Source organism: Elephas maximus, chromosome 3 (assembly GCF_024166365.1).
Source record: "Elephas maximus indicus isolate mEleMax1 chromosome 3, mEleMax1 primary haplotype, whole genome shotgun sequence".
NCBI lineage: Eukaryota > Metazoa > Chordata > Mammalia > Proboscidea > Elephantidae > Elephas > Elephas maximus.
This window is the reverse complement of record NC_064821.1, coordinates 12,332,475-12,459,906: the sequence shown is the minus strand read 5'-3', so window position 1 is coordinate 12,459,906 and position 127,432 is coordinate 12,332,475. Positions and strand designations below refer to the sequence as shown.

The 127,432-nt window shown below is 47.0% G+C and overlaps 6 protein-coding genes across 16 annotated transcripts; 4 read left to right on the top strand and 2 right to left on the bottom strand.

The window, feature by feature from the left end:
- The first annotated feature begins 7,745 nt into the window (after positions 1 to 7,745).
- On the top strand, positions 7,746 to 82,479 carry LOC126072044 (C-type lectin domain family 4 member G-like). Of its 4 annotated transcripts, none has more exons than XR_007516452.1 (10): positions 7,746 to 7,807; positions 8,130 to 8,231; positions 8,583 to 8,636; positions 8,727 to 8,789; positions 8,972 to 9,076; positions 9,413 to 9,502; positions 9,692 to 9,840; positions 9,994 to 10,109; positions 10,387 to 10,776; positions 82,356 to 82,479. XR_007516452.1 is itself a non-coding variant. In XM_049876689.1 (9 exons), the coding sequence occupies exons 1-9, from the start codon at positions 7,753 to 7,755 to the stop codon at positions 10,523 to 10,525; spliced, it is 873 nt and encodes a 290-aa protein (XP_049732646.1). In that variant the 5' UTR covers positions 7,746 to 7,752; the 3' UTR covers positions 10,526 to 10,905. The 4 variants fall into 4 exon arrangements, 1 of the variants encoding a protein (XP_049732646.1); XR_007516451.1 differs by lacking the exon at positions 82,356 to 82,479 and adding an exon at positions 67,781 to 67,904; XR_007516450.1 differs by lacking the exon at positions 82,356 to 82,479 and adding an exon at positions 53,191 to 53,319.
- Positions 50,129 to 53,176, top strand: LOC126070871 (C-type lectin domain family 4 member G-like). Its single transcript, XM_049875209.1, has 9 exons — positions 50,129 to 50,183; positions 50,519 to 50,620; positions 50,981 to 51,034; positions 51,175 to 51,237; positions 51,385 to 51,489; positions 51,837 to 51,920; positions 52,116 to 52,264; positions 52,408 to 52,523; positions 52,801 to 53,176. Exons 1-9 carry the CDS (start codon positions 50,129 to 50,131, stop codon positions 52,937 to 52,939), a joined length of 867 nt encoding a protein of 288 aa, XP_049731166.1. The 3' UTR covers positions 52,940 to 53,176.
- LOC126072043 (C-type lectin domain family 4 member G-like) lies at positions 64,683 to 82,356 on the top strand. 5 transcript variants are annotated; one of them, XM_049876686.1, is made up of 9 exons: positions 64,683 to 64,760; positions 79,668 to 79,769; positions 80,130 to 80,183; positions 80,311 to 80,373; positions 80,521 to 80,625; positions 80,992 to 81,081; positions 81,271 to 81,419; positions 81,563 to 81,678; positions 81,956 to 82,356. In XM_049876686.1, exons 1-9 carry the CDS (start codon positions 64,706 to 64,708, stop codon positions 82,092 to 82,094), a joined length of 873 nt encoding a protein of 290 aa, XP_049732643.1. In that variant the 5' UTR covers positions 64,683 to 64,705; the 3' UTR covers positions 82,095 to 82,356. The 5 variants fall into 5 exon arrangements, with proteins under 5 accessions (XP_049732643.1, XP_049732641.1, XP_049732644.1 ...); XM_049876684.1 differs by lacking the exons at positions 79,668 to 79,769; positions 80,130 to 80,183; positions 80,311 to 80,373; ... (3 more) ...; positions 81,563 to 81,678; positions 81,956 to 82,356 and adding exons at positions 65,093 to 65,194; positions 65,555 to 65,608; positions 65,736 to 65,798; ... (3 more) ...; positions 66,988 to 67,103; positions 67,381 to 67,816; XM_049876685.1 differs by lacking the exon at positions 64,683 to 64,760 and adding an exon at positions 79,258 to 79,335.
- Positions 82,480 to 104,680: 22,201 nt separating the features above from the next.
- FCER2 (Fc epsilon receptor II) lies at positions 104,681 to 112,907 on the top strand. 3 transcript variants are annotated; one of them, XM_049876680.1, is made up of 12 exons: positions 104,681 to 104,810; positions 106,125 to 106,244; positions 106,468 to 106,604; positions 107,345 to 107,458; positions 107,779 to 107,832; positions 108,349 to 108,411; positions 108,625 to 108,687; positions 108,827 to 108,889; positions 108,979 to 109,068; positions 111,142 to 111,293; positions 111,432 to 111,538; positions 112,451 to 112,907. In XM_049876680.1, the coding sequence occupies exons 3-12, from the start codon at positions 106,547 to 106,549 to the stop codon at positions 112,590 to 112,592; spliced, it is 906 nt and encodes a 301-aa protein (XP_049732637.1). In that variant the 5' UTR covers positions 104,681 to 104,810; positions 106,125 to 106,244; positions 106,468 to 106,546; the 3' UTR covers positions 112,593 to 112,907. The 3 variants fall into 3 exon arrangements, with proteins under 3 accessions (XP_049732637.1, XP_049732639.1, XP_049732640.1); XM_049876682.1 differs by lacking the exon at positions 106,468 to 106,604; XM_049876683.1 differs by lacking the exons at positions 104,681 to 104,810; positions 106,125 to 106,244 and adding an exon at positions 106,255 to 106,362.
- Positions 112,908 to 117,700: 4,793 nt separating this feature from the next.
- TRAPPC5 (trafficking protein particle complex subunit 5) lies at positions 117,701 to 119,817 on the bottom strand. 2 transcript variants are annotated; one of them, XM_049875802.1, is made up of 2 exons: positions 119,765 to 119,817; positions 117,701 to 118,313 (listed from the first exon to the last, which is right to left on the bottom strand). In XM_049875802.1, the coding sequence occupies exon 2, from the start codon at positions 118,299 to 118,301 to the stop codon at positions 117,735 to 117,737; it is 567 nt and encodes a 188-aa protein (XP_049731759.1). In that variant the 5' UTR covers positions 118,302 to 118,313; positions 119,765 to 119,817; the 3' UTR covers positions 117,701 to 117,734. The 2 variants fall into 2 exon arrangements, with proteins under 2 accessions (XP_049731759.1, XP_049731758.1); XM_049875801.1 differs by lacking the exon at positions 119,765 to 119,817 and adding an exon at positions 119,496 to 119,752.
- A 430-nt stretch (positions 119,818 to 120,247) lies between these two features.
- Positions 120,248 to 123,886, bottom strand: MCEMP1 (mast cell expressed membrane protein 1). The gene is made up of 7 exons (XM_049875799.1): positions 123,733 to 123,886; positions 123,313 to 123,402; positions 121,867 to 122,004; positions 121,634 to 121,684; positions 121,393 to 121,533; positions 121,052 to 121,129; positions 120,248 to 120,946 (listed from the first exon to the last, which is right to left on the bottom strand). Exons 1-7 carry the CDS (start codon positions 123,845 to 123,847, stop codon positions 120,918 to 120,920), a joined length of 642 nt encoding a protein of 213 aa, XP_049731756.1. The 5' UTR covers positions 123,848 to 123,886; the 3' UTR covers positions 120,248 to 120,917.
- Positions 123,887 to 127,432: the final 3,546 nt, after the last annotated feature.

The following is a 127,432-nucleotide window of genomic DNA, read 5'->3' as shown; positions in this document are numbered from 1 at the left end:
TGGTTCAAAACTCCCCAGCCACTCCATAAGACAAATATGTGGCAGTCTGCTTCTGTGAAGATTTACAACCTTGGAAACCCTATGGAGCAGTTCTACTCTGTGACAAGGGTGGCTGTGAATTGGAATCTACTCCAGGCAACAGTTTTATTTACCACAGGCAACAGTTATATTTACACATGTTTTGCAGTGTAATTCTGTCACCCCGCCTGTCAATAGACGGAGTCTATTGTCCCTCCCTTTCAGGCTTTTATAGGAATTACAATCTTGTGAAGAAAAGATAAATATATACCATATAATATAATGCCGGTGGCGCAGTTGTTAAGAGCTCTGCTGCTAACCAAAAAGGTCAGCAGTTTGAACCCACCAGCCACTCCATGGGAGAAAGATGTGGCAGTCTGCTTCCATAAAGATTTATAGCCTTGAAAACCCTATGGGGCAGTTCTACTCTGTGCTATAGGGTTGTTATGAGTCAGAATTGACTTGACAACAATGAGTTTGGGTTTTCATTTTAATATAATGCTGGGAGTCCCTGAGTGGTACAAATAGCTAGGTGCTCCACTACTAGCCAAAAGGTTGGCAGTTCAAACCCACTCACAGTCATCTCAGAAGACAGGCCTGCTGATCTACTTCCGAATGGTCATAGCCTTGAAAACCCTATAGAACAATTCTTGAGGGCAACAACAAAAATATACTGCCATAACCAAAAAAAAAAAAAAAAAAGCCAAACCCAGTGCCGTCGAGTCGATTCCGACTCATAGCGACCCTATAGGACAGAGTAGAACTGCCCCAGAGAGTTTCCAAGGAGCACCTGGCGGACTCGAACTGCTGACCCTTTGGTTAGCAGCCATAGCACTTAACCACTACGCTACCAGCGTTTCCTGTACTGCCATGGAGTATGATATTAATGATATTGTTCAATAATTTCCACATTCCGTTGGATCACCTTTCTTTCGAATGGGCATAAATATGGATCTCTACTAGTTTTTTTTTTTTTTTCTAGGTGGTTGGCCATGTAGCTGTTTTCCAAATTTCTTGGCACAGACAAGTGAGCACCTCCAGCGCTGCATCCATTTGTTGAAACATCTCACTTGGTATTCCATCAATTCCTGAAGCCCTGTTTTTCACCAATGCCTTCAGTGCAGCTTGGACTTCTTCCTTTAGTACTATTTGTTCTTGATCATATGCTACCTCCCGAAATGGTTGGATCTTTTCTGTAAAAACCAAAAATCCCCTGAATTTTTGCTGTCAAGTTGATTCTGACTCATAGCGACCCTATAGGACAAAGTAGAACTGCCCCATAGAGTTTCCAAGGAGCGGCTGGTGGATTCAAACTGCTGAACTTTTGGTTAGCAGCCGAGATCTTAACCAATCTTTAGGGGCCCTAAAAAACCCTGTTGCCATCAAGTCAATTACAACTTACGGTGACCCCATGTGTTACAGAGTAGAACTACTACTCCATAAGGTTTTCTTGTCTGTAATCTTTATGGAAGCAGGTATGCAGACCATTCTTCCACGGCGCCACTGGGTGGGTTCAAACCACCTGCCTTTAGGTTGGCAGCTGATTGCAAACATGCTTGTACCATCCACGATGAATGCAATTAATGTCCCTGAATGATACACTGAAAAATGCTTTCAGTGGCAAAAGCTTTGTTATATATATTTTATTTTAATTCCTGCCCAGTTGGATAAAAGACCTAAATATTTAAAAAGCAAAACTTTTAGGGAAAAAAAAAATCAGAGTAGAAAGAATTTCTCGGTCAAAATACCAAGAATACAAACAAAGAAATGATTAATAAAATACATTTTTAAAAAGTCTACTCATCAAGAGACATCATAAAGAAAATGAAAAGACTAGCCACCGTCTGGGAGATGATATTTGTTCTGCATTTGTATCTATAATATATAAAGAACTCCTATAAATTAAGTGAACGACGTACCACCTCAGAAAAATGCACAAGGGACACAAACAATTTAAAGAAGAATAAACCAGAAAAGAGCAAATAAACACAGAACAGATGTTCAAAATCTCCGGGAATGAGGAAACACAAACTAAAGCAACAACGAGATTCAATGGGGAAGTAGCAAAAATAGTTCTCCGATTACGTTTTAAAGATTTAAATGGGTGGGTGTGTGAGGTTTTTTTTTTTTTTTCCTTTACTAAAAAAAAAAAGAGAGAGGAAGGGAGAGAGAGAACTAGAGATTGACAGTGAATAAACTAAGAATTTAACTGGAAAAATTAACTTTTATTTTTTGAAAAGGCAATACTGAACCAAAAGAAAGTAGGAGTGGAGCATTTACAAAATAAAAGGTGAAATAATGAAAACAAATAATAGCAGCAACAATTGAGTTTGAAGTGCTTTCACATGTATCAACTCATATAAGCACATAACAGCCCAATGACATAGAAACTATTACTCTTAATATTCCTATTTTATAGAATGGGGACTAGGCATGTAAAAGTTAGGTGACTTGCCTGAGATTATACACACAGGGCGGCTGTGGTGGTGCATTGGTTAAAAGCTACAGATGCTAACCAAAATGTCAGCAGTTCAAATCCTCCAGCCACTCCTTGGAAACCCTATAGGGCAGTTCTACTCTGTCCTATAGGGTCATTATGAGTTGGGATCGATTGGACTGCAAGGGGTTTGGTTGGGTTGGGTTTTTATACATACAGGTAGTAAGTAGCATAGCTGGGATTTGAACCCAGGCAGTTTGGCTCAAAAATCTGAGCTCTTAATCAGTATACAGTACTTTGTGTCCCAGGAGTGAGTGACCTCTCCTGGGGCTGCTGTGAGGGTCCAGTGTGAGTGATGGGTGATACTCAACGGATATATCAGAGCGGATGGCAGTTGGAAGTTGGCACTTTCAGTTGAGGGGGTCATAGAAGGTCTTCCTGAGAAGGCAATGGTTGAGTGCAGCCCTGAGAAGTAGACATATATAAATTTTTTAAATAATAATTTTAATATGTATAATTTTTATTTATATAAAATTATATATAGATATATCAAAAAAGAAAACTAAACACATTGCCATTGAGTTGATTCCGACTCATAGTGACCCTATAGGACAGAGTAGAACTGCCCCACAGGGTTTCCAAGGAGCAGCTGGTGGATTTGAACTGTCAGCCTTTTGATTAGCAGACAAACTCTTAACCACTGTGCCACCAGGGCTCCAGTATGTATATACAGAAAAAGAGAGAGGGACAGGGAGAGAGAGATTTACTTCAAAGAAATGGCTCATGCAATTGTGGGAGCTGGCAAATCTCAACTCTGTAGGTCAGGCAGCAGGCTAGAGACCTCTGTTGGCTCACAGGATTGTTAGTGTGGGCAGCTGATGGATCCAAAATCTGCAGGTCAGGTGGCAGTCTGAAGACTTCTGCAGGCTTATGTCCCAGGAACCAGAGGTCAGGTGAAGACAAGAGTGCAGGGTCTAGACAGCAGCTCTGCCAGAACACCTGTTTATATTCTGGAGGCAGGCCACACCCCCAAAGAAACTCCCCTTTCAATTGATTGGCTGATCACATCAGATCACATCATGGAAGGTGATTACATTCTATTGCATTAGGGAGCAACCAGTCCTGTATCTGCCAAACCACTGAGAATCGTAGCCTAGCCATGTCGACACATAATATGAACCATCACAGATGGCAACAACGGGAAGAGAGTGATAATATCAACATAACAAGAACAGCCAGCTCTCATCCAGCCCTGCCAGAGAGAGTATGTTACTCTGCTAAACCCCAGAAACAACCAAGGAAGTCCTTGACTCAGCTTGGGGCCCCCCAGAAGGAGATCCGAAGGCAAACATTTGAGTGTGAGTAGTTTATCTAGGAGATCCAGGTTCGATTCCCAGCCAGTGCATCTTGTGTGCAGCTACTGCCCATCTGTCAGTGGAGGTTTGCATATGGCTATGATGCTGAACAGGTATCAGCAGAGCTTCCAGACAAAGACAGACTAGGAAGAAAGACAAGGAGATCTACTTCTGAAAATCAGCCAAGAAAAAGCCTGTGGATCACAACAGATCATGAGGATTGTGCAGGACCAGGCAGCATTTTGTTCCGTTACGCATAATGTTGCCATGAGTCGGGAGCTGACTCCAAGGCGACTCCACGCCAGCTAACACCAGAAACACTTTATCTGGGAGGTAATTCTAGTAAAGCTGGGAAGGGAGGAGAGAAGTGGGACAATGGCGAGAAATTGCTAATCCAGGGGGCACTCATGAACAGGTAGTGGGGTTGGCAACAGGATATGAGTCCCACTGGGGACTTCTGGGAGGCGCTGTAGAGCACCTGCCTCAGAAGTCTTCTCACCAAGGAATTGACTCTCCTGCCCAACTACCTTACTCTCCACTTGGGCCAGAAAGAAGTTGCAATAAGCAACCTTCACTATGAGAGAGGAAAGCCAAGAGAACACGGACAGGACAGGACAGGACAGCAGCTCCTACAGCCCTCTGTTACTCTCATTTTATAGATGAGTAACCCAAGGTTTATAGGACCACAGCTGAGAGTCAACCCTGGGCTTTTCTCTCTCCAGAGCCTTGTTCTTTACCCTGTGGTATTGTTTTTTGGACTTCTGGTTGCCTCTAGATTAATAACATTTCAAACTAAAATGCAAATACACATATCCAGTTCATACTTTGTGCCTTATAGAAACACTCAGACTGTGCCGAAAACCTAAATGTAAACCCTATCACTATAAAACTTCAGAAGAAAATACAGCAGAAAAGTTTGAGTTAGGAAATGACATCTTAGATAGGACACCAAAAGCAAAACCCTTAAAGGAAAGATGAAGAAGTTGGACTTTGTCAAAATTAAAAAGTTTCGTTCTTTGAAAGAAACTTTTAAGAAAATGAAATGAAATGCCACAGAGTGGGAGGGGGGAGGAAAGGGAGAGAGAGGAGAGAGCAAGGGAGAGAGAAAGAAGGAGAGAGAAAAAAAAGAGGAGAGGGAGGGAGAGGAGAGCAAGCCTCAGAGTCCTGCCTGGCATCCATCAAAGGCCACTGGTAGTCCCTTGCTCTGCCGGCTGCTCTCCACGGTCCCCAACTTCCTGCACCTTGCAACAATGGCTATGTGCTTTCAGTTCAGGCTGGGCATAAGAAAAATTTGCTTTCACTAAAACTGTACCTGGTCATGAAGCCATCTACCCTCAACCCAGTGAAACTTGCTACTGTATTTATTGGAAGTTCAGTGAGGACTTTCTTCTACATGTTGTGCCCGAGAGGTTCCTTAGAATAATTTCTTGGCATCTCCAGGAGTCCGATTCAAGTAACTGACCCTCTTTTCCTGCTGCAATCAGGCGGGGAGCCCCATTTATCAAGAATCAGGAGCTCAAGGTGTAAATTTGTATATATCTTACTCTTAGCTTCACGTGATCTTTCTCACTCTCATTTCGCCATCTTTCTCCTTTTTGCTCCTCTTGCCTTTTCATTTTACTTGATCTTTTATGACTGGCCAATGCATCTCATGGGCAGCCGCCACCCATCAGTCACAGGAGGCTTGTGTGTTGCCAGGATGCTGAACAGGCTTTAACGGAGCTTCCAGATTAAGATAGACTAGGAAGAAAGACCTGGCGAGCCACTTCCAACTCAGCCAGGGAAAACCATATGAATGAGAAGGATCGATCATTGGCATGGCACAGGACCAGACAGGGTTTTATTCTACCGGGCATGGGGTCACCATGAGTCAGGGTCTGACTTGACGGCAGCTAGCAACATGTCTCTCATCCCTTCTTGGAACAAGGTGGGAAAACATGCATGCAAATATAATTTTTAAATAAAATCAGGATCATGTTTCTTATTTTTGAGGGCTGTTGAAAGGATTCAAGAAGATGGGGTGTCTTTAGGAGGGGCCAGACACAGTAAATGCTTGACAAAAACAGAAGAACAACTACATGGTAATTCCGTGTTCAACTTTTTCAGGAGTCATCAAGCTGTTTGTTTTCGACACAACGCAGCTGTATCATTTTACGATCCTACCAACAGTGGCTAAGAGTTCCAATTTTTCCACATCCTTGCCAACACTCGTTGTTTTCCATTTTTCTGATCACAGCCATTCTAGCGGGCGGTGAAGTGATGCCTGACTGTGGTTTTGTCTTGCATTTCCCTTACGACACATGACTTTGAGCAGCTTCCCATGCTCTTATTCGTCAACCTTCTTTGGTGAAACGGCTATTCGAAGCACTTGACTTTTTAATAAGCTTGTTATGGGTTGAATTGTGTCTCCACAAAAGATATGTTCAAGCCCAAACGCCTGGTACCCATGAAGATGTTCTCGGTTAGGGTAACATCAGGTCATACTGGAGTGTAAAACAGGAGAAGAGACAGAGAGAGAGACAGACACAGAGGGAAGGCGGTCACATGAAGACCGTGGTAGAGATTAGAGTGAGGCATCTGCAAGCCAGGGACTCCCAGGAGTCCCCAAAGGCAGAGGAAGCAAGGAAAGATTTTTCTCCTGGCCCCTTCAGAGGGTGCATGGCCCTTTTGACACCTCGATGTCGGGTTTCTAGCCTCCAGAACTGCAAGACAATGCCTTTCTGTGGTATTAAGCTGCCTCGTTTGTGGTGCTTTGTTACCGCAGCCCTGGGACATGAATACAGGTCTGTATTAGTGCTTCCACCCCTGGCACTATGGACATTTGGGACAATTCTGCACTGCGGGGGCATCCTGTGGACTGGAGGATGTTGAACAGCATCCCTGGCCTCATTTCACTAAATGTCTGTTATATCCTTCCCCTCAATTGTGGCAACCAAACAAGAAAAACATCTCTAGACACTGTCAAATGTTCCTTGAAGGGTAATATTTTCCCTCATTGAGAACTCACTATGCTATACAATTTACTTTTTTGTGTCTAGAAAGTTTTCTTTTTATCATTTGTTTTACATATATGTGTATGTATGTATAACACAACATTTGTCAATTTAACCTTTTTCACGCGTACAATCTAGCTATACCAATTCCATTCTTCATGTTGGGCAACCATCACCAACTTCCATTGCCATTATTTTCCATCACCATAAGCAGAATCTCTATGCTTTCCATAATATGGTGAAAGAATGAACGAACATGTAGTGTTGCTTACGTGCCTGGATGGTAGGATGTTTAACACACATAACACCATTTCATTTTCACAACATCCCTATGAGGGAGGTCCTGTCACTGTCTCCCTTTCCACAGAGGAGAAAACTGAGGCTTCTAGAAACTACACACATGCCTGAGTACCCCCCTCCACGCCCTGCCCACTGGCAGAGCCCAACTGTTTAGCTGATCACTCCCCAATAAACATCTGTTTCCTCCCTTGGGGCCAAGAGGGACAATATTAAGTCAGGGTCAGACTCTGCCTCTGGTGGGCACCTGCAGGGGCCAGGTTTGAGAAGGAAAGCTGAACTGGTCAGGGAGCCCGGTCCTAGGAGACTTTCTCTGGAACCAGTAGGGGCCAGAACTTGGCTGGGTGCTGCATGTCCTTGTTGGAGGGAAGCTCAGCCCAGTCCTTTAAGATACTAAGAGCAAGGTCCAAAGTGAAGCCCCCAGCCCCAGCCTGGAGCATGTGGTCCCAGCTACTTGGCCAGGGAGGCTATAACTGTCCCATTTCAAATTCAACCCAACCCAGCAAGGGCCCAGCCCTGCAATCGGTCATGGGTCCCTGTTACCAGGAATTGAGACAGAAGGGATGGGAAGGAAGGAAGGGAGACTGGGTGGAGCCGCATGGGGGTGGAGGCTAATTTATATCTATGCCCAGGGCTGGGTGCGTGCACTGCCATGGACAACTTCGGGTACAGCAAGTGGGGCAGCGGGGCCAAAGAGGCCTCCAGAGGTATGAGAGATGGGATTGCCTTCCTGGCCCCTTCCTGGGTCCCTCTCGGGTCCAATGGTCTGGGGTTTGATGGTAGAGGGGGAGGAAGAGCCAAGAGGGAGTCCAGGTAGAGGGTGCAGGAGAGCCAACACAGGCCCTAGAGCCAGGTGGACCTGGGTTCAAATCCCAACTATGCCACTTAGGGGCTGAGTGGCAGTGGGTAAATTACTGAACCTCAGTTTTCTGGAAGGACCCAAGTGTCCAGCGCTCACTCCAGGGGGATCCAGGAATCCAGGATGGTTCTAGTGCAGAGGGACCCAGGAGTCTACCTTTGTTCCCCCAGGACACTGGGGACTCTGGGGGCGGAAGTCCCTCTTGGTGGCCCTGGCACTATTTGTCGTGGTAGTCCTGTGGGCCCTTGTTCTGAGCATCTTATTTTCCAAAGGTAAGTGACTACAGGATGGGGGGAGGCTGTGTCTCGCCCTTCTGGGGCCACAGCCCTCCCTGGCCCACCTGCTGGGTCCCAGACCCCTGCCTGGGAATGACTGTGAGTACACGTGACAGTGTGTAGATCCTTCTGCTGTGTGCACACACGTGTGGGCATGTACGTGTGCATGCGTGTGTGTTTATGTTCCACTGTAGACATCCCTGTATTCCTTTTTCTTCTCTTGCGGTGTGAGTGCACTCTATACGTGCCTGCCCCCTCTGAACCTCCCAAGACCGGGGTCCCTGCACCCCTGGGCGTGGGGAGGGTTCCTGAATTTCCGGACAGCCTTGCAGCAGCCTCTCCCCGCAGCCTCCACGGAGCGCGGAGCGCTACTCGGCAGCCAGGACCAGTTGTGGACAAATGGTGTGTACCGAACTGCGGCACGAGCCTGGGTGGGGACCCCGTGAATCCCCGCTGGTGACCCTGGCGCGTATGTGTGTGTGTGTGTTCTAGCCTCGAAGCAGAAGGCAGCCCTGGGCGTCCTGGAGGCGGAGGCCGCAGTCTGCAGGACCTGTTGTGAGGGAGCGAGGGGGCGGGGGCCGGGTCCAGGCTTGTGGTTTGGAGGTGGGGCTTGTGGCCAGGACTGGAGGAGGCGGGTAGAATTGGGATTCTGGACTGCGTGGGCTTGTGGCATGTGTGGGTGGGGCGGGCCCTTCTCAGATGCCTCGACCTCCCCTTCCTCCCCACCACCTTCCCAGGCTCCAACACGCAGGCCCAGCTGCAGACCACGCGGGGCGAACTTGGGGAGGCGCAGAAGAAGCTGATGGAGCAGGGGAGCGCCTTGAAAGAGTTGCGCGAGCGCGGTGAGGACCCGCGGTGACCAAAACTTCAGTCCCTGACCATGGCCTTGACCTGACCCTCGACTCACATCCAGACCCCCGGGACTCCACCCCACCCCGTCTTGTGAGCCTGACCCTGAGCGTGCCCTCCATCCTGACCCTGACCACTAGGTTCTGACCTTGACCACGACTCCTCGCCCCAGCCACAACTGGACCCTACCGGGCTTGACTCTGATGTCATTCTTAACACTTGGGGCCAACCCAGACATCGACACTGAAATGGGTCCTGCCCATTACCCAGGCATGACTGTGCTCCTGACCCTGACCCCAGCTATAAACTCGACTTTCCTGACCCCACAGTGACCAAGGACTTGGCACAGGCGGGCAGGGACCGTGAGGACATCCGCAGTGAGCTGCTCCGAGCACTGGAGGCCGCCAAGCTCGGGAACAGTGAGCGCCGCGGGGGGCACTTAGACGCTGCACCTGGGCCTCGGGGTCCCCTAATCTGCCCACCCCTTTGACCTCGGCCCCGGGTTCTCTGGCACAGCCCCTGGGCCCGGGGGCCAGCTCACCCCATTCTCTTGGTCTGCCCCGCGGGGGAGCGGTCTGGCCTTTCTTGACTCCCGCCCATTCCCGCAGACTCCTGCGAGCCGTGCCCCACGTCGTGGATACCCTTCGAGGGCTCCTGCTACCTTTTCTCATCGCAGCGAGACACGTGGCAAGAGGCGCAGAAGAGCTGCGCAGACCTCGGCGCGCACCTGGTGATCGTGGGCGGCCTAGAGGAGCAGGTGCGCTGTGGCTGAGGGGAGTCGCTGTTCGCCCGAGGGGGTGGGAGCGGGGTCCCGGCGAGGCCGAGCGGGGCGGGGAGGGGCGGGGAGGGGCGGGGAGGGGCAGGGAGGGGCGGGGCGACTCAGCAGGCTCCAGTCTCCCCTCCCGCCCAGACCTTCCTGAGTCGGAACACGCGTGGGCTAGGCTACTGGCTGGGCCTGAGGGCCGTGCGAGGCGAGGGCAAGATCAAGGGCTACCAGTGGGTGGACGGCGTCCAGATCACCTTCAGGTGAGGGAAGGACTCCCCGTGGCGTGGCGAGGCGGGACCGGTCTAACTCCAGGGGAATGCTTTGGCCAGATCTCGGGGGCTCGTTTGCTCAGGCTAGATCCTTAGGGGTGCTCAGGCTAGACCCCAGGAATTGGCTGAAGAAAGTTATATCCCAGAGGCGTGCTCAAGTTAGACTCGCAGGGTGCCTATGAGACCCAAGAAATAAACGGGTATACCCTGGGCAGGAAAGCTGAACCCCAGGCCCAACATCAGTAACATCCCCGCCCAACCACTACAGCCACTGGAACCAGGGGGAGCCTAATGATTCGCGGGGGAAAGAAGACTGCGTCATGATGCTGCACACGGGGCTGTGGAACGATGCACCATGTGACGAGTTGAAGGACAACTGGATCTGTGAGAAAAGGCGCAGTTGCTGACTCCGCCCTGTGCCCTGGAGCCACGCCCACCGCCATCAATTTCACCACCCACCCACCACTGCTCAGACTTGCTCCCCGACCCCAACCCAGCCTGGTCCTCTACCTGCGCTCTGGGTCCTCGATCCAACCTCACTGCACCACTTCACAGGCGGATCTGACTGTGTTTCCACTGGCTCCCAAATCCAGTTCCTAGGGCCTCCGCCCCCCGTTCAGGACCTGGGTGATCTGACCACACCTCCCTCCCTAGCCAGGTTCAGGCGACTCAAGGATGGAGCTGTTTGTTTTCCCTGCATCTTCCCCTGACTGGGTGGCCTCAGTGACAAGAGTCTTGTGAGCTGTCTTGGAAGCCTGAGGAAGCATCAATAAATGTTTGAGAAATGCATCTTGGCTTTTAGCTTGGGAGAGCTCTTCTAAGCTTTACATCCCAGCGACCCTGTTAAAATTCCTGTGAATGATCCCGGCCTCTCTAAGTGACCTCATGTCCCTATGATGCCCCAAAACCCAGTGGAGTCCCTGGATGATGCAAATGGTAAATATGCTTGTCTGCTAATTGAAAGTTTGGCAATCAAGCCCAATGAGTGGTGCCAGGAAAGAAAAGCCTGTTGATCTAGTCCCATAAAGATTGCATAAATAAAGATTGCAGTCAAGAAAATCCAGTGGAGCAGTTCTACTCTGAGACACATGGGGTCACCATGAGTCTAACAGACCAGAGGTCAAAAGGTTTGGGTTATTTTTGGTCTTCCCTTTTATAAGACACCATTCAGAAGGGTTTAGGATTAGGACTCATCCTAATGACTTCATCTAATTTAACTGCTCACAAAAGAAAAGCCTTATTTTCAAATAAGGTCACATTAATAGGGATGGGGTTAGGATGGCAACATGTTTTTGTGAGACCCAATTTAATCTATAACATTTGGTGTTTATCATATTAAAAAAAAATACTTTGACTTACTATATATATATCCCTAAACGATATATGAGTTGGAATTGACTCGATGGCAATGGGTTTGATTTTTTTTTTAAACTATATATTAGGTTGTGTTGCACATCTGGAAGGTCTATAGACATAGTATCGTGTAGTTCATATCCTGACACTTGCTTTTGTCCTTTGCACATTAAGGTTATGAGATTAATCCATTTAACACTCACACTTTATTTAACAGCAACAACAACAAAACGATAATTACAAGAAAATAAATGCTTAGTAAACAAAGAACAAGAAAGAACTTTCTTAATTTGATTAGGGGCAATATCCAGCAACCTTGAGTCAATTCTGACTCATAGTAACCCCATGTATTACAGAGTAGAACGTCTCCATGGAGTTTTCTTGGCTGTGATTTTTACAAAAGCAGATCTTCTTCCTTGGCTCTGCTATGTGGGTTCGAACCTCCAACCTTTCAGTTAGTAGTCCAGTGCAAACCATTTGCGCTACCCAGGAACCTAGAGTTAGTTAAATATGAGAACCATTTTTACTAAAATCAAGAACAAAATAAAGATGCCCACCCTTCTGTTTTGCCAATGAGATGAGAAAATAAAAAAAGAAATAAGACCTATAGATATTTGAAAGGAAAAGTCAAGGTTGACAGTAGTTTGAAGCCATGATCATCTACCTGGCAAGTCCCAGACAGGACTAGTAGAGCTAAAGAAAGAATGTAGCAAGATTAATCTAGAAAAGGACCAACTTTCATATGTTCTAGCAGTAAGCAATTTGAAAATGGAGAAAACAAATCATATTGTGAAATATTTTGAATATTACAGAATAATCTTAACATGAATATGGATAAAACTATTAAACTTGTCTAAGATCTGAATAAATAAAGAGACAGCAAGATTTTTTAACTAGAAAAGAGCACTTACTATTTGAAATTGTTGTTAGCTATTGTCTGATCAGCCACCGACTCTTGGTGACCCCATGCACAACAGAACAAATACTGCCCAGTCCTGAGCCATCCCCAGTCTGCTGTAGAATGGACCATTGTGAGCCACAGGATTTTCCTTGGCTGATTTTCTAGATTGCCAGGCTTTTCTTCCTAGATTTTAAATACGTTAGTTTTTCCCAAATTAATTTGTAAATGCAATGCCATCTTGGTTATCTAGTGCTGCTACAACAGAAATACCACAAGTGGGTAGCTTTAACAAACAGAAATCTATTTTCTCACTGTTTAACCTGACTCATAGTGCCCCTATAGACAGTACAACTGCCCCCATAGGGTTTCCAAGGCTGTAATCTTTACAGAAGCTGACTGCTACATCTTTCTCCCGTAGAGCAGATGGTGGGTTTGAACCACCGACCTATCAGTTAGCAGCCAAGTGCTTAAACCACTGCATCACTAGGGCTCCCTCTTACAGTTTAGGAGGCTAGAAGTTTGAATTCGGGGTGCCAGTTCTAAGGGAAGGCTTTCTCTCTCTATTGACTCCGGAGTAAAGTTCTTGTCTCTTCTGAGCTTCTGCCTCTGGGCAATCTTCATGTGGGTTGGCTTCACTCTTCCCCCCTCTCAGTTTGCTAGATTGGGTTTAATCCCTTTTATTTCTCGAAAGAGATAGTCTCAGATACACCCTACACTAATCCTGTCTCACTAACATAACAAAGACAACCCATTCTCTAATGGGATTATACACAGGCATAGAGGTTAGATTTACAATATGTATTTTGGGGGGATGCAGTTCAATCCATAACATGATCCCAACAAAAATCTCAAATAGATTTTTTAAAAAATTTTATTGTGGTAAAAAATACATATAACTTTAAGAACGACCTTATTTCCAGACAAAGTCACATTCACAGGTACAGGGAGGAGGATTTCAGCATATCTTTTTTTGGGTGCACAATTCAATCCATGACAGTACTGTACACTGGTTGAGAGCTCAGATTTATGACCCAAACTGCCTGGGTTCAAATCCCAGCTCCACTACTCCTTACTACCTGTATAATCTTAGGCAAATCACCTAAACTTTGTATGCCTCGGTTTCCATTGCAGAAAGTAGAATATTAAGCATTTTATGTCATTGGCTTGTTATGAGCTTCTGAGTCAGTATGTGTGAATACAGTTAAGATTTGGTGGTTGCTACTATTTTTTTTTTCAATTATTTTTTTAATTACTGGTAAGCATTTGGGTTGTTCCCGCTTTTTCGTTATTGTAAATCACGGTGCTATGAGCATTCATATACAAGTTTTTGCATTGGCGTACGTCCTTAGATCTCTTGGGTATATTCCTAGGAGCAGAATTGCTAGGTCACATAGCCATTCTACGTTTAACCATTTTAGAAACTACCAGATTGTTTTCCAAAGAAATGTTGCCTTTTCTGAGAGATCTTTCCTGATGATCCTATCTAAAATAACTGCCGAAATCGCTTACTATGCCCATACCTCACTTTATTTTTCTTCAGTCCCTGTTGTTAGAGTGTATATTTGTCACTCCATGGCATTATATTGATGTTGTTATTAGCTGCTGTTAAGCCGATTCTGACTCATGGCGATCCCACGAGTGCAGGGTAGAATTTTTTAACCCTTGCTGAATCTCCCAGGCCTAGAAAATGACCAGGCATGTAGTAGCTCACCACCCCATGAGCACGTTGCCCAGAAGCCACAGGAAAAAAGGTGCCCCAAGAAATCCACAGATGTTGGGTTCCAGGAGGAAGCAGTTAGAGCGGACAAGCCACGTCACTGTGACTTTGCATGAGCATTTTCTGTGGAAGCTGATGGGCCAGTAGCCAGGTGGCTGCATTGAGGTCTGAGTGAAAGCCGTGGGTTTGGAGGTGAGAGTCACTCTTCCCAGAATACTGCTGTTGAAAGAAAGGAGGGACAGCCTCTCCTCAGATTGGGGGTGGGCCTTCTTCAAACTTGGGTGTTCCTGGATACACTCATTGCCTTCCTGGCACATCTGGGGCAAGTGGCCCGTTACCACACCCCAGCCCCCATCACTGTTGTGTTTGCTTGAGGTCCATGGGTGTTCCTGTCATATTTATGGCTGTTTCAGTTCTGTATTGCTATACAACCAAGCCCCTAAACTTGGCGACTTAAAATATCATTGATGTTTTATTTTTCACAATTCCGCGGCCTGACTGGGTGGTTCTTTTCACAGTCTTGCCTCCACTCAGGAGGCCAGCATTCCAGTGGCGGTTGGAATGGCAAGAAGTCAAGATGGTATCATTCTGATGTCTGGAGGTCTGGTGTTGCTGGCTATCAGTGAAACATCTCTCTCCTCCACTGGGCTCTCATCTTCAGGAGGGGAATACGCCAGGCTGTCTTACAGAGTGGTGGGCAGCATCCCAAAAACATGAAAACGGAAGATGCAAGGCACCCAGGAGCCCAGGCTCGGAAGTCACGTAGCGTCACTTCCGCTGGCATCTGACTGGTCAAAGCATGTTACCTGGATAACCCGTATTCAAGAGAAGGGGCAATAAAGGCCACCTCCTGATGTTCAGGGTGACGCATTCACTTTGCAAAGAAGTCTGTACACAATTGGGAGGAATTTGAGGCCATGATTTTTCTGTCTCCCATAACAGTTAAGAGAAGAGTCATTGTAACAGAAGGAAGGTGGCCTGGAATCTGAGCACCAACTCTTCTTGGCTGGGCGGCCTTGGGCAAGTACCTTTCCTCTGTGAGCTTCTGGTTTCTGTCCATAAATTATAAGCAATCCGTTTTATTATCGCCTTCATAGTCATTCCTTAGTTATCACTGAGAAAAACGGGCTACGAATCATTAATCCTTAAACTGGGACTGATTTTTTTTTGTATTCATCTTCACACAACATAATACCATTTGCTAAGGGCCTCACTTTACTGCAGATGGCACCAACGGGGAGAAAATTATAGCAACAACAACAGAAATAACAACCACTACTCATCTAACCCTGCCAGATGGAGCATGTTACTGTGCTGAACCCTTGAGACTACCAAGGAAGTCCTTGACTCAGCTTGGGGACCCCCAGAAGGAGAGCCTAGGACAAGGATTTGAGCATGAGTACTGTCTTTACAACCCAGATTTGAATCCTGGCCCACCACCCTTCTGTCAGTGGAGGCTTATGTGTGACGTTGATGCTGAACGGGTGTAAGCAGAGCTTCTAACTAAGACTAGGAAGAAAGGCCTGACAATCTGTGTCTGAAAATCAGTCAAGAAGAGCCCTATGGATCACAACACTCCGATTCACAACCGATCATGAGGATGGCACGGGACTAGGCAGTATTTTGTTCTGTTATATATAGCATTGCCATGAGTCAGGGGCTGACTTCAAGGTGACTCCATGCCAGCTAACAACAAAAACAGTTCATCTGGGAGCCAGTTTCTGGAAAAGCTGGATGAGAAGGAAGGAAGTGGGACAATGAAGAGAAATTGCTAATCCAGGGAGCACTAATGAGCAAGCAGACACTGCTGTGGGTAACAGGTTCTGAATCCCACTGGGGACTTCTGGGAGATGCTGTAGAGTACCTGCCTCAGAATTCTTCTCACCAAGGACAGTGACTCCTCTGCACTACCAGCTTGCCTTCCACTTGGGCCAGAAAGAAGTTGTAATAAACAACCTTCATTATGATAGGGGAATGTAAGAGAACGTGGGCAGGACAGGACAGCATCTCCTACAGCCCTCTGTTACTCCCATTTTATGGATGAGTAACCCAAGGTTCCCCCATATGTCTGTCAGTTTGTTGTACTGTGGGGGTTGCGTGTTGCTGTGATGCTGGAAGCTATGCCACTGGTATTCAGATACCAGCACGGCCACCCATGGAGGACAGGTTTCTGCTGAGCTTCCAGACTAAGACAGACTAAGAAGAAGGACCCAGCAGTCTACTACTAAAAAGCGTTAGCCAGTGAAAACCTTATGAATAGCAGCGGAACACTGTCTGATATAGTGCTGGAAGATGAGCCCCCCAGGTTGGAAGGCACTCAAAAGATGACTGGAGAAGAGCTGCCTCCTCAAAGTAGAGTCGACCTTAATGATGTGGATGGAGTAAAGCTTTCAGGACCTTCATTTGCTGATGTGGCACGACTCAAAATGAGAAGAAACAGCTGCAAAACATCCATTAATAATCAGAACCTGGAATGTAGGAAGTATGAATCTAGGAAAATGGGAAATCATCAAAAATTAAAAGGAATGCATAAACATTGATATCCTAGGCATTAGTGAGCTGAAATGGACTGGTATTGGTCATTTTGAGTGGGACAATCATATAGTCTACTATGCTGGGAATGACAACTTGAAGAGGAATGGTGTTGCATTCATCGTCAAAAAGAACATTTCAAGATCTATCCTGAAGTACAACGCTGTCAGTGATAGGATAATATCCATACGCCTACAAGGAAGACCAGTTAATATGACTATTATTCAAATTTATGCACCAATCACTAGGGCCAAAGATGAAGAAATAGAAGATTTTTATGAGCTGCTGCAGTCTGAAATTGATTGACCATGAAATCAAGATGCATTGATAATTACTGGCGATTGAAATACAAAAGTTGGAAACAAAGAAGAAGGATCAGTAGCTGGAAAATATGGCCTTGGTGATAGAAACAATGCTGGGGATCGAATGATAGAATTTTGCATGACCAACGACTTCTTCACTGCAAATACCTTCTTTCACTGACATAAATGGCGACTATACACATGGACCTGGCCAGATGGAATACAAGAAATCAAATTGACTACGTCTGTGGAAAGAGATGATGGAAAAGCTCAATATCATCAGTCAGAACAAGGCCAGGGGCCGACTGTGGAACAGACCATCAATTGCTCATATGCAAGTTCAAGCTGAAACTGAAGAAAATCAGAGGAGGTCCACAAGAGCCAAAATATGACCTTGAGTATATCCCATCTGAATTTAGAGACCATCTGAAGAATAGATTTGATGCACTGAACACTGGTGACTGAAGACCAGACGAGTTGTGGAATGACATCAAGAACATCATCCATGAAGAAAGCAAAAGGTCATTGAAAAGAAAGGAAAGACCAAGATGGATGTCAGAGGAGACTCTGAACCTTGCTCTCGAACGTCGAGCAGCTAAAACAAAAGGAAGAATTGACGAAGTAAAAGAACTGAACAGAGATTTCAAAGGGCATCTCGATAAGACAAAGTATTATAATGACATGTGCAAAGAGCTGGAGATGGAAAACCAAAAGGGAAGAGGACGCTCAGCGTTTCTCAAGCTGAAAGAACTGAAGAAAAAATTCAAGCCTTGAGTTGCAGTAGTGAAGGATTCCATGGGGAAAATATTAAACAAAGCAGGAAGCATCAAAAGAAGATGGAAGGAATACACAGAGTCATTACACCAAAAAGAACTGGTTGATATTCAACCATTTCAAGAGGTGGCATATGATCAGGAACCGATGGTCCTGAAGGAAGAAGTCCAAGCTGCTCTGAAGGCATTGGCAAAAAACAAGGCTCCAGGAATTGATGGAATATCAATTGAGATGTTTCAACAAACAGATGCAGCACTGGCGGTACTCACTCGTCTATGCCCAGAAATATGGAAGACAGCTTCCTGGCCAACTGACGGGAAAAGATCCATATTTATGCCTATTCCCAAGAAAGGTGATCCAGCCGAATGTGGAAATTACAGAACAATATCATTAATATCACACGCAAGCAAAATTTTGCTCAAGATCATTCAAAAATGGCTGCAGCAGTATATCGACAGGGAACTGCCAGAAATTCAGGCTGGTTTCAAAAGAGGACGTGGAACCAGGGATATCATTGCTGATGTCAGATGGATCCTGGCTGAAAGCAGAGAATACCAGAAGGAAGTTTACCTGTGTTTTATTGACTATGCAAAGGCATTCAACTGTGTGGATCATAACAAATTATGGATAACTTTGCAAAGAATGGGAATTCCAGAACACTTAATTTGCTCACGAGGAACCTTCAAGAGGCAGTTGTTCGAACAGAACAAGGGGATATCGATTGGTTTAAAGTCAGGAAGGGTGTGCATCAGGATTGTGTCCTTTCACCATACCTATTCAATCTGTATGCTGAACAAATAATCTGAGAAGCTGGACTATATGAAGAAGAACTGGGGCATCAGGTTTGGAGGAAGACTCATTAACAACCTGCGTTATGCAGATGACACAACCTTGCTTGCTGAAAGTGAAGAGGACTTGAAGCACTTACTGATGAAGATCGAAGACCACAGCCTTCAGTATGGGTTGCACCTCAACATAAAGGAAACAAAAATCCTCACAACAGGACCAATGAGCAACACCATGATAAACGGAGAAAAGATTGAAGTTGTCAAGAATTTCATTTTACTTGTATCCACAATCAACAGCCATGGAAGCAGCAGTCAAGAAATCAAAAGATGCATTGCATTGGGCAAATCTGCTGCAAAGGACCTCTTTAAAGTTTTGAAGAGCAAAGATGTCACCTTGAAGGCTAAGGTGCACCTGACCCAAGCCATGGTATTTTCAATCGCATCATATGCATGTGAAAGCTGGACAGGGAATAAGGAAGACTGAAGAAGAGTTGATGCCTTTGAATTGTGGTGTTGGCAAAGAATATTGAATATACCATGGACTGCCAAAAGAACGAACAGATCTGTCTTGGAAGAAGTACAACCAGAAAGCTCCTTAGAAGCAAGGATGGCGAGACAGCATCTTACATACTTTGGACATGTTGTCAGGAGGGATCAGTCCCTGGAGAAGGACATCACGCTTGGCAGAGTACAGCGTCAGCAGAAAAGAGGAAGGCCCTCAACGAGGTGGACTGACACAGTGGCTGCAACAATGAGCTCAAGCATAACAAGGACTGTAAGGATAGCTCAGGACCGGGCAGTGTTTCGTTCTGTTGTGCATAGGGTCGCTATGAGTCGGAAGTGACTTGACGGCACCTGACAACAACAACAACAACAACAACAACCCAAGGTTTAAAGGAAAACAGCTGAGGGTCAACCATGGGCTCTTCTCTCTCTAGAGCTGTGTGCTTTCTTACTGTGCTCTTGTTTTTTGGACTTCTGGTTGCCTCTAGATTAATAACATTTCAAACTAAAATGCAAAGAATAAAAATCAATATCAGTTCATACATCGTACCTTACAGAAACATTAAACTGTGCCAAAAATCTAAATGTAAACCCTAGCACTAAAAAAAAACCTCTAGAAGATAGATACCTCCACAATTATAGTAGGAGACTTCAACACACCACTTTCGGAGAAGGACAGGACATCCAGTAAGAAGCTCAACAGAGACAAGGAAGATCTAATTACAACAATCAACCAACTTGACCTCATTGACTTATACAGAACTCTCCACCCAACTGCTGCAAAATGTACTTTTTTTTCTAGCGCACATGGAACATTCTCTAGAATAGACCACATATTAGGTCATAAAACAAACCTTTGCAGAATCCAAAACATCGAAATATTACAAAGCATCTTCTCAGACCACAAGGCAATAAAACTAGAGATCAATAACAGAAAAACTAGGGAAAAGAAATCAAATACTTGGAAAATGAACAACACCCTTCTGAAAAAAGACTGGGTTATAGAAGACATCAAGGAGGGAATAAGGAAATTCATAGAAAGCAACGAGAATGAAAATACTTCCTATCAAAACCTCTGCGACACAGCAAAAGCAGTGCTCAGAGGCCAATTTATATCAATAAATGCACACATACAAAAAGAAGAAAGAGCCAAAATCAGAGAACTGTCCCGACAACTTGAACAAATAGAAAGTGAGCAACAAAAGAATCCATCAGGCACCAGAAGAAAACAAATAATAAAAATTAGAGCTCAACTAAATGAATTAGAGAACAGAAAAACAATTGAAAGAATGAACAAAGCCAAAAGCTGGTTCTTTGAAAAAATTAACAAAATTGATAAACCATTGGCTAGACTGACTAAAGAAATACAAGAAAGGAAGCAAATAACCCGAATAAGAAATGAGAAGGACCACATCACAACAGAACCAAATGAAATTAAAAGAATCATTTCAGATTATTATGAAAAATTGTACTCTAACAAATTTGCAAACCTAGAAGAAATGGATGAATTCCTGGAAAAACACTACCTACCTAAACTAACACATTCAGAAGTAGAACAACTAAATAGACCCATAACAAAAAAAGAGATTGAAACGGTAATCAAAAAACTCCCAACCAAAAAAAGCCCTGGCCCGGACGGCTTCACTGCAGAGTTCTACCAAACTTTCAGAGAAGAGTTAACACCACTACTACTAAAGGTATTCCAAAGCATAGAAAATGACGGAATACTACCCAACTCATTCCATGAAGCCAACATCTCCCTGATACGCAAACCAGGTAAAGACATTACAAAAAAAGAAAATTATAGACCTATATCCCTCATGAACATTGATGCAAAAATCCTCAACAAAATTCTAGCCAATAGAAGCCAACAACACATCAAAAAAATAATTCACCCTGATCAAGTGGGATTTATACCAGGTATGCAAGGCTGGTTTAATATCAGAAAAACCATTAATGTAATCCATCACATAAATAAAACAAAAGACAAAAACCACATGATCTTATCAATTGATGCAGAAAAGGCATTTGACAAAGTCCAACACCCATTCATGATAAAAACTCTTACCAAAATAGGAATTGAAGGAAAATTCCTCAACATAATAAAGGGCATCTATGCAAAGCCAACAGCCAATATCACTCTAAATGGAGAGAACCTGAAAGCATTTCCCTTGAGAACGGGAACCAGACAAGGATGCCCTTTATCACCGCTCTTATTCAACATCGTGTTGGAAGTCTTAGCCAGGGCAATTAGGCTAGACAAAGAAATAAAAGGTATCCGGATTGGCAAGGAAGAAGTAAAGTTATCACTATTTGCAGATGACATGATTATATACACAGAAAAACCTAAGGAATCCTCCAGAAAACTACTGAAACTAATAGAAGAGTTTGGAAGAGTCTCAGGTTATAAAATAAACATACAAAAATCACTTGGATTCCTCTACATCAACAAAAAGAACACCGAAGAGGAAATAACCAAATCAATACCATTCACAGTAGCCCCCAAGAAGATAAGATACTTAGGAATAAATCTTACCAAGGATGTAAAAGACCTATACAAAGAAAACTACAAAGCTCTACTACAAGAAATTCAAAAGGACATACTTAAGTGGAAAAACATACCCTGCTCATGGATAGGAAGACTTAACATAGTAAAAATGTCTATTCTACCAAAAGCCATCTATACATTTAACGCACTTCCGATCCAAATTCCAATGTCATATTTTAAGGGGATAGAGAAACAAATCACCAATTTCATATGGAAGGGAAAGAAGCCCCGGATAAGCAAAGCACTACTGAAAAAGAAGAAGAAAGTGGGAGGCCTCACCTTACCTGACTTCAGAACCTATTATACAGCCACAGTAGTCAAAACAGCCTGGTATTGGTACAACAACAGACACATAGACCAATGGAACAGAATTGAGAACCCAGACATAGATCCATCCACGTATGAGCAGCTGATATTTGACAAAGGACCAGTGTCAATTAACTGGGGAAAAGATAGCCTTTTTAACAAATGGTGCTGGCATAACTGGATATCCCTTTGCAAAAAAATGAAACAGGACCCATACCTCACACCATGCACAAAAACTAACTCCAAGTGGATCAAAGACCTAAACATAAAGACTAAAACGATAAAGATCATGGAAGAGAAAATTGGGACAACCCTAGGAGCCCTAATACAAGATATAAACAGAATACAAAACATTACCAAAAATGATGAAGAGAAACCAGATAACTGGGAGCTGCTAAAAATCAAACACCTATGCTCATCTAAAGACTTCTCCAAAAGAGTAAAAAGACCACCTACAGACTGGGAAAGAATTTTCAGCTATGACATCTCCGACCAGCGCCTGATCTCTAAAATCTACATGATTCTGTCAAAACTCAACCACAAAAAGACAAACAACCCAATCAAGAAGTGGGCAAAGGATATGAACACACATTTCACTAAAGAAGATATTCAGGCAGCCAACAGATACATGAGAAAATGCTCTCGATCATTAGCCATTAGAGAAATGCAAATTAAAACTACGATGAGATTCCATCTCACACCAGCAAGGCTGGCATTAATCCAAAAAACACAAAATAATAAATGTTGGAGAGGCTTCGGAGAGATTGGAACTCTCTTACACTGCTGGTGGGAATGTAAAATGGTACAACCACTTTGGAAATCTATCTGGCGTTATCTTAAACAGTTAGAAATAGAACTACCATACAACCCAGAAATCCCACTCCTAGGAATATACCCTAGAGATGCAAGACCCTTCAAACAAACAGATACATGCACACCCATGTTTATTGCAGCTCTGTTTACAATAGCAAAAAGTTGGAAGCAACCACGGTGTCCATCAACGGATGAATGGGTAAATAAATTGTGGTATATTCACACAATGGAATACTACGCATCGATAAAGAACAGTGACGAATCTCTGAAACATTTCATAACATGGAGGAACCTGGAAGGCATTATGCTGAGCGAAATGAGTCAGAGGCAAAAGGACAAATATTGTATAAGACCACTATTATAAGATCTTGAGAAATAGTAAACCTGAGAAGAACACATACTTTTGTGGTTACGAGGGGGGGAGGGAGGGAGGGGGGGAGAGGGTTTTTTATTGATTAATCAGTAGATAAGAACTGCTTTAGGTGTAGGGAAAGACAACACTCAATACATGGGAGGTCAGCTCAATTGGACTGGACCAAAAGCAAAGAAATTTCCAGGATAAAATGAATGCTTCAAAGGTCAGCGGAGCAAGCGCGGGGGTCTGGGGAACATGGTTTGCGGGGACTTCTAAGTCAATTGGCAAAATAATTCTATTATGAAATCATTCTGCATCCCACTTTGAAATGTGGCGTCTGGGGTCTTAAATGCTAACAAGCGGCCATCTAAGATGCAGCAATTGGTCTCAACCCACCTGGAGCAAAGGAAAATGAAGAACACCAAGGCCACACGACAACTAAGAGCCCAAGAGACAGAAAGGGCCACATGAACCAGAGACCTACATCATCCTGAGACCAGAAGAACTAGTTGGTACCCGGCCACAATCGATGACTGCCCTGACAGGGAGCACAGCAGAGGACCCCTGAGGGAGCAGGAGATCAGTGGGATACAGACCCCAAATTCTCATAAAAAGACCAAACTTAATGGTCTGACTGAGACTGGAGGAATCCCGGCGGCCATGCTCCCCAGACCTTCAGTTGACACAGGACAGGAACCATCCCTGAAGACAACTCATCAGAAATGAAAGGGACTGGTCAGCGGGTGGGAGAGAGACGCTGATGAAGAGTGAGCTAATTATATCAGGTGGACACTTGAGATTGTGTTGGCAACTCTTGTCTGGAGGGGGGATGGGAGGATAGAGAGAGAGGGAAGCCGGCAAAATTGTCAAGAAAGGAGAGACTGAAAGGGCTGACTCAAGAGGGGGAGAGCAAGTGGGAGTAGGGAGTGAGATGTATGTAAACTTATATGTGACAGACTGATTGGATTTGTAAACGTTCACTTGAAGCTTATTAAAAGTTATTTAAAAAAAAAAAAAAACCTCTAGAAGAAAATAAATACAGGAGAAAATTTGGGGTTAGGCAAAGATATTTTAGATACGACGCCAAAAACCAAACCCATAAAACAAAGATGAAGAAATTAGACTTTGTCAAAATTAAAAACTTCTTGGCTTTGAAAGAAACTGTTGAGAGAATGGAAAGAAGACCCAGAGAGTGGGAGGGGGAGAGGGAAGGGAAAGAGAGGAAGAGAGAGAGAGAGAAGGAGAGAGAGAAAAAAGAGAGAAGGAGAGAGATGAGAACAAGCCTCAGAGCCCTGCCTGGCATCCATCAAAGCCCATTGCCAGTCCCTCGCTCTGCCAGCTGCTCTCCAAGGTCTCAAACTTCCTGCAGCTTCAGACATACTAAAACCACTCCAGTAATGGGGTTGGCTGTGTGCTTTGAGTTCAGGCAGATCATAAGAAAAATCTGCTTTTACTACAATTGCACCTCGTCACCAAACCACCTACCCTCCGCCCAGTGCAACTCACTACTGTATTTATGGAAAGTTCAGCGAGGACTTTGTTCTACGTTTTGTGTCCGAGAGTTTCCTTGGAATAATTCCTTGGCATCTCCAGGAGTCTGATTCAAGTAGCTGACCCCCACTTCCTGCTGCAAGGAGGCGGGGAGCCCCGTTTATCAAGAATCAGGAACTCAGGGTGTAAATCTGTATATAAGTCTTACTCTTAACTTCACGTGATCATCCTCCCTCTCTTTTCGCCATCGTTCTCCTTTTTGCTCCTCTTGCTCTTTCGTTTTCTTGATTATGTATGACTGGCTGTTTCACCTCATGGGTCTAGCAAGCTACATCCAAAAATCACCCCGGGAAAACTCTATGGATCACAATTATTCGATCCACAACCGATCATGGGGATGGTGCCGGAGGGGACAGGGTTGTGTTCTATTGTGTATGGGGTCTCGATGAGCCGGGGGGTGATTCAATGACAGCTAGCAACGCATTCCTTCCTGGAACAAGGTGGGAAAACATGCATGCAAATGAAATTTTTTAATAAAATGAGGATTATGTTTATCATTTTTGAGGGTTGTTGTGAGGATTCAAGAAGATGAGGTGTTTTTAGGAGGGGCTAGAACACAGTAAGCACTTGATTAAAAAAAGATACACACTCTGGCCGTGCTACCTACTGGTCACTAGCCCCGCCCAACATTCCCAAGCCCTTTATCCTGATTGGCATTTCTCTCTTTCTTTCTCTTTTCTTTCTCTCTCTCTTTTTTCTTTTCGTAGCATTTGACTTTTTTTCTCGTCATTTCATCATTTTTTACGCATACAATTCAGTGATGTTTCTTAAGTTCACTCTGTTGTGCAACCCTCACCCTTAACAGAAACTCACTTCTTCTTAAGCAATGATTCCCTTCCTCCCTCCTTCTCACCCGCAGTCACCACAAATAAACTTTGATCTCCTTACATTTGCCTATTCTAGATATTTCATATAAGTGGGTTCATACAATATTTGTCCTCTTGTGTCTGACCTATTTCACCCAGGATGATGTTTTGAAGGTCCATCTTTGGGGAAGTACGTATCAAAATTCCATTTCTTTTTATAGATGAATAATATTCCATTGTATGTATATACCATATTTTTTTATGGTCATTTATTGGTGGATCCCTGGGTTATTTCAACCTTTTAGCTGTTGTGAATAATGCTGTAATAAACAGTGGTGTACAGGTTTCTGCTTGCATTCAGGCTTTCAAGTCTTTGAGTATATATCTAGGAGTGGAATTGCTGGGTCATATGGTAATTTCAAGGAACCCTAGTGGCCTAGTGGTTAAGAGCTTGACTACTAACTGACAGTTTCGTGGTTTGAACCCATCAACCTTCCCAAAGCAGAAAAGCCCTGTGATCTGCTTCCCTAAAGATTTTAGCCTAGGAAACCCTATGGATCAGTTCTACTCTGTCCTATGCGGTATTCTGTTCTGTCCAATAGGGGCAGAAATCACTGGATGGCACACAACAACAACAGCATGACAATTCAATATTTAACTTTTTGAGGAGTCACCAAGCTGTTTTCCAAGCAACTGTACCATTTTACAATCCTACCAACAATGGCCAAGAGTTGCAATTTCTCCACATCCTTGCCGACACTCGTTTTCCATTCTTCTGATCACAGCCATTCCAGTGGAAGGTTTTATCGTGCCTTTCCCAGATGACAAATGATATTGAGCATTTTTCATGCACTTATTTGTCATTTGTACATTTTCTTTTGTGAAATGGCTATTCAAAGAGCTTAACTTTTTCATAAGCTTGTTCTGGGTTAAATCGTGTCTCTGCAGAAGATATGTTCAAGTCCAAATGCTTGGGACCCATGAATATTACCCCGTTTGGAAATAGAGTCTTTGAAGATGTTTTCATTTAGGGTAACATGAGGTCATAATGGAGTAGGGTGGGTCCTAATCCCATCCAAGTAGTGTCTTATAAAAGAGGAGAAGAGACAAGGAGAGGGAAGCAGACACAGAGGGAAGGTGGCCACATGAAGACAGAGGCAGAGATTGAAGTCATGCATCTGCAAGCCAACGGACACCAGGATGCCCAAGAATCCCCAAAGACAGAAGAAGCAAGGAAAGATTTTTCTCCTAGCCCCTTTCGGGGGGAACATGGCCCTGCTGACACCTTGATGTCGGTAAGACAGAACCTGGTTTTTTTTTTCTTTCTTTCTCTCTCTCTCTCTTTCTTTCCTTTCTCTCTTTCTCTCTCTCCCTCCCTTCCTTCCTTCCTTTCTTTCTTTCTTCTTTATTGTGCTTTAAGTGAAAGTTTATAAATCAAGTCAGTCTCTCATACAAACATTTATATACATCTTGCTATGTAATCCTAGTTGCTCTCCCCCTGGTGAGACAGCACACTTCTCCTCTCCACCCTGTATTCCCCGTCTCCATTCAACCAGCTCCTGCCCGCCCCCCTGCCTTTTCATCTCGCCTCCAGACAGGAGCTGCCCACATACTCTCATGTGTCTACTTGAGCCAAGAAGCTCACTCCTCACCAGTATCATTTTCTGTCTTATATTCCAGTCCAATCCCTATGTGAAGAGTTGGCTTTGGGAATGGTTCCTGTCTTAGGCTAACAGAAGGTCCAGGGGCCATGACCTCTGGGGTCCTTCTAGTCCTAGTCACACCATCAAGTCTGGTCTTTCTAAGAGAATTTGAGGTCTGCATCCCTCTGTTCTGCTCCATCAGGGATTCTCTGTTTTGTTCCTTGTCAGGCAGTCATCGGTGGTAGCCAGGCACCATGTAGTTCTTTTGGTCTCAGGCTGATGTAGTCTCTGATCTGTGTGGCCCTTTCTGTCTCTTGGGCTCATAATTACCTTGTGTCTTTGGTGTTCTTCATTCTCCTTTGCTCCAGGTGTGTTGAGATCAATTGATGCATCTTAGACAGACGCTTGTTAGCGTTTAAGACCCCAGATGCCACTCACCAAAGTGGGATGCAGAATGTTTTCTTAATAGATTTTATTATGCCAATTGACCTAGATGTCCCCTGAAACCATGGTCCCCAGACCCCCGCCTCTGCTACTCTGGCCTTTGAAGCATTCGGTTGTATCCAGGAACCTTCTTTGCTTTCAGTTTAGTCCAGTTGTGGTGACCTTTTCTGTATTGTGTGTTGTCTTTCCCTTCACCTAAAATAGTTCTTATCTACTATCTAATTAGTGAATACCCCTCTTCCTCCCTCCCTTCCAACTCTCATAACCATCAAAGAGTATTTTCTTCTGTGCTTAAACTGTTACTTGAGTTCTTATAATAGTGGTCTGATACAATATTTGTCCTTTTGCAAGTGATAATTTCACTCAGCCTAATGCCTTCCAGATTCCTCCATGTTATGAGATGTTTCACAGATTCATCATTGTTCTTTATCGTTGCATAGTATTCCACTGTGTAAATATGCCATAATTTATTTATCCAATCATTGATGGGCACCTTGGTTGCTTCCAACTTTTTGCTATTGTAACAGTGCTGCAGTGAACATGGGTGTGCATGTATCTGTTCGTGTGAAGGCTCTTATTTCTCTAGGAGGTATTCCAAAGAGTGGGATTGCTGGATCGTATGGTATAGTTCTATTTCTAGCTTTTTAAAGGAAGCCCTAAATCAATTTCCAAAGAGGTTGTACTATTTTACATTCCCACCAGCGGTGTGTAAGTGTTCCAGTCTCTGCACAGCCTCTCCAATATTTATTTTGTGTTTTTTGGATTAATGCCAGCCTTGTTGGAGTGAGATGTTATCTCATTGTAGTTTTGATTTGCATTTCCCTAATGGCTGATGACTGTGAGCATTTCCTCGTGTATCTGTTAGCTGCCTGTATGTCTTCATTGGTGCAGTGCCTGTTCATATTCTTTGCCCATTTTTAAATTGGGTTGTCTTTTTGTTGTTGAGTTTTTGCAGTATAGAGATCAGACACTGATCGGAATTGTCACAGCCAAAAACTTTTTCCCAGTCTATAGGTAATATCTTTACTCTTTTGGTGAAGTCTTTGGATGAGCATAGGTGTTTGATTTTTAGGAGCTCCCAGTTACCTAGTTTTTCTTCTGCATTCTTAATAATGTTTTGTATACTGTTTATGCCAGGTATTAGGGCTCCTAACGTTGTCTCTATTTTTTCTTCCATGATCTATATTGTTTTAGATTTTATATTTAGGTCTTTGATCCATTGAGCTTGGTTTTGTGCATGGAGTGAGCTATGGGTCTTGCTTCATTTTTTTTTTGTGTGGGTGGAGCAGTTCTACTCTGTCCTATAGGGTTGCTGTGAGTCGGAATTGACTCGACGGCACCGGGTCTTTTTTTTTTTTTTTTTTTGATCCAGTTATGCTTGTGCATTGTTAGTAATGTTTTGTATACCGTTTTTGCCATGTATTAGGGCTCCTAGCATTGTCCCTATTTTTTCCTCATGATCTTTATTGTTTTAGATTTTATTAGGGCTCCTAGCATTGTCCCTGTTTTTTCTTCCATGATCTTTATTGTTTTAGATTTTATATGTAAGTCTTTGATACATTTTGAGTTAGTTTTTGTGCATGGTGTGAGGTATGGGTCTTGTTTCCTTTTTTTGCTGATGGATATCCAGTTATGCCAGCACCATTTGTAAAAGAGACTGTGTTTTCCCAATTTAACAGACTTTGGGCCTTTGTCAAATATCAGCTGCTCATATGTGGATGGACTTATGTCTGGATTCTCTGTTCTGTTCCATTGGTCTATGTATCTGTAGTTGTACCAATACCAGGCTGTTTTGACTACTGTGGCAGTATAATAGGTTCTAAAATCAGGTAGCATGAAGCCTCCCACTCTGTTCTTCTTTTTCAGTAATGCTTTACTTATCGGGGGCCTCTTTCCCTTCCATATGAAGTTGGCGATTTGTTTCTCCATCTCATTAAAAAATGTCATTGGAATTTAGATCAGAGTTACATTGTATCCATAGATTGCTTTGGGTAGAATAGACATTTTTACAATGTTGACTCTTCGTATCCATGAGCAAGGTATGTTTTTCTGCCTATGTAGGTCTTTTTTGGTTTCTTGCAGTAGCGTCTTATAGTTTTCTTTGTATAGGTCTTTTATGTCTCTGGTTAGATTTATTCCTAAGTATTTTAGCTTCTTGGGGGCTACTGTAAATGCTATTGATTTGGTGATTTCCTCTCCGATGTTCTCTTTGTTGGTGTAGAGGAATCCAGCTGATGTTTGTATGTTTATCCTGTATCCTGATATTCTGCTCAACTCTTCTATTAGTTTCAGTAGTTTTCCTGAGGAATCTTTAGGGTTTTCTGTGTATAAGATCATGTTGTCTGCAAATAGAGATACTTTTACGTCTTCCTTACCAATTTGAATACCCTTTATTTCTTTATCTAGCCTAACTGCTCTGGCTAGGACCTCTAGCACAATGTTGAATAAGAGTGGTGATAAAGGGCATCCTTGTCTGGTTCCTGTTCTCAAGGGGAATGCTTTCAGACTCTCTCCATTTAGAATGATGTAGGCTGTTGGCTTTGTAAAAACGCCCTTTATTGTGTTGAGGAATTTTCCTTCTATTCCTATTTTGCTGAGTTTTTATCATGAATGGGTCTTGAACTTTGTCAAGTGCCTTTTCTGCATCAGTTGATAAGATCATGTGATTCTTGTCTCTTCCTTTATTTATATGGTGGGTTACATTGATTGTTTTCTAATGTTGAACCATCCCTGCATACCTGGTATGAATCCCACTTGGTCATGGTGAATTTTTTTTTTTTTTTTTTTGGTATGTTGTTGAATTCTGTTGGCTAGAATTTTGTTGAGGATTTTTGCATCTAAGTTCATGAGGGATATTAGGTCTGTAATTTTCTTTTTTTGTGGTGTCTTTACCTGGTTTCGGTATCAGGGACATGCTGGCTTCATAGAATGAGTTTGGGAGTGTTCCACCCTTTTCTGTGCTCTGAAATACCTTTAGTAGTAGTGGTGTTAACTCTTCTCTGAAAGTTTGGTAGAATTCTCCAGTGAAGCTGTCAGGGCCAGGGCTTTTTTCCTTGGGAGTTTTAAAATTACCTTTCAATCTCTTCTTTTTGGGTTTATTTAGTTGTTCTATTGCTGTTTGTGTTAGTTTAGGTAGGTAGAGTGTTTCTAGAAATTCATCCATTTCTTCTAGGTTTTCAAATTTGTTAGAGTACAATTTTTTAATAATCTGATATGATTCTTTTAATTTCAGTTGGGTCTGTTTTGATAGCACCTATCTCATTTCTTATTTGAGGTATTTGCTTCCTCTCCTGTTTTTCTTTTTGGCCAACAGATTATTAATTTTGTTATTTTTTTCAAAGAACCAGCTTTTGGTCTTGTTAACTTTTGAATTGTTTTTTCTGTTCTCTATTTCATTTAATTCTGCTCTAATTTTTATTTTTTGCTTTCTTCTGGTGCCTGAGATTTTGTTGTTCTTTTTCTATTCAAATTGTATGGATAATTCCCTTATTTTGGCACTTTCTTCTTTTTGCATGTGTGCGTTTATTACTATAAATTGACTTCTGAGCACTGCTTTAGCTATGTCCCAAAGGTTCTCATAGGAATGTTTTCATTCTCATTGGAGTCTATGAATTTCTTTATTCCGTCCTTCATTTCTTCTATAAGCCAGTCATTTTTGAGCAGGGTGTTGTTCAGTTTCCAGGTGTTTTATTTCTTTTCCCTGCTTTTTCTGTTGATTTCTACTTTTATGGCTTTATGGTCAGAGAAGATGCTTTGTAGTATTTCGATGTTTTGAATTCTGTTAAGGCTTGCTTTATGTAGTCTATTCTAGAGAATGTTACATGTGCTTTGGAAAAGAAAGTATACTTGGCTGCTCTTGGGTGGAGTGCTCTGTATATGTCTCTGAGGTCAAGTTGGTTGATTGTGGCATTTAGATCTTCCGTGTCTTTATTGAGCTTCTTTCTGGATGTCTGTCCTTCACTGAAAGTGGTATGTTGAAGTCTTCTACTATTACTGTGGAGCTGTCTATCTCACTTTTCAATGCTGTTAGAGTTTGTTTTATACATCGTGAAGCCCTGTCGTTGGGTGCGCAAATATTTAATATGGTTATATCCTCCTGGCATATTGTCCCTTTAATCATTATATAGTGTCCTTCCTTATCCTTTGTGATGGATTTAACTTTAAAGTCTATTTTCTCTTTTTTGATTGTTCTTTGCCAGATAGCTTTTTTTCCATCCTTTGAGTTTTAGTTTGTTTGTGTCTTTAAGTCTAAGGCGTGTCTCTCGTAGGCAACATATAGACAGATCGTGGTTTTTTAAATCCATTCTGCTACTCTCTTGTCTCTTTATTGGTGCGTTTGGCCCGTTTACATTCAGTGTAATTATGGATGGGTATGAGTTTAGTGCTGTCATTTTGATGTCTTTTTTTCTGTGCTGTTGACAGTTTCTTTTTCCCACTTAAATTTTTATGCTGAGTAGTTTTTCTTTATATATTGTCTTTCCTCTTTTTCAATGTTGTTGATTTCGTTTTTGCTGAGTCTTTATGTTTTTTTTGTATTTTATTTTGATGTGTAGGATTGTTAGTCTCCTTTGTGGTTACCTTAATAATTACTCCTGTTTTTCTAAGTTTAAAACAAACTTTTATTTCTTTATATCGCCTTGAGTTTCTCTCTATACGAAAGATCTATGACTCCATTTTTTAGTCTGTCTTTATAGATTTAATGTTGTTGTCATTTATATAATGGCATTGCTGTTTCCCTGTTTTGAGCATTTTTTTTACCTTGATTTATTTTTGTGATTACCCTATCTACGTTGATATCTGGTAGTTTTGTCCTGGGTCGATATCTGATAGTATTGGTTTTCTAACCAGAGAACTTCCTTTAGTATTCTTGTAGTTTTGGTTTGGTTTTTGCAAATTCCCTAGACAGTTTTGGTGGATATATGATTCTTGGCTGGCAATTTTTTTCCTTCGGTGTTTTATATATGTCATCCTATTGCCTTCTTGCCTGCATGGTTTCTCCTGAGTAGTCCAAGCTTATTTTTATTAACTCTACTTTGTAGGTGACTTTTCGTTTATCCTTAGCCACCTTTAAAATTTTCTCTTTATCTTTGGTTTTGCCAAGTTTTATTATAATATGTCTTGGTGACTTTTTTCTGGGATCTACCTTATGTGGGGTTCAATGAGTATTTTGGATAGATATCTTCTCATCTTTCAGGATATCAGGGAAGTTTTCCACCAACAAATCTTCAACAATTCTTTCTGTATTTCCTGTTCTCCCTCCTTGTTCTGGCACTCCAATAACTCATAGGTTATTTCTCTTGATAGAAACCCACATGATTCTTAGGGTTTCTTCATTTTTTCAAATTCTTTTATCTTATTTTTCTTCAAATGTATTGGTGCCAAGTATTTTATCTTCAATCTTGCTAATTCTGACTTCCATTTCCTCAATTCTGCTCCTCTGACTGTCTAATGAGTTGTCTAATTCTGAAATTTTATTGTTAATCTTCTGAATTTCTGATTGTTCTCTCTCTATGGATTCTTGTAGGCTATTCAATTTTTCATTACTCTTGAATAACCTTCTTCATTTCCTCAACTGCTTTATCTGTGTGTTCCTTGGCTTGTTCCGCATTTTGCCTGATCTCCTTCCTGATCTCTTGAAGAGTTGTGTATATTAATCTTTTGTATTCTACCTCTGGTAATTACAGGAAGACTTCTTCATTCAGAAGATTCCTTGATTCTTTCTTTTGAGAGCTTGTTGAAGTGATCATGGTCTGCTTCTTTATGTGATTTGATATTGACTGTTGTCTTGAGCCATCTATAAGTTATCGTATTAATTTATTTAATGTTTGCTTACTGTATCCTAGCTTCTTGCTTTGTTTTGTTTTGATATGCCCAAATAGGCTGCTTGAGTGAGCTAGCTTGATTATTTGTGCCTTTGAAGCTCAGGTGTCCTGTCACCAGATGACTAGAGCTGTTAACTGGTATATGAGCGTAGGTGTACATTCACTTTTCTAGATGGATTCAGCTCAGATGCCCAGGTAGTCAGTCACCAAGTGTGGGGTGCAGGCTCTGTCCTACAGACTTAAAGGGGCAGGGGTGATTGGTGTGGGCACGGGTATCTGGTTGCAGCAGCGTGTCATGCTCTGACTAAAGCAAGGGGCTGACAACCATCCCCCAAGTGTCTGTGAGGAAAGCACATCCCTGTTCCCTAGAGCACACAGGTGGGTGGGTTCTCCAGTCTGACCACGGGCACCAAATGTTTTCACTTGTAAGGACTGGGGGACACCACTTATCCTTGGACCCCTGTCATGGATGGCTAGGTGACATGGCTGGAGCCACCAGTCCTCAGGTCCCTGATGTGTGTAGGTGAGGACCCTGTTTAATAGGCAAAGAGGTGTCAAATGTCAAAAACTCTCCTCTCCACCACACAGCTGAAACAGTTGAAGTCAGATCTCAGGAACATACACAGTTGCAGTTTGTCAAAAAGGGCTTACACTCCTGAAATGGGCCCCCACGAGTCCATGCAGGGGTGGAAGGTATTCAAAGTCCCAGACCGTTTGTGCCTGGACAGGAGCTGCTTCTCCCTGACTTTGCAGCTTAGGGGAGCCAGCAGGTTATCTTTTCCTGCCATTGTTAATTTACTCCTTCTCCAAGGCCAGGAGGATGGCTCAGGATGCTCAGCAGAACCTATCTCAGGCCCAGGGAAATTGACAGCTACTGAAGCCAGCTTGGGGGCTGAGGGAGTGGGATCCTCAGTGGGAGGCGGATCCTCAGTGGGAGGCATGAAAAGCACCTGGGTTATTTGGTAATTCCTAGGTAAGGCCTTAGATGAGTCCCAAGAAGAGGGAGGAATTGACCATTGAGGGCATTACCAAACCAAAACCCACTGCCATCAAGTTGATTCCGACTCATAAAGACTCTATAGGACAGAGTAGAACTGCCCCGTAGAGTTTCCAAGGAGTGCCTGGTGGATTTGAACTGCTGACCTTTTGGTTAGCAGCTATAGCACTTAACCAAATTAGACACAAATACTTAGTTTTTGCCAAGAGTGTTGTTCTCAGATTCTGGAGGCATGAGTAGACTCTGTGGCTCGCTGTGTCTCCCTGAGAAAACTGCCTCCCGAACGTTACCACCAGCTCTGCTGCAATTGCACCAGGGGATCGTGTAGGAGGGGCACCGGTTCTGGCCGAGTCAGGTTGGCACCATCTCTCCCTCCTCCTGCCACTCAGTCCAATTTCCTAAATTTTCCTTTGATGTTCAGAGCTCCTAGCTTTCATATATATAATCGCTCCACTTGTTTCTTCGGGTCTTTGTTGTAAGAGGGATCACTGGAAGGGTCTGACTACCCCACCAACTTGGCCCCACCTCCCTCAAACAGTTTTGAATCAAAATACTGTTTTTCTTTGCTTAGCTTCCTCCCCACAGTGTTGCATTAAAATCCTGTTTCCTCTGCTTGGTTTCTTCCCCCACAGCTTTGCGTTAAAATCCTTCTTTGCTTGGAAGTTATTTGTAAACCCCATTGCACCTGCAGAGTACGATTAAGAATGTTGCCTGACATAACCTGTATGAACTCCCTACTTGTAAATCTCTTGAAAGTAACTTTTCCCCTCACCCTTAGGGAGGAGTCTTGGTTGCAGCAGCTCCGACTGACTCCTTTCCCTTGCACAATGAAATAAAAGTGCCTTCCCTGCTCTCCCACCTCAGTCTCTTTTTTATTGGCTAATTCAAGTCACACTGAGCAGAGCTTGGGGTTTCCACCCAGTAACATTTCTAGCAAGCTATTCAGGAGCTATCCACTTGGTTCCTGAGATGGTTAGAACAACAGACCTTCCCTGATGTCTGGCACCACCAGGAGATTTCTCCTGGAGACCCTGGAACAGCTCTGGAAGCCAATCCACCTCAGAACAATGGCGGATCCTCAGTGGGAGGCATGAAAAGCACCTGGGTTATTTGGTAATTCCTAGGTCTTTTTTTTTAGGTAAGGCCTTAGATGAGTCCCAAGAAGAGGGAGGAATTGACCATTGAGGGCATTACCAAACCAAAACCCACTGCCATCGAGTTGATTCTGACTCATAATGACCCTATAGGACAGAGTAGAACTGCCCCGTAGAGTTTCCAAGGAGTGCCTGGTGGATTTGAACTGCTGACCTTTTGGTTAGCAGCTATAGCACTTAACCGCTACACCACCAGGGTTTCCATTGAGGGCATTAGGAATTGATAAATAACAGAGTAATTCCTAGGTGAGGTCTTAGAAGAGCTTCAGGAAGTGGGAGGAATTGACATTGAGGATGTAAAAGGCTCTAGGTACCTGTCAGATTGGTGCATCGAATTAAGTTGTGTGAGTGTGTGCGTGTATCTGGAGAATGGGGAACTTTCAAGGGATCCCAGAATGCAGCCCCTTAAGATGCACCCTTAAGAATTGGGAACAGGAACTCTGGCAGACATGGCTCTGGCAGCATACTTGTCCGTCCTACTTTTGGCTCTTTAAATATATGCTCAATAAAACCTTTTCATTTGCTTTACTAAACTTCGTGGTGTTTTCATTCTACAAGGGTTAATGGTGTAGTCATTGCAGGGGTTCTAAAGATACAAATCCAGTTGACTTCGAGGAGCAGAAGTCAGCGAAGAGAGGTCCTATCTTCTGGACCCATGCATTCACTCTCCATGTCCCTTAGACACCAGCAGGGTGAGTGCCCTCGGAAAACGAGCCTTCGCTTATTCTTTTTGTTCTGTTTCTCATATTTTCTTCAGTTTCATTTGGCATATTTGTGTTGAAAACCAGTTGTTTGATTAAGGAGAATCTTTCTTAGCTTTTTGGTTGATCATTTGGTTAAGAGTAACATACTAACTCTTTTGGTGAACTGCACTTTAGTGTCCGGATTCAGGCACTTAAAACACTAAAGAGGTAATTCTATTTCTGAAGAGCTCTGGGTCACTATAAACCACAAAATTCGGGCACAAATTCACACAGTAAAAGCCATTAGGGTGGTTGCCGGCACTCATCACAAGCGTTAAAGACTCCCGTGACAGAATAAAGTGGTTACAAGACAGGCTAGAGCACTAGAGAAAACTGGGTAATAGTGCTGTGTTTTACCAAATTCTAAAGGGTTGGTGGTAGCTCCTGGCCTGTTTTATGAAATTTGCAGGGAGAAGTGGTAGCTCTGTACCTGTTTTATGATATAGTTCCTCAATAAAGAATCACAATGTTAAAATTAAAGTCATCAGTAGCTACTTTAAAATATTTTCCAATTGAAGGAACTGGTGTATTTAAGGTCTAAAATAAGAGACTAGGTCTCTAGAGGGCAGAAGGTATTAAGTTCAAAAGAAAGAAAACCAAATGCTTGAACCTTACAGCTTAACGTTTTTGATAAATGAGCCTGGATCCCTCCCCCGGGCCCCCACCCACCCCGCCTTGGCCCACCATGGGCCCTCCTCCTTCCTCAGACACTGGTTTGTTTTTGTTGTTAGGTGCTGTTAAGTCAGTTCTGACTCATTGTGACTGTCCATAGGGTTTCCAAGGAGCGGCTGGTGGATCTGAACTGCCAACCTTTTGGTTAGCAGCCAAGCGCTTAACCACTACACCACCAGGGCTCCTGAGACGCTGGTTTAGGGTTCACACTTAAAAACACTATAAACTGAGTGTAGTAGAAGCAATTTAGAATCTCAGTGGCCTCTTTGGGAAAATGAGCTTTCCATTTGTGTTACCTCTTCCTTTTTGGGGACCTTTTGCTTGATGATCAGATTTTGTCAAAAGGTCTAATATTCTTATTCTTCCATGTGAAACGCTGGCAAGTTAATAAGTTTTATCTAGAACCTGTTTTTTTTTTTCCTGTGAATTGAGTCCAGAGAGAGAGGGCGTGGCAAGATCAGGATCCCCCAGCCCCCATTCTCGCCAGCCAAGAATTGATGGATTCATTTACAAAATCTCTGAAGAGCTTTGGTATTTACTGGGAAGATCAAAAAAAAAAAAAAAAAAAATAGACCAAACCCATTGCTGTGCAATCAATTCCTACTCATAGTGACCCTATAGGAGGACAGAGCAGAACTGCCCCATAGAGCTTCCAAGGAGCGCCTGGTGGATTTAAACTGCCAACCTTTTGGTTAGCAGCCGTGGCACTTAACCACTATGCTTCCGGAATTTCCACTGGGCAGATACCCTTCGAAATGCCTAGGTCAACTTAAACATATGTAAATACATTGGGATGACCCAATCTTGTCTTCCATGAGTCAAGAGTGTAAGGACGAGACAGTATCAAGCCTCCCCAGTCCCCAGTCTCTGAAGTCATGTAACTCCAGGGAGGCTTTTGAAAGACCCCTTTTAACTAAGTGGAGACTTTTTTAGACTAAAGAAAATCAGAAAAATTGATGCTTTACTATCGTTACCAAAAATTTGATAGATCTCGATCATAAAAGAACTGTAAACAAGTTGTATCCTAGGAGAACTCTAAGAAGCAAAATATAGGAATCACAATGAGACACACCTAAAATGGCCTAGAAAAAAGTTTCCACCCCTAGCCAGAGACTTAAGGTTATGTCCTTATCAATGAATTGGTCAGCTGAACAGAGACTTTGTGATTTCCAAAGTTGGTTGATAAAATCTCTAAGGGCTAAAATTAGATTGAGAAAAATAATAAAAATAGTAAAATTTGAATAAAAACTTGGAATGTTTGAACAAACTTCATTTTTAATAATTATGTTTTATGGTATACCAGCTTAAAATAATTTCCAAGACCTTTTAGATAACTTACAGATATTATATTGAGTAGATAGATATTCATCATAATTTAATTTTATATATTTTTGCTTTTTATAGCACACAAAAAATGTATATATATTTGGGTCTGCTAATGAGTGTGTACGTTTTTGCCATTTTAAAAGGATGTGCTATAAGAGATATAGAACAAAGACAATGTTTAAGAGGTTTATTAACAAGACATTTAATATGGTCAAAACTTTTTATCTATCTGGCTAAAGTTTAATGGTTTAATTTATGGGATTTTTAGGAGCTTTAACATTAAATAATGTATGAAACAACTGGATTTCTCACTGTTAAAATAACAAAAATCTTCTTTGATTTCTGAGTCACAGGGTTAGTTATTCTTTGTGAAATCTGCCTTGAAGACAAAGGTTCAGCCTCTCATTAGAATAAAATTCCTGAGTTGAAAACCAAGCTGCATGAATTGAGAGAGGAAAAAAAAAAATTTTTTTTATTAACTTTTATTGAGCTTCAAGTGAACGTTTACAATTCAAGTCAGTCTGTCACATATAAGTTTACATACATCTTATTCCGTACTCCCACTTGCTCTCCCCCAATGAGTCAGCCCTTCCAGTCTCTCCTTTCGTGACAATTTTGCCAGCTTCCAACTCTCTCTATCCTCCCATCCCCCCTCCAGACAGGAGATGCCAACACAGTCTCAAGTGTCCACCTGATATTATTAGCTCACTCTTCATCAGCGTCTCTCTCCCACCCGCTGACCAGTCCCTTTCATGTCTGATGAGTTGTCTTCAGGGATGGTTCCTGTCCTGTGCCAACAGAAGGTCTGGGGACCATGCCCGCCGGGATTCCTCTAGTCTCAGTCAGACCATTAAGTCTGGTCTTTTTATGAGAATTTGGGGTCTGCATCCCACTGATCTCCTGCTCCCTCAGGGGTTCTCTGTTGTGTTCCCTGTCAGGGCAGTCATCGATTGTGGCCGGGCACCAACTAGTTCTTCTGGTCTCAGGATGATGTAGGTCTCTGGTTCATGTGGCCCTTTCTGTCTCTTGGGCTCTTAGTTGTCGTGTGACCTTGGTGTTCTTCATTCTCCTTTGCTCCAGGTGGGTTGAGACCAATTGATGCATCTTAGATGGCCGCTTGTTAGCATTTAAGAAAAAAAAATTTTTTTTAATATAAAGAAAAGGTTTATTTAATATGTTATAAATTACATGGAATATGTAGTCAGAATCAAGAGAAACGTCTGATTCTCTTTGGGTCAAAATTTATATGTTAGTATTTCCTGTTATGTTTTTGCCTAATATCAGACAGCAAACACATAATATTATGCCATAACTTTATTACTAACTTTGCCACAACTTTGTTTTTTGAATCTAGCATCAAAGCCAGTGGTTTTACTGGGGAATTCACATCATTTTCCAATGAAATCTTTTTATTACTATTCAGGTATTTAGAGACTTGATAATCCTGACTATTTGGTATTATGACTCAAAATTATTATGTAGTATATTATATATAAAGCTCTTTGAAAATAAGGTTAATCATTATATTAGAAATCTTTTTTCTTTTTTTTTAATTGTACTTTAGATGACGATTTACAGAACAAACTAGTTTCTCATCAGTTAGTACACACATTGTTCCAAGACATTGGTTAACAACCCCATGACAAGTCAACACTCTCCCTTCTCAACCCTGCGTTCCCTATTACCGGCTTTCCTGTTCCCCGCTGCCTTCCAATTCCTGCCCCAAGGCTGGTGCGCCCCATTAGTCTTGTTTTGTTCCATGTGCCTGTTCAATCTTTGACTGAAGGGTGAACCTCAGGAGTGACTTCATCACTGAGCTGAAAGAGTGTCCAGGGGCCATACTCCCCTAGTCTTTCTTTTCGAGTTAGAATCTTGTTATACATTTTTCTCCAGCTTTGTCTGGGTCCCTCTATTGTGATGCCTGTCAGAGCAGTTAGTGGTGGTAGCTGGGCATCATCTAGTTGTACTGGACTCAGACTAGTGGAGGCTGTGGTATATGTGGTCCATTAGTCCTTTGAACTAATCTTTCCCTTGTGTCTTTAGCTTTCTTCATTCTTCCTTGCTCCCAAAGGGGGAGACCAGTGGAGTATCCTAGATGGCCACTCGCAGGCTTTTAAGACCCCAGATGCTACTCTCCAAAGTAGAATGTAGAACATATTCTTTATAAACGCTGTTGTGCCAGAAGAGCTAGATGTTACCCGAGACCACAGTCCCCAGCCCTCAGCCCAGCAATTCAGTCCTTCAGGGAGTTTGGGTGTGTCTATGGAGCTACCATGACCTTGCCTTCTACAGGTTGTGTGCTGACTTCCCCAGTACTGTGTACTGTCTTACCCTTCACCAAAAGTTCCACTTACCTATTGCCAATTAAGTGTTTTTCCATCCCCACCTCTCCCTCCCTTGTAACCATCAAACATTGTTTCTTTTTATACGTGAACCTTTTCATGAGTATTTATAGTAGTGGTCTCATACAATATTTGTCCTTTTGTGATTGACTTATTTCACTCAGCATAATGCCCTCCAGATTCATCCATGTTATGAGATGCTTCACAGATTCACCTTTGTTCTTTATTGTTGTGTAGTACTCTGTTGTGTGTATGTATCACAGTTTGTTTATCCATTCATCTGTTGATGGGCATTTAGGTTGTTTCCATCTTTTTGCTATTGTGAACAATGCTGCAATGAAAATGGGTGCGCATACGTCTATTCGTGTGATGACTCTGTTTCTCTAGGATATACTCCTAGGAGTGGGATTACTGGATCATATGGTATTTCTATTTCTGGCTTTCTAGGGAAGTGCCATATGGTTTTCCAAAATGGTTGTATCATTTTGCATTCCCACCAGCAGTGCATAATAGTTCCGATCTCCCCGTAGCCTCTGCAACATTTGTTATTTCCTGTTTTATTGATTCGTGCCAGTAATGCTGGGGTGAGATGGTATCTCCTTTTGTTTTTTATTTGCATTTCTCTAATGGCTAGAGATTGTGAGCATTTCCTCATGTGTCTGTTGGCCACTTGAATGTCTTCTTCAGTGAAGTCTCTGTTCATGTCTTTTGCCCATTTTTTAATTGGATTATTTGTCTTTTTGTTGTAGAGGTGTTGGGTTTTCTTGTAGATTTTAGAGATTAGACCTTTGTCTGATTTGTAATAGCCAAAAAATTTTTCCCAGTCTGTAGGTTCTCTTTTTACTCTTTTGATGAGCATAAGTGTTTACTTTCTAGAAGATCCTGGTTATCTCCCTTATCCTCTGGACCTTGTGTGTCGTTGGTTGTGGTTTGTATCCTGTTAATGCCATGTATTAGGGCCCCTAGCATTGATCGTATTTTTTCTTCTATGAACTTCATGGTTTTTGGCTTTATATTTAGGTCTTTCATCCATTTTGAGTTAGTTTTTGTATAGGGTGTGAGGTATGGGTCTTGTTTCATTTTTTTGCAGATGGACATCCTGTTTTGCCCACACAGTTTGTTAAAAAGACTGTCTTTTCCCCATTTGATGGGCTTTGGGCCCTTGTCAAAGATCAGGTGACCATAGGTAGATGGATTTACATCTGGGTTCTCAATTCTGTTCCATTGGTCAGTGTATTTGTTGTTGTATCAGTAGCAGGCTGCTTTGATTATAGTAGCTGTATAGTAGGTTCTGAGGTCAGGTAGTGTGAGTCCTCCTACTTTATTCTTCAGTAGTGCTTTACTTATCAGGTGCTTCTTGCCTTTCCATATAAAAAGTTAATGATAAGTTTTTCCATCTCTTTAAAGAATGTTGTTGGTGTTTGGATTGGTATTGCATTGTATTTGTAAATCACTTTGAGTAGAATTGTCATTTTCACAATGTTGAGTCTACCTATCCATGAGCATGGTATCTTTTTCCATTTATGTAGATCTCTTTTGGTTTCTTGCAGTAGTGGTTTGCAGTTTTCTTTGTATAGGTCTTTTACATCCCCGGTTAGATTTATTCCCAAGTATTTTTGAGGCGGAGGGGCTATTATAAATGGTATTTTTTTCCTGATTTCTTTTTCATTTTTCTCTTTATTGATGTATAAGAATCCAATTGGTTTTTGTATGTTTATCTTGCATCCTGCTTCTCTGCTGAATCTTTCTATTAGTTCCAGTAGTTTTCCTGTGGAGTTTTTTTGGTTTTCTATGTATAGTATCATATCACCTGCAAAAAGGGAGATTTTAACTTCTTCATTACCAGTTTGGATGCCCTTTATTTCTGTTTCTTGCCTTATTGCTCTAGCTAAGACTTCCAGCACAATGTTAAATAGAAGTGGTGATAAAGGGCGTCCTTGTCTTGTTCCTGTTCTTGAGGGGAATGTTTTCAACCTCTCTCCATTAAGAATGATGTCGGCCGTTGGTTTTGCATATATGCTCTTTATTATGTTGGGGAATTTTCCTTCTATACCTGTTTCATTGAGAGTTTTTATCAGAAATGGGTGTTGGACTTTGTCAAATGCCTTTTCTGCATCGATTGAGATGATCACGTGATCCTTTCTTTTTATTTATGTGGTGGATTACGTTGATTGATTTTCTAACGTTGAACAATCCTTGCAGACCTGGTATGCATCATCCTTGGTTGCGGTTTTTTTTTTTTTTTTTAGTATGATGCTGAATTCTGTTGGCTAGAATTTTGTTGAGAATTTTTGTATCTATATTCATGAGAGATATTGATCTGTAATTTTCTTTTTTGTGTGTCTTTGCCTAGTTTTGGTATCAGGTTATGCTGGCTTCATAGAATGAATTTGGAAGTATTGCTTCCTTTTCTATGTTCTGAAATAATTTGAGTAGTACTGGTATAAGCTCTTCTCTGAATGTTTGGTAGAATTCTCTAGTAAAGCCATCCGGGCCAGGGCTTTTTTTTTTTTTTGTTGGGAGGTTTTTTTTTTTTTTTGTAGTATTACCTTTCAATCCCTTGTTATGGGTCTATTCAGATTTGCAGCATTATTTTGTGTTAGCTTGGGTAGGTACTGTGTTTCTAAAAATTTGTCTATTTCCTCTAGGTTTTCAAATTTGTTGGAGTATAGTTTTCCATAATACTCTGTTATGATCTGCTTTATTTCAGTTGGGTCTGTTGTAATGTCCCCCATTTCATTTCTTATTTGGGTTATTTGTGTCCTCTCCTGTTTTTCTTTTGTCAATTTGGCCAGTGGTTTGTCAATTTTGTTGAGTCTTTCAAAAAAACAGCTTCTGGTTTTGTTGACTCTTTCTATTGTTTTTCTATTCTCTATTTCATTTATCTCTGCTCTGATCTTTATTATTTCTGTTATTCTTTTGGCTGTGGGCTTCTTTTGCTGTTCTCTTTCTATTTGTTCAAGTTGTGTAGGTAATGTTTTGATTTAGTTCCTTTCTTCTTTTTTGATGTGTACATCTATTGCTATAAATTGACCTCTGAGGACTGCCTTTGCTGTGTCCCCAATGTATGATGTGTTTTCTTTCTTGTTTGATTCTAGAAATTTTTTGATTCCACCTCTGATTTCTTTTATTACCCAGTGGTTTTTAAGCAGGGTGTTATTCAGTTTCTATGTAATTGATTTTTTTTTTCCTTGCTCTTCCTGTTGTTAATTTCTACTTTGATGGCATTGTGGTCAGAGAAGATACTTTGTATTACTTCAGTATTTTGGATTTTGTTGAGGGTTGCTCTGTGGCCTAAGATGTGGTCTATTCTGGAGAACGTTCCATGTGAGGTGGAAAAGAATGTGTGCTTTGCAGCTGTTGGGTGGGGGTGTTGTATATATGTCTATGAGGTCAAGTTGGCTGATTGTGCTCTTTAGCACCTCTGTATCTTTGTTGAGTTTCTTTCTAGATGTTCTGTCCTTTACAGAGAGTGGTGTGTTGAAGTCTCCTACTATTATTGTGGAACTGTCAATTTCTCTTTTCAGTGCTGTTAGAGTTTGTTTTATGTATTTTGAAGCCCTGTCATTGGGTGTGTAGATGTTTATTATGGTTAAGTCTTCATGATCGATTGTCCCTTTAATCATTGCATAGTGCCCTTCTTTGTCTTTTATGGTGGATTTTGTTTTAAAGTCCATTTTATCTGAGATTAGTATTGCCACTCCTGCCCTTTTTTGGTAATTATTTGCTTGATATTTTTTTTCCATCCTTTGATTTTTAATAAATTTACGCCTTTGTTTCTAAGGTGTGTCTCTTGTAGACAGCATATTGATGGATCCTGTTTTGTTTTTTTTTTTTTTAATCCATTCTGTCACTCTGTGTCTCTTTATGGGTAGATTTAGGCCATTTACATTCAGTATAATTATTGATAGGTGTAAGTTTATTGCTGCCATTTTGTACTGCCTTTTTTTTGTGGTGCTAACGTTTTCTTTATTCCTCTTACTCTCCTGTTCTGAGTTCCTTTTGTTTGTGGATTTCTTTTTCATTTCTTTTGTTTTTGTAGATTTTGTTTTTATTGAGACTTTATGTTTTACTTCTTTATTTTGATGAGTAGGTTTGTTAACTTTCTTTGTAGTTACCTTGAAATTTACCCTTATCATCTTAGGTATGAACCAGTCTATTATTACTTTGTATTGTCTTGCCTTCCTCTCCCTTAGAAAGTTCTATACCTATACCATTTATTCCCTTTTTTATTGCTTTGTCATTTACAGATTAACCTCTCTGGTTCCCTGTTGCAGTTCTTTTGGTTTTGGATAGTCCTTGAGAGTTCATTTCCTATGTTGGTATTTGGCTGGTACAACCTTGTGTCCTAGATTCAGGCTGTAGTCTGATGTTGTTTGTTCTCAGACCAAAAGACTCCCTTTAATAATTCTTGTAGGTTTGGTTTGGTTTTTACATATTTCCTTAATTTCTGTTTATCTGAAAATGCCCTCATTTCACCATCATATTTCAACAAAAGTTTTGCAGGATATATTATTTGTGGTTGGCAATGTTTTTCTTTCAAGGTTTTATGTATATCATTCCATTGCCTTCTTGCCCACATGGTTTCTGCCGAATAATCAGAGCTTAGTCTTATTGTTTCTCCCCTGTATGTGACTTTTTGTTTTTCTTGAGCTGCTCTCAGGATTTTTTCTTTGTCTTTGGTTTTAGTAAATGTGATTATGATATGCCTTAATGTTTTTCTTTTGGGGTATATTTAGAAATATTTTTGTCTAAAGTTTTTTTTTAATTGACTTCATTTGGCTCTGAGTTTTTGTAATTAAGAGTATTACGTTTATAAATTAATCATGGCCATGTTAAGATTTGTCAACTGCAGAGAAGTTTTTACTTTGGTGATTTTCTGAAAATGTTTGACCAAAATATCTCAACAAAAAGAAGGACTATATTGGATTTATGGAAAGGACTGTGACTAGACTGAATCAAGGTTTCCAGAACTCTCATGTAAAATCTGATGGGTTCACAGATTGTGGCTGATCTAGAATTACATAGAACAGAAATTAACTACATTAGACTGAGTAAAAGGATTCTATGGGTTTTATGTGGGAACATTGCTGATATTTTAAGGTCCAACTTTCTGGATATAAGAAGCCATTTTCCTTTCTCCTAAATTGTCTAACTAATGGGTTTAGATATTGTAACTCTTGAATTAGAAGTTCTTATTGGTAAACTTAGCAAAGTTGTAAATATCATAACCAGAGAAGTGTCTGAAATTCATTCAAGTTATGATTTTTACAAAATAGGATAGCATTGGATTTCCTATTAGTTCTTTCAAAGAACAGTTTTGTGCCACTTCTGCTTCTGAGAAAGTGACCCATGACTGTTAGTAGGTAAACCAAGGAAGAACAGCTTGCCCCACGGAAGAATATTTAGTATGTTTTAAACATTAACTGAAGACCTCTAACAGGAGAGGTTCATTCTGTGTTATCTTGCTAATCTTGTATTCTCTAATGAAAATTTGGTTGTCACATGTAAAGTTTTCCAGACCTTCTGTTTTCTCTAGACAAACTTTGTGCGCTTTTTATGGATATATGTTTTTATGTGGTGGATCCAACTATACTAATTAAAATGATCTCTTTCCAACTGACAGTGAGTTTGCATGAGGAATCTTTTGTTTAGATCCCTAGTGAATGCATGGGCAATGCACTTTGAGGATTTTAAGATTATCTTCGGAGAGTCATAGTAACGATTCTAGGAAATATTGAAAGGTAAATGTTAAATTGTTACACATTATAAAATAAGAGTCAAAAATAAACCCATTGGTCCAATACTCAGGGTGGGGTTGGTAGCTTTAATTCCTATTATGGTGTAGTTAAATTGAAAAAAATCTTTAAGAAATTTATCAAAATTTTTGGGACAAATAACAGATGAAGTTGCTAATGAGATAAAAATACCACAGCAATCTCCAACCTCATTAGCCAAGGTGACATGAGATAACAAAATACTCTTAGATTTTTTAGCCCAAGAAAGGAAAATCTGTACTGTAGCAAATACCTCATGTTGTATTCAGATAAATAATACAGGAAAAGGAAAACAGGATATACCTAGAATTAAACAACAAACTATTTGCCTACACACCGTACCACCCTTACGAACACCAGATTTATTTGATTAGTTACCACCAAGAATAAATACATGAGCTAAATCACTATTGCAAGAAATAATAATATTCTAATCTGTGTTGTGACAGCATTAGGCATAATAAAACTTATCTTCTATTGTCTCATACACTTAAAAAAGCCTCAGGCTAAAATGTTGATATACACCAAGTCTGCTCACCTTGGCAATGTGATCAATGGGAATGTTGCTCTTAAGACCCCGGTGAAGAACCAGATGGTATCCAGTGGAAAACAGCACTGTGAGTTTAGAGAGCCTGCCATGGCCACCATCTAGGGGCTCAACTAAGTCCAGGTATTAATCATCAATGTGTTATCTCCAATCTCCAATCAAAAGAAAAGAATGATTTGGAGATAATATTGAAGCCATTATTCCCTGTCCTTGAGCACAGAGAATGTGACCCAGCTGGAGCTGGACTCACAAGGGTTCATTAAGACACATCAACCGGGCCCTGAGGTATAAAGACAATAGCTAGGATAACCTTAAAAATATATATTTTAGGGAAACATTCATAAACACGGCATAAAACCACTCTTATCTTTTCTTTTAATATTTAGTAAATAGTTGTAAACCAACAAGAGGTCAGTAGCCACAATGAAAGGCCTGCTGGTGTTGTTAGGTGCCATCCAGTCAGTTCTGACTCATAGCGACTCTGTGCACAACAGACAAACACTGCCAGGTCCTGTGTCATCCCTACAATTGCTGCTATGCTTGAGCCCATCGCTGCAGCCACTGCGTCACTCCACCTTGTTGAGGGTCTTCCTCTTTTCCGCTGACCCCGTGCTTTACCAAGCATGATGCCCTTCTCCAGGGACTGATCCCTCCTGACCACACCTCCAAAGGATGTGAGATGCAGTCTCACCATCCTTGCTTCCAAGGAGCATTCTGGTTGCACTTCTTCCAAGACAAATTTGTTGGTTCTTTTGGCAATCAATGGTGTATTCAACATTCTTTGCCAACACCACAGTTCAAAGGCATCCGTTCTTCTTCCGTCTTCCTTATTCATTGTCCAGCTTTCGCATGCATCTGAGGTGATTGAAAACACCATGGCTTGGGTCAGGTGCGCCTTAGTCTTCAAGGTGACATCCTTGCTTTTGAACACTTTAAATAGATCTCTTGCAGCTGATTTGCCCAATGTAGTGCATCTTTTGATTTCTCGACTGCTGCTTTCATGGGTGTTGATTGCGGATCTAAGTAAAATGAAATCCTCGACAATCTCAGTCTTTTTTCCATTTATCACGATGTTGCTTATTGGTTCAATGGTGAGAATTTTTGTTTTCTTTATGTTGAGGTGTAATCCATACTGAAGGGCTGTGGTCTTTGATCTTCATCGATAAGCGCTTTAAGTCCTCTTCATTTTCAGCAAGCAAGGTTGTGTCATCTGCATAACGCAGGTTGTTAATGAGTCTTCCTCCAATCCTGATGCCCCATTCTTCATATAGCCCAGCTTCTCAGATTATTTGTTTAGCATACAGTTTGAATATGTATGGTGACACACACCTTTCCTAACTTTAAACCACACAGAAAGGCCTAGGTCCAATATTTGCCTCTCCCTGAGAATATGCCAAATAATTCCAAGCAGAATATAGTTCACAATGAACACTGCCCCTGAATGACCAACGTTCAAAACAGAAATGGAGGGAATAAGACAGAACTTCAAACAGTTTTGCATCAAAATACTGTTTTTCTTTGCTTGACTTCCTCCCCCATAGTGTTGCATTAAAATCCTTTTTCCTTTGCTTGGTTTCCTCCTCCATAGCTTTGCCTTAAAATCCTCCTTGCTTGGAAGTTATATGTAAACCCCATTGCACCTGTATATTATGATTAAGAAGTAAATGCCTTAAAATAACTTTTCCCTTCACCCACAGGAGCAGTCTTGGCAGCATCAGCTCCAACTGACTCCTTTTCCTTGCACAACAAAATAAAGGTGCCTTTCCCGCTCTCCCACCTCAGACTCTCGTTTATTGACCAATTCTAGTCACACCAAGAAGAGCCTGGGGTTGCCACCAGATAACATTGGGCTTCTAGCCTCCAGAACTGCAGGACAGTACATTTCGGTGGTTTTAAGCTACCCTGTCTTTGTGGCACTTTCTTACGGCAGCCCTGGGAAATGAATACAGGGCTAGATTAGTGCTCCCACCCTTGGCACTATCAATATTTGGGACAATTCTGTACTGCGGGGGCTGTCCTGTGGACTGTAGGATGCTTAACTCCATCCCTGGCCTCTATCCACTAAATGGCTATTATATCTGCCCTAGCAGTTGTGACAACCAAATAACAAAAATGTCCCTAGACACTGTCGAATGTCCCTTGGAAGGCAATATCTTCCCTCATTGAGAACTCACTATGCTATACAAGTTATTTTTTTGTGTTTATAAAGTTTTCTTTTTATTATATGTTATGTATATGTATGTATAACACAGCATTTGTCACTTTAACCTTTTTCACGTGTACAATTTACTGATACCAATTACATTAATCATGTTGTGCAACCATCACCAACTTCCGCTGTCAAATTTTCCATCACCGTAAGCAGAATCTCAGCGCTTCCTAAACAATGGCGCCAATGTCACCGTCTTCCCCCAATTTACATTTTTATTACGTTCATTGTTTAATGCCTGTCTCCTCCCACCTCCACTAGCACGTCAGCTCCTAGAAGGAAAGAATTGGCTCCTTTTGTTCATTAATGTGCATAGATCTGTGCCTGGCACATAGTAGGTGTTCAATAAATATTTTTGCAAAAATGAATGAACATTTAGTATTTCTTACATGCCTGGGATGATGGGAGATTTGACATGCATAACACCATTTCATTCTCACAACATCCCTGTGTGGGAGGCCCTGTCACTGTCCCCCTTTCCACAGACGAGAAAACTGAGGCTTCTAGAAGCTACACACATGCCTGAGTGCCCCACTCCACGCCCTGCCCACTGCCAGAGCTCAGTAGTTTAGCTGAACACCTCCTAACAAACATCTGTTTCCTCCCTTGGGGCCAAGAGGGATGAGATTAAGTCAGGGTCAGGCTCTGCCTCTAGTGGGCACCTGCAGGGGGTAGGTTTGAGAAAGAAAGCTGAACTTGTCTGGGGCCAACCCCTAGGAGACTTTCTGTGGAACCAGTAGGGGCCAGAATTTGGCTGGGTGCCACATGTCCCCTTTGAAGGGAAGACCAGCCCAGTCTTTAAAGAGATGAGGACCAAGGTCCAAAGCAAAGCCCCCAACTCCAGCTTAGGGGATGTAGCCCCAGCTACCTGACCAGGGAGGCTGTAACTGTCCCCCCACCCCCAAAATCCAGCCCAAACCAGCAAGGGCCTAGCCGTGCAATTGGTCACGGGAACCTGGTACCAGGAATTGAGACAGAGGAGATGGGAAGGAAGGAAGGGAAAGTGGGTGGAGCAGGGTGGGGGTGGGGGCTAATTTATATCTATGCCCAGGGCTGGGTGCCTGCACATGCGGCATGCACTACCATGGACAACTCAGGGTACAGCAAGTCGGGCAGTGAGCCTGAAGAACTCCCCAGAGGTATGGGGGATGGGGCTGCCTCCCTGACCCCTCTCTGGGTCCCTCTCTGCTGCAGTGGTCTGGGGTTTGATGGGCGAGGGGGAGGAAGAGCCAAGAGGGAGTCCAGGTAGAGGGTGCAGGAGAGCCAACACAGGCCCTAGAGCCATGTGGACCTGAGTTCAAATCCTAACTATGCCACTTAGGGGCTGAGTGACAGTGGGTAAATTACTGAACCTCTCTCTCTGAACCTCAATTTCTGGAAGGACTCAAGTGTTCAGGACTCATTCCAGAGGGACTCAGGAATCCAGGATGGTCCTAGTGCAGGGGAACCCAGGAGTCCACCTGTGTTCCTGTAGGGTGCTGGAGATGCTGGGGGTGGAAGTCCCTCTTGGTGGCCCTGGCACTAGTGGTCACGGTAGTCCTGTGGGCCCTTGTTCTGAGCATCTTATTGTCCAAAGGTAAGTGACTACAGGATGGGGGGAGGCTATGTTTCGCCCTTCTGGGGCTACAGCCCTCCCTGGCCCACCTGCTGGGTCCCAGACCCCTGCCTGGGAATGACTGTGAGTACATGTGAGAGTGTGTAGATCCTCATGCTGTGTGCACACACGTGTGGGCATGTATGTGTGCTGTGTGTGCATGCATGGGTGTGTATGTTCCCCTGTAGACATCTGACTGCTCCTTTTTCTCCACTTGAGGTGTGAGTGCACTCTATAGGTGCCTTCCCCCTCTGGCCATCCCAAGACTGGGGTCCCTGCACCACTGGGCTGGGGAGGGTTCCTGAGTCCCCTGACAGCACCTGCAGCAACCTCTCCCTACAGCCTCCACAGAGCGTGAAGCATTACATGACCACCAGGACCAGCTGTGGACAAATGGTGTGTACAGAAAGGTGGCACAAGTGAGGGCGGGGGACCCTATGGTCCCCAGGGCTGGCCCCAGGGTGAGAAGCTTGTCGCTGATTCACTGCTGATGACCCTGGCGTGTGTGTGTGTGTGTGTGTGTGTGTGTGTTCCAGCCTCAAAGCAGAAGGCAGCACTGGGTGTCCTGGAGGAGGAGGTCGCAGTCTGCAGGACCTGTTGTGAGCCAGCCAGCAGGGTCCAGGCTTGTGGTTTGAGGGTGTGGGGCTCCGGGCGGAATTGGAGGAGGTGGGTAGAAGCGGGATGCGTGGACTGCGCGAGCTGGTCTCAGATGCCTCACTCTCTCCTCTCCGCCACTACTTTCCCAGGCTCTGAGGCTCAGGAGCAGCTACGGACCACGCGGGGCGAACTCGGGGAGGCACAGAAGAAGCTAATGGAGCAGGGGAGCGCTCTGAATGAGCTGCGGGAGCGCGGTAAGCCTGGGTGGTGACCAAGACTTCAGATCCCTGACCATGGCCTTGACCTGACCCTGACTCACATTCGCACCCCCTGGGACTCCGCCCAACCCCATCTTGTGAGCCTGATCCTGAGCGTGCCCTCCATCCTGACCCTGACGTCTGGACTCTGACCTTGAACACGACTCCTCTCCCCAACCACAACTGGACCCTACCCAGCTTTAAATGTCCTTGACCTCGATGTTATTCTTGACTCTGGCACCCACCCTGACGTCGACTCTGAAATGGAGCCTGCCCATTACCCAGGCATGACTCTGCTCCTGACCCAAACCCTAGCTATAAACTCGACTTTTCTGACCTCACAGTGACAAAGGACTTAGCCCAGGCGGGCAGGGACCGTGAGGACATCCGCAGTGAGCTGCTCCGGGCACTGGAGGCCCCCAAGCTTGGTAATAGTGAGCGCCGAGGGGGGCACTTGGACGCTGCACGTGGGCCTCGGGGTCCCCTGATCTGCCCATCCCTTTGACCTCGGCCCCGAGTTTTCTGGCACAGCCCCTGTGCCGGGAGGCCAGCTCACCCCATTCTCTTGGTCTGCCCCGCGGGGGAGCGGTCTGACCTTTCTTGACTCCTGCCCATCCCTGCAGACTCCTGCGAGCCGTGCCCCACGTCGTGGATACCCTTCGAGGGCTCCTGCTACTTTTTCTCATCGCAGCGAGACACTTGGCAAGAGGCGCAGAAGAGCTGCGCAGACCGCGGCGCGCACTTGGTGATCGTGGGCGGCCTAGAGGAGCAGGTGCGCTGTGGCTGAGGGAAGTCTCTGTTCGCCCGAGGGGGTGGGAGCGGGGTCCCGGCGAGGCCGGGCGGGGCGGGGAGGGGCGGGGAGGGGCGGGGCGGGGCAGGGCGACTCGGCAGGCTCCAGTCTCCCCTCCCGCCCAGACCTTCCTGAGTCGGAACACGCGTGGGCTAGGCTACTGGCTGGGCCTGAAGGCCGTGCGACGCGAGGGCAGGATCAAGGGCTACCAGTGGGTGGACGGCGTCCAGGTCACCTTCAGGTGAGGGAAGGGCTCCCGGTGACTTGGGGAGGCGGGACAGGTCAAACTCCAGGAGAATGCTTTGGCCAGATCTCGGGGGCTCGTTTGCTCAGGCTAGATCCTTAGGGGTGCTCAGGCTAGACCCCAGGAATCGGCTGAAGAAAGTTATATCCCAGGGCTGTGCTCAAGTTAGACTCGCGGGGTGCCTATGAGACCCAAGAAATAAACAGGTATACCCTGGGCAGGAAAGCTGGACCCCAAGCCCAGTATCAGTAACAGCCCCACCCAACCACTACAGCCACTGGAACGAGGGGGAGCCTAATGATTCGTGGGGGAAAGAAGACTGCGTCATGATGCTGCACACGGGGCTGTGGAACGATGCACCATGTGACGAGTTGAAGGACAACTGGATCTGTGAGAAAAGGCGCAGTTGCTGACTCCGCCCTGTGCCCTGGAGCCACGCCCACCGCCATCAATTTCACCACCCACCCACCACTGCTCAGACTTGCTCCCCCACCCCAACCCAGCCTGGTCCTCTACCTGCGCTCTGGGTCCTCGATCCAACCTCACTGCACCACCTCACAGGCGGATCTGACTGTGTTTCCACTGGCTCCCAAATCCAGTTCCTAGCGCCTCCGCCCCCCGTTCAGGACCTAGGTGGTCTGACCACACTTCCCTCCCTAGCCAGGTTCAGGGGACTCAAGGATGGAGCTGTTTGTTTTCCCTGCATCTTCCCCTGACTGTTGGCCTCAGTGACAAGAGTCTTGTGAGCTGTCTTCACAGCCGGAGGCACATCAATAAATATTTGAGAAATGAATCTTGGCTCCTGGCTCGGCAGAGCTGTTGTAAGCTTTATATCCCCGTGACCCTGTTACGATCCCTGCGAGTGACCCCCTGGCCTCTCTAAGTGGCCTCACGTCCCTATGATGCCCTGAAACCCAGTGGGTGGTTCCAACGGTGAATTTGCTCCTCTGGTAATTGCCAGGTTGGTAGTTCAAATCCCCACCAGACCTGAATTGAAAGAAAAGCCTGGTGATCTACTTCTGGAAAATCAACCATTGAAGACACTATAGAGCACAGTTCTATCGGACATACACAGGGGCACCATGAGTCTGGGTTGACTCGAGGACAACTGGTGCTGGTAGCCTGCCCATGCCAAGAGGGCTGTAAAAGAGGCAGTTTCTTATCAGCAACACTGCTTCTTCAGCCCCTGGCAGGGGGTTTGGGGTCACATGATGAGGGGGACACAGAGGTGGGTCAGGCCTAGTCCTTATCACCAGGACCTCCCTATCCAGCAGGTAAATGGTGTCAAGGCTGTGGGTCAGCTTCTTTGGCAGTCTCTTGCCTTCTACCTCATGGGTGCAAGATGGCTGCTATAGCTCCAGGCATCAAATCCTTACCTAGCTATCCTCAAAGACAAACAGAAGGGGGCAACAATCTGTTTTGGCTTTGGTTTTATTTTTATTGTAGCAAATATATACATAACAACAACATTTGCCATTTCGACGATGTTCACATGTATAGTTCAGTGACATTAACTATGTTCATCATGGTGATCAGCCATCACCTGTATCTCTTCCCCAATTTTTCCATCATTATGGGGACTTTTGATCTGAATTCACCCTGCATTCCCAAAATTTCCTGCTCCCCCTCTGGGAATTCTCCAAGAATTCCCAGGGAGGCAGGTCCCACCGAAGGGAGTCACAGACCAGTGGCAGAACCGCGTCTAGGCAGGACCACGTCTAGAACTAAAGGCTGCCAGGCACCCCCAGGCTGCCTGGCCCTGACAGCATCCACAGTGCAGAAGGAGGAGGCACCATCATCTGAACTCTCTGGCCAGGCAGAGACCTTTCAGAGCTGTAACCAGCAAACCCCGAACCCTCCTCTGGACCCCGTATACCTGCCGCATGCCACAACACATCTAACAAGAAAAGGAGCCTACTCACTCAGAGCACTGGTGGGCAGACTGATGCATTTCCAGACACTTGGCTGGGAGGAGTATGAGTTCCTGTCGATGCTATAACAAATCACCAAGCACTGGGTGGCTGAAAGCAATACACATTTATCCTCTGGCAATTCTGGAGGTCAGAAGCCCAAAAGCTTTTAAGAGGGAGGCAGGAGGGTCAGAGACATGCTTTGAAGATGAGGAAGGGGCCGCAAGCCAATGAATGTGGATTGCCTCTAGAAACTGGAAAAGGCAAGGAAACATGGATGGTTTACGGCTACCATTACTGAGAAATTTGATCAAGGTGAACCCAACAGCTAGATCCTGATCAAAAGGAGGAAAAGTGTGGAACAGAGCTTCAAACTCATACAGAAAACAGACTTACTGGATTCATTGAGACTGGGCACAAAACCAAACTCAAACCCATTGCTGTTTAACAAAGTCCACCCCATAACAACCCTAGAGAGCAGATTAGAATTGCCCCATTGGGTTTCCACGGAGCAGCTGGTGAATTTGAAGCGCCAGGCTTTTGATTAGCAGCCATATCACTTGACCACTGCACCACCAGGGCTCCCTTGAGACTGGGAGATTTGGAGGTTGACACCGGGAGAACTTCCAAATCTAATGCTCGGAAATAATCTTCAAACCTTGAACCAAAACTATGGCATGAACTCATTGTTAAAGTCAACAACAGTTTGGCCCAATTAGTAAAGGATGTTTGCCTCAAGCACAGCGCTCTTATAAACAATTATCTGTGTAAGTGTAAACTGACAAGTTAATCTGAGGCACAGATGAGGACTTTCAGGGGCAGAGAGCCTAAACTAACGATGCTGGAACAATATGAGTAGAGTTAGTGACAATGGTGACACAATGTGAAGCATGTAACCAACGCTATTGAATTGCTGATGTAGAAATTGTGAATGGATGTATGTTTCATTGTGTATATTGCCACCAAAAATAAAAAGTGTATAAATTTTTTAAAGGCAAGGGAACAGATTGTCCCCTTGAACCCTCAGAAGGAACATAGCCCTGCCAACACCTTGAGTTCAGTCCTGTAAGACTCATATCGGACTTCTTCCCTCCAGAATTCTTGTTGTTGTGGTTGTTAGGTGCTGACTCATAGCAACCTTATGTACTACAGAATGAAAGGGCATCTTCACACTCATTGTTATGCTTCAGCCCATAGTTGCAGCCACTGTGTCAATCCATCACATTGAGGGTCTTCCTCTTCTTAGCTGACCCTGTACTCTACCAAGCATGACGTCTTTCTCCAGGGACTGATTCCTCCTGATTAACATGTCCAAAGTATGTAAGATGCAGTCTCGCCATCCTTGCTTCTAAGGAGCATTCCGGTTGTACTTCTTCCAGGACAAATTTGTTGGTTCTTTTGGCAGTCCATGGTATATTCAATATTCTTCGCCAACACCACAATTCAAAGGCAGCAATTTTTCTTGGGTCTTCCTTATTCATTGTCCAGCTTTTGTATGCATATGAGGCAATTGAAAATACCATGGCTTGGGTCAGGCACACCTTAGTCTTCAAGTGACATATTTGCTTTTCAACATTTTATAGAGGTCTTTTGCAGTTGATTTGCCCAACACAACGCGTCTTTTGATTTCTTGACTGCTGCTTCCATGGCTGTTGATTGTGGATCCAAGTAAAATGAAACACTTGACAACTTCAATCTTTTCTCCTTTTATCATGATGTTGCTCATTGGTCCAGTTGTGAACATTTTTGTTTTCTTTGTGTTGAGGTGTAATCCATACTGAAGGCTGTGGTCTTTGATCTTCATTAGTAAGTGCTTCAAGTCCTCTTCACTTTCAGCAAGCAAGGTTGAGTCATTTGCATATCACAGGATGTTAATGAGTCTTCCTCCAATCGTGATGCCCCATTCTTCTTCATACAGTCCAGCTTCTCATATTATTTCCTCAGCATACAGATTGAATAGGTATGGTGAAAGGATACAACCCTCATGCACACCTTTCCTGACTTTAAACCACGCAGTACCGTCTTACTTTGTTTGAACAACTGCCCCTTGATTTAGGTACTGGTCCCTCATGTGCACAATTAAATGTTCTGGAATTCCCATTCTTTGCAGTGTTATCCATAATTTGTTATGATCCACACAGTCGAATGCCTTTGCATAGTCAATGAAATATCTTTCTGGTAAACATCTCCAGGACTGTAAGATAATAACTTTGTGTTGTTTTAAGCCACTAAGTTTGAAGTCATTTGTTACAGGAGCACGACAAAATGAATATGAGGTATAACGTATACCTTACGCATAACTCAACAGTAACAACCTGTAACACACCGGCAACCACCTATGACAATCCTGTAACACGCTGTGACACGTTTGTAAGTATCTGTATACCCCAATAAAAGCAAGCAACCATGATTCAGCAAAAACCACTGGAAACACTTATGATAAACTTCTAACTCACCCATAACATGCAGTCATCACTTGAGATATAACCCTAACCCCCTCTTCACCTAAGAATACATACACGTCAGTTGCCTTATTTACCAGGTAACCAGTTGCCATCAAGTCAACCCCAACTTACGGTGACCTTATGTACAAGAGAACTAAACATCACCTGGTCCTCTTTCATCCTCAAGGTCGCTGGCATGATCAAGTCCATTGTTGTGCCAATCCATCTCATTGAAAGTCTCCCTCACCATTGCTAGCCCTCTACTTCCCCAAACATAATGTCCTCTTGCAGGGATTGATCCCTCCTGATGATACGTCCAATGCAATTGAGTTGGATAATGTTCTGTTGTGATCCATAAGGTTTTCATTGGCTCATTTTTGGAAGTACATCACCAGGCCTTTCTTCCTAGTCTGTTTTAGTTTGAAAGCTCCTCTAAAACCTGTTTAGCATGAGTGAACCTGCTGGTAGTTGAAACTGCAGTGGCTTAGCTTCCAACATCACAGCAACATGCAAGCCACCGTAATGACAGATGGGCGGTAGTTACCTTATCTAGGGTGACCTGATGTCTCTGTTTGCCTCAAGCTCTCCTGGTTTGCGCTTGTTGTCTCAGGTATAATTCTAATTCTTCTTCCACTTTTCCTCATTCCATTCCTCCTCCTTCTCTTCTCCTCTTTGTCCTTCTCCTTCATCAACTTTATTGGGGTATAATTTAGACAAAATGCAACCATTTCAAGCATACAATTCAATGAGTTTTGACAAATGTATAGAGCTGTGTAGCCATGATTACATTCAAGATATAGAACATTTCCATCACCCCAGAAAATTTATTCCCGTCCCTTCCCAGTCAATTCTCATCCGCATCCCTGCCCCATGCCACCGCTGATCTATTTTCTATCACTGTCTAGACTTATCTTTTCTAGAATTTCATAGAATTCATTCACGCAGTGTCTTTGTTACCTAGTGCTGCTTAACACAAATACGACTAGCAGATACCTTTAAAGACTGGATTTTTTTTTTCTCACGGTTCTAGGAACTAAAAATCTAAATCAGGGTCTTGGCCCTGTCGATTCCTTTCCTTTCAGCAGTTCTGGGTGTACCTTGGTTCTTTGGCTTGTAGACAATCCTCACAAGCATGAAGGCTAAACCACCTCCCTCTACCCCTCTGTGTATGTGTGTGTGAGAGAGAGACAGACAGGCTTCCGCCAAAATATTTATATATAGTCTAAAGACAGAACATATCCTAGGAAACTCCTTTTTCAACTGATTGATTAGATGTCATGAGCTTACATTATGGAAGGTGATTACATGACATTAGATTTGCGGTAACTGCATACATTACATTAGATTACACTATGGAGAGTAATTACATTACATGTAAGGCAATTCTATTACATTGCTATAAAACAGTGGGAGCAGTAGTAGTAGCGTCAGAACCTGCCTAACTTCAGGGGGTTAATGAGAATCTTCATCAGCTCAAAGCTGATTCCCACAAGGTAGAGGTCAGACATACCTCCACTCTTCAACTTTTTTACCGATCCTGACACCAGTCGTCCCTCCTATGGCACTTCTCTGCTGGGCTCGATAATCTCTTGCAATGGCCACACAGAACTCACAGACCATACTTACAGTTAAGTGGTTTATTAAGGAACAGGGAACAACTAGGGATCAAGATCAGGAAGCATGTAGGCGACATCTCCCTTCTTCAGTGCAGGACAGCTCTATCAGCTCCTCTCTGCCATGCAGGCCTCCTTTCAGTCCCCTGAGGACAGGCTTTTCTGGGTCCTGCCATCTGTCACCACCAACTCTGCCACTGAGCCCGTTCTGGGCCTCTCCCTGTCTTCAGTGTTACAGCCCTTGAACCACATTACAGCTCTTTTAGGAGATCCCTTGCTTCCTTTCTCTCTCTGCTTCTTCTTTCTTCCTTCTGCTTCTTCCTGTCTAGAAAACTTCTGTGAGGTTGGTTGCATGTATTCACAACGCCTTGTCAATTTCAAGGCATGGCCATAAACTGACCAATCCCCTCTCAGTAGGCCATAGACACTTCATTTGCATAGTAGGCTATAGTCACCTCATCTGCATAGTCTGTTGACCAATCCCAGCAAGGTGCATAAAAGCACAAGGCAGGCTGCTGCCCAGGAACAGACAAAGAGTATCAAACCACAAGTTGTTCACAGCTTACCCAGGAAATGTTAATCAACCTGGACAAAAGTAACAAACCCTCTGGGGTAGAAAACTAGGGCAAATGTAACTCCTCAGGGCTTAGGGGGAAAATCTCTCAAACTGTTTTCCCAAAGAATTAAGGCGAAAGGCCACATAAAGGAACTCATTTCACCACTGTTAGATCCCATTACTTTATGTTATGTTACTGTTACATTTTGCCCTACTCAAAGCCAACTGATTTATTCATCTGTAACTACTCCATGACAGCAACTAGACTAGTGTTTGGCCAAACAACTGGGAACCATAGCCTCACCAAGTTGACACATAACATTAACCATCACAAACAGCATGCAGTCTTTTGTGTCTGGGTTCTTTCGTTTTCGAGGTCCACCCACGTTGTTCTGTATATTCCTTTTCATTGCTGAGGAGTATTGCATGATATATTTACACGACAATTTCTTTATCCACTCACCTGTTAATGTATGCTTGTGTTATTTCCAGCATGAATTATTATAAATAAAGCTGCTATGAATATTCTTGTACAAACCTTCGTATGAGCATAAATTTTTACTGCTCTTGGGTAAATATCTAGGAGTAGGTTGCATTGTAAGTGAATGTTTCACTTCAGAAGAATCTGCCCAACGGTTTTCCAAAGTGGTTGTTCCATTTTACCCTTCCTCCAGCAATATAGGGGGGTTTGGTTGCTCATGGAGGGAATTTTTGACACAGGAGATTTTTCAAAAGTTCTATTCTCACATACTTTGGACATATTATCAGGAGGGACCAGTCCCTGGAGAAGGACATCATGATTGGTAAAGTCCAAACACCAACCCACTGCCATTGGGTTGATTCCGGACTCCTATTGACCCCATAGGTTTTCTGAGGCTACAAATCTCTACGGGAGCAGACTGGCACTGGTGGTTTTGAACTGCCAGCCTTTAGGTTAGCTGTCAATTGCTTTAACTACTGCAGGCAGAGGGTCAGTGAAAAAGAGGAAGACCCTCAACAAGATGAATTGACACAGTGGTTGCAACAATGGGCTCAAGCATAATGATTGCGAGGATGGCGCAGGACCGGGTAGTGTTTCGTTCGGTTGTACATAGGGCTGCTGTGAGTTGGAACTGACTCGACGGCACCTAACAACAACAGAATCCAGGTGAAGGAGCCCGGGTGGAGCAACAGTTAAGCACTCAGCTGCTAACCAAAAGGTTATCCATTCAAACCCACCTAGCGGCTCCACAGAAGAAAAACCTGGCAGTCTGCTCCCATAAAGATTACAGCTTAGAAAATACCATGGGGCGGTTCTACTCTGTCATAAGGGGTTGCTATAAGTTGAAATTGACTCAACGGCACCTAACAACAACAACAAAGAACAAAAGTGAGGGGATAGTCGTGGTTCAGTGGTAGAATTCTTGTCTTCCATACAGGAAGCCCAGGTTCCATTCCCAGCTGACGCACCTCATGCACAGCCACCAGCTGTCAGTCACTGGGGACTTGTGAGTTGCTTTAATGCTGAACTGGTTTCAGCAGAGCTTCCAGACTCAGATGGACTAGGAAGAAAGGCCTGGAGATCTACTTCTGAAAGTCAGCCAATGAAAATGGGTCAGTTCCTGTAGTGCACGGGGTCACCATGTGTTGGGGGTAGACTGGACAGCAGCTAACAACAACAACAGAACCCAGTGGAGGAGCTTATCTTGGATAAGAGCATGAGAGGAGGAAGTGAATCTGCAAGTTGAAGCAGATCATGGGGAAGACATGAAGCAGGTGGTGTTCTGCTGATAACGTGTGTTTTCACGGGATGAAAGGGCTAGAAAGCAGAGGCCGGAGGGTCTCTGCTCTTTGGAATTACGTCCCCAGGGAGCCTGCAAACTGAGGCAAGTAGAAGGGTTGGTGACTACACCACAGTGGACAGGGCTCCTGGAGGTGAAGGTGGGTGGAAGAGGCCTGGGGCTTCAGCAAACAAAGGAGTAGTTTAGCCAAAGGGAAACTGGAAGGAGGGGGACCATGAGCTGGACAGGAGGGGTGAGGAGTGGGAGCTAGGGGTGGGGGAAAAAGTTTCCAGAAAACAAGGGGAAGTTTCAGCCACGCAATCACTTTCTTATTCACAAGTGTTTCTCAAGCACCACAAGAGGCCCAGGTGAGGAACCTGCAAAGCCTATTCCTATGAAATGCTAGAACATGCAGTTCGAATTGTGGTGCTGATAAAGAATAGCAAATATGCCCTAGGTTGCACTATTGCAAGAAATCATAATATTCTAGTCTGTGTTGTGACAGCATTAGGCATAATAAAACTTATCTTCTATTGTCTCATACACTGAAAAAAGCCTCAGGCTAAAATGTTGATATACATCGAGTCTGCTCACCTTGGCAATGCGATCGATGGGAATGTTGCTCTTAAGACCCCGGTGAAGAACCAGATGGTATCCAGTGGAAAACAGCACTGTGAGTTTAGAGAGCCTGCCATGGCCACCATCTAGGGGCTCAACTAAGTCCAGGTATTAATCATCAATGTGTTATCTCCAATCTCCAATCAAAAGAAAAGAATGATTTGGAGATAATATTGAAGACATTATTTCCTGTCCTTGAGCACAGAGAATGTGACCCAGCTGGAGCTGGACTCACAAGGGTTCATTAAGACACATCAACCGGGCCCTGAGGTATAAAGACAATAGCTAGGATAACCTTAAAATATATATTTTAGGGAAACATTCATAAACACGGCATAAAACCACTCTTATCTTTTTCTTTTAATATTTAGTAAATAGTCGTAAACCAACAAGAGGTCGGTAGCCACAATGAAAGGCCTGCTGGTGTTGTTAGGTGCCATCCAGTCAGTTCTGACTCATAGCGACTCTGTGCACAACAGACAAACACTGCCAGGTCCTGCGTCATCCCCACAATTGCTGCTATGCTTCAGCCCATCGCTGCAGCCACTGCGTCACTCCACCTTGTCGAGGGTCTTCCTCTTTTTCACTGACCCTGTGCTTTACCAAGCATGATGCCCTTCTCCAGGGACTGATCCCTCCTGACCACACCTCCAAAGGATGTGAGATGGAGTCTCGCCATCCTTGCTTCCAAGGAGCATTCTGGTTGCACTTCTTCCAAGACAAATTTGTTGGTTCTTTTGGCAATCAATGGTGTATTCAACATTCTCTGCCAACACCACAGTTCGAAGGCATCAGTTCTTCTTCCGTCTTCCTTATTCATTGTCCAGCTTTCGCATGCATCTGAGGTGATTGAAAACACCATGGCTTGGGTCAGGTGCGCCTTAGTCTTCAAGGTGACATCCTTGCTTTTGAGCACTTTAAATAGATCTCTTGCAGCTGATCTGCCCAATGTAGTGCATCTTTTGATTTCTCGACTGCTGCTTTCATGGGTGTTGATTGCAGATCTAAGTAAAATGAAATCCTCGACAATCTCAGTCTTTTTTCCATTTATCACGATGTTGCTTATTGGTTCAATGGTGAGAATTTTTGTTTTCTTTATGTTGAGGTGTAATCCATACTGAAGGGCTGTGGTCTTTGATCTTCATCGATAAGCGCTTTAAGTCCTCTTCATTTTCAGCAAGCAAGGTTGTGTCATCTGCATAACGCAGGTTGTTAATGAGTCTTCCTCCAATCCTGATGCCCCATTCTTCATATAGCCCAGCTTCTCAGATTATTTGTTTAGCATACAGTTTGAATATGTATGGTGACACACACCTTTCCTAACTTTAAACCACACAGAAAGGCCTAGGTCCAATATTTGCCTCTCCCTGAGAATATGCCAAATAATTCCAAGCAGAATATAGTTCACAATGAACACTACCCCTGAATGACCAACATCCAAAAAAGAAATGGAGGGAATAAGACAGAACTTCAAACAGTTTTGCATCAAAATACTGTTTTTCTTTGCTTGACTTCGTCCTCCATAGTGTTGCATTAAAATCCTTTTTCCTTTGCTTGGTTTCCTCCTCCATAGCTTTGCCTTAAAATCCTTCTTGCTTGGAAGTTATATGTAAACCCCATTGCACCTGTATATTATGATTAAGAAGTAAATGCCTTAAAATAACTTTTCCCTTCACCCACAAGAGCAGTCTTGGCAGCATCAGCTCCAACTGACTCCTTTTCCTTGCACAACGAAATAAAGGTGCCTTTCCTGCTCTCCCACCTCAGACTCTCGTTTATTGACCAATTCTAGTCACACCAAGCAGAGCCTGGGGTTGCCACCAGATAACATTGGGCTTCTAACCTCCAGAACTGCAGGACAGTACGTTTCGGTGGTTTTAAGCTACCCTGTCTTTGTGGCACTTTCTTACGGCAGCCCTGGGAAATGAATACAGGGCTAGATTAGTGCTCCCACCCTTGGCACTATCAATATTTGGGACAATTCTGTACTGCGGGGGCTGTCCTGTGGACTGTAGGATGCTTAACTCCATCCCTGGCCTCTATCCACTAAATGGCTATTATATCTGCCCTAGCAGTTGTGACAACCAAATAACAAAAATGTCCCTAGACACTGTCGAATGTCCCTTGGAAGGCAATATCTTCCCTCATTGAGAACTCACTATGCTATACAAGTTATTTTTTTGTGTTTATAAAGTTTTCTTTTTATTATATGTTATATATATGTATGTATAACACAGCATTTGTCACTTTAACCTTTTTCACGTGTACAATTTACTGATACCAATTACATTAATCATGTTGTGCAACCATCACCAACTTCCGCTGTCAAATTTTCCATCACCGTAAGCAGAATCTCAGCGCTTCCTAAACAATGGCGCCAATGTCGCCGTCTTCCCCCAGTTTACATTTTTATTACGTTCATTGTTTAATGCCTGTCTCCTCCCACCTCCACTAGCACGTCAGCTCCTAGAAGGAAAGAATTGGCTCCTTTTGTTCATTAATGTGCATAGATCTGTGCCTGGCACATAGTAGGTGTTCAATAAATATTTTTGCAAAAATGAATGAACATTTAGTATTTCTTACATGCCTGGGATGATGGGAGATTTGACATGCATAACACCATTTCATTCTCACAACATCCCTGTGTGGGAGGCCCTGTCACTGTCCCCCTTTCCACAGACGAGAAAACTGAGGCTTCTAGAAGCTACACACATGCCTGAGTGCCCCACTCCACGCCCTGCCCACTGCCAGAGCTCAGTAGTTTAGCTGAACACCTCCTAACAAACATCTGTTTCCTCCCTTGGGGCCAAGAGGGATGAGATTAAGTCAGGGTCAGGCTCTGCCTCTAGTGGGCACCTGCAGGGGGTAGGTTTGAGAAAGAAAGCTGAACTTGTCTGGGGCCAACCCCTAGGAGACTTTCTGTGGAACCAGTAGGGGCCAGAATTTGGCTGGGTGCCACATGTCCCCTTTGAAGGGAAGACCAGCCCAGTCTTTAAAGAGATGAGGACCAAGGTCCAAAGCAAAGCCCCCAACTCCAGCTTAGGGGATGTAGCCCCAGCTACCTGACCAGGGAGGCTGTAACTGTCCCCCCACCCCCAAAATCCAGCCCAAACCAGCAAGGGCCTAGCCGTGCAATTGGTCACGGGAACCTGGTACCAGGAATTGAGACAGAGGAGATGGGAAGGAAGGAAGGGAAAGTGGGTGGAGCAGGGTGGGGGTGGGGGCTAATTTATATCTATGCCCAGGGCTGGGTGCCCGCACATGCTGCATGCACTACCATGGACAACTCAGGGTACAGCAAGTGGAGCAGTGAGCCTGAAGAACTCCCCAGAGGTATGGGGGATGGGGCTGCCTCCCTGACCCCTCTCTGGGTCCCTCTCTGCTGCAGTGGTCTGGGGTTTGATGGGCGAGGGGGAGGAAGAGCCAAGAGGGAGTCCAGGTAGAGGGTGCAGGAGAGCCAACACAGGCCCTAGAGCCATGTGGACCTGAGTTCAAGTCCTAACTATGCTACTTAGGGGCTAAGTGATAGTGGGTAAATTACTGAACCGCTCTGAACGTCAATTTCCTGGAAGGACCCAAGTGTCCAGGGCTCATTCCAGGGGGACTCAGGAATCCAGGATGGTCCTAGTGCAGGGGAACCCAGGAGTCCACCTGTGTTCCTGTAGGGTGCTGGAGATGCTGGGGGTGGAAGTCCCTCTTGGTGGCCCTGGCACTAGTGGTCACGGTAGTCCTGTGGGCCCTTGTTCTGAGCATCTTATTGTCCAAAGGTAAGTGACTACAGGATGTGGGAAGGCTATGTCTTGCCCTTCTGGGGCTACAGCCCTCCCTGGCCCACCTGCTGGGTCCCAGACCCCTGCCTGGGAATGACTGTGAGTACATGTGAGAGTGTGTAGATCCTCATGCTGTGTGCACACACGCGTGGGCATGTATGTGTGCTGTGTGTGCATGCATGGGTGTGTACGTTCCTCTGTAGACATCTGCCTGCTCCTTTTTCTCCACTTGAGGTGTGAGTGCACTCTATAGGTGCCTTCCCCCTCTGGCCATCCCAAGACTGGAGTCCCTGCACCCCTGGGCTGGGGAGGGTTCCTGAGTCCCCTGACAGCACCTGCAGCAACCTCTCCCTACAGCCTCCACAGAGCGTGAAGCATTACACGACCACCAGGACCAGCTGTGGACAAATGGTGTGTATGGAAAGGTGGCGCAAGTGTGGGTGGGGGACCCTATGGTCCCTGGGTCTGGCCCCAGGGTGGGAAGGTTGTCCCCTGAATCACTGCTGATGACCCTGGCGTGTGTGTGTGTGTGTTCCAGCCTCAAAGCAGAAGGCAGCACTGGGTGTCCTGGAGGAGGAGGTCGCAGTCTGCAGGACCTGTTGTGAGCTGGCCAGCGGGGTCCAGGCTTGTGGTTTGAGGGTGTGGGGCCCCTGGCGGAATTGGAGGAGGTGAGTAGAAGCGGGATGTGTGGACTGTGCGAGCTGGTCTCAGATGCCTCACTCTCTCCTCTCTGCCACTACTTTCCCAGGCTCTGAGGCACAGGACCAGCTGCAGACCACGCGGGGCGAACTCGGGGAGGCACAGAAGAAGCTAATGGAGCAGGGGAGCGCTCTGAATGAGCTGCGGGAGCGCAGTAAGCCTGGGTGGTGACCAAGACTTCAGATCCCTGACCATGGCCTTGACCTGACCCTGACTCACATTCGCACCCCCTGGGACTCCGCCCAACCCCATCTTGTGAGCCTGACCCTGAGCGTGCCCTCCATCCTGACCCTGACGTCTGGACTCTGACCTTGACCACGACTCCTCTCCGCAGCCACAACTGGATCCTAAAAAAAAAAAAAAAAATTACCCGGCTTTAAATGTCCTTGACCTCGATGTCATTCTTGACACTGGTGCCCACCCTGACGTCGACTCTGAAATGGAGCCTGCCCATTACCCAGGCATGACTCTGCCCCTGACCCAAACCCTAGCTATAAACTCGACTTTTCTGACCTCACAGTGACAAAGGACTTAGCCCAGGCGGGCAGGGACCGTGAGGACATCCGCAGTGAGCTGCTCCGGGCGCTGGAGGCCGCCAAGCTTGGGAACAGTGAGCGCCGCGGGGGGCACTTAGACGCTGCACCCGGGCCTCGGGGTCCCCTGATCTGCCCATCCCTTTGACCTCGGCCCCGAGTTTTCTGGCACAGCCCCTGGGCCGGGGGGCCAGCTCACCCCATTCTCTTGGTCTGCCCCGCGGGGGAGCGGTCTGGCCTTTCTTGACTCCCGCCCATTCCCGCAGACTCCTGCGAGCCGTGCCCCACGTCGTGGATACCCTTCGAGGGCTCCTGCTACTTTTTCTCATCGCAGCGAGACACGTGGCAAGAGGCGCAGAAGAGCTGCGCAGACCGCGGCGCGCACTTGGTGATCGTGGGCGGCCTAGAGGAGCAGGTGCGCTGTGGCTGAGGGAAGTCGCTGTTCGCCCGAGGGGGTGGGAGCGGGGTCCCGGCGAGGCCGAGCGGGGCGGGGAGGGGCGGGGAGGGGCGGGGAGGGGCAGGGCGACTCAGCAGGCTCCAGTCTCCCCTCCCGCCCAGACCTTCCTGAGTCGGAACACGCGTGGGCTAGGCTACTGGCTGGGCCTGAAGGCATTGCGACGCGAGGGCAGGATCAAGGGCTACCAGTGGGTGGACGGCGTCCAGATCACCTTCAGGTGAGGGAAGGGCTCCCCGTGACGTGGCGAGGCGGGACCGGTCTAACTCCAGGGGAATGCTTTGGCTAGATCCCGGGGGCTCCTTTGCTCAGGCTAGATCCTTAGGGGTGCTCAGGCTAGACCCCAGGAATCGGCTGAAGAAAGTTATATCCCAGGGCTGTGCTCAAGTTAGACTCGCGGGGTGCCTATGAGACCCAGGAAATAAACGGGTATACCCTGGGCAGGAAAGCTGCACCCCAGGCCCAACATCAGTAACACGCCCACCCTACCGCTACAGCCACTGGAACCAGGGGGAGCCTAATGATTCGCGGGGGAAAGAAGACTGCGTCATGATGCTGCGCACAGGGCTGTGGAACGATGCACCATGTGACAGTTTGAGGGATAACTGGATCTGTGAGAAAAGGCGCAGTTGCTGACTCCGCCCTGTGCCCTGGAGCCACGCCCACCGCCATCAATTTCACCACCCACCCACCACTGCTCAGACTTGCTCCCCCACCCCAACCCAGCCTGGTCCTCTACCTGCGCTCTGGGTCCTCGATCCAACCTCACTGCACCACCTCACAGGCGGGTCTGACTGTGTTTCCACTGGCTCCCAAATCCAGTTCCTAGCGCCTCCGCCCCGCCCCCCGCCCCATTCAGGACCTGGGTGATCTGACCACACCTCCCTCCCTAGCCAGGTTCAGGGGACTCAAGGATGGAGCTGTTTGTTTTCCCTGCATCTTCCCCTGACTGGGTGGCCTCAGTGACAAGAGTCTTGTGAGCTGTCTTCACAGCCGGAGGCGCATCAATAAATATTTGAGAAATGAATCTTGGCTCCTGGCTCGGCAGAGCTGTTGTAAGCTTTATATCCCCGTGACCCTGTTATGATCCCTGCGAGTGACCCCCTGGCCTCTCTAAGTGGCCTCACGTCCCTATGATGCCCTGAAACCCAGTGGGTGGTTCCAACGGTGAATTTGCTCCTCTGGTAATTGCCAGGTTGGTAGTTCAAATCCCCACCAGACCTGAATTGGAAGAAAAGCCTGGCGATCTACTTCTGGAAAATCAACCATTGAAGACACTATAGAGCACAGTTCTATCGGACATACACAGGGGCACCATGAGTCTGGGTTGACTCGAGGACAACTGGTGCTGGTAGCCTGCCCATGCCAAGAGGGCTGTAAAAGAGGCAGTTTCTTATCAGCAACACTGCTTCTTCAGCCCCTGGCAGGGGGTTTGGGGTCACATGATGAGGGGGACACAGAGGTGGGTCAGGCCGAGTCCTTATCACCAGGACCTCCCTATCCAGCAGGTAAATGGTGTCAAGGCTGTGGGTCAGCTTCTTTGGCAGTCTCTTGCCTTCTACCTCATGGGTGCAAGATGGCTGCTATAGCTCCAGGCATCGAATCCTTACCTAGCCATCCTCAAAGACAAACAAAAGGGGGGGGCAACAATCTATTTTGGCTTTGGTTTTATTTTTATTGTGGCAAATATATAATATAACAACAACATTTGCCATTTCGATGATGTTCACATGTATAGTTCAGTGACATTAACTATGTTCATCATGGTGATCAGCCATCACCTGTATCTCTTCCCCAATTTTTCCATCATTATGGGGACTTTTGATCTGAATTCACCCTGCATTCCCAAAATTTCCTGCTCCCCCTCTGGGAATTCTCCAAGAATTCCCAGGGAGGCAGGTCCCACCGAAGGGAGTCACAGACCAGTGGCAGAACCGCGTCTAGGCAGGAGCACGTCTAGAACTAAAGGCTGCCGGGTGCCCCCAGGCTGCCTGGCTGTGACAGCATCCACAGTGCAGAAGGAGGAGGCACCATCATCTGAACTCTCTGGCCAGGCAGAGACCTTTCAGAGCTGTAACCAGCAAACCCCGAACCCTCCTCTGGACCCCGTACACCTGCCGCATGCCACAACACATCTAACAAGCCAAGGAGCCTACTCACTCAGAGCACTGATGGGCAGACTGATGCATTTCCAGACACTTGGCTGGGAGGAGTATGAGTTCCTGTCGATGCTGTAACAAATCACCAAGCACTGGGTGGCTGAAAGCAATACACATTTATCCTCTGGCAATTCTGGAGGTCAGAAACCGAAAAGCTTTTAAGAGGGAGGCAGGAGGGTCAGAGACATGCTTTGAAGATGAGGAAGGGGCCGCAAGCCAATGAATGTGGATTGCCTCTAGAAACTGGAAAAGGCAAGGAAACATGGATGGTTTACGGCTACCATTACTGAGAAATTTGATCAAGGTGAACCCAACAGCTAGATCCTGATCAAAACGAGGAAAAGTGTGGAACAGAGCTTCAAACTCATACAGAAAACAGACTTACTGGATTCATTGAGACTGGGCCCCAAACCAAATTCAAACCCATTGCTGTTTAACAAAGTCCACCCCATAGCAACCCTAGAGAGCAGATTAGAATTGCCCCATTGGGTTCCCACGGAGCAGCTGGTGAATTTGAACTGCCAGACTTTTGGTTAGCAGCCATATCACTTGACCACTGCACCACCAGGGCTCACTTGAGACTGGGAGATTTGGAGGTTGACACCGGGAGAACTTCCAAATCTAATGCTCGGAAATAATCTTCAAACCTTGAACCAAAACTATGGCATAAACTCATTGTTAAAGTCAACAACAGTTTGGCCCAATTAGTAAAGGATGTTTGCCTCAAGCACAGCGCTCTTATAAACAATTATCTGTGTAAGTGTAAACTGACAAGTTAATCTGAGGCACAGATGAGGACTTTCAGGGGCAGAGAGCCTAAACTAACGATGCTGGAACAATATGAGTAGAGTTAGTGACAATGGTGACACAATGTGAAGCATGTAACCAACGCTATTGAGTTGCTCATGTAGAAATTGTGAATGGATGTATGTTTCATTGTGTAGATTGCCACCAAAAATAAAAAGTGTATATATTTTTTAAAGGCAAGGGAACAGATTGTCCCCTAGAACCCTCAGAAGGAACGTAGCCCTGCCAACACCTTGAGTTCAGTCCCGTAAGACTCATGTCGGACTTCTTCCCTCCAGAACTCTTGTTGTTGTCGTTGTTACGTGCTGACTCTATGTACTACAGAATGAAAGGGCATCTTCACACTCATTGTTATGCTTCAGCCCATAGTTGCAGCCACTGTGTCAATCCATCACATTGAGGGTCTTCCTCTTCTTAGCTGACCCTGTACTCTACCAAGCATGATGTCTTTCTCCAGGGACTGATTCCTCCTGATTAACATGTCCAAAGTATGTAAGATGCAGTCTCACCATCCTTGCTTCTAAGGAGCATTCCGGTTGTACTTCTTCCAGGACAAATTTGTTGGTTCTTTTGGCAGTCCATGGTATATTCAATATTCTTCGCCAACACCACAATTCAAAGGCAGCAATTTTTCTTGGGTCTTCCTTATTCATTGTCCAGCTTTTGTACGCATATGAGGCAATTGAAAATACCATGGCTTGGGTCAGGCGCACCTTAGTCTTCAAGTGACATATTTGCTTGTCAACACTTTATGGAGGTCTTTTGCAGTTGATTTGCCCAACACAGTGCATCTTTTGATTTCTTGACTACTGCTTCCATGGCTGTTGATTGTGGATCCAAGTAAAATGAAACACTTGACAACTTCAATCTTTTCTCCGTTTATCATGATGTTGCTCATTGGTCCAGTTGTGAACATTTTTGTTTTCTCTATGTTGAGGAGTAATCCATACTGAAGGCTGTGGTCTTTGATCTTCATCAGTAAGTGCTTCAAGTCCTCTTCACTTTCAGTAAGCAAGGTTGTGTCGTTCGCATATCACAGGTTATTAATGAGTCTTTCTCCAATCCTGATGCCCTGTTCTTCTTCATACAGTTCAGCTTCTCATATTATTTGCTCAGCATACAGATTCAATAGGTATGGTGAAAGGATACAACCCTCATGCACACCTTTCCTGACTTTAAACCACGCAGTACCGTCTTACTTTGTTTGAACAACTGCCCCTTGATTTAGGTACCGGTCCCTCATGTGCACAATTAAATGTTCTGGAATTCCCATTCTTTGCAGTGTTATCCATAATTTGTTATGATCCACACAGTCGAATGCCTTTGCATAGTCAATGAAATATCTTTCTGGTAAACATCTCCGGGACTGTAAGATAATAATTTTGTGTTGTTTTAAGCCACTAAGTTTGAAGTCATTTATTATAGGAGCACGACAAAATGAATACGAGGTATAACATATGGATTACCCATAACTCAACAGTAACAACCTGTAACACACTGGCAACCACCTATGACAATCCTGTAACACGCTGTGACACGTTTGTAAGTGTCTGTATACCCCAATAAAAGCAAGCAACCATGATTCAGCAAAAACCACTGGAAACACTTATGATAAACTTCTAACTCACCCATAACATGCAGTCATCACTTGAGATATAACCCTAACCCCCTCATCACCTAACAATACATACACGTCAGTTGCCTTATTTACCAGGTAACCAGTTGCCATCAAGTCAATCCCAACTTACGGTGACCTTATGTACAAGAGAACTAAACATCACCTGGTCCTCTTTCATCCTCAAGGTCGCTGGCATGATCAAGTCCATTGTTGTGCCAATCCATCTCATTGAAAGTCTCCCTCACCATTGCTAGCCCTCTACTTCCCCAAACATAATGTCCTCCTTCAGGGATTGATCCCTCCTGATGACATGTCCAATGCAATCGAGTTGGATAATGTTCTGTTGTGATCCATAAGGTTTTCATTGGCTCATTTTTGGAAGTACATCACCAGGCCTTTCTTCCTAGTCTGTTTTAGTTTGAAAGCTCCTCTAAAACCTGTTTAGCATGAGTGAACCTGCTGGTAGTTGAAACTGCAGTGGCTTAGCTTCCAACATCACAGCAACATGCAAGCCACCGTAATGACAGATGGGCGGTAGTTACCTTATCTAGGGTGGCCTGATGTCTCTGTTTGCCTCAAGCTCTCCTGGTTTGCGCTTGTTGTCTCAGGTATAATTCTAATTCTTCTTCCACTTTTCCTCATTCCATTCCTCCTCCTTCTCTTCTCCTCTTTGTCCTTCTCCTTCATCAACTTTATTGGGGTATAATTTAGACAAAATGCAACCATTTCAAGCATACGATTCAATGAGTTTTGACAAATGTATAGAGCTGTGTAGCCATGATTACTTTCAAGATATAGAACATTTCCATCACCCCAGAAAATTTATTCCCGTCCCTTCCCAGTCAATTCTCATCTGCATCCCTGCCCCATGCCACCGCTGATCTACTTTCTATCACTATCTAGACTTATCTTTTCTAGAATTTCATACAATTCATTCACACAGTGTCTTTGTTACCTAGTGCTGCTTAACACAAATACGACTAGCAGATACCTTTAAAGACTGGATTTTTTTTTTCTCACGGTTCTAGGAACTAAAAATCTAAATCAGGGTCTTGGCCCTGTCGATTCCTTTCCTTTCAGCAGTGCTGGGTGTACCTTGGTTCTTTGGCTTGTAGACAATCCTCACAAGCCTGAAGGCTAAACCACCTCCCTCTACCCCTCTGTGTATGTGTGTGTGAGAGAGAGACAGACAGGCTTCCGCCAAAATATTTATATATAGTCTAAAGACAGAACATATCCTAGGAAACTCCTTTTTCAACTGATTGATTAGATGTCATTAGCTTACATTATGGAAGGTGATTACATGACATTAGATTTGCGGTAACTGCATACATTACATTAGATTACACTATGGAGAGTAATTACATTACATGTAAGGCAATTCTATTACATTGCTATAAAACAGTGGGAGCAGTAGTAGTAGCGTCAGAACCTGCCTAACTTCAGGGGGTTAATGAGAATCTTCATCAGCTCAAAGCTGATTCCCACAAGGTAGAGGTCAGACATACCTCCACTCTTCAACTTTTTTACCGATCCTGACACCAGTCGTCCCTCCTATGGCACTTCTCTGCTGGGCTCGATAATCTCTTGCAATGGCCACACAGAACTCACAGACCATACTTACAGTTAAGTGGTTTATTAAGGAACAGGGAACAACTAGGGATCAAGATCAGGAAGCATGTAGGCGACATCTCCCTTCTTCAGTGCAGGACAGCTCTATCAGCTCCTCTCCGCCATGCAGGCCTCCTTTCAGTCCCCTGAGGACAGGCTTTTCTGGGTCCTGCCATCTGTCACCACCAACTCTGCCACTGAGCCCGTTCTGGGCCTCTCCCTGTCTTCAGTGTTACAGCCCTTGAACCACATTACAGCTCTTTTAGGAGATCCCTTGCTTCCTTTCTCTCTCTGCTTCTTCTTTCTTCCTTCTGCTTCTTCCTGCTTCTTCCTGTCTAGAAAACTTCTGTGAGGTTGGTTGCATGTATTCACAACGCCTTGTCAATTTCAAGGCATGGCCATAAACTGACCAATCCCCTCTCAGTAGGCCATAGACACTTCATTTGCATAGTAGGCTATAGTCACCTCATCTGCATAGTCTGTTGACCAATCCCAGCAAGGTGCATAAAAGCACAAGGCAGGCTGCTGCCCAGGAACAGACAAAGAGTATCAAACCACAAGTTGTTCACAGCTTACCCAGGAAATGTTAATCAACCTGGACAAAAGTAACAAACCCTCTGGGGTAGAAAACTAGGGCAAATGTAACTCCTCAGGGCTTAGGGGGAAAATCTCTCAAACTGTTTTCCCAAAGAATTAAGGCGAAAGGCCACATAAAGGAACTCATTTCACCACTGTTAGATCCCATTACTTTATGTTATGTTACTGTTACATTTTGCCCTACTCAAAGCCAACTGATTTATTCATCTGTAACTACTCCATGACAGCAACTAGACTAGTGTTTGGCCAAACAACTGGGAACCATAGCCTCACCAAGTTGACACATAACATTAACCATCACAAACAGCATGCAGTCTTTTGTGACTGGGTTCTTTCGTTTTCGAGGTCCACCCACGTTGTTCTGTATATTCCTTTTCATTGCTGAGGAGTATTGCATGATATATTTACACGACAATTTCTTTATCCACTCACCTGTTAATGTATGCTTGTGTTATTTCCAGCATGAATTATTATAAATAAAGCTGCTATGAATATTCTTGTACAAACCTTCGTATGAGCATAAATTTTTACTGCTCTTGGGTAAATATCTAGGAGTAGGTTGCATTGTAAGTGAATGTTTCACTTCAGAAGAATCTGCCCAACGGTTTTCCAAAGTGGTTGTTCCATTTTACCCTTCCTCCAGCAATATAGGGGGGTTTGGTTGCTCATGGAGGGAATTTTTGACACAGGAGATTTTTCAAAAGTTCTATTCTCACATACTTTGGACATATTATCAGGAGGGACCAGTCCCTGGAGAAGGACATCATGATTGGTAAAGTCCAAACACCAACCCACTGCCATTGGGTTGATTCCGGACTCCTATTGACCCCATAGGTTTTCTGAGGCTACAAATCTCTACGGGAGCAGACTGGCACTGGTGGTTTTGAACTGCCAGCCTTTAGGTTAGCTGTCAATTGCTTTAACTACTGCAGGCAGAGGGTCAGTGAAAAAGAGGAAGACCCTCAACAAGATGAATTGACACAGTGGTTGCAACAATGGGCTCAAGCATAATGATTGCGAGGATGGCGCAGGACCGGGTAGTGTTTCGTTCGGTTGTACATAGGGCTGCTGTGAGTTGGAACTGACTCGACGGCACCTAACAACAACAGAATCCAGGTGAAGGAGCCCGGGTGGAGCAACAGTTAAGCACTCAGCTGCTAACCAAAAGGTTATCCATTCAAACCCACCTAGCGGCTCCACAGAAGAAAAACCTGGCAGTCTGCTCCCATAAAGATTACAGCTTAGAAAATACCATGGGGCGGTTCTACTCTGTCATAAGGGGTTGCTATAAGTTGAAATTGACTCAACGGCACCTAACAACAACAACAAAGAACAAAAGTGAGGGGATAGTCGTGGTTCAGTGGTAGAATTCTTGTCTTCCATACAGGAAGCCCAGGTTCCATTCCCAGCTGACGCACCTCATGCACAGCCACCAGCTGTCAGTCACTGGGGACTTGTGAGTTGCTTTAATGCTGAACTGGTTTCAGCAGAGCTTCCAGACTCAGATGGACTAGGAAGAAAGGCCTGGAGATCTACTTCTGAAAGTCAGCCAATGAAAATGGGTCAGTTCCTGTAGTGCACGGGGTCACCATGTGTTGGGGGTAGACTGGACAGCAGCTAACAACAACAACAGAACCCAGTGGAGGAGCTTATCTTGGATAAGAGCATGAGAGGAGGAAGTGAATCTGCAAGTTGAAGCAGATCATGGGGAAGACATGAAGCAGGTGGTGTTCTGCTGATAACGTGTGTTTTCACGGGATGAAAGGGCTAGAAAGCAGAGGCCGGAGGGTCTCTGCTCTTTGGAATTACGTCCCCAGGGAGCCTGCAAACTGAGGCAAGTAGAAGGGTTGGTGACTACACCACAGTGGACAGGGCTCCTGGAGGTGAAGGTGGGTGGAAGAGGCCTGGGGCTTCAGCAAACAAAGGAGTAGTTTAGCCAAAGGGAAACTGGAAGGAGGGGGACCATGAGCTGGACAGGAGGGGTGAGGAGTGGGAGCTAGGGGTGGGGGAAAAAGTTTCCAGAAAACAAGGGGAAGTTTCAGCCACGCAATCACTTTCTTATTCACAAGTGTTTCTCAAGCACCACAAGAGGCCCAGGTGAGGAACCTGCAAAGCCTATTCCTATGAAGTGCTAGAACATGCAGTTCGAATTGTGGTGCTGATAAAGAATAGCAAATATGCCCTAGGTTGCACTATTGCAAGAAATCATAATATTCTAGTCTGTGTTGTGACAGCATTAGGCATAATAAAACTTATCTTCTATTGTCTCATACACTGAAAAAAGCCTCAGGCTAAAATGTTGATATACATCGAGTCTGCTCACCTTGGCAATGCGATCGATGGGAATGTTGCTCTTAAGACCCCGGTGAAGAACCAGATGGTATCCAGTGGAAAACAGCACTGTGAGTTTAGAGAGCCTGCCATGGCCACCATCTAGGGGCTCAACTAAGTCCAGGTATTAATCATCAATGTGTTATCTCCAATCTCCAATCAAAAGAAAAGAATGATTTGGAGATAATATTGAAGACATTATTTCCTGTCCTTGAGCACAGAGAATGTGACCCAGCTGGAGCTGGACTCACAAGGGTTCATTAAGACACATCAACCGGGCCCTGAGGTATAAAGACAATAGCTAGGATAACCTTAAAATATATATTTTAGGGAAACATTCATAAACACGGCATAAAACCACTCTTATCTTTTTCTTTTAATATTTAGTAAATAGTCGTAAACCAACAAGAGGTCGGTAGCCACAATGAAAGGCCTGCTGGTGTTGTTAGGTGCCATCCAGTCAGTTCTGACTCATAGCGACTCTGTGCACAACAGACAAACACTGCCAGGTCCTGCGTCATCCCCACAATTGCTGCTATGCTTCAGCCCATCGCTGCAGCCACTGCGTCACTCCACCTTGTCGAGGGTCTTCCTCTTTTTCACTGACCCTGTGCTTTACCAAGCATGGTGCCCTTCTCCAGGGACTGATCCCTCCTGACCACACCTCCAAAGGATGCTTCCAAGGAGCATTCTGGTTGCACTTCTTCCAAGACAAATTTGTTGGTTCTTTTGGCAATCAATGGTGTATTCAACATTCTTTGCCAACACCACAGTTCGAAGGCATCAGTTCTTTTTCCGTCTTCCTTATTCATTGTCCAGCTTTCGCATGCATCTGAGGTGATTGAAAACACCATGGCTTGGGTCAGGTGCACCTTAGTCTTCAAGGTGACATCCTTGCTTTTGAGCACTTTAAATAGATCTCTTGCAGCTGATCTGCCCAATGTAGTGCATCTTTTGATTTCTCGACTGCTGCTTTCATGGGTGTTGATTGCGGATCTAAGTAAAATGAAATCCTCGACAATCTCAGTCTTTTTTCCATTTATCACGATGTTGCTTATTGGTTCAATGGTGAGAATTTTTGTTTTCTTTATGTTGAGGTGTAATCCATACTGAAGGGCTGTGGTCTTTGATCTTCATCGATAAGCGCTTTAAGTCCTCTTCATTTTCAGCAAGCAAGGTTGTGTCATCTGCATAACGCAGGTTGTTAATGAGTCTTCCTCCAATCCTGATGCCCCATTCTTCATATAGCCCAGCTTCTCAGATTATTTGTTTAGCATACAGTTTGAATATGTATGGTGACACACACCTTTCCTAACTTTAAACCACACAGAAAGGCCTAGGTCCAATATTTGCCTCTCCCTGAGAATATGCCAAATAATTCCAAGCAGAATATAGTTCACAATGAACACTGCCCCTGAATGACCAACGTTCAAAAAAGAAATGGAGGGAATAAGACAGAACTTCAAACAGTTTTGCATCAAAATACTGTTTTTCTTTGCTTGACTTCCTCCTCCATAGTGTTGCATTAAAATCCTTTTTCCTTTGCTTGGTTTCCTCCTCCATAGCTTTGCCTTAAAATCCTTCTTGCTTGGAAGTTATATGTAAACCCCATTGCACCTGTATATTATGATTAAGAAGTAAATGCCTTAAAATAACTTTTCCCTTCACCCACAAGAGCAGTCTTGGCAGCATCAGCTCCAACTGACTCCTTTTCCTTGCACAACGAAATAAAGGTGCCTTTCCTGCTCTCCCACCTCAGACTCTCGTTTATTGACCAATTCTAGTCACACCAAGCAGAGCCTGGGGTTGCCACCAGATAACATTGGGCTTCTAACCTCCAGAACTGCAGGACAGTACGTTTCGGTGGTTTTAAGCTACCCTGTCTTTGTGGCACTTTCTTACGGCAGCCCTGGGAAATGAATACAGGGCTAGATTAGTGCTCCCACCCTTGGCACTATCAATATTTGGGACAATTCCGTACTGCGGGGGCTGTCCTGTGGACTGTAGGATGCTTAACTCCATCCCTGGCCTCTATCCACTAAATGGCTATTATATCTGCCCTAGCAGTTGTGACAACCAAATAACAAAAATGTCCCTAGACACTGTCGAATGTCCCTTGGAAGGCAATATCTTCCCTCATTGAGAACTCACTATGCTATACAAGTTATTTTTTTGTGTTTATAAAGTTTTCTTTTTATTATATGTTATATATATGTATGTATGTATAACACAGCATTTGTCACTTTAACCTTTTTCACGTGTACAATTTACTGATACCAATTACATTAATCATGTTGTGCAACCATCACCAACTTCCGCTGTCAAATTTTCCATCACCGTAAGCAGAATCTCAGCGCTTCCTAAACAATGGCGCCAATGTCGCCGTCTTCCCCCAGTTTACATTTTTATTACGTTCATTGTTTAATGCCTGTCTCCTCCCACCTCCACTAGCACGTCAGCTCCTAGAAGGAAAGAATTGGCTCCTTTTGTTCATTAATGTGCATAGATCTGTGCCTGGCACATAGTAGGTGTTCAATAAATATTTTTGCAAAAATGAATGAACATTTAGTATTTCTTACATGCCTGGGATGATGGGAGATTTGACATGCATAACACCATTTCATTCTCACAACATCCCTGTGTGGGAGGCCCTGTCACTGTCCCCCTTTCCACAGACGAGAAAACTGAGGCTTCTAGAAGCTACACACATGCCTGAGTGCCCCACTCCACGCCCTGCCCACTGCCAGAGCTCAGTAGTTTAGCTGAACACCTCCTAACAAACATCTGTTTCCTCCCTTGGGGCCAAGAGGGATGAGATTAAGTCAGGGTCAGGCTCTGCCTCTAGTGGGCACCTGCAGGGGGTAGGTTTGAGAAAGAAAGCTGAACTTGTCTGGGGCCAACCCCTAGGAGACTTTCTGTGGAACCAGTAGGGGCCAGAATTTGGCTGGGTGCCACATGTCCCCTTTGAAGGGAAGACCAGCCCAGTCTTTAAAGAGATGAGGACCAAGGTCCAAAGCAAAGCCCCCAACTCCAGCTTAGGGGATGTAGCCCCAGCTACCTGACCAGGGAGGCTGTAACTGTCCCCCCACCCCCAAAATCCAGCCCAAACCAGCAAGGGCCTAGCCGTGCAATTGGTCACGGGAACCTGGTACCAGGAATTGAGACAGAGGAGATGGGAAGGAAGGAAGGGAAAGTGGGTGGAGCAGGGTGGGGGTGGGGGCTAATTTATATCTATGCCCAGGGCTGGGTGCCCGCACATGCTGCATGCACTACCATGGACAACTCAGGGTACAGCAAGTGGAGCAGTGAGCCTGAAGAACTCCCCAGAGGTATGGGGGATGGGGCTGCCTCCCTGACCCCTCTCTGGGTCCCTCTCTGCTGCAGTGGTCTGGGGTTTGATGGGCGAGGGGGAGGAAGAGCCAAGAGGGAGTCCAGGTAGAGGGTGCAGGAGAGCCAACACAGGCCCTAGAGCCATGTGGACCTGAGTTCAAGTCCTAACTATGCTACTTAGGGGCTAAGTGATAGTGGGTAAATTACTGAACCGCTCTGAACGTCAATTTCCTGGAAGGACCCAAGTGTCCAGGGCTCATTCCAGGGGGACTCAGGAATCCAGGATGGTCCTAGTGCAGGGGAACCCAGGAGTCCACCTGTGTTCCTGTAGGGTGCTGGAGATGCTGGGGGTGGAAGTCCCTCTTGGTGGCCCTGGCACTAGTGGTCACGGTAGTCCTGTGGGCCCTTGTTCTGAGCATCTTATTGTCCAAAGGTAAGTGACTACAGGATGTGGGAAGGCTATGTCTTGCCCTTCTGGGGCTACAGCCCTCCCTGGCCCACCTGCTGGGTCCCAGACCCCTGCCTGGGAATGACTGTGAGTACATGTGAGAGTGTGTAGATCCTCATGCTGTGTGCACACACGCGTGGGCATGTATGTGTGCTGTGTGTGCATGCATGGGTGTGTACGTTCCTCTGTAGACATCTGCCTGCTCCTTTTTCTCCACTTGAGGTGTGAGTGCACTCTATAGGTGCCTTCCCCCTCTGGCCATCCCAAGACTGGAGTCCCTGCACCCCTGGGCTGGGGAGGGTTCCTGAGTCCCCTGACAGCACCTGCAGCAACCTCTCCCTACAGCCTCCACAGAGCGTGAAGCATTACACGACCACCAGGACCAGCTGTGGACAAATGGTGTGTATGGAAAGGTGGCGCAAGTGTGGGTGGGGGACCCTATGGTCCCTGGGTCTGGCCCCAGGGTGGGAAGGTTGTCCCCTGAATCACTGCTGATGACCCTGGCGTGTGTGTGTGTGTGTTCCAGCCTCAAAGCAGAAGGCAGCACTGGGTGTCCTGGAGGAGGAGGTCGCAGTCTGCAGGACCTGTTGTGAGCTGGCCAGCGGGGTCCAGGCTTGTGGTTTGAGGGTGTGGGGCCCCTGGCGGAATTGGAGGAGGTGAGTAGAAGCGGGATGTGTGGACTGTGCGAGCTGGTCTCAGATGCCTCACTCTCTCCTCTCTGCCACTACTTTCCCAGGCTCTGAGGCACAGGACCAGCTGCAGACCACGCGGGGCGAACTCGGGGAGGCACAGAAGAAGCTAATGGAGCAGGGGAGCGCTCTGAATGAGCTGCGGGAGCGCAGTAAGCCTGGGTGGTGACCAAGACTTCAGATCCCTGACCATGGCCTTGACCTGACCCTGACTCACATTCGCACCCCCTGGGACTCCGCCCAACCCCATCTTGTGAGCCTGACCCTGAGCGTGCCCTCCATCCTGACCCTGACGTCTGGACTCTGACCTTGACCACGACTCCTCTCCGCAGCCACAACTGGATCCTAAAAAAAAAAAAAAAAATTACCCGGCTTTAAATGTCCTTGACCTCGATGTCATTCTTGACACTGGTGCCCACCCTGACGTCGACTCTGAAATGGAGCCTGCCCATTACCCAGGCATGACTCTGCCCCTGACCCAAACCCTAGCTATAAACTCGACTTTTCTGACCTCACAGTGACAAAGGACTTAGCCCAGGCGGGCAGGGACCGTGAGGACATCCGCAGTGAGCTGCTCCGGGCGCTGGAGGCCGCCAAGCTTGGGAACAGTGAGCGCCGCGGGGGGCACTTAGACGCTGCACCCGGGCCTCGGGGTCCCCTGATCTGCCCATCCCTTTGACCTCGGCCCCGAGTTTTCTGGCACAGCCCCTGGGCCGGGGGGCCAGCTCACCCCATTCTCTTGGTCTGCCCCGCGGGGGAGCGGTCTGGCCTTTCTTGACTCCCGCCCATTCCCGCAGACTCCTGCGAGCCGTGCCCCACGTCGTGGATACCCTTCGAGGGCTCCTGCTACTTTTTCTCATCGCAGCGAGACACGTGGCAAGAGGCGCAGAAGAGCTGCGCAGACCGCGGCGCGCACTTGGTGATCGTGGGCGGCCTAGAGGAGCAGGTGCGCTGTGGCTGAGGGAAGTCGCTGTTCGCCCGAGGGGGTGGGAGCGGGGTCCCGGCGAGGCCGAGCGGGGCGGGGAGGGGCGGGGAGGGGCGGGGAGGGGCAGGGCGACTCAGCAGGCTCCAGTCTCCCCTCCCGCCCAGACCTTCCTGAGTCGGAACACGCGTGGGCTAGGCTACTGGCTGGGCCTGAAGGCATTGCGACGCGAGGGCAGGATCAAGGGCTACCAGTGGGTGGACGGCGTCCAGATCACCTTCAGGTGAGGGAAGGGCTCCCCGTGACGTGGCGAGGCGGGACCGGTCTAACTCCAGGGGAATGCTTTGGCTAGATCCCGGGGGCTCCTTTGCTCAGGCTAGATCCTTAGGGGTGCTCAGGCTAGACCCCAGGAATCGGCTGAAGAAAGTTATATCCCAGGGCTGTGCTCAAGTTAGACTCGCGGGGTGCCTATGAGACCCAGGAAATAAACGGGTATACCCTGGGCAGGAAAGCTGCACCCCAGGCCCAACATCAGTAACACGCCCACCCTACCGCTACAGCCACTGGAACCAGGGGGAGCCTAATGATTCGCGGGGGAAAGAAGACTGCGTCATGATGCTGCGCACAGGGCTGTGGAACGATGCACCATGTGACAGTTTGAGGGATAACTGGATCTGTGAGAAAAGGCGCAGTTGCTGACTCCGCCCTGTGCCCTGGAGCCACGCCCACCGCCATCAATTTCACCACCCACCCACCACTGCTCAGACTTGCTCCCCCACCCCAACCCAGCCTGGTCCTCTACCTGCGCTCTGGGTCCTCGATCCAACCTCACTGCACCACCTCACAGGCGGGTCTGACTGTGTTTCCACTGGCTCCCAAATCCAGTTCCTAGCGCCTCCGCCCCGCCCCCCGCCCCATTCAGGACCTGGGTGATCTGACCACACCTCCCTCCCTAGCCAGGTTCAGGGGACTCAAGGATGGAGCTGTTTGTTTTCCCTGCATCTTCCCCTGACTGGGTGGCCTCAGTGACAAGAGTCTTGTGAGCTGTCTTCACAGCCGGAGGCGCATCAATAAATATTTGAGAAATGAATCTTGGCTCCTGGCTCGGCAGAGCTGTTGTAAGCTTTATATCCCCGTGACCCTGTTATGATCCCTGCGAGTGACCCCCTGGCCTCTCTAAGTGGCCTCACGTCCCTATGATGCCCTGAAACCCAGTGGGTGGTTCCAACGGTGAATTTGCTCCTCTGGTAATTGCCAGGTTGGTAGTTCAAATCCCCACCAGACCTGAATTGGAAGAAAAGCCTGGCGATCTACTTCTGGAAAATCAACCATTGAAGACACTATAGAGCACAGTTCTATCGGACATACACAGGGGCACCATGAGTCTGGGTTGACTCGAGGACAACTGGTGCTGGTAGCCTGCCCATGCCAAGAGGGCTGTAAAAGAGGCAGTTTCTTATCAGCAACACTGCTTCTTCAGCCCCTGGCAGGGGGTTTGGGGTCACATGATGAGGGGGACACAGAGGTGGGTCAGGCCGAGTCCTTATCACCAGGACCTCCCTATCCAGCAGGTAAATGGTGTCAAGGCTGTGGGTCAGCTTCTTTGGCAGTCTCTTGCCTTCTACCTCATGGGTGCAAGATGGCTGCTATAGCTCCAGGCATCGAATCCTTACCTAGCCATCCTCAAAGACAAACAAAAGGGGGGGGGCAACAATCTATTTTGGCTTTGGTTTTATTTTTATTGTGGCATATATATAATATAACAACAACATTTGCCATTTCGATGATGTTCACATGTATACTTCAGTGACATTAACTATGTTCATCATGGTGATCAGCCATCACCTGTATCTCTTCCCCAATTTTTCCATCATTATGGGGACTTTTGATCTGAATTCACCCTGCATCTTCAAAATTTCCTGCTCCTCCTCTGGGAATTCTCCAAGAATTCCCAGGGAGGCAGGTCCCACCGAAGGGAGTCACAGACACCAGTGGCAGGACCATGTCTAGGCAGGACCACGTCTAGAACTAAAGGCTGCCAGGCACCCCCAGGCTGCCTGGCTGTGACAGCATCCACAGTGCAGAAGGAGGAGGCACCATCATCTGAACTCTCTGGCCAGGCAGAGACCTTTCAGAGCTGTAACCAGCAAACCCCGAACCCTCCTCTGGACCCCGTACACCTGCCGCATGCCACAACACATCTAACAAGCCAAGGAGCCTACTCACTCAGAGCACTGATGGGCAGACTGATGCATTTCCAGACACTTGGCTGGGAGGAGTATGAGTTCCTGTCGATGCTGTAACAAATCACCAAGCACTAGGTGGCTGAAAGCAACACACATTTATCTTCTGGGAGTTCTGGAGGTCAGAAACCGAAAAGCTTTTAAGAGGGAGGCAGGACAGTCAGAGACATGCTTTGAAGATGAGGAAGGGGCCACAAGCCAATGAATGTGGATTGCCTCTAGAAACTGGAAAAGGCAAGGAAACATGGATGGTTTACGGCTACCATTACTGAGAAATTTGATCAAGGTGAACCCAACAGCTAGATCCTGATCAAAAGGAGGAAAAGTGTGGAACAGAGCTTCAAACTCATACAGAAAACACTTACTGGATTCATTGAGACTGGGCCCCAAACCAAATTCAAACCCATTGCTGTTTAACAAAGTCCACCCCATAGCAACCCTAGAGAGCAGATTAGAATTGCCCCATTGGGTTCCCACGGAGCAGCTGGTGAATTTGAACTGCCAGACTTTTGGTTAGCAGCCATATCACTTGACCACTGCACCACCAGAGCTCACTTGAGACTGGGAGATTTGGAGGTTGACACCGGGAGAACTTCCAAATCTAATGCTCGGAAATAATCTTCAAACCTTGAACCAAAACTATGGCATAAACTCATTGTTAAAGTCAACAACAGTTTGGCCCAATTAGTAAAGGATGTTTGCCTCAAGCACAGCGCTCTTATAAACAATTATCTGTGTAAGTGTAAACTGACAAGTTAATCTGAGGCACAGATGAGGACTTTCAGGGGCAGAGAGCCTAAACTAACGATGCTGGAACAATATGAGTAGAGTTAGTGACAATGGTGACACAATGTGAAGCATGTAACCAACGCTATTGAGTTGCTCATGTAGAAATTGTGAATGGATGTATGTTTCATTGTGTAGATTGCCACCAAAAATAAAAAGTGTATATATTTTTTAAAGGCAAGGGAACAGATTGTCCCCTAGAACCCTCAGAAGGAACGTAGCCCTGCCAACACCTTGAGTTCAGTCCCGTAAGACTCATGTCGGACTTCTTCCCTCCAGAACTCTTGTTGTTGTCGTTGTTACGTGCTGACTCTATGTACTACAGAATGAAAGGGCATCTTCACACTCATTGTTATGCTTCAGCCCATAGTTGCAGCCACTGTGTCAATCCATCACATTGAGGGTCTTCCTCTTCTTAGCTGACCCTGTACTCTACCAAGCATGACGTCTTTCTCCAGGGACTGATTCCTCCTGATTAACATGTCCAAAGTATGTAAGATGCAGTCTCGCCATCCTTGCTTCTAAGGAGCATTCCGGTTGTACTTCTTCCAGGACAAATTTGTTGGTTCTTTTGGCAGTCCATGGTATATTCAATATTCTTCACCAACACCACAATTCAAAGGCAGCAATTTTTCTTGGGTCTTCCTTATTCATTGTCCAGCTTTTGTACGCATATGAGGCAATTGAAAATACCATGGCTTGGGTCAGGCGCACCTTAGTCTTCAAGTGACATATTTGCTTGTCAACACTTTATGGAGGTCTTTTGCAGTTGATTTGCCCAACACAGTGCATCTTTTGATTTCTTGACTACTGCTTCCATGGCTGTTGATTGTGGATCCAAGTAAAATGAAACACTTGACAACTTCAATCTTTTCTCCGTTTATCATGATGTTGCTCATTGGTCCAGTTGTGAACATTTTTGTTTTCTCTATGTTGAGGAGTAATCCATACTGAAGGCTGTGGTCTTTGATCTTCATCAGTAAGTGCTTCAAGTCCTCTTCACTTTCAGTAAGCAAGGTTGTGTCGTTCGCATATCACAGGTTATTAATGAGTCTTTCTCCAATCCTGATGCCCTGTTCTTCTTCATACAGTTCAGCTTCTCATATTATTTGCTCAGCATACAGATTGAATAGGTATGGTGAAAGGATACAACCCTCATGCACACCTTTCCTGACTTTAAACCACGCAGTAACGTCTTACTTTGTTTGAACAACTGCCCCTTGATTTATGTACCGGTCCCTCATGTGCACAATTAAATGTTCTGGAATTCCCATTCTTTGTAGTGTTATCCATAATTTGTTATGATCCACACAGTCGAATGCCTTTGCATAGTCAATGAAATATCTTTCTGGTAAACATCTCCGGGACTGTAAGATAATAATTTTGTGTTGTTTTAAGCCACTAAGTTTGAAGTCATTTATTACAGGAGCACGACAAAATGAATACGAGGTATAACGTATACCTTACGCATAACTCAACAGTAACAACCTGTAACACACTGGCAACCACCTATGACAATCCTGTAACACGCTGTGACACGTTTGTAAGTGTCTGTATACCCCAATAAAAGCAAGCAACCGTGATTCAGCAAAAACCACTGGAAACACTTATGATAAACTTCTAACTCACCCATAACATGCAGTCATCACTTGAGATATAACCCTAACCCCCTCATCACCTAACAATACATACACGTCAGTTACCTTATTTACCAGGTAACCAGTTGCCATCAAGTCAATCCCAACTTACGGTGACCTTATGTACAAGAGAACTAAACATCACCTGGTCCTCTTTCATCCTCAAGGTCGCTGGCATGATCAAGTCCATTGTTGTGCCAATCCATCTCATTGAAAGTCTCCCTCACCATTGCTAGCCCTCTACTTCCCCAAACATAATGTCCTCCTTCAGGGATTGATCCCTCCTGATGACATGTCCAATGCAATCGAGTTGGATAATGTTCTGTTGTGATCCATAAGGTTTTCATTGGCTCATTTTTGGAAGTACATCACCAGGCCTTTCTTCCTAGTCTGTTTTAGTTTGAAAGCTCCTCTAAAACCTGTTTAGCATGAGTGAACCTGCTGGTAGTTGAAACTGCAGTGGCTTAGCTTCCAACATCACAGCAACATGCAAGCCACCGTAATGACAGATGGGCGGTAGTTACCTTATCTAGGGTGGCCTGATGTCTCTGTTTGCCTCAAGCTCTCCTGGTTTGCGCTTGTTGTCTCAGGTATAATTCTAATTCTTCTTCCACTTTTCCTCATTCCATTCCTCCTCCTTCTCTTCTCCTCTTTGTCCTTCTCCTTCATCAACTTTATTGGGGTATAATTTAGACAAAATGCAACCATTTCAAGCATACGATTCAATGAGTTTTGACAAATGTATAGAGCTGTGTAGCCATGATTACTTTCAAGATATAGAACATTTCCATCACCCCAGAAAATTTATTCCCGTCCCTTCCCAGTCAATTCTCATCTGCATCCCTGTCCCATGCCACCGCTGATCTACTTTCTATCACTATCTAGACTTATCTTTTCTAGAATTTAATACAATTCATTCACGCAGTGTCTTTGTTACCTAGTGCTGCTTAACACAAATACGACTAGCAGATACCTTTAAAGACTGGATTTTTTTTTTCTCACGGTTCTAGGAACTAAAAATCTAAATCAGGGTCTTGGCCCTGTCGATTCCTTTCCTTTCAGCAGTGCTGGGTGTACCTTGGTTCTTTGGCTTGTAGACAATCCTCACAAGCATGAAGGCTAAACCACCTCCCTCTACCCCTCTGTGTATGTGTGTGTGAGAGAGAGACAGACAGGCTTCCGCCAAAATATTTATATATAGTCTAAAGACAGAACATATCCTAGGAAACTCCTTTTTCAACTGATTGATTAGATGTCATTAGCTTACATTATGGAAGGTGATTACATGACATTAGATTTGCGGTAACTGCATACATTACATTAGATTACACTATGGAAAGTAATTACATTACATGTAAGGCAATTCTATTACATTGCTATAAAACAGTGGGAGCAGTAGTAGTAGCGTCAGAACCTGCCTAACTTCAGGGGGTTAATGAGAATCTTCATCAGCTCAAAGCTGATTCCCACAAGGTAGAGGTCAGACATACCTCCACTCTTCAACTTTTTTACCGATCCTGACACCAGTCGTCCCTCCTATGGCACTTCTCTGCTGGGCTCGATAATCTTTTGCAATGGCCACACAGAACTCACAGACCATACTTGCAGTTAAGTGGTTTATTAAGGAACAGGGAACAACTAGGGATCAAGATCAGGAAGCATGTAGGCGACATCTCCCTTCTTCAGTGCAGGACAGCTCTATCAGCTCCTCTCCGCCACGCAGGCCTCCTTTCAGTCCCCTGAGGACAGGCTTTTCTGGGTCCTGCCATCTGTCACCACCAACTCTGCCACTGAGCCCGTTCTGGGCCTCTCCCTGTCTTCAGTGTTACAGCCCTTGAACCACATTACAGCTCTTTTAGGAGATCCCTTGCTTCCTTTCTCTCTCTGCTTCTTCTTTCTTCCTTCTGCTTCTTCCTGCTTCTTCCTGTCTAGAAAACTTCTGTGAGGTTGGTTGCATGTATTCACAACGCCTTGTCAATTTCAAGGCATGGCCATAAACTGACCAATCCCCTCTCAGTAGGCCATAGACACTTCATTTGCATAGTAGGCTATAGTCACCTCATCTGCATAGTCTGTTGACCAATCCCTGCAAGGTGCATAAAAGCACAAGGCAGGCTGCAGTCCAGGAACAGACAAAGAGTATCAAACCACAAGTTGTTCACAGCTTACCCAGGAAATGTTAATCAACCTGGACAAAAGTAACAAACCCTCTGGGGTAGAAAACTAGGGCAAATGTAACTCCTCAGGGCTTAGGGGGAAAATCTCTCAAACTGTTTTCCCAAAGAATTAAGGCGAAAGGCCACATAAAGGAACTCATTTCACCACTGTTAGATCACATTACTTTATGTTATGTTACTGTTACATTTTGTCCTACTCATAGCCAACTGATTTATTCATCTGTAACTACTCCATGACAGCAACTAGACTAGTGTTTGGCCAAACAACTGGGAACCATAGCCTCACCAAGTTGACACATAACATTAACCATCACAAACAGCATGCAGTCTTTTGTGACTGGGTTCTTTCGTTTTCGAGGTCCACCCACGTTGTTCTGTATATTCCTTTTCATTGCTGAGGAGTATTGCATGATATATTTACACGACAATTTCTTTATCCACTCACCTGTTAATGTATGCTTGTGTTATTTCCAGCATGAATTATTATAAATAAAGCTGCTATGAATATTCTTGTACAAACCTTCGTATGAGCATAAATTTTTACTGCTCTTGGGTAAATATCTAGGAGTAGGTTGTATTGTAAGTGAATGTTTCACTTCAGAAGAATCTGCCCAACGGTTTTCCAAAGTGGTTGTTCCATTTTACCCTTCCTCCAGCAATATAGGGGGGTTTGGTTGCTCATGGAAGGAATTTTTGACACAGGAGATTTTTCAAAAGTTCTATTCTCACATACTTTGGACATATTATCAGGAGGGACCAGTCCCTGGAGAAGGACATCATGATTGGTAAAGTCCAAACACCAACCCACTGCCATTGGGTTGATTCCGGACTCCTATTGACCCCATAGGTTTTCTGAGGCTACAAATCTCTACGGGAGCAGACTGGCACTGGTGGTTTTGAACTGCCAGCCTTTAGGTTAGCTGTCAATTGCTTTAACTACTGCAGGCAGAGGGTCAGTGAAAAAGAGGAAGACCCTCAACAGGATGAATTGACACAGTGGTTGCAACAATGGGCTCAAGCATAATGATTGCGAGGATGGCGCAGGACCGGGTAGTGTTTCGTTCGGTTGTACATAGGGCTGCTGTGAGTTGGAACTGACTCGACGGCACCTAACAACAACAGAATCCAGGTGAAGGAGCCCGGGTGGAGCAACAGTTAAGCACTCAGCTGCTAACCAAAAGGTTATCCATTCAAACCCACCTAGCGGCTCCACAGAAGAAAAGCCTGGCAATCTGCTCCCATAAAGATTACAGCTTAGAAAATACCATGGGGCGGTTCTACTCTGTCATAAGGGGTTGCTATAAGTTGAAATTGACTCAATGGCACCTAACAACAACAACAAAGAACAAAAGTGAGGGGATAGTCGTGGTTCAGTGGTAGAATTCTCGTCTTCCATACAGGAAGCCCAGGTTCCATTCCCAGCTGACGCACCTCATGCACAGCCACCAGCTGTCAGTCACTGGGGACTTGTGAGTTGCTTTAATGCTGAACTGGTTTCAGCAGAGCTTCCAGACTCAGATGGACTAGGAAGAAAGGCCTGGAGATCTACTTCTGAATGTCAGCCAATGAAAATGGGTCAGTTCCTGTAGTGCACGGGGTCACCATGTGTTGGGGGTAGACTGGACAGCAGCTAACAACAACAACAGAACCCAGCGGAGGAGCTTATCTTGGATAAGAGCATGAGAGGAGGAAGTGAATCTGCAAGTTGAAGCAGATCATGGGGAAGACATGAAGCAGGTGGTGTTCTGCTGATAATGTGTGTTTTCACGGGATGAAAGGGCTAGAAAGCAGAGGCCGGAGGGTCTCTACTCTTTGGAATTACGTCCCCAGGGAGCCTGCAAACTGAGGCAAGTAGAAGGGTTGGTGACTACACCACAGTGGACAGGGCTCCTGGAGGTGAAGGTGGGTGGAAGAGGCCTGGGGCTTCAGCAAACAAAGGAGTAGTTTAGCCAAAGGGAAACTGGAAGGAGGGGGACCATGAGCTGGACAGGAGGGGTGAGGAGTGGGAGCTAGGGGTGGGGGAAAAAGTTTCCAGAAAACAAGGGGAAGTTTCATCCACGCAATCATTGTCTTATTCACAAGTGTTCCTCAAGCAGAACAAGAGGCCCAGGTGAGGAATCTGCAAAGCCTATTCCTATGAAATGCTAGAACATGCAATTCGAATTGTGGTGCTGATAAAGATTAGCAAATATGGCCTAGGTTGCCAGAAGAATGAACACATCTGTCTTGGAAAAAGTACAGTCAGAATGCTCCTTCGGAGCAAGGATGGTGAGGCTTCGTCTCACATAACTTGGACATGTTTTCAGGAGGGACCAGTCCCTGGAGAAGGACATCGACCTTGGTAAAGTGAAGGGTCAGCAAAAAAGAGGGAGACCTTTAACGAGATGGACTGACACAGTGGCTGTAACAATGGACTCAAACCTAGCAACGATTGTGAGGATGGCACAGGACAGGGCAATGTTTTAATCTGTTATACATAAGGTCACTATGAGTCAGAGCCAACTCAACAATAAAGAACTTGCAAAACTACTCTGTGGTGGAAAAAAAGGAGAACAATGATTGCCTGGATGTGGAGAGAAGGATTGCTTGGTGTCTTAGTTATCTAGTGCTGCTATAAGAGAAATACCACAAGTGGGTGGCCTTAACAAAGAGAAACTTACTCTCTCACAGTTTAGGAGGCTGGGAGTCTGAATTCAGGGTACCACCTCCAAGGGAAGGCTTCCTCTCTCTGTCAGCTCTGGGGGAAGGTCCTTGTCATCAATAGTCCCCTGGTCTAAAAGCTTCTCAGCACAGGAACCCTGTGTCCATAGGACACGCTCTGCTCCAAGTACTACTTTCTTGGTTGTATGAAGTCCCCTGTCTCTCTTTGTATGTATGAAGTCCACTTCTATCTTTTATATCTCAAAAGAGACTGACTTAAGACACAACCTAATCTTGTAGGTTAAGTTCTACCTCATTAACATTATTACCGCTAATCCTGTCTCTTCAGCGTCATAGAGATAGGATTTACAACACAAAGGAAAATCAAATCAGATGACAAAATGGTGGACAATCACCAGTACTGGGAACATGGACTAGCCAAGTTGACACGCATTTTTGGGGGAGACACAATTCAATCCATAACACTTGGGAAGCGCCATGAAAGAATTTTCTAGGGCAATTGTGATGCTCTGTATCTTGATAGAGGCTTAAATTACACAGGTGAATGTATTTGTCAGAGCTCAAAGACAATACACTTGAGATGTGTGCATTGCATTTCATGTAATTTTACTCAAAAGAAAAAAAGTAAAGAGAACCAAAAACAAATACTGACTCTATTTAATACTCTGCAAGCTGAAGTGTTTCAGGGAAAATGGACTGATGGCTGCAAGTTACCCTGAAATGCAAAAATAAAATAAGCTGGAGGGAGGAGTGTGTAGAGGGGTGGGTGGATGGATGGATGGATGGATGGATGGATGGATGGATGGATGGATGGATGGATGGATGGATGGGTGGGTGGGTGGGTGGGTGGGTGGGTGGATGGATGGGTGGGTGGGTGGGTGTACAGACGGATGGACGGACGGACGGGCGGATGGATGGAAGGATGGATTTTCAACAAGGCAAGTATGCTGTTGTTGTTAGCTTCCATTAAGTCAGTTCTGACTCGTGGTGACCCCATGTGCAACAGAACAAAACATTCCAAATTTGCATCATCCTCACGATTGCCGGTGTGTTTGAGTCCGTCCTTGCAGCTGTTGTGCCAATCCATCTCATCGAGGGTCTCTTGCACTTTTGTTGGCCCTCTGCTTCACCAAACATGATGTCATCCTCCAGAGATTGATCTCTCTTGATAAAATAAATGAGTCGGACAATGTTCTGTTGTCATCCATAATATTTTCATTGGCTGATTTCGAAAGTAGATCACCAGGCCTTTCTTCCTAGTTTTTTTTTTAGTCTGGAAGCTCCACTGAAGCTTGTCCAACATGAATGACCCTGCTGGTATTTGAAATACCAGTGACATAGCTTCGAGCATCATAGCAATCATGCAAACCACCACAGTATAACAAACTGATAGCAAGGTGGTGGAAAGTAAGAACAGAGAATATTAATTGTAGAATCTAGGGAATGGGTTGTTCATTATAAAATTCAATTTTTCTGTATGCTCGAAAATCATCATGTTAAAATGTTGGGGCTCAGGCTGTGATGGTGCCCCCCTGGGGCTCACAGTGTGGCAGGGAAAGGAAGAGGTGACCGGAACCAATAGAAGGTGGTATGGCCATGTGGTGAGGATGGGGGGCGGCGGTAGAAAACACTCTGGAAAAGCAGCACCCATCCCCCACACTTCAGACCTGGGAGTTGGGGGTGAAGAGGGAAAGAAGGGTTTACCTTGAAGGACTAAGGGAGCTTGTGCAGGGGCTGGAGACAGAGAGGGGCACCTTCCAGCTGCCCTCTGACCCTTGATCAATGATGTCACCACTAACTTCCCCTGGTGGTCACATGACCATCCTCTCCAGGGCTGAGGCAGCAAGATGATAATGACCTTCAATTTCAGCCAGGATTTCCTGGACAGACTGGCCCCACCTGTCACCTCGTTTTCCAAGGAAATGGTCTTGAGACAGTGTAGCCTGTTCTTTTCCAGCCCCTTTTTTCCCTACTCCCTCCACACCCTGGTCCCAGGAAACCCCCTCAGATCCCAGCATGTTCCACAGAGACCTCATACCAGGGAAGCTGAAGGGTCTGAGGAAGTGTCCAAGGGGCTGTCCAAAGAAAGGACAGGCCAAGCTTCTCTCCTGTCCCTGGCTTCCCCCTCCCCATCAGACCTGATGCCCCGTGAGGGCCTGGACTCTTGCCTGTCCTGTGTCCCCAGCCTCCTGCACAGAGCCATACACAAATGGCTTGAATGGGCAAACCCGGTGGGCGCCAAGAGAAGACCAAGATTTCAAGTCCTGTGCTGGGTGAAGCTGGGCATATGCCTTCGCCTCTCTGAGCCTCAGTTTTTACATCTATCAAGTGGGAATAATAATAACAACAGCATGCACCTCCTAGGGTAGGGTGGTCAGCTGAATAATGGCCCCCTCAAAGCTGTCCACGTCCTAATCCCTGGAACCTGTGAATATGGTACCTGACGTGGCAGAGGGGGTTTGCAGATGGGACTAAGGATCTTGAGATGGGGAGATTATCCGGGTGGGCCCAATATAATCACAAGAGTCCTTGTAAGGGAAAGAGAGTCAAAGAAGGAGGTGTGTTTGTGGAAGCAGAGGCCGGAGACAGAGAGATTTGAAGATGCTATGTCGCTGGCTTTGAAAATGGAAGAAGGGGCCTGTCTTAGTTATCTAGTGCTGCTGTAATGGAAATACCCCAAGTGGATGGCTTTAACAAACAGAAACTTCTTTTCTCATAGTTTGTTATTGTTTTTAGATGCTGTCGAATTGGTTCCGACTCATGGCGACCCTGTGTACAACAGAACGAAATACTGCCTGATCCTGTGCCATCCTCACAATCATTGTTATGCTCGACCCCATGTTGCAGCCACTGTGTCAATCCATCTCATTGAGGGTCTTCCTGTTTTCCACTGACCCTCTACTTTACCAAGCATGATGTCCTTCTCCAGGGGATTATCCCTCCTGATAACATGTCCACAGTATGTGAGACGTAATCTTGCAATCTTTGCTTCCAAGGAGCTTTCTGGCTGTACTTCTAAAACAGATTTGTTTGTTCTTCTAGCAGTCCATGGTATATTCAGTATTCTAAGCTAACGCGGTAATTCCAAGGCGTCAATTCCTCTTCAGTCTTCCTTATTCATTGTTCAGCTTTCACATGCATATGAGGCGATTGAAAACATCATGGCTTGGGTCAGGTGCACATTAGCCCTTAAAGTGACGTCTTTGGTTTTTAACACTTTAATGAGGTCTTTTGTAGCAGATTTGCTCAATGCAATGCATCTTTTGATTTCTTGACTGCTGCTTCCATGGGTGTTAATTGTGGATCCAAGTAAAATGAAATCCTTGACAACTTCAATCTTTTCTCCGTTTATCATGATGTTGCTTATTGGTCTAGTGGTGAGGATTTTTGTTTTCTTTATGTTGAGGTGTAATCCACACTGAAGGCTGTGATTTTTAATCTTCACCAGTAAGTGCTTCAAGTCCTCTTCACTTTCAGCAAGCAAGGTTGTGTCATCTGCATAACACAGGTCGTTAATGAGTCTTCCTCCAACCCTGATAACCCGTTCTTCTTCATATAGTTCAGCTTCTTGGATTATTTGCTCAGCAGACAGATAGAATAGGTATGGTGAAAGGATACAACCTTGACATACACCCTTCCTGACTAAACTGTGCAGTATCCCCTTGTTCTGTTTGAACGACTTCCTCCTGAGCACAATTAAGTGTTCTGGAAGTTTAGGAGGCTAGGAGTCCAAATTCAGGGCACCAGCTCCAGGAGAATGCCCTCTCTGTCTGCGCTGGGGGAAGGTCCTTGTCTCAGCTTCTGTAATGTTTGTTCTTCTAGGTGTTCCTTGGAGGGCTCCACATGTTTGCTTCTCACTGAACCTAATCTGCTCTTTTCACATTTCAAAAGTGATTGGGCCTAAAACACACCTTACACTGATAGGGCCTCACTGGCATAACAAAGAAAACCCCATCCCCACAAGGTTAGGGGTTAGGATTCCAACACAGATTTTGGGGGAACACACTTCATTCTAGGGGCTGGAAAAGACAAAGAAGTGGATGCTGACCTAGAGCCCCCAGAAGGAATGAAGCTTTACTGATTTGAGCCCAGTGAGACCCATGTCGGACTTCTGACCCCCAGGACTGTGAGATAATAAATGTGCGTTGTTTTGAGCCACCGACTTTGTAGTAATTTGTTACAGCAGCAACAGGAAACTCATACCGGTATGATGCCTATAAAGCACACACTGTGTGCCAGCCCTAAGTCCTGAGCTGGGGACTCGGAGGTGACAAAAGACACTGTCCCTACCCTCCTGGAGCACATATTGTACTGGGGGGATGGGTAATAAGCAAGAAAGCCAGACATGTTCACACACAAAGAGGGCCATAAAATAGTAATTTTTTGGCCATAGAGACCATAAAAGAGGTGACAGAGGGGCTGTGGGTCACTTCAGGCAGGGTCACTGCCATCGGAGGCCAGAGGCCTGTAGGATGAGTAAGGGTTGACTGCTCAATCATCAGGGAAGGGGGATGAGCTTGTTGGGCTCTAAAAACAGGAAAGCAGCTAGTGTGGCTGGAGCAGAGCAAAATGGAGAAACCATGACCATTGAATGAATGAATGAGCGAGTGAATGAGTGAATAAGCAGGTGGACAAATGAGTGAGTGAATGAGTGAATAAGGAACTGAATGAATGAGTAGATGAATGAGTGAATGAGTAAATAAATAAGCGAATGAATGAGTGGATGAGCAAATGAAAGTAAGTGGATGAGTGAATAAATAAGTGAATGAATGAATGAATGGATTTGTGAATGAATGAATAAGTGAGTGGATAAGTACACAGATGAATGAATGAGTGAGTGAATAAATGAGTGAATGAATGAATTACACAGCATGAACAAGGGAAAGTGGAGGTGCCACCCACACAGAGCCTGTTGGCTGCTGGCAGCTTGGGTTTTATTCTAAGAACTCTTGGTGGGGTGGGGAGGTTCAATATTGGAGAGCTATGACAGGGATGGATTTCTGGAAATAATGCTAATAATGTTTCCATTTATTGAGGGCTTCCCCAGGCTCAGCACTGCACTGATGGCTGTATGCATACAGCAACCTGTATAGGAGATTGTGGTTACCCCACTTTGCAGATGAGGAAACTGAGGCCCAGATGGAGCTGGAACTCCAAACAACGTGGATGGATTCCAGTGGGGCCTGGAGGCCTGGATTCCTGGACTCCTAAAGGGCTGGGAGGTCCCCAGGTGGTGCAAATGGTTTGTGCTCGACTACTAACAGAAAGGTTGGTGGTTTCGACTCGCTCAGCGGTACCACAGAAAAAAGGCCTGGCGATCTGCCTCCATAAAGATTACAGCCAAGAAAACCCTATGGAGCAGTTCTACTCTGTAACACATGGGGTCACCATGAGTCAAAAATCGACTTGACGGCAAAGGGTTTTTATTTTGTTTTGTTTTTGTAAGGGGTCGGGGTCCTGCATCTCTGAGGGTAGAGTCTAGGGTCCTGGATCTCTGAGGGTAGAATCTGGGGTCCTGCATCTCTGAGGGTAGAGTCTGGGGTCCTGGGTCCCTGAGGGTAGAATCTGGGGTCCTGCATCTCCGAGGGTAGAGTCTGGGGTCCTGGATCTCTGAGGGTAGAATCTGGGGTCCTGCATCTCCGAGGGTAGAGTCTGGGGTCCTGGATCTCTGAGGGTAGAGTCTGCAGTCCTGGGTCCCTGAGGGTGGACCCTGGGATCCTGAGTCTCTGAGGGTGGAGTCTGGGGTCCTGGGTCTCTGAAGGTCCAAGGGTCACTCCATCCTTCTCCCCACATACTACTTCCTTCTCTCAGAGAACCATGGGCATTCTCGGGAGAGAAACCCCTAAATCTCCCAGCCCGGGCCTAGCTGCTCTCAGCATTCCTGGGGCGTCTAGCTAGTCCCTTTGACCCTGGGGGTGTCCCAGGCCTGGAGAAGGGGTGGGCAGCGGGCCTGGGACTCCCCGTGGAGTTCTGGGGGCCCTCCAGAGGAAAGGATGTGAGCAAGCTGACCTCTGCGTCCCCTTCATCCTAAGGACTTCTGGACACACATACCAGCCCCCCTCTAGCCCCTCCCCACACCCCCCCCAACAACATGCAAAAACAAAAGCAGCCTGGGCTCCAGACCCCGAGGCTCCAGGAAGGAGAAACTGCAGAGGCAGCCTCTTCCCACGTCCACACCCCTTCCCTCTTCTTGTGACCTACTCTCACAGCAGGAGGGTGGGGAAGGGGAGTACTGAGGGGTGTGAGCGGGAGACTAAGAGCAGAAGAGCTCAGGGCAGACCCCTGACACCCCAGGAACGACCCCAGAGTCCTGCCCTTGGGGAGCCCCCAGTTCTGGAAGGTACTCACTTACTGCAGAAGCTCAGTCCTAGGGTGGGGAGGTGAGAGGGCTGTAGGGGCTCAGAGGAGGCCCCTGGCCCATCTCTGTCTTTGGGGAGGCTTTGGCACTCCAGCCTGGAGGTACAAGCGAACATGGTGATAGCAGAGAGCTCTATGATGTTCAAGCACTCCAGGAGCCTAGTAGGAAGCAGAAGAGGTGTGACTGGTAAGGCAGGGCCCTAGAACTCCAGGCTGAGGGAGCTGGAACACTGAGCTGAGGGCAGATGGGAGCCATGAAAGGTTGTAGGCAGGGGGTAGACATGGTCAGGTAGCACCATGCAGGGAAGGGGCTGAGAAGGGATCGGAGACCAGGGAAGGTGCTGCTGATGTTATATGGGAGACAGGGGGGTGGCTGGGGTCAGGATCATAGGTGGGAAGCAACAGGATATATTTGAAAGGAAGAAGGAAGGATAGAACTTGGGGAGGAGGAATGTGGAGGATGAGGGCCAAGGAGGAGGCAAGGTGGATACCGAGGGCCCTGGCTGTGGCTGGGTGGGGAGGGGGCAATGCTGGGCTCATTTTGGGACAGGGGCAGCGTTCCAGCCACGTGAGCCTCCCTGCTGCTCCTTCAGCACGCCATCCATGGTCTGGCCCCAGTGCCTCTGCACTGGCAGCTCCCTCTGCCTGGGAGACCTTCCCCTGGATCTCTGCAGTCTGGCTCCTTCATTCCGTTCAAGGGTCCCAGCTGAAACAGTGCCTCCTCAGAGGACCTTCCCTGACCACCCTATTTCATCAGTACCCTCGTTGGCCCTCCTCTTGCCTGTGTCCTGGCACACACTGACACCAGACTTTTGTCTCTGCCCCCTCCTCAATAGGTCAGATCCAAGGACAGGGATTGTTATCTGGCTCGTTCATGCTTTAGCCCCAAGTGCCCTTTACAGTGCCCAGTGCACAATAGGGACTCATAAACCCTCACTGAATGAATAAATGAATGCCTGAGTAAATTAGTGAATAGATGTGTGAGTGAATGAGTGAGCAAGTGAGTGAATGAATGAGTGAATGAGTGAGTGAATGAGTGAGTGAATGAATGAGCAAGTGAGTGAATGAGTGAATTAATGGATGACCAACTAAATGAGTAAGTGAATGAGTGAATGAGCGAGTGAGTGAATTAATGAGCAAGCAAGTGAATGAGTGAATGAGCAAGTGAGTAAATGAATGAGTGTACGCATGAACAAATGAAGCTCAGGAGACAGGGCTGGGCTGAAGACAGGGATGTAGGAAATCAGCAAGGATTAGGGAGCACCTGAAGCCAAGAGGTGCTAGGCAGGAAGAGAGAGAAGTCCTGAGGGGAAACTGAGGCCAGCAGGGGAGGGGGAAAGCAGAATGAACAGGGAGGCCTCTGGTGGAGGGGACACTGCTTTTGTCCTTCAACCTGTCAACACCACCCATGAAACAGCTCTGCGGAAGACCAGCAGAGGACGTGCGTGTGTCTGTACTACTATGTACATTTGTGTGTGTCTGTAGATGTACTCCATGTCTGTGTTGTGTGTCTTTGTATGTCTGTGTTTTGGGTTTGTTTGTATGTTTCTGTGGTATTTGTATGGGTGTTTGTGTTTTTGTGTGTGTTGCATGTGTTTGCTTGTGTTGTGTGTTGTGTGATGTCTGTATCTGTGTATTTATGTGGGATGTGTCTTTGTGTGTATTCTCTGTGTGTGTTGCGCATATGTTTCTACATACCTGTGTGTTTGTGTGTTGTATGTGCTTCTATGTGTTTTTGTCTGCGTGTAGTGTATCTGTGTTGTGTGTCTATATGGGTCTGTCTGTGGTTTTAGTGTGTGTGCGTATCTGTGGTTTGGTTGTGTCCTGTCTGTGTTTCTAGGTATTTGTCTGTGTGTGTATTCGTGCATGTGTGTGTGTGTTTGTGGTTTTATTGTGTTGTCTCTGCATGTTGTATATGTGACTGTGGTTTAATTGTGTTTGCCTGTGTATATCTTTGCATATGTGTTGCGTAGACATATGTGCGTTGTGTCTGTGCTTTGGTTGTGCTGTGTCTGTGCATGTGTTGTGTGTGTCTGTAGTTCTGTTGTGTTGTGCCTTCTGTGTGTGCCTCTGCGTATTTGTGTGACTCTGTGGGCGGTGGTGTTGCGTCACTTGGTGTGCGTGTGTGTGTCAGGGGTCCCCACACCCTACATCTCTCACTCTGAGTCACCTCAGCCGTCGCCCCGGTTCCTCGAATTTCCATTTCCCCAAAGCGCTGGGAAGGAGTCTTTCAGGACCAGTTGAATGGGACTCCAGGGGACCCAGGGGCAGAAGTCCAGTGTCCTCCTCTGCAGGAGAAACTGAGGCCCTGAGAGTCCCAGAGACTCCGCTACACAGATGACGGCAGGACAGGCTGCAGGCCTGTCAGCCCCTCCTGGAACTTAGGGCCTCTGGAGGAGCCTCCTCATGCGCTAGAGGGGACGGTGGGGATTTCCCTTGGTGGAACAGGGACAGGCCCAGCTTCAAGATTGCAAAGCCCCAGGGGAGGACCCTGCAGAGAGAAACATTCAGGTCAGACAAGAAGGACGAAAACCGAGCAGCAGCCTCTGCTCAGGTGTCACCTCCCCTCCTCAGGCTTCTGACCTTCTAGCCTGAAGTAGCCCCTGCCCCTCACTACTTGTCCTCTACCACCAACCTTGCCTATTTGTCTATGGGTTTAAAACATTGCCTTTCTCCCCAACAAGAGCGGGGACTCTGTCTTGCTCCCAGAACCTGGTACACAGGTTGTTAACTGCTGTCAAGCTGGCCCCTAACTCATGGTGACCCCATGCACAACGGAATGAAACACTGCCTGGTCCTGGACCATCCCTTCCAATGGTGGCAGATAGGACCGTTGTGACCCATAGGGTTTTCAATGGCTGATTTTCAGAAGTCAATCACCGGGCCTTTCTTCCTGGTCTGTCTTAGTCTGGCAGCTCCACTGAAACCTGTTCAGCATCCCAACACACACAGGCCTCCGCTGACAGATGGCAGTGGCTGTGCTTGAAGTACATTGGCCAGGAATTGAACTGGGTCTCCCGTACGGAAGGTGAGAGCTCTACCACGGAACCATCGCTGCCCTCTGGCATACAGTAGGTGTCAATAAATGTTTGTTGGGTGAATGAGAGAAGAAAGAGGTGATCTGTGGACAGAGGATGAAGGAACAGACGAAGACAGAGAAACAGTGAGAGAAGGCCCTGAAGCCAACATTCTCTAAAAAAAAAAAAAAAAACATTCTCTACTCGTCTTTAAATCATGCTTTCAAGCAGGTGGTTCTGCCCCCTAGGGGTGATGTTGGAGATATTTTTGTCTGTCATGACTAGGCCCAGGTGAGACAAATGGTCAACTACTAACCAAAAGGTTGGTGTATCGAACCCACCCAGAGGCTCCTAGAAAGAAAGCCCTCTTGACCTGCTTCTGAAAGGTCAGAGTCTAGCAAATCCTATGGAGCAGTTCTACTCTGCACATATGGGGTCACCCAGAGTTGGAACTCACTTGACAGCAACTAGTAAAAAGCCTTTGTGTATATGTGTGTGAAGGGGGTGGCTACTGACTTCTAGTGGGTCAAGGCCAGGGATGCTGCCCAACACCATGCAGTACACACAGAATGATTCATTACAGAGAATGATCCAGCCCGAGATGTCAATAGTGCTAAGGTTAGGAAATCCTGCTTTGGAGACACCACCTCCTGGAAGCCCTTTTGGATTTGACACACTGATTTCATCCTACTTGGATCAACAATCAACGGCCATGGAAGGAGCAGTTAAGAAATCAAATGACAGTTAAGAAATCAAAAGACAGAAGAATTGGTGCATTCAAACTGTGGTGTTGGTGAAGAACACTGAATATATCACGGACTGGCAGAAGAACGAACAAATTTGTCTTCACCCAAAAACCCCAATGCCGTCGAGTCGATTCCGACTCATAGCGACCCTATAGGACAGAGTAGGAAATAAAACCAGAAAGCTCCTTGGAGGCAGGGTGGTGAGACTTTGTCTTGCTTACTTTGGGCACCTCATAGGAAAGACTAATCCCTAAAAAAAGGACATTATGTTTGGTAAAGTGGAAGATCAGTAAAAATGAAGGAAACCCTCCAGGAGATGGATTGACACAATGGCAATAACAACGGACTCAAACACACCAGTAATCGTGGAGATTGCGCAGGACCTGGCAACGTTTTGTTCTGTTATACATGAGGTTGCCATGAGTCGGAGCTGACTCGAAGACAAGGAAAAACTTTCCCCCATCCCCTTCCCTTCTCCCCCTGGCAACACCAGAAGAGGCTGGCTTCAGGTGAGGAGAGCCCAGGGCTGTATCTGGAATGAGGTGGGGTCAGGGTCCGTGGCTCCCTGTCTTGCGCGGCCCTGGGCCCTGTCCCAGGTGCTGAGTTCTGCGATGAATGCGGGGCTTATCCCGCCACGCAAGCGCACAGGCGGTTCGGGTTAGGGTTGCAGTCTGTCCTGGGCCTGGGTGGGGTCCCACCGAGGGACTGTTTTCGGTTCCAGGCTTGCTGGACACCTACTTGTTCCTGCTGAGTCGGAATCCGTGCGTGAGGCCCCGCCCCAGGCTTGAAAATCCCAAACTTGAAAGGAGAACCGACACTCACTGAACCGCAGCCACATCGCACGGTTTCCTGTTTTCTCCCAAACTGAGCAGGGACGCGTGTCCACACCGCAGAGGGGAGGAAGTGGGGCGGTCGTGTGCCTGGGCCCCTTTGGCCTCTAGAGTCCGGGGGTGAAATTTCTTCCCCAAAGTACGGGCTTTTCTGACCTGAGTCTTGGCCAGGGACCCAGCAAGGAAGGAGGGGGCCCAGAAGGTGACAGATGAGATGGGGAGGGGGGTCCGAGCCACCCGACAAGACACAGTATGGCTGGTGGGCTCAGGGTGGGCAGAGTCTCAAATGCTCTGAAACACCCCCTCCTCTATCGGACCATGTCTTGGTGTTCTTCTGCCCTGCATGCAGCCCAGCTGGTTTTGGTCCAGCTCCCCCTCCTTCCTGTGTCCCCATTGCTGGGGTAGCCCTACCGTCCACCCAGACACCCAGCTGAGACCTGGGCACTGTCCACAGCTCCCCAAACCCCACCCTCCATCTCATCTGTCACCATCTGGGCACCCCTCAAACCAACCTGCTTCTCACCTGCCCCAGGCCACCTCCTCTGCCCTCTGGGCCCAGTGACAGTCCCTCTTAGGACTTCTCCTGCCTGCCTTGCCCCCCACAACACACCTCTCTCCCAGGCCTCCCACCCTCCTTGCTCCCACCCCCGGAGCCCTCCTGTGTCCTGCATCCACACAGGAGCCCCCCGTGACCCTCTCTGATACACACCCGACAATTCTCCCCTCCTTACAATGTCCCTCCTTGGCCACCTGGGTTCAAGACCCCACAATTAGCCAGGGTCAATGTTGAGAGAGACGTTTGGGGGCTAAAAACAAACAGCGTCAATGTTCAACACACATGTACTGAAGGCCAGCTCCACCCTGGTACTGGGGATGCCCTGTGTAGGGGCCTCCTAGGCCTGCCATAAAATGGCACAAAGTGGGTGGCTTAAAAAAACAAAAAACAAAAACAGAAATTTGTTTGCCTCATGATTCTGGAGGCTGGGAGTCCAAATCAGGGTATTGGCTGTGTCGACTCCTTCTGCAGACTCTGAGTGAGGACCCATTCCATGTGTCTCTTCCAGCTTCTGGTGGCTCCAGGCATTCCTTGACTCGCAGCTGCAGCATCAGGTGGTGTCCCTCTCTCTCCCTGTCTCTCTGTCTCTTCTCCTCTTTTATAAGGACACCAATCATACAGGATTAAGGTCCCCGTGTGGCACAAATGGTTTGTGCTTGACTGTTATCCAAAAGTTTGGCGGTTTGAACCTACCTATCAGTGCTATGGTAGAAAGTCTTGGTGATCTGCTTCCATAAAGGTTAAAAAAAAAAAAAAAGTTGCCATTGAGTTGATTTAAATGCATACAACCCTATAAACCAAAAACCAAACCCGTCGCTGCAGAGTCAATTGTGACTCATAGCTACCCTACAGGATAGAGTAAAACTGCCACCATACAATTTCAAAGGAGTGCCTAGTGGATTCGGACTCCCAGGCTTTTGGTTAGCAGCCAAGCTCTTAACCACTGTGCCCCCAGGGCTTCTACAACCCTACAGGACAGAGTAGAGCTGCCCCATAGGGTTTCCAAGGTTGTAAATCTTTAGGGAGGCAGACTGGCACATCTTTCTCCCGCTGACCTGTCAGTTAGCAGCCGAGCACTTAACCACAGCACTACCAGGGCTCCTCCATAAAGATTACAGCAGCTCTACTCTGCAACAGCTGGCCTCGTCAAGAGTCAGAATCAGCTTGATGACAATGGGTGTTTAGTCAGATATGATTAGGGTCCACCTACTCCAGGATGACCTCATGTCAGCCTAACCAATAACATCTTTAAAGACCCTATTTCCAAACAGGGCCACATCCACAGGTACAGGGGTGAGGACTTCAACATATCTTATGGGGGGCACACAATTCAACCCATAACACAATGTGATGGATGAGGCAGCCTGGTCTCTGCTGTTCCCTGGGACATTGCAGTCAGGCCCCCATGTGGGGACACATGTCTGTCCTCAGAGGATGGCCCAACCTGGTCCTGGCTGGGAGATGGGACGTTGGAAAACAAGCGGGTATCTTCTATAGTAAAGGCAGAGCAGCAAGCCTGGGATGGGGAGGTGGCCCATACATCCAGGAGTGGGGATTCAGGAGAAGGAGGTTCCCCAACTGAGAATGGAGAGGGATTAAGAACACGTTCTAGGGAGAAAGAGCAGGGGGACGAAGTGCCCAGGGATCCTTGTATACACAAGGCTAGGTACAGAGCAGTCAGGGCAGCAGACACAGGTCCCACACCGCCTGGATTCAAATCCCAGCTCTGACATTTATGAGCTGTGTGATCTTGGGCAAGTCGCTGAACCTCTCTGTGCTTCAGATGTTCATCCATCAGGCAGCATTGATAACAAACGCATCTATCTCATAGAGTACTTGTAAAATTTAAACATGTTAATGTACGCACGACACTAAGAACTGTGCCCGGCGCATGTTGATGCTAAATTGAACCATACAACAAAATTGTCAGTATTTGACCTAAATGCCATCTCAGATATCTTTCTTTCTCCCCTCCTCCCCTCTTTCTCCCCTCCTCCCCTCTCTTTCTCTCTGTTTCTCTTTGCCCTCCTTCCTTTTCATGGTGGCACAACAATTGGGTCCACAGTTGCCCTGGTTTACCCCTTACCTCCTCCAGCACTTCAGAGGCTTGGCTTGGCCTCTCTCAGCCTTAGTTTGCTTACCTGAGAAATGGAGATAATAATAGTATGGACTTCCCCAGGTTATGGGGAAGAGACCAGGTCATGCATGTAACAAAGTCATCCGGGGGCAAGCCCATAATTAGAGCTCTGAGAATAGAAGCAGTTGGTGGCCTGACTTTCAGAAGAAAGCATCTCTCCTGTTTAGCTCCTCACTGCGGCCTACAGGTTTCTGCCTGCTCTGGCCCCAGCCCACCTGTCCACTTGACCCCACCCGGCCAGGAGTTCAACAACAGGCTCAAAACTCATGTGAGTGAGTGAGTGAGTGAGTGCGTAAGTGTGTATGCACGTATGCATGGGACTGTGCATCTGTGTGTGACTGTGTGTGCGTGTGAATGTGTGTACGTGGGTATAAATGTGTGTGTGTGTTAACAAGTGTGGGCATGCATGTGACTGTGTGTGCACATGTGTGGCGGTGCATGAGGTCCTGTGTGTGCATGTGGATATCTGTGCACATGTGTGGCTGTGTGTGAGGTCCTGTGTACGCATGTGGATGTGTGTGCACGTGGATGTGTGTGCACATGTGTGGCTGCATGTGAGGTCCTGTGTGTGCATGTGGATGTGTGTGCACGTGTGGATGTGCGTGAGGTCGTGTGTGCGTGTGGGTGTGTGTGCATATGTGTGGCTGTGAGTGAGGTCCTGTGTGCGCATGTGGATGTGTGTGCACGTGTGCGGCAGTGTGAATGTGTGTCCATGTCTGTCTATGTAAATGCGTGTGCACATATGTGAATGCATGTGCACGTATGTGACTGTATGTGTGCATGTGAATGTGTCTTGTGTGATGGTGCATGTGAGTATGCATACACATATGTCTGTGAATGTGTGCCTGTGTGACTGTGTGCATGTGAATGTGTGTGTACGTGTATCTGTGTGACTGCATGTCTGCACGCGTGAATGTATGTACACGAGTGTCTGTGTGAATGTGTGTGTGAGACTGTGTGCATGTGACTATGTGTGCACACGTATGTCTGTGTGTGACTGTGGTCTGTGCATGTGAATGTGTATGTCTATGTATCTGTGTCTGTGTGTGTGTGTGCATACGTGTGTATCCGTGTGTGCGTGTGTGGGTGTCTGGGCCAGGGGGTAGGAAGTGGACCTCAAAGCCTTCCTGACAGAAATGAGCTCTGGGGTGAGTCTGAGGGGTGACTGGGAGGAGTCTGCAGTCAGAGAAGGGAGATGGGAGTGGGACAGAGTCAGGAGGGTGTGGGGACGGGGTCTGGGGAAGTGAAAGCTGGAGGGCCCAGGGAGCTACAAAAGGCTGTGGGGAAGGCAGACCCTCTTGGGTTTGGAAAGACAGCCTGGCTGCCCAGATTTGGCTGTGCTGGCATTTTGCCAGCAGGCAGTGTCCTGAGGTGGCTGGGCAAGGGTCAAGGCCAAGGGCCTGACCTTGAGTCCTACCCACTGTGTGACGTAGGTAAATTGTTACAAATGACAACACTGATTCCAGGTCCTGGAATCAAATGGTCAAATCAGCTAACAGCCACTGAGCCCCCAGGCCCCCAGTGTTGTTCTGTGCTGGTAACTAGAGCCTGACACCTAACCTTAACCTTCGTTCCAACCCAGATCCCAGCCACAGCCGTGATTGTGACCGTGACCATCGAGCGGACAGCCTTGTCAGGTGGTAAATGATCCGTCACCAGGAGAGTCCAAGCGGGGATGCCATGGAGGAAAGATCATACGTAGGTAGGAGGATTCTCTGGGCCCTGACCCCCTGCCTTCCACCAGGAGAGGAGGGACCTCCCAGGCCCTCACTGGGAAAAGGGTGAAATTTTAGGAAAGGCCCAGATGGAGGAGAGCGGAGGTGAGCCCCGACCGACTTTCCCAGAATGAGGCCAGGCAGGAGAAGGAAGCTGTAGGCCCCTCCCTGCTCTGACTCAACGCCCTCCCGCCCTCCCGACAAAAAAAGGCCCAGCTGGGATGCTGGGAGCCACACAAAGTTGGAGGGCAAGTGGACTGAGAACTCAGAGCAAGAGGAATTCAGCCTGATGAATCCTCACGACCAGGCTGAGGGGAGGGAGCCGAAGCCCCACGGAGGGCAAGAAGGTAGAGCCTGGGGGATAGGTGTCAGGGGGAGGCTTGGCAGTATCTGACATCTGGGGAAGGGGCTAGGGAGGGGCACAGATGTGGGGAAGAACTCAGCCCCAGTGTCCTGTGATTTGAGGAGGGGTCCTGGGGAGGGGACAGGCATCAGGTAGAACTTGAGGGCCCAGGTATAGGGGTGAGGCTGCTGGCCAGAAGGGGGAGGGGACAGGAAGACCCGACCATCTGGAGGTGATGCTGGGGACCCAGCATTGGTGGGGATAACTGAACCCACAAAAGGGAGGAGGGTGCAGATGGTAAAGGTGAGGGCTAGATAGCGGGTCCGCTATCTGCAGAGTGGGCTCATGGAGGGGAGGTCTCAGTCCCTGGCCCCTAGCCTGTTCCGATGGGCGGTGACCTGGACCCAAGTCAGTCTTGCTGACTGCTGGAGTGTGTGCAGAGCGAACGACAGACATTGAGCTGGACAGAAGGGCACATTCAGATATACACAGATGCAGAGATGGACAAAGGTCAGAGGAGAAGATGGACATGCAGTAGACAGGGACAGAGTAGACAGGGTTACTGAAAGACAGTACTGTGCAGGGAAGGTGTGCAGAGGAGTCAGGGATCCACCGAGACCCTCTGCTTCAGTGTAGGCTCAGGACAGGCTCCCAGGACACTGGGGCTCTGGGTGATGGTGAGACGGGCAGAGATAGAGCCCAGCCTCACCCTGTCCCCCCCCAACATTCTCCCACCCCCCGCAGAGTTTGAGGACCCTCCCAGGAAGCGATGCTGCAGGCGGGGGACACAGCTCATACTTTTGGGGCTGGTGACTGCCTCGATATGGGCCGTGCTGCTGACCCTGCTTATATTGTGGCGTGAGGACACCCCCAGCCCTATGTGTCTCCCTCAGCCCACTAGGCCCTCCCGTATGCCTCCCAGACCTGCCCCCTCAGACTTGGGGAGCCCAACATACTCCTTGGAGCCCAACTTCCCCATCATGTCCCCCACCTTGACCCTGCCAGTCCCTTCCTATTCTGTCCACCCACTGTCTAGAGCCCCAACCTTGCCCTGCATCTCCTGGCTTCTCAGCACCTCTCACGCATTATACCCAAGGCCTCCATCCTCTGCTGGTAGGTGGAGCACGGTGGGGGCGGGGGGCACACCTGACAAGTCCTCCTCCTCTCCTTCTCCCCAGACTGGGACACTGCACAGAGCCTGAAACAGCTGGAACAATCTGCCTTGCAGAATGGTATGGAGGGGCTAAGCGTGGGGGTCAGGACACCAGTCCCTCATCCCCTCCTGCCACTGACCTCTGTGGGTTCTGGGGGAAGGGCTTCCCCTCTCCAGGCGTCAGTGTCCCCCCTAGGAACTGAGGGTCAGCCTGTGTTGCCCCCTTCCCCAGAGGCTTGCAGAGGAGGGCTCTGAGAGGTGACTGATGGGATGTTAGCATCTGCAGGTGTTACAGGAGTTACATAACCTTTCTGTGCCTCAGTTTCCCCATCTGTAAAATGGGCATCATTTTAGTGCTATGAGGTAGAAATGAGCTGGGACTTGTGAGGCACATAGAACAGCACCTGGCTTCCAATAAGCTTTCAGTAAATGCCCACAGTTTCTAACCGTTAAAGTACAGATGTTGATTGTCTATATTTTTCTGGGCACTTGTGCCTCAAACTAAAAGCAGGAGCCCACACACTTGGGGCTGGGGCGAGGGTTCAAGGTTGCCTTCGTGGCCCCCAAGGACACTTCTTCTCCCCTGCTGCCCCAGTGTCTCAAGTTTCCAAGGACTTGGAAAGACACAAGAGTGACCAAATGGCCCAGAAAACCCAGGGTAAGTGACCTCAGGTTGGCGTCTGGAGCACGGGTGGGGTGGAGACTTGGTGGCTGTCTGGACACACAGTGCTCTAAACCAACTGAGCCCCCAGCATGGACTCCGAAATGAGCAGGTGCCCTAAAGACCCAGGCTAAGAGGCCAAGCGGGTGAATGGAGGTTTGGGGAAGTCTGAGGACTTTCTTATCACTGAGCCCTCTCCCCTGCAACCAGCTGCCCAAATGCTGAAGAACATAGAGAACGTCGAAGCTGAACAGAAGGGCATGAAGTTTCATGGTAAGAGACCTGGTGGAGGGCATGGGACCAGACTTGGGCATCCTGGAGCCATGGAGGACCATGAGGCTGGGGGCTAGGCTTGAGAACTTTCTGGTCTTAGGCACCATCCCTGAGATCTGACCTGTCCTCCCCACCCCAGAGTCTGAGCTCTCCCGGTACCTGGAAGGACTTGGAGCAGATCTGAGCAACCTCAAATCCAAGAGTGAGGCTTGGGAGAGGGTGGGGAGAGGGGGCAAGGAGGGGCCTGCAAGTTCATCTCTGAGCACTGACCCCCTCCCCCTTTTCACCAAGGCTTGAACGAGAGGCGTGCAGACTCAGACTCACTGGAGAGACTCCAGGAGGAGGTGGCAAAGCTGTGGATGGAGCTGAAGATGTTGAATGGTGAGCGCGTGTGCATGCACAATGATGTGTGATGGTACGCGTGTGTGTGTTGGCGTGCATGTGTGACAATGCATCTGTGATGTATATTGCAGCATGGCGATATATTTGTGTGAGTTGGGTGTGAAGTAGAGCAGTTTGTGCTTGACTGCTAACCTAAAAAGCTGGTCATTTTAACCCACCCAGAGGTGCCATGGAAGAAAGGCCTGGTGATCTGCTTCTGTAAAGATTAAAAAAAAAACAAACCCTATGGAACAGTTCTACTGTGTAACTCATGGGGTCTCCATGAGTTAAAATCGACTCAACAACACCTGGTTTTTCGTGTTTTTGGGTAGGGCACAAAGGCATTTGTGTGGCCCAGTGTGTTCTGAATGAGCAGGAGAGTGTGTGTGATAAGATACCTGGGTATAAATTTATGTGTGTGGCAGGGCAGATGAGGCGCACACAAGGATGCCCTTTCTGATTCCAACAGCTTTCTTCCAGTGCTTTGGGAGGCTCCCACAGTTCTTTCCCCCTCTGGGTAATGCATTCCTACTTTTACCATCACTGGGTTCTCTGTACTCTCTTCTCTGCCTGTTGTTGCTTAGTGGAGAGAAATCCGTAGGATTCTCTTCACCGCAGGCCTCACAGAAGACTGACCCAGCTGGGGAACCAGAGGGGGTAACCTCTGCAGTGATAGGACGACGGTGGTGGTGGCATCTCCCCCAGGTATGGCAGTGATGGAGGTGATGTTGGCAGTTATGAGGGTCACGTGAGTAGCAACAGGCTACAGAAGGAGTAGCCATTTCCACTGCACCTTAAACTGGAGCAGGAACCTGGATTTTAGAGTTCTTCTGTGGCTTCTCGAGCTTCCTGCAGTCCTGCCCCTTGGTTTTTGGTCTTCCTCCTCTGGGAAGCCCCAGCTTCCCCAAATGGGTAAGAGAAGAGGAAGGATCTCCACTTGGTATGAAGTAGTCCTGTCCCCAGGGACATGGTGTGGCTACGGGAATCCCAGTGAGAAACCCCATTGTGGTCCCTCTGGGGAAGGTTACAGGGGCTGGATCATGGTGTCCTTCCAACAGGTCACCTCCCATTTCCTACCCAGTCCCTGAGGGCCCCAAGTCTGGCTTAGGGTTTGAGTCTAGTTCTAGAGGTGTCTTTTGACTGTGTAACATACAGCCAGGACACCTTGCCACAAGTCAGCCACGAAAGGACATTTTTTCTGTCACGTTGCTGCACCTCCATAGGCTCACATACTGGTCACTGTTTCCTGTGCAAGAAGCACCCAGCTGTATTCTCCTGAAGGGCTCTCAAACTCTGTGGACACCGGGCCCTTTCGAAAAATTCAACCAAAGCTGTGGAGCATCCCTATATGTCACTATAAGAAAATCTATTTTTAATCAAGAAATTCAATCCAGTAATAATGGGTAGTGTTCGTAGTGATGGCTGTTGAGGTGCTGCTGGCCATGAGGTGTTCGTGATGATGGTGTTGGTGGTTGAGACGCTGCCAACTGTGAGGTGGTTGTGATGATGGTGTTGGTGGTTGAGACGCTGCCAACTGTGAGGTGGTTGTGATGATGGTGTTGGTGGTTGAGATGCTGCCGACTGTGAGGTGGTTGTGATGATGGTGTTGGTGGTTGAGGTGCTGCCGACTGTGAGGTGGTTGTGATGATGGTGTTGGTAGCTGAGATCCTGCTGACCATGAAGTGTTTGTGGTTATAGTGTTGGTTGTTGAGGTGTTCCTGACAATGGTGGTGTTTGCGGTGATGGTGTTGGTGGTTGAGGTGTTACTAACAGTGGTGGTGATTGTGCTGATGGTGTTAGTGGTTGAGGTGTTTACCAAAAGTGGTGGTTTGTGGTTATAGTGTTGGTGGTTGAGGTGCTGCTGGCCACAGAGCTGGTGTTGCGTGTCAACATTAGAGAGCCAGGGAAGAAGACAGCCTGTGAGATCCTCTATTAGGCTCTGGGGTAGGTCTACTTCCAGCTTGGCCCCAGGAGTGACTTCAGGAGAGACACTGCCACCCACTCTACCCCGTCTTCCCATGGTACCTGCGCAGTCCCCACCACAGCCACCTCTGAGCCTCTCCTCCACCCCAGGTTCCAAGTGCAACACTTGCCCTGAGAAGTGGATCAATTTCCAGAGGAAGTGCTACTACTTTGGTGACAGCGCCCAGATGTGGCTCCAGGCCAAGTACGCCTGTGAAGACTTGCACGGGCGACTGGTCAGCATCCACAGCTCGGAGGAGCAGGTGAGCCTGGAGCTCTGCAGAGGGTATGGTATGGGGTCGGGGGATGTGGATCCCCACTCCAACTACTGTACGGGGGACAGATGGGGAGGGAGGGACCCAGCACATCCTCCAGTCCTCCATCCCAGCCCTGCCTTCCAGGAGTTCCTGAGAAGACACATCCACAGGAAGGACTCCTGGATTGGCCTTCAGGACCTGGACATAGAGGGCGAGTTTATCTGGTCGGACGGGAGCCCTATGGACTACAGGTGAGAAAGAGGCCCCAGGCCCAGACTCAGAGAAGGGGATCCTGGGCTACCAGGGATACAGGTGAGGAGCTGGGAACAGCATGGAGGAGGAAGCTCCCTGGATGAGCCCCTGGAGAAGGGGATCAGAGCTCAGAGAGGGGTCCCTAGGCCTAAACTCAGATAGGGGGACCTCTAAGGTGCAAAAGAAAGAGGCTATTGGGGAGGGACAGGCCTCAGAGATGGGGTTCTCTGGCTGGCAGGTAGGGAAGGAGCTCTGAGTACAGACTGGAAGGATGGGTCTCTGAGCTTTAGGTGCAGGGTGGGGAAATTGGGGCAGGGAACTCCAAGAAGGAGGAGACAGGCGGGGTCAGGAAAGGGACCCCAGGCCCAAAGTCAAAGAGGGGGAACTGCTCTGCCATGTTGTTGAGTGCCATCGAATCGATTCTGACTCATAGTGGCCCTATAGGACAGAGTAGAACTTCCCCATGTGGTTTTCTAGGCTGTAGTCTTTACGGGAGCAGATTGCCAGGTCTTTTCTCCTTCGGAGGTGCTGGATGGGTTCGAACTGCCAGTGTTTCGATTAGCAGCCAAGCACTTAATTGTTGCACCACCAGGGCTCCTTGCTCTCCCATGAGAGGGGGGAAAATTTGGGGGCAGGGGCCCCAGGCCTGGACTTGGGGGCAACTTCCAGACTGCAGCTGAGGCAGGTCAGGGTTTGGGCTCCAGGCCTAGGCTGAGTGCGGGAGGAGCGGTGTCTCTGGGCTCTAGAGAGCTGGGTTGGGGGGAAGGGGGCAGGGAGGACACAGGGAAGGTGTCTGGAGGCCCCCCAGGCCCAGACTCTGGAGGGGGTATCTAGGCTGCAGGGAATCAGGCTGGGGGAGGAGGACAGGGGTCTCCTTCTCCCTCCACCCCAACCCGGAGCCTTTACTCCAGCAACTGGCGGCCAGGGGAGCCTAATGACCAGGACCAGGGCGAGAACTGCGTGATGATACTCGGCTCCTCAGGGCAGTGGAACGACGCCTTCTGCCGCAGCCAGCTGGAAGGCTGGGTGTGTCAGCAGCTGGCCACGTGCTGACTGCCTGTGCCTGCAGCCTCCCAGAACCATTCGGATCTGCCCCAGGACGTTAACCCTGACAGCCCACTGCCCGTCCGGGGGCACCGCCCTGCACCCTTCCTCCATCTTGCCTCTTTTGCATCTGCCCTTGAAAACAGCCAGGCACAGAGCATGACCCTGAGGATCCCAACCAAGACCTGAACACCTCTATGGTGGCTGGAGGGCCCTGGTGACATTTCCTACCACTCAGTCTGGCTTCAGGCAGCTGACCCTTCCCATCAACACCTCATTTAGCTGTGCCTGCCCAAAATACATATTAAAGTCCTGTACCTGTAGATGTGACCCTGTTTGGAAATGAGGTTTTCTTTTGTTGTTAATGAGGTCATACCAGAGTAGGATGGGTCCTAAACGTAATCCCTTCTGGGTTATATAAAGAGCAGAATAGACAGGGACATGCACAGGGAGCAGAGAGATGCCATGTGAGGACCTGTCTATTAGCAAAGGAACGCCAAGGGTCACAGGCAGACACCAGAAACTAGGAGAGAAGCCCACAGGAGGAATCCACACGGCTGAGCCCAATTCGACTTTTAGCCTCCAGAACTTTTCTCTAAATTCACCCACTTGTCATATTTGTATGGCCAAACCAAAAGCCAAACCAGTTGCCATTGAATCGTTTCTGACTCATGGTGACCTCATGTGTGCCAAAGTAGAACTGTGCTCCACAGGGTTTTCGATGCCTGATTTTTCAGACTTTCTTCTCAGGTGCCTCTGGGTAGACTTAAGCCTCCAACCTTTTGGTTAGTAGCTGCATGCAGCACTAGGTAACTAAGACAATGCCCCAGGTGGCCTGTCCCTCCAAGTACCCACTGGGAGAACCCCCGCTGGCCAAGCCTGAAGGCTAGAAGCCCCTTCCCAACTGGGGTGCAGCGCCTGCCAGCCCAGCCTTCCAGGGAGCCCTCCCTCAGACCCCTTTGTGCACGCTCTATGACCCCTATCTCCCCCCGTCCCCTCCCCAGAGACAGCCCCTCGGGGGGCACCACAGGGTAGAGACTAGGCTCAGGCAGAGTTCCCCACTCCTCCACCCCTGGCTGCCTGCATCAACTAAACGGGTGATGACCCCTCACACTCCCCCCTTCCTCAGAGGTCTCCAGGCATGAACCGTGGGGCCGGGAACTCCAGAGCTGGGTGCCTGAGACAACCTCTGAGGAGAGGGACATCTGAAATGGAATTCACCCTAATTTTCCTACTTAATTACAAGAAGAACTTAATAGGTGGAGCCTGGGGATTAACACTCTGGGATCCAATGGGCCAGAGAACATTGCAGATTCCCCAGGAATCTTGAGGGCAAAGGAGTGGACCCTTTGAGCCTAGGAAATGGGCACCCAGTTCACAGGGTTGCAGGGAAGGGGCTGAGTTGACACACAGAAAGAACAGGGCCTGGTACACAGTAGATGCACAACAAGTGCTAGCTGACTAGAGAGGGAGAGGTATCCAGTTGCGGATGGGAAGTGGCCTTGTCAGGTGTGGAGGGTCTGGGAGGCTGAGGCAGCACCAGTCCCAGGCTTGGCCGAAGCCAGCCATGTATCTGGGGGCGGGGGTGGGGGTGGGGAAGGTCAGGACAGCAGGACCCCTCATCGGACTCATTGTCTGCCACCCCCCACCCCCCGCCTAGAAAAGGAGGTGCTGGACATGGTGCCATTGATTCTCAGGTCCTCTGAAGGAGGGATCCACAGGAGAGACCCACATGGGACTCCCGGAGCAGGGCAAAGGCATTAGCCATACCCTGGGAGGCTGGGGAGAGCGCTGTAGTGAGCTGGGGTCCTGAAGCCTGGCCACAGCCGATGCTGAGGACGGGTCAGATTGGGGTGCAGACAAAGCTGGGCCCTTGGGGTCAGACCTGGGTTGGAACCCATAGGCTACTTTTCAAATGTCCCCCACCCCCAGGCCTGGAACTCCCTGGAACTCCAGGCCAGGGTGTAACTGCCACTCGGGGCCACAGCTCCACCCTACCAGCTGCTCAGGCCAACGTTGGGGTCCTCCTTGCAGCCTCCCTTTCTCTCACCACCACCTCCAAACCCATAAGATCCCATGGGCTCTGCCAGCAAAACATTCAGAATCCACCCACTTCTTTCCCCTTCCTGCTACCTCGATGCCGCCCCGGTGTTGCTCCGAGTTGCTCCCCTGGGCTGCTGCAGCCACCTCCTCCCACTTCACTCCACTGCTCCAACCCTTCCAGAAGTTTCCTTCCTACTCAGAGAAAAAGCCAGTCCTACAAGGCCCATTGTGATGACAGCACCCCTCCCAGGCACCTTATTTCCCCAACTTCATCTCCTCCTTCCCCCACCAGCAGCCTCCTCACTGTTCCTCGAACCTGCAGCTGGCTCCCACCTCAGGGCCTTTGCACTGGCTGTTCCCCTAGCCTGGAACACTGTTGGTGGTCTTAGCCGCCACGAAGTCGGCCTCTGACTCCCTGCACTACACCTGGTCCTGTGCCATCCCCATGACCGATTGCGACAGGATTATTGCAATCCGTAGGGTTTCCGTTGGCTGATTTCCAGAAGTTGATCACCAGGCCTTTCTTCCTCATCTGTAAGCTCCGCTGAAACTTGTTCGGCATCCTAGAAACACAAAAGCCTCCCTGGATAGATGGGTGGTGGCTGTGCATGAGGTGTGCTGGCAGGAGATCAAAACTGGGTCTCCTGTATGGAAGGTGAAAATTCTAAAAATGAGCCACTACTGACCTCCACCAAAGCACCCTCAGGCAGAGCCACCGCCAAGATGGAAACCTGCCTGACCACTGCCTCCTGTTTTCTCCCCAACCCTCACTTGCCCCAAACCAGGACCCAGCCTTACAATCCTACAGCTGGTTTCAAACCGTCTCCTTTCTCCACCAGCCCCGTGCCTCATCCTCAGCAAGAAACAGACCCCGGGCCCTCCTCTCCTGGCCTATAAGCACCCTGCAACCCTTCCTTGGGACCAACCCCGCTCCTCACCTCCCTCACCCATGTCCCTCTGCCACCCACCACTGCCAGCGCTCTGCAGACGACCTTTCACTCCTTCCCGGCTTCTGCCCCAAGGACCTGGAAATTCCAAGGACCTCTGGAGGATAAACCCAAAGCCAACTCCTGCAGTTTTCCAGGAAAACCCATGTCCCAGCATCAGCCCCTCTGGCTCTCCCACTTCCCAGGGCTCCAGCTCCTCCCCACCCCCCAGACCACCTACTCCAGGCCTGTGGCTTCATCTCTTGCCAGATCCCAACCTCCCTCCTGAACTCGACATCCAATCCCCAGATCTCTGTACCTGTCACAGGTACACCTCCTCCAGATTCAGGTTGTCACCCTGAACCCCACCCCCCATCCCAGCTCCCCTGGACCTCTCCCTTCTCTCAGCCCTGCCTTCATTCCACAGCTACTTCCTGATGGTCTGCTGTGCGCCTCGTGGCAGGTCCTCCATATTTTTATTTATCCCGATGTCACCTCCACAATGTGCAGAAGCCCACTGCTGTTCAGCACTTCTTCCCTTCTTGCTGCTAAGACTGAAACTGCCCCGACCATGCCCCACGTGCCCCAGTGTCCCCATCCATCTGTCCCTGCCACCTCCCATGATGCAGCCTAAACAGCAATTGAAAAGCCACACCCACCCACTAAACCCTTTGCTGAAGCAGTGACGGGGGTGCAGCTGAAAGTGTCTGCAGCTCATTCTCTGAACAGTTGCTTTCAGGTCCTAGAGGGAGAGGGAACAAGGACTATTTGAACAAGCTTCCCCCTAAGAAGTCTGGAAGGACTCACCTTGGGGAGGAGCATCCAGTGAGCAGAGGTTGGCAAGGTTGCCTGTTGTATAAAACGCCCACATGTATCAGTTGTCTATTTAAAAATTAGAGATACTTAAAGCGTCCAGATGATTCCAACGTGAGCTCACCATCCCCCTTGGAGAACTAGGTCACTAGAGCAGAGGTTTTCCAAGTGTGGTCTCTGGACCTTCAGCAGAACTAGTTGGAAATGCAAATTCATGAGCCACCCCTGCCCTGGAGAATCTGAAAGCCTGGGGATGGGGCCCCCGCCATCTGAGTTTTCAGGAGCCCTCCAGGCCGTTTGGACGCTCCAGTTTGGGAACTACGGCCTTAAGAGCATTGCTTCTCCAACTAAGGTGTCCAGAAATCAGTCGCCTAGGAATCTAGGCTCTCAGTAGTCTGGGGTGAGGCCTGGCTGTCTGCATCGCTGATAAGCTCCAGGGTGATGCCGAGGCTGCTGGTCCGTGGACCATGCTTTGAGTAGCAAGGGTGTACTGTCCAAGACTGCTTTCAGTGGATTTGTGGGATAGAGCTCACAAAGCATAAATTATTTACTATCTGGTCCTTTGGAGGAAACCCTGGTGGCACAGTGGTTAAGTGCTACGGCTGCTAACCAACAGGTCGGCAGTTCGAATCCGCCAGGCACTCCTTGGAAACTCTACAGTTCTACTCTGTCCTATAGGGTCACTATGAGTCAGAATTGACTGGATGGTAGTGGGTTTGTTTTTTTTTTCTGGTCCTTTGGAGTGCCTGGGTGGTGCAACAGTGAACGCCCAGCTGCTAACCAAAAGATCAGAGGTTTTGGTCTACCCAGAGGCACCTTGGAAGAAAAGCCTGACAATCTACTTCAGAAAACAGCCACCGAAAACCCGATGGAGCACAGCTCTATTCTGATGCACAGGCTCAGCATGAGTCAGGGTTGACTCCATGGCTACTGTTTATTTATTTTTTTTTTAATCTGATCCTTTACAGAAAAATTTTCTGACTCCTGTTCTACAGGAGTCTCTCAGCCCAATTCCCACCTGCCCCACCCATCATCTCTCCAGCCTGCAGGCAGCTTCCAACTGTGATTCCAAAATGTGCCAGCATTCCCCCAACCCCCAACCAGCCGGGCAGCGTTCACCACCGCTACCCACCCCCACCCCCACCCCCGCCGCCGGCCCCTGGTCCCACCAAGCCCCAACCCTATCTCAAAGCCCAAGGTGGGCCAGACTCCACCCCTACCCATTGTACTATAAACATGTTTGGGCCTTGGCCTCCCTCACCAGCCTGGGGCCAGAACTGGGCAAGGTGCTCTGAGCAATCTCTGAAGCCCCCACACAAGACACGAGACACTGGGGAAGGGGGCTCCGCATCCTTTATCTCCAGCGGGGTCAGCGGCCCTCCAGGGCCCGGTCACGGGCGATGACCGCCTCCTCGAACTTGATCATGAGCGTGGTGCCTTTGTGCCAGTGCGCCGTGACCTTGGCGGGGAAGCCACTGTGCGTGAGTACCGCCTCCACGATGCCGGCGGTGAAGCTGGCGCAGTTGAGTGTGCTGTTCTCCTTGGGCACAGAGATGTAGGTGTTGATGAGCGGCTCGCGCTCAATGATGTAGAAGGTGCGTGCATCGTCGTTAGCCTGCTCCAGCTTGTCTGCCTCCTTGCCGAAGAGTGCCTTCCACACAGCACCCTTGACAAAAAGCAGCGCGCCCAGCACCTTGGTCTCACGTCGGGCACCTTTTTCGCGGGCCACCAGTGCGTCCAGCACGCGCGCGCCCACCTGGCGGCCCAGCGCCGCCAGGCGCGCCTGCAGCTCGGCCACCGAGAAGACGCGGCTCTGGCAGTGCTGCACCAGCTCAGAGAAGAGCAGAGCGAAGGCGCTCAGGCTCACTTCGGTGCGCGGCCTTGCCAGCGCACGCTCCAGCAGCGCCGACTTCCCGCGCGTGAAGCGTGCCTCCATGCCGCCACAGCCCTGTGGGACATAAGGAAACGCCGATGTCAGGGGCCAAGTGGTGGGGCCCTGGCGGAGAGGTCAGGTAGGGGAGCCTGGAGGGGGCCTGAAACGCTCCCCCACACACTGTGGTGTGCTACAGCCTTGACTTCCCACCAGAGAAAAGATGAGACGCAAAGGAAACAGGACACCCAACCTGCGCGTAATGCAAGCCTACATTAATTAAGCCTTGCCAGTAAAAGCCAAATAGGAGGGTGGGCTCCTATCCTTTTCAGGAGAGGGCTTAGGGGTGGGAAGGTGGGAGGAGAGACAAGAGAGGGACCAGAAGGGGACGCTAGAAACCACCCCAACTCTTGCGCACTAGATGATTTCCCGAGCGCCTTCAAGCCCCATCCTCCACCTGTGCAGGTAACTAAAGAACTGATAGGGCGGGGCCTCAGAACCAAAGTAGGGAGGAGGCGAGGATGGAGGGCCGTGAGGGGGTACTGACAAGCCGGTGAAACAAAGGGGAGTCGGGCGGAGTCAAGAACAGCAGCCAAGAGGGTTGGGGGGCTACATGAGGCAGTCCTCCCAACCCTGTGCCCTCAGGCAGCACCGATTTCTCATGCACGAAGAGTGCTTCCTTTACTACGTGGATGGGCCTGGGTTAGAAGAAAGAGTGGAAGAGGGGCCCAGAAAAGGCCCCTCACCACCAAGCTCTCCAGAAATGCAGCTGGAACCAGTGAGAAACTGTAAGGAGGGGGCAGGCTGTCAGACCCAGGGTTTAGGGAAGCCTAGAGGGGGCGCTGTGATCCTTCCATCCCAGGACAAGTGACAGCTGTCGATGGGGAGAGAGGGAGAGGGGTTGGGGGGGGGGGCGTTGGAAAAACCTCTGCATTGGGGTTATACGGTGGGGGTGGCAGATGGCAGAGGACTGGAGGCTCGCAGGGGCGCTGAGACACACCGCTCCCCGCCCACTACGGGGCTAGAAGTCCCCGCCAGGGGTTGGGGAGGAAGAGCTGAGAATCCCGTCCCCATGATGCGGGGGTGGGGGAGGGGTCAGGGACAGGATGCTGAGACGTCCCCCTCAAGGGCTGCGTGGCAGGGAAACCAGTGGACCGGGGTGGGGGGTCCCAAGGACCCCGGGACGCCCCCGCCCCAGCGTGCGCGCTTCCGCAGAGGGTCCAGAACGTGCGAGACGGGAAAGTGTTGAGAGCCCCTCACTGAGATACGATTGGGGTCCGTGAGCTGAGCCGTGACAGGGCCGGGGCCCCGAGGGTCCGCTAGGCACCGAGAACCCCGCCCTGGTGTGGACCGGGCAGAGGGGCCGGCGAAGATCCCACTGTCCTCGCGACCCCCCGGGGTGGGCCGAACCGCGCGGACCGGGGCTGGCGGACGCCAAGACCCTGGCATAGGACCCACAGGCCCGCGGGGGTAGGCGGTGGCGACGCAGACAAGGCCCGAGGCGGCCGGGGGCGCGGCCGGGGACTTACCGGTAACCGCTGGCGCGAGCTCGGCCGAGCTGCTTTACGGCGCCGTGAAAGGCCCTGAGCACGCAGGCGCGGCGGCGGGACGGGCGTGCGGCGCTCCGCGCGGTGATTCTAGGAGCGATCGCTTGAGGGCGCGCGTGGCCGTGTTCGGCCTAACGGCTAGGGCCGCGGTTCTCTCCGCGGCCAGGAGCCGTGCTGGCCTGGGTTGGCCGACGCTTAGGGGTGCAGTAAGCACGCGTGGTCACCTGCTCAGGGACACATGTATGTCCTTGGGCACACGTCCTCTTGTCTCAGGGCCACACGTCTGACCACGAGCACACGTTCTCTTGTGCGTCCCGGGAGACGCATGCCCTTGGGCACACGTTTTCTTAGGGGAACACACAATCCATGGGCTGTGAGCATAGTACACTCACGGACACGAACACACATGGATACACGCTTGTCTTAGTTATCTAGTGCTGCTATAACGGGAATACCACAAGTGGATGGTTTTATCAAATTTATTCTTTCACAGTCTAGTAGCCTACAAGTCCAAATTTAGGGCGTCAGCTCCAGGAGAAGGACATGTGTGTGTACATGGTCTGAACACACGGTGGCATAACCTGGCACATTCACATAGGCACACACCTGTTCACATGGGCACAGGTGGTGACAAGGGCACACACCTTAGCACCCACATTCACAGTGATAGAGTCCCATGGTGTGTAACACACACGGTGACATGTTTATACATGCAACATAACACACATGTTTACACTGACCGTGAAACAGGCACATGTAACACGTCAAAAACCACGCTCATGGTGACACATTTTTGTGGTACTCACTGACACAGCCATCCACTGTGCCATGCTTCCACTCAAAACACACCACGACACACACATATGAATCACATGTACAGTGAGATGGACGTGCACACCACACTCGTGGTGACACCCACATTCACAGTGATGCATTCCTGTGGAATACACTGGCACACCCACCATCCACAAAATGCTAACACACACACAACTCCACACATTCATCAGGACATGTGATTTTCTGTATGTGAGGAGGAGCAGCAGGTTCAGACCAAGCTGCAGACCCTTTTCCATCTGCGTTAAGAGGTGCAGCCCCTTCCTCCAAGCTTCAGGCTGTGGCTGTGATGTCCTCTCATTTATTTAGATGTAGACTGTGCAGGGGCAGCTACGGGAAAGACACCGAGGGTCAGGCAGAACCCCACCCCTGGGAGAAAAGCTGGGGCCAAGTCCAGGGCTCCACTCTCACCCACCTCCTCCGACCCAGACTCACATGGATTCTGCTTCTTCTCCAGCTCCTTCAGGATTGTGTCCATTTTCTTCACCAGGTCCATCTTTACTTGTTTCACCTCTGGCAGAAGGGGGACAGGAAGAAGCTAGGGAGGGACCTCAGAGAAGGCCCCGCCTTCATTGGAAGCCCCTTTCTGCCTGACCCCTATCCTGGGGTGCTGCAGACCACATGTCCTTGGAGTTCCCAGCAGAGTTTAAATAAATACACCTGGGCTTTGGTAAGGTGGGGACCCTGACTGCCCCGTGAACTAAATCTCCAGCACCCAGCCCCGTGATGGGCATTGATACAAACTCATCAAATGAAGACAAGATCTTCAAAGACACCTTTTTTCAGTGTTTCCAAGTTCCCGTTCCCACTGGTATTGATCATGTGGATGGCCTCCTTGATCATCTGGTGAATGGCCTCCCGGACAAGGCTCTGCCTCTTATTCTGCTCCTCCTGGATTTCATACAGTGAGTTTGAGACTGAAAGCATGAAATAGGGGTGCCAAAGTCACCACTGCTCTCCCAGAGGGCCCCAACCCCCCCGCCATGACCTCTCAACCCTCCTAGGTAACCCCCTCACCGTTCCACAGCTCCATTTTCAAGACCAGAAACTCCTGGGACAGCTCAGAATCTATCAGGAGAGGGCAGGGAAACCCATAAAGTGCCCCAATTCTGCCCTCCTGGGAGCAGAGTTGGGGAAGGGAGAGGAGGTGGGAACAAAGGGAACAGGGTGGAAACACTGGGCCTTCCCAGCTCCTGAGGACACTGCCCCAGGCCTCCCTCCCCTCCACACACAAAAAAACCCCAACTCACTCTTCACTAGGATCATGGCTGAGAGAATGATGAAGAAGATGAAGGTCAATGCAAGGAGAATGTACAGACTCATGATGGCTCTGTACAGCCAGCGAGGGGTCTGGGCAGGGTCCGAGGGCAGCCTGGACTGGGCGGGGACTGGGGCAGAAAGGCAGGCCAGGTGACCTCCAGGACTTCAGGTGGCCACCACTCAAACCATCAACAACACTGTCTCTAACCCCATCAACAGCTCTGTCACCTACATTCCCTCTTCCCAATACCGTTAGCATCTGTCACCATCAACAATGCTATCTCCATCGCCATGAACAACACTGCCACCAACATAAATCCTCACCAGCGCCATCAGCAACTATCCCTAACACTGTCACCATTACAACCCCCTTACCATCTGTTGTGGATTAACTGTGTCTCATTCAAAAAATGCGTTGGAATCCAAACCCCTATTCCTGTAGAGGAAACCCTGGTAGCGAAGTGGTTAAGAGCTACGGCTGCTAACCAAAAAGGTTAGCAACTTGAATCCACCAGGCGCTCTTTGGAAACTCTGTGAGGCAGTTCTACTGTGTCCTATAGGGTCGCTATGAGTAGGAATCGACTTGACAATGGGTTTATACCTGTAGATGCAATGTAATGTAATTGCTTTCATAATGTTGTAATCTAATATAATATAATCATCTTCCATAATGTAATCTAATGTAATGTAATCATTTGGTTGCATTCATACCAAGGTAGGGTGGATACTAAACCTAATCGCTTCTGAGTTATAAAAAGAACAGAATAGACACAGAGACGCATGTGTACACACGCAGGGAACTACAGATGATGTGAGATCGTCTACAAGCAAAGGAATGCCAAGGATTGGCAGCAGACACCAGAACTAGGAGAACGGCTCACAGAAGGGCTCTACAAAGCTGAGAGCCCAATTTGGACTTTTAGCCTCCAGAACTGTGAGAAAATAATTTCTGTTCTTTAAAGCCACCTGTTTTTGGTATTTCTGTTACAGCAGCACTAGGTAGCTAAGACATCATCCTCCTCAACAACGCTCTCACCAACACTGACACCATCAACAGCTCTCTTAGCAACAGCACCAACATTCACCAGCATAAGTGTCCATTGTTTCCAACACTGTCACCATCAAGGATTCTGTCACATATTCCTTCCTGATCAACCACGTTTCACCTGCATTCACCCTCCAATGCCATCACCCCAAACTTTCACCCACACCATTACCAACACGATCAACAAACAACATCATCACCAAAAGTTCAACTATCTTATCACCATCACCACGTGCAAAGCTTTCCCCACCATTTCACCATCACAGCCATTGATGCCACCATACCCCACACCATTAACTCCAACCTCCACTTGCAGCCTCTCCCCTGCAGCTCCCCTCCCACCTGTCCCTTCCCAAGGTTATGGGACATGGATAGGTAGGCATCTACTCACCCTGACTCTTGGGTGGTGAATGGTCACACTTTGGCTGGACCTGGCTTCTGAAGGTCAAGGTGATATTCTCATAGTTGGGGTCACCTTCACCTGTGGGGTGGGTTGGTAAAACGGGTTGTGGAAACCTGCTCAGAGCTTTTTGGGGGCGGGGGTAGAGGGCTCAGAGATCTTGGTTCACTGAGCTCCTGCACACTGCAAATTTCTGGAGGTAAAAGATAAGATCTGAGGAACTAAGATCTGCTTCTCAGATAAGCAGTGTGTGTGTGTGTGTGTGTGTGTGTGAGTGAGATGCACACACACTCAAACACATCTTGGGCATGGAAGTAACCAGCTTCTGGACACCCCCCCCCAATCCTCTTCCCTCTCACTTATCAACCCTTCCTTCTCAACCTCTCCAGACCTCACCCTAAGGATCTGCACCTTGGTTTCTGGCTGGGCCCCCTTGTTTCTTGTCTTTGGAGGCTGCCGCCTGCATCTTCACCTCTTGGTTCGGGTAGATTTCCTCAACTCCATGGTCCCCGGCCTGCCAAGACATCCCCACCCACCGGAAGGCATCAGGGAAGATGAGGAAATCCTGCAGCAGAGGGGAAGAAAAGAGGGCTTAGTCTCCTCTCCTCCGGGCTCCATGACACCCCTCACCCTGGGATGTCTTCATCCCTCTCCAGGTCAAGAGTTCTTAGGGAACCAGAGGTCTTGGAGAAGGCCAAAGAGAATTCCCCAGGTTCAGAAATGAACAAGGATGGCCAAGAAGTTAACAGGAAGCTGTGTGTGTATGTATCTGTCTGTTTATTTGTCTCTCTGTCCACTGGGTGGACCTCGTCTTGCCATCTACTCTCAGTCCCAGAAAATAGGGTTTAGAACCTCAGAGTCTCACCTTCTAGATTATGGATAGCTGGTATTCGAGGCAGAATTTTGGAGTACCGCAGACTTCTTCCCCTCCCCAGTCGCACCCCTCAGCTCCACCCCCAAGAAATTCTACTTCTCCAAGGATCCTGAAGAGGAAGGGACAGATGTGGGGCAAAGGGGCTAACCACTGGGACTCTATACCCACATCCGGGCCTGAAGCCACATTCACTGCCCATCCCTTGCTTCGCAAGCCCTGGAGGTGCAGCTTCCCCTGACTCAGGAGACCACAGACTGAGAAACCCTCAAATTATGCACTCACTCTCATTCACATGTGTGCACACACACCCAGTGTCTTAATTTCCTAGTGCAGCTGTAACACAAATACCACAAAGGGGTGGCTTTCAAGAACAGAAATTTATTTTCTCATAGTTCTGGAGGCTAAAAGTTCAAGTCAGGGTCTCAGCTCCTTGCCAATAACCGCAGACATTCCTTAATTCCTTGATTTGTGAACAATTCTTGCATGGCATCTGTCTTCCCTGGTGTGTGTGCCTGCATGTGTGTGTGTGTATGTGTAAAAATATCTATTTATAGTCTGGAGGTAGAATATACCCTACAGAAACTCCCTTTTCAACTGATTGTATCACATTGGATTTATGTTGTAGAAGGTCGTTACGTTACGTTACGTTACATTACATAACATAACATTACATTACATTACTTTACATTACATCTGGAAGATAGTCTGCTCTACCCAAGGCCAACTGATTTACCCACAAACCAAACCCACTGTCGTTAAGTCGATGCCGACTCATAGCGACCCTATAGGACAGAGTAGAACTGCCCCATAGAGTTTCCAAGGAGCGCCTGGAGGATTTGAACTGCCGACCTCTTGGTTAGCAGCTGTAGCGCTTAACCACCACGCCACCAGGGTTTCCCAACTGATTTAATCACAGTCAAATCATGTAACTACTCCATGACAGCAACTAGACTAGCATTTGGCTGAACCACTGGGAACCATAGCCTTGCCAAGTTGACACATAAAATTAACCATCATGCCCAGACTCACACACACTCCCTTACTTGTACACACACACTTCTGAACGCTCCCATCACTCGTATGCTCACAGATACACATCGCGCACTCATTTGGGTACTTTTACCGGTGCTCACACAGAGAAATGGACATAGCCAAACATTCACACACCTCCAGTCTCTGCCTAGAAGGTGACTTCCAGTTTACCTGAGCTTTGAAATTTGGGGATCACCTGAGCTTGAAAGTTGGGGGTCAACTTTGTGTTTACCTGAGCTTGGAAGCTGGGGATCAAAAAGGTTCAGAATACATACGGAATTTTCTCTAGAATCAAGAGCAGCGCCTCCCAACAGAAATAGAATATGAACCACATATGTAATTCAAAATGTTCTAGTAGCTACATTAAAAAGGCAAAGAACCCCTGAAACTATTGCCCTGAGATCGTGTTTACCCTTAAACCAAAAATATCCCCTGAAGTCTTCTAAAACCAAACAATAAGTTAGCTTAACTAGTAAAAAAGTCTGCCTCGAGCATTATGTTTTTTAAAAAACTATCTAACCAAAAATAAATAAATAAATCCATTGCCTTTGAGTCAATTCCAACTCACAGCGACCCTATAGGACACAGTAGAACTGCCCCACAGGGTTTTCAAGGAGCAGCTGGTGGATTTGAACTGCCCAGAACTATCTATATGGGATCAAATTCACAACAGCAACTGGAAAAGTTAGCTAGGGAGCTTAGCAGGCAGTGGGGGAAGAACAATTTGGAAAAGGAGGGTAAGAATGGTTGCACAACTTGAAGGATGTACTCAATGTCCCTGAATTATACATGCAGAAACTGTTGAATTGCTATGTACATTCTCGACTACAACAACAACAACAAAAAGAGGGGAACCTTGAAGGTGCTGAGCACACAACTCCTCAGGCATAGAGTTTGCCAACACAGGGAACCAGCTTCCTGGATCTAATCATCTCTTAGCTCAGCGACACCTGTTGAAACTGATAAGCCAACAAAACTGAGATCCCATGCTAAGCAGAGAGATTTGGGACACTCCTGAAGGACACCAGGAGATTGAGAATCACTTGAACGCGTACTGGATTTATATGCGTGATTTCCAAGCCTTCCTCATATGCCTCCTGAATAAACAGTTTGCACTGAGGTACTGGGCGGGCCGGGGGCGGGTGGGGGGAGGGGGAACTTGTTCTGAAAATGATCAGTTTCTTCTGGGTTGAGGAGCCCAAGGTCAAGGTCCCTGGGGTTAAAATCTGATACAAATTTATAAACAAAGCTAAGGGGGCTGCACGCTGCTCTGAGCATGAGGAAACCTAGCGTGCCCCACCTTGTCCTACAGATTCTGGATGACCCGTTGTCCTAGAAACCTCCTTTCCTATCTAGACAACCTTTGTGGCCGCCTTTCTAGGTAAAGCTGTGGAGTCCTGGCCCTTTCCATCCTCCCCGGGCTGTCCCTGTCCTACATCGAAAAAGACCCTATGCAATGATGTTCAAACATGTTTCCCTACCAGAGGACACAGATTTACAGTGCTCTTTGTTGTTGTCTACAGCTGCTAACCAAAAGGTCAGTAGTTCGAATCCGCCAGGGGCTTCTTGGAAACTCTACGGGGCAGTTCTACTCTGTCCTATAGGGTCGCTATGAGTCGGAATCGACTTGATGGCAGTGGGTTTGTTGTTATGGTTGTTAGGTGCCATCGAGTTGGTTCCAACTCATAGCAACCCTAGGTACAACAAAACGAAACACTGCCCTATCTTGCACCGTCCTCACAATCGTTGCTATGTTTGAACCCATAGTTGCAGCCACTGTGTCAATCCATCTCTTTCAGGGTCTTCCTCTTTTTCACTGACACTCTACCAGTTCTGATGTCCTTCTCCAGGGACAGGTCCCTCCTGACAATGTGTCCAAAGTATGTGGGATGTGTCTTGCTATCCTTGCTTCTAAGGAGCACTCTAGCTGTACTTCTTCCAAGACAGGTTTGTTCATTCTATTGGCAGTTGTCACGGCCTGGATTATGTCCCCCCAAAAATGTATGTGTCAATTTGGCTGGGCCATGATTCCCAGTATTGTGTGATTTTCCTATATGTTGTAAATCCTGCCTCTATGATGTTAATGAGGGAGAATGGGTAGCAGTTGTGTTAGTGAGGCAGGACTCAACCTATAAAATTCGATTGTGTCTTGAGGCAATCTCTTGAGATATAAAAGAGTAAAGTGAACACAGAGACGGGGGACCT

Bases quoted from the DNA above. Each gene is read 5' to 3' on its own strand.
- LOC126072044 (XM_049876689.1), top strand. From the start codon at position 7,753: ATGGACAACTTCGGGTACAGCAAGTGGGGCAGCGGGGCCAAAGAGGCC. The intron at 8,232-8,582 runs GTAAGTGACTAC...CTCTCCCCGCAG, and splicing joins GAGCATCTTATTTTCCAAAG to CCTCCACGGAGCGCGGAGCG. The intron at 8,790-8,971 runs GTGAGGGAGCGA...CCACCTTCCCAG, and splicing joins CGCAGTCTGCAGGACCTGTT to GCTCCAACACGCAGGCCCAG.
- LOC126070871 (XM_049875209.1), top strand. From the start codon at position 50,129: ATGGACAACTCAGGGTACAGCAAGTCGGGCAGTGAGCCTGAAGAACTC. The intron at 51,035-51,174 runs GTGTGTACAGAA...TGTGTGTTCCAG, and splicing joins GGACCAGCTGTGGACAAATG to CCTCAAAGCAGAAGGCAGCA. The intron at 51,238-51,384 runs GTGAGCCAGCCA...CTACTTTCCCAG, and splicing joins CGCAGTCTGCAGGACCTGTT to GCTCTGAGGCTCAGGAGCAG.
- LOC126072043 (XM_049876686.1), top strand. From the start codon at position 64,706: ATGGACAACTCAGGGTACAGCAAGTGGAGCAGTGAGCCTGAAGAACTC. The intron at 80,184-80,310 runs GTGTGTATGGAA...TGTGTGTTCCAG, and splicing joins GGACCAGCTGTGGACAAATG to CCTCAAAGCAGAAGGCAGCA. The intron at 81,082-81,270 runs GTGAGCGCCGCG...CCATTCCCGCAG, and splicing joins GGCCGCCAAGCTTGGGAACA to ACTCCTGCGAGCCGTGCCCC.
- FCER2 (XM_049876682.1), top strand. From the start codon at position 106,187: ATGATCCGTCACCAGGAGAGTCCAAGCGGGGATGCCATGGAGGAAAGA. The intron at 109,069-111,141 runs GTGAGCGCGTGT...CCTCCACCCCAG, and splicing joins GGAGCTGAAGATGTTGAATG to GTTCCAAGTGCAACACTTGC. The intron at 111,294-111,431 runs GTGAGCCTGGAG...CCTGCCTTCCAG, and splicing joins TCCACAGCTCGGAGGAGCAG to GAGTTCCTGAGAAGACACAT.
- TRAPPC5 (XM_049875801.1), bottom strand. From the start codon at position 119,684: ATGCCAGGGTCTTGGCGTCCGCCAGCCCCGGTCCGCGCGGTTCGGCCC. The intron at 118,314-119,495 runs GTGAGGGGCTCT...TATGTCCCACAG, and splicing joins CGGACCCCAATCGTATCTCA to GGCTGTGGCGGCATGGAGGC.
- MCEMP1 (XM_049875799.1), bottom strand. From the start codon at position 123,847: ATGTCTTGGCAGGCCGGGGACCATGGAGTTGAGGAAATCTACCCGAAC. The intron at 123,403-123,732 runs GTGCAGATCCTT...CCCACCCCACAG, and splicing joins GGGCCCAGCCAGAAACCAAG to GTGAAGGTGACCCCAACTAT. The intron at 121,685-121,866 runs GTGAGTTGGGGT...CTCTCCTGATAG, and splicing joins AGCCATGATCCTAGTGAAGA to ATTCTGAGCTGTCCCAGGAG.